Below are 143,195 nucleotides of genomic sequence, written 5' to 3'. Positions count from 1 at the left end.
TAAAGTCCAGGTAAAAAACATCCACAGCCTTTCCCTCATCCACTTGTTGACATCAGTCTCAGCAGGTTAAATGCCTTGTCTCTTTCCCCCTGGAAAGAAAGGGCACAAACTAGAACGCAGGAGGTTTCTCTTAAACATAAGGAAAAACTTCTTTACTTCCACAGAATCACAGAATTTTCAAGGTTGGATGGACCTCAAGGTTTATCTACTTCCAACCCCTCTGCCATGGGCAGGGACACTTTCCACTACAACAGCTTGCCCAGAGCCACATCTAGCCTGGCCTTAAAAAAACTTCCAGGGATGAGACTTCCACCACCTCTTTGGGCAACCTGTTCCAGTGTCTCACCACCCTTATAGAGAAGAACTTCCTAACATCTAATCTAAATCTACCCTCCTCGAGCTTAGATCCATTCCCCCTAGTCCTATCACTACCCGACACCCTAAAAAGTCCCTCCCCAGCTTTCTTGTAGGCCCCCTTCAGATATTGGAAGGCCACAATAAGGTCTCCTCAGAGCCTTCTCTTTTCCAGACTGAACAGTCCAAACTCTCTCAGTCTGTCTCCATAGGTGAGGTGTTCCAGTCCTCTGATAATCCTCGTGGCCCTTTTCTGGACACATTCTAGAATGTCTATATCTTTCTTGTAATAGGGTTTCCAGAACTGGACACAGTACTCCAGGTGGGGTCTCACTCCAGGTGCAGAGAGGAAGAATCACTTCTCTCAACCTGCTGGCTACACTTCTTTTGATGCAACCCAGTATACAGTTGGCTTTCTGGGAGACAGAACACTGGAACAGGCTGCCCAGAGAGGTTGTGGAGTCTCCTTCTCTGGAGATTTTCAAAATGCACCTGCACATAGTACTGTGCAACCTGCCCTAGGTGAACCTGCTGTAGCAAGAGGTTTGGACTAGATAATCTCCAGAGGCCCCTTCCAACCCCTACCATTCTGTGAAAGAACCTGCAGAGAATGCAGAGCTGAGGTGTGAGAGGTGTTGTGCTGTGCTTAGGGAGGACATGGTGGCCATTGCTACGCAGACCATGCACACTTAAACAAAATATTACTTAAGTGATATGCCACAGGCAGGCTGGAAGTTGCAAAATCCTACTGTTACTGACTTTCAGCTTCTTTACTGACTTTTTGATTCTTTAACCAAGGCCAAGCTGGTTGGGTAAGCGTCCAGATAACCTTCAGGATTATTATGTGATGAGTCACTGCCCTGATAAAGTTTATTGCCAGGTTCACAAGTTGCCCTCTGCTGATGAATACAAGGTGAAGAAAGCAAGCTCTGGCCTGAAGGTTTTGGCTTCAGGAAGTTTCTGCCCTGTTGACATTAAGTGCTCTGTTCTCCAGAGCCGTAAAAAATATGTGGAAGTTGTCTTTCTGGAAACAAACTTGCCAGTAAACAATTTTTCTGCTGCTTCTTCTTCTTTGGGTGTTCAAAACAATGACAGCAGTTATGCTGACTGGAATCAAGTAAGTTTAAGGCTGTTTATATACATTTAGGGACTTATTTACACTGGGGTAACTCTTCAGACTCAGGTAATAATATTGTTGACATTATTTAAGATAATAGAGCAGAAGCTCAGCCTCGTATCTTTTGGTTTCACTCTTCTTTTACCTAAGCACTTGGATAACAGATTATCTTCTTTTGGTCTGAGCAGATAGTTAGGAGCTGGGGCTCTGCAATTTCATTCCAACAGGATGAAACAGAAGTTGGATATTCCTAGTGCTTGTATGCCTTGAGCACACCCACACAGCAGGAGATGCTTTCCTCTCTCTCAAGCACAAGTCTGCAGTCCTCTCAGAAAATTATCTCCCAGTGTTTCTCCAGCTTTCCCACCCTCATTTTCTTCACAAACACGTGGCTGCAAATCCAAGTGAAACCCAAGCTGCTTCATTCACAGTCAACTCCCAAGAACATACCTACGCACTCTGCTCTGTTTCCCAGGGCTTTCAGCTTGGGACAGTGGTTTCTGTTGTATGGAACAATTCACTCTTTTTACTTTCTCATTGTGACCACCAGATTTAGTGCGCTCTCTGTCTCCAGCTCCACAATTGTCTCTCTCCATAACCAGCATGTGGAGAGCCACTTTAGCAGCATGGTACATATACCAGCAGCCCTGCCATGTGGTACTCCTGTTGTACTTTCATTTCTGAGGGCTTCCAAAGGCTTAGCAGCCTGTGTTTCCTTGCTTATGAACAGCCTGCTTCTTTAAAAGCTGTCCCTCCCTGCTGTCTCTTATTGCTTAATAAATGACACATGCAGCCTTGAAACAGGTTGCTGTCAGGACCAGGGGTGCAGGTGGGATTAGTTTACTGGGTAGGGATAGCCATTCTGTGGGAAATGGTGGGCATTTTTCCCCTCTTTGCTGCATCACAGAATGGAATAGAAAGCTCCTGTCCCCACAGATCTCCAAAGTACTTTGAAACAGCCAGATGCTTTCCCACCAATCTGCTGGCTCCTGAGTCTGTCTGTAATTGTGTGGGACAGTTTCTGTGAGTAAAAGCAAATATGGCCTTGAGGTGAAGTTCCTTGGCAAAAGCAGTGGATTCAGCTCCCAGGCCTGTTGGAGACTATTTGTGATCTAATCTGTGCAGGTCCAAGCTGTGCCTTCCCCTTCTCCTTGGAGCTCACAGCTGCAAGTGTGCATGCTTAGCCTGCAAACAGTGCTGAAATTAATTCTACTGGGAGTGAAACAGAAGGTGCAAAGCTACATTTCCATTAATAATGTAATGTACTGTATTAGAAAACTGAGGAGCCAGCCACTATGCTGAAAACACCTTTGCATTTCCTCTCTAATCACTAATTCTTCTTCCCTCCCTAAGGATCAAGTTCCCCACAGGGATTCTTACTGGAGAGGTGTCACTTGTTCCATGAGAAGCATATTGTCAAGTATGTGCATGACAATATGTTGTTTCCACTCCTCCAGAGGTGATTTCTATGTTTTCTTCAATTCATAACAAGCCATGTCTCTGACTTTAAAACAGCATTGTACAGCAGAAGCCCAAGACAGCAACAGTGTCTAAACCTTGCATAAAGCAACGCAGGACAAAGACAGAAATACTGTGATTTTTAAAAAATTGTTGCTGACAGGAAGTGCTGCACACGGTGAGAAATGCTGCAGTGACAAGCTAGACTCTTGTGCAGATCTCCAGCATCGTCTGCTCCTTCTAGGCTACCCTATGCAGACTCTGAACACAGCCTCGCTGCTACTGCAAACCATCTTTAAAACAAAAGATTCTGCAAGAATGAAGGAGACCTTTTTGTCCTTGTTCTTGACAACAGATCATGAAGCTCATTTGACTGTCCTCCTGGCTGCTGATCTTGAACTAAGACAAGCAGCAGGCGTGTGGTCGGTGGCACAGAGTCTAGCTGGAGGCCTGTAACAAGTGGTGTTCCCCAGGTGTCAGTAGTGGGTCCAGTCCTGTTTGATATATTCATCAACAACCTGGATGAAGGTACAGAGTGTACCCTCAGCAAGCCTGCTGATGACACAAAGCTGGGAGGGGTGGCTGACACACTAGAAGGCTGTGTTGCCATCCTGCATGACCTGGACAGGTTGGAGAGTTGCCAGGGAGTAACCTTATGAAATTCAGCACAGGCAAATGTAGGGTATTGCACCTAGGGAGGAGTAGCCCCATATATCAGTACAGGCTGGGGACTGACCTGCTGGAAAGCAGCCCTGGGGAAAAAAAGCTGGCAGTCTGTGTGGACAACAGGACGACCATGACCCAGCAATGTGCCCCTGTGACCAAGAAAGCCAATGGCATCCTCAGGTGCACCAAGAAGAGTGTGGCCAGCAGATGAAGGGAGGTTCTCCTTCCCCTCTTCTCTGCCTTGTTGGCCTCATCTGGAGTACTGTGTCCAGTTATGGGCCCCTAAGTTCAAGAAGGACAGGGAACTGCTTGAGAGGGCACAGCAAAAAGGCTACAAAGATGAATCATAGAATCAGTCAGGGTTGGAAGGGACCACAAGGATCATCTAGTTCCAACCCCCCTGCCATGGGCAGGGACACCTCACACTACATCAGGCTGGCCAGAGCCTCATCCAGCCTGGCCTTAAACACCTCCAGGGATGGGGCCTCAACCACCTCCCCGGGCAACCCATTCCAGGGTCTCACCACTCTCATGGTGAGACATCCAGCCTGAATCTCCCCACTTCCAGCTTTATTCCATTCCCCCTAGTCCTGTCACTACCTGATATCCTAAAACATCCCTCCCCAGCTTGTAGGTCCCCTTCAGATACTGAAAAGCCACAATAAGGTCACCTCGGAGCCTTCTCTTCTCCAGACTGAACAGCCCCAACTCTTTCAGTCTGTCCTCATAGGAGAGGTGCTCCAGCCCTCTGATCATCCTGGTGGCCCTTCTCTGGACACATTCCAGCATGTCCATATCCCTCTTGTAATAGGGGCTCCAGAACTGGATGCAGTACTCCAGGTGGGGTCTCACCAGAGCGGAGTAGAGGGGGAGAATCACCTCCCTCGACCTGCTGGCCACACTTCTCTTGATGCAGCCCAGGATCTGGTTGGCTTTCTGTGCTGCAAGTGCACATTGACAGCTCATGTTGAGCTTCTCATCCACCAGCACCCCCAAGTCCCTCTCCTCAGGGCTGCTCTCCAGCCAGTCACTGCCCAGCCTTGATTTGTGCTTGGGATTGCCCCGACCCAGATGCAGGACCCTGCACTTGGTCTTGTTGAACCTCATGAGGTTTGCTTGTGCCCACCTCTCCAGCCTGTCAAAGTCCCTCTGGATGCCATCCCTTCCCTCCAGCGTGTCTGCTGCACCACACAGCTTGGTGTCATCAGCAAACCTGCTGAGGGTGCACTCAATGCCACTGTCCATGTCACTGACAAAGATGTTGAACAAGACTGGTCCCAGGACTGATCCCTGAGGGACTCCGCTTGTCACTGGCCTCCACTGGGACATGGAGCCATTGATGGCCACTCTTTGGGTGCAGGCATCAAGCCAGTTCTTTATCCATCTGGTGGTCCTGTGGACTTGAACACTTTCAGGTTCTTCAGGTGATCACAAACCTGATCTTCACTCACAGTGGGCAGTTCTTCCTCCTGGTCCCTGCCATTATCTTTCATGACTCCAGGAATGTGGCTGGAGGCCTTTGCAGTGAAGACTGAGGTAACAAAGTCATTGAGAACCTCAGCCCTTTCCAGGTCACTTGTGACCATTTCAGCTGTTTCCATTCTGAGGGGGCCCACACCTTCCCTAGTCTTCTTTTTACCATTGATGTACCTGTAGAAATTCTTGTTGTTCCCTTTAACCTCCTTGGCTAAATTAAGTTCAAACTCTGCTTTGGATTAGGGAACTAGAACATCTCTTTTATTAAGACAGGCTGAGGGACCTGTACCTTCTTTAGCCTAGGTAAGGCTGAAGGGGGATCATATCAATGCTTACAAATACTTAAAGAGTGGGTGTCAGGAGGATGGGGACAATCTCTTTCAGTGGTACCCAGTGACAGGACAAGCGGCAACAGGCACCAACTTGAACACAGGAAGTTCCATCTAAACATGAGGAGGAATTTCTTTACTTTGAGGGATGCAGAGCACTGGAACAGGCTGCCCAAAAAGGAGTGTCCTTCTCTTGAGTCATTGAAAACCTGCCTGGACACTGTCCTTTGCAACCTGCTCTAGGTGAACCTGCTCTTGCAGGGGGATTGGACTAGATGATCTCCAGAGGTCTCTTCCAACTCCTACCATTCTATGAATATAAAACAGGCACTAGTGAGAGTGAGACCACTCTCAGTAGAGCAACATATGCTTGAAGTAGAATATGCTGGTTATAAAACCATGTCCTTATGGGCTCAAAAACAAAGACTTATAAAGTAAGACCCCTAGTGTTTTTCTTCTTTTTAATTAGAACTGACGATTATTGAATGTTTGAGGTTGTCAGTATTGAACCAAATTGACAATTCTCATGTTAAAATGCTTCTGAAGCTTACATTATCTGTTTTCTTTGTGATCAGCAGTCACCAAAATAGAAAGAAGCGGTCAAGAGCAAGTGAAGAAAATTAATCTTTGTCCAGAACACTGTGGAGGCTTGACCATGACTGCCAGACACCCACCCAGCTGCTCTCTCACCCATTTTCCTGAGAAGAAGGGGGAGAAAATGACATGGAAAAGATCATGGGTTGAAGTGAGTAAAATGATTAAGAAAAGCAAAAGCTGCACACAGAAGCAAAGGAGATAAAAAAAAGTTATTAATTCCCAATGTCCCATCAGCAGGCAGATGTCCAGTTACTTTTTGAGAAGAAGATCCTCAATATGTGTAGAGGTTGTTTGGGAAGATAAATGGCATCACTATGACTGTCTTCCCTCAGCTTTTACTTCTGAGCATGATATTATGGTATGTGATATCCCTTTGGTTGTTTGGGTCAGCTGTGCCCAATGTCCTGGATTAACACCGTCTCCACACAGACAAGAGGGAAAGTAACACAAAAAAATCTCTGGGTTGAGATAAGGAATTTACTTAGATAATGCAAAGCACAATTACCTTATCCTATTTGCATAAAACTGCAGCAAAATGCAGAAGCAGCAGCAGAAGCCAGCAATAAAACGATTCCCCCCACCCAAGCATGCAGAAGCCAGACCAGTGGAAAAAGAACAGCACCCCAAAACTGGAAATCAGGAGCAGCAATTGGAATGGGAAGCTTCTCATGTTACAATCTGAACTTCAAGCCCCATGATACTTTGCTCCAGCCAGTGCTTTCACTCTGGAGCTGGCATGATAGCAGCATGGTATTGAATATCAGCAGCAGATTCAACTCAACCAACAACACCCAGTTATTTCCCTTCCCACAGCATACAGGCTGCCATGAATAAAGTTAGCTCCATCCCAGCCAGAGCCAGTACAAAGCCGTCTTGAATACTGCCCTACACATTGCTGAATTTCTAAGAGTATTCTCATCCAAATTAGTCTGAAATCAAGCACAACTCTATGACAGACTTTTTGGTTAAAGCTGCAAATAACTACCACATTGAGTTTAATGTATCTTTACCGACCTTCAGTTTAGACCTATATAATTTTGTTGGTGACTTTTCAGTCATGCTCCAAAAAATGAACAGACTGGGTTTGTTCAACTGTACGCAGAAAGTGACATCTTTTCAGAGTGGCCTGACTAAGTGACTCTGTTCTTCAAGAATTAACCTCAATCACAGACATGTCTACATATCTACTGTGCATGATGCTTTCAGAAGAGGTTGAATGTTCTGTCATCTCAAAACATACTTGTGTATCTGTCAAATTTGTGCAGTGTGCTTGCAGTTACCCTGTTTGCATCAGTTGTCAGGCTGGTTCAGCACATTGCTGGACTCTGTTTTGAATTCTTACTGACCTTTTGCAAGGAAAGCAAACTGGAAAACGGAAGAAGCTGACAAGATCACTCATATGACAAGAAGGTTCTTAACAGACATCCCTTGCTTCTAATTCCCACTAATAACAGGCAAGAAGGATCATTTGCTTCCTGTTCCATACAAGAGAATGGATACTAATGTGTGCACTGCTGACCTTCTTCTGAGGGCAGTGGGTATCAGGCATCCATCTGCATGGGTACATCCATGTTAAAAAGCATAGGACATACAGAAAGGGAGCAGTTTAAAAGTATTAGGACACAGTATAGTTTATCTGGTTTCAGGACAGCTGTGTCTGATTGCAGCATAGAGCTATATGAATAAATTGTCTAGGTAAATGTAATTAATTCTGCTGAAGTCCCCAGTACCTTTATCTTGCAGTTGTTGAAAGAAGGGCTGGCATGCAAAGGAAGGAGTTAACATGGTTAGGGGAATTATGAATAGTTCAATCGTTATTACAGCCAGCAGGCCACCCATAAATGTGTATCAAATGGTGAGCTCAGCAGGAGTTTGTTACAAAACTGGGACATTTAATGAGTCATAAAAGTGTCAGGGATAATGAGAGACAGCATTAAACAAACCATTTCTGTCTCTCCTGGGCTGTCCAGAGATGGTAACAAGAAGCTCTCTGCTGTTTCAGCTTTTCCTGCTGAAATTTTTGTCTTGCACTGAATTATAGCTGTGGTTGAGCTGCCTGAGCCAGGGAGCTGGTGCTCCCTGGGAGGTTCTGGTGGGAGAAGGAGAAGTTGGCAGTGGCCATCTGTTCTCCATTCCTTTGCAGGTCATGATTTCATAATATAATTTTCCTAGCTCCCCCTCTGCTACCAGCTCCTTGCAAGAGAGGCGATTAATAATCACTCAGTGCTGAAGAATGAGAGAGGAAGCGGTCTTAGAACAAAGTATGATGGCAGTTAGAAAGCTGAATTTCTGAGGGTAAGTCCTGTTCTTGGCTAAGTGTTAGAAGTGCTTAAGCAACAAAGGAGTAATGCTTTTCCTAGGCTTCTCCTCACAATGTCTGTCAAGAACCAGAGTACACCAGAAAGCTGTCATTGCCCTTACCAGCCTCCTCTGGACCCTCTATCACCTGCTGGCCCAGAAACAGCGTTGAAGCTCAGTCCCTTGACCTTAGCTGTGCCTAAGCTGTGTCAGCTCTGTGTTCTGGACTGCAGTGTGTCAAGTTCCCGCCTTGACCTCAGACCTTCCTTGTCACTTTAGCCTTGCCTGGACATCACTGAACTGTGGCTGATCTTATTTGCACTGGACCTGCACAGATCGCATTGTTTGGTTTCCAGCTCTCTTTTCCCTGTGGAGCAGCCCAATCTTGCCATTTCTGAACTGCACTGTCACTCATGGAGCAGTGCTCAACCTCATGACCACGGGGAGCGTATGTAGTACCAAGGGTGGAGTTGTATTGATGCCAGTAAAAATTCAAGAAGCAGCTGCTAACAGGAGACAGTGAGAGGAAACTCAAGTGTTGCAGGAAATGTCTCACACAGGGCAAGGGGAGGCACCCTTTCTGGCCTGCTGCTCCTGACACAGATCACTGCCAGCAGCGGATGATTCTTTTGTCTCCATTTCTTCCAAGGTGTTTTGCTCTGCCCACAGAGGAAAGGACAGATCTGCCTTGTTTAGGGGAGTTTGAGTTTGGAAAAATGAACTCTGCCTGCATGATGAACAAAATGCTCCCAGACTTAGTTTGGGAAAAAAGGAGAGTCTGTAGGCAATGGAAGTAAGAATGGGCCATGTTGGAGGACTACAAAGAGGTTGTCCAAACAGCCAAGGATCAGGTTAGGAAAGCATAAGTGCAGGTTGAATTAAACTTGGCTAGGAACATAAAAGGGAAAAAGAAGAATGTCTTCAGGTACACCAGTGACAAGAAGAAGTCTAGGGAAGATGTGAGGCCTCTCCAAAAGGAAAATGGAGATCTGGTCACAAGGGATACAGAGAAGGTTGAGGTGATCAGTGACTACTTTACCTCAGTGGTCACCAGCAAGATCTCTAGCTGCACCACCCAAGCTCTGGAAAACAAAGGTAGGGAGTGGGAAAAGGAAGATCCACCCACTATATGCAAAGATTAGATTTGAGACCATCTAAAGAACATGAAGGTGCATAAGTCGATGGGGCCTGACAATATTCGACCCACTAGTCTTGGGGGAATTGGCAGATGAAGTTGCCAAACCATCACTCATCATATTTGAAAAGCCATGGCAATCTGGTGAAGTCCCTGCTGACTGGAAAAGGGCAAACATAACCCCCATCCTCAAAAAGGTTGATAAGGCCTTGAGCAACCTGGTCTAGTGGAAGGTGTCCCTATCCATGGCAGGGAGGCTGGAACTAGATGGTAGTCTGTGTGCCTTCCAACCCAAACCATTCTATGACTCTGTGAATCATTCTGACTTGATGGAGGGGGTTTCATATGGTAGTCCTCTTACCCTAAAACATGTCTGAGAGGATGTGAGGCATCCCCTGGAGATGCTGTCTTTCCTCATGTGCTGTGGAAAGAGTCTAGTTCATCCCAGATGCTTTCTAGCCCCCAGAGTATGTAATGTGTGATAGTGCCATGGCTCATGTAGCTCAGGGCCAAATCTTATACAAGCTTTATTGTACCTGGATGAGGTTCTGCCAAAACCATGGCTGAAACCTTGGACTTGCTGTCAGCAAAGGAGAGCCCTGTAAAAAATGGCTCTGGCCCACAAAGCCATCAGATTCCTTGTGACACCTTACTTGAAATTACCTCTTGGGTTTAGCTGGATTTCCTTTCACAAACTAAATCAGAATGTGAGGAAAAGGGTACTGCAGCCAGGAGGGCCCAGTGAGAATTTAATACCCACAGACATGGCTGCTCCTGCTCCTCATGACAGAAATACAGTGCACCAAGATTCAGAGAGTCAGAATGTCCAGGTGGAGTTCACTCACTTTGTGGGGTCCAAAATTTCTTCACAACCCAAAATCAATTTTTAAGTGGAAAAGGAACAAGACTTTATAGACAATAACTCCCTAAGAAGTCACTGATTTCTCCTTTGTACAAGAAGATGCCTTGATCAGCTTTGAAGGAGAGGCAGCTCCGTCATACACCTACATAGAAAGAGATACTGACTTTGCTTTGCTTTATATGTATTGCTAGAATTTTATAGCTCAAGTCTTTGGGAACACACTGTGAAGCACACCATTGGTATGAATAAAATATGTTAATAGGGACATGTTGAATATAGTGTGACTGTTAGGCAATCTGTGTATTGCAGTGAGGATGTGCTTAGTTGTGGCAATGCAGAGTGGGGGTTGGCTTTTTTTCAAGTAAAAGGCAGAATACAAATGAGGCTGTTGCTGCAGAATGCCAGTTAGTGGGAAACATAGACAGTGTCCAGCCTGGGTATTTCAATGTTTAGGGAAAAAAAAAAAAAAAAAAGATGGCAATACTAAAACCTTAAACTTCTGACCTATAGAGATAAGATGTCGGAGCAGCTCTTTTCCTCGGGCTCTTACTATCATTGTACAAATCGGGAACATTAGCTAAAGAAAAAATATCCCTTAGCATTGCAGAACCCTGTATCCATCAGGTTTCATCTGCCTTGGTGGGGAGACTGGGTAAGGCAGCTAGCAAGGTTAAAAACTGCCTCCTAAATTAATATCTCCATACCTCTCTTGATAACCTCTTTGCAGCAAGGCTTGCTCCTTGAATAAACCATTTCTGTTTACAGTGATATGGCTCACTAATCCAGCCAAAGTAACTGTGATTTGCAGCCCCTAAAGGAAAGATTTCTACCTCTGTTGTGACACAGAGTTCCTTTAGACACAGTCTCTTTAGACACAGTGCTTCTCCTGCTCTCTACAGTCAGGATGTTTCTTCTAATAGCCAAATTAAACCTCCATTCTGGCAATTTGAGGCCATTTCCTGTCATCCTATCACTTGTTACTACAGAGAAGAGACCAACACCCACCTCACTACAACCTCCTTTCAGGGAGCTGTAGAGAGCAAGATCTCTCAGCTTCATTTTCTCCAGACTAAACCATCCCAGTTCCCTCATCTGCTCAGCAGACGAGGGCAGATGGAACTCGGTTTCTGCAGCAAGTCTTTCAGTTTTACAGACCTGTGATGTGTTGAAGGCACATCCTTTTCTGCAGAAATGCCTTGCATGGTTAATTCTTCCTTACTTTGTGTGTCGTCATTCTGTCAGGAATAAGTTTGCCTTTTCTCAGGCACAGGCCTGGTTACCCCACCTTTTGTTACTGGGTTGAACTTGCTGCAGGCTGCTCCACGGAGACAGTTTCCTCATGGCATGGTCCCTCAGTCACTTCAGTGACTAGAGCTACCCGTAGCATGTGGTCACAAACTGAGTGAGTCCAAGGGAAATGGCCAAGCCAAATGGTGGCATGTCTGTATCAGTCTGTCGTATCTGGCTCAGATGCTTCTTCTGCTGAATCCATTAACAGGGAGCCTGCTTTTCTCCATAATTTCCCTGGAGACTGAACACGTCCCATCAGCTGAAAGAACAAGGACAGTGACTCACCACCCAGCCTGCCTAATTCTTTCCAGGATAGTCTTTCCCACAGGAGAAGCTAAAATGCCCAAATCAATTTGTCTCAAATCCAAATGAAAATCTGAAATATGATAAATCACTCACTTTGCCAACACCACTAAAGTCAAACCACTTTTTATTTGCAGTTGTGTACTAACTCCTTCCAGCTCAGAGCATGACACCATTTCCCATTCTTTTGTTTTGCCCTGTGGGGCTTGACCACTACTTGTTTTACTTTACTGTATAAAGAGCTTGACAAAGCAGGAGAACTGAGCCCCCAATCTCAAAAACCTCCTCTATATTTTTTAAGAAGAGTGAAACGATGGAATCTGCTCCTGACCACAATGCTGCCCTTTTGCAGGAAATGATAGAACAAGGCTTTCTGGCCTACACAGCATTCTCAAAGCAGAGTTACCTCAATCTGTACCCTCCCACCTCTATTAGCAGTCAAGCAAATCATTTCAGTCGACAGTTTTATGGGATTTTATCGTATTTCCTCACAGTGTGGCACCTTCAGACACCACTCTCTCTATCTTGCTTAAAGTGTACATATATTGCACCTGGCCCAACCTTCATCAAACTGTATTGGGTTTGGGCTGAGCTGGAGTCAGTTCTCCTCAAAGCATGCTTCTAGTGCTGTACTTTGCAGTGCCACAGCTGAGTGTTGGTAACACACCAGTGTTTTGGCTACTGCTGGACCCCAGGCTGTGCTTTTCCAACATTTCCCCACCCCAAGAGTTTGCTGAGGGGACACAGCTGAGCCAGCTGACCCTAACTGGCCACAGGGGTATTCCATGCCATATGGTGTCTGCTCAGATATAAGAACAAAGGGAAAGAAGGAAGTTGGAGGGATTCATTCATGTTGTCTGTCCTCCAGAGGAACCATTAAGTGTAGAGAACCCTGTTTCCTGAGACTGACCACCATCCCGCTGATGGGAAGCAGGGACAAACACCTTTCTCTGCTTTTGCTTCCACCCAGTCTATTGCTTTGCTTATTATTATTAAATTGCTTCTATCTTATAGCTGGCTTCTGTTATATTTTCCCCTCTCCTTTGTCCATCTAAGGGGGAGTGATAGGGTGGGTTTGGTGGGAATTTGGCCCCTAGTCAGGGCCAAACCACCACACAAAACATCGGGTGAACCTGTCCAGGTTTCTGGACATCGAGATTTCTGAAAAGATTTGGGATAAATTTGTCTGACTTGCTGATCATGTAGCGTATTGCTCTTACAAATATCTTAGATGGCCTGTGCATGATGCAGAGGTACCCAGCTGCAAGATGTGATATCATGGTGACAAGTCTTTTCATTGGGACCTCTTGGGGGGAGAAGCTGTCAGGCAGTGTTATCTTGGCTTTGTTCAGCAGCAAAGGTGTCAAAGTATTTCTTGGTCCTAGAGTCTAGACAGCATAGCTTTGATCAGTACTGAGTTTAAGCACTGTCCTAGAGGATACTGACCTTTATCCATTGGCCCAGGGAAATTTTGGGGCGCTGCATGAAACACAGTTTAGGGATTGTCACGTTGTTGTTGACGTTGGCCTGATCCCTTGTTTCTCGTCAGAGGTTAAGTTGAACCTGGTGATGTGTGTGCTTCAAAATGCACATGCTGGCTGGCACAAAGTATCAGGGGACCTGATGTTCACATTGTAACATGAGAGGCTTCCTGTTGCAGTTGCTGCTTCTGGTTTCTGGTTGTGATGTTGACCTTTTCCACTGGGCTGGTGGCTGCATGCTTGGGTGTGGAGAACCATTTTAGTGCTGTCTTCTGCTGCTGCTTCTGCATTTTGCCATGTGTTTTGTGCAAATAGGATATGCTAATTGTGCATTGCATTATCTCAGTAAATTCCTTGTCTCAATCCAGGGTGTTTTTTTTTGTTATTTCCCTCATGTCTGCATGGGGAGAGGGGACTTGTGAGAATGGTCTGTGTGAACCCAGGACATCCATGAAGGAAAGGAATTCCTGCTGCTTCCAGTTTCTGATTTTGGGGTGCTGGTCTTGTCTGCTCTGCTGGCTGCTGCATGCCTAGAGGCTGCTGCATTCTTCTCTGGGGCTAACCATTTTATTGCTGGCTTCAGCTGTTTCTTTTGCTTTTGCTAAGGTAATTGTATAGCATATGATCTCATTAAACTCCTTATCTCAGAGTTGGGATTTTTTCTGTTACTGCTTGTGGGAGCAGGCTGTGTCAACCCAGGACATTCTTGAAGGCAAGGAAGATTCTTGAATGGAGTGAGATCTCTGTTGGTCAGAGCATTAGTTGATCAGAGCATAGATACTTCAAGGTGACTTCTGGCAAAGGATTACTTTCTTGCTTGAGAGTTGCTTGCTGCTTGTCCTCTGTGACAGTGGAAGACCAGAATGTAACAAGTAAAAGATAGTCATTAGTCCAGGGACAGGAGAAGTGAATCACTATCTCCACAGCTGGAACTGCCCTTTTGACCCTGCTTAACACCCTCCTGCTTTTATGGCCTGACCCTGTCTTAGGAATTGCAGTCTTCGGGTCCACTCCATGACTTGTGAAGAAATAATCAGTCTTAGCAGTGAGAGATAGCACTGAAAGCACAGTGGGTTAATGATGATGGTGATAAAAATAACAAAAATAGTCCGATAAAATTTCCTTCAACAACTACTTTCACAGATTTTCTGTTTTGATGCAACATTTCTGTTTTGGTCAGCAGAAACAGAAACATCCTCTCTCTATTTAAAACTTTTGTTTGTTTGTTTGTTTTATTTTTCACCTCCTATTCGTTTCCTTATACCAGCTGCTAAGGAAAGCAGAGGAGTAAACAAGAGAGGAAGGAGAAAACAATTCAGGTTTTATTATTTTGAATACCTTCCCCACCAAAACCAGAAATATAACCATGATAAAAATATGAGAAAACTTTTTCAGCAAAATCTGTTGTTTCTCCATGCTTCCTCAAATCAGTTCCTGCTGAATTCTGTGTCCCTGTGTGTAGCAAAAGCAGACTAGCATGAAGCATCCAGAAAATGTTGGCTCCTGACAACATCCATTTTTCAGTTTTAGAACCGTAGAAAAGCAGTGGTAAACAGCAAATCCTATTAATTTTATTAACTATTATCCATAACTGGTGATTCACTTTACAAATTAACTTCAGTTTGCTCCTTTCTATACTAGTGATTAAAGCCTCCTGAGACTCTACAGAGGCTGGTCTAGTAGGTATGCTGTAGTCTGGCCAAGTTTACTGGAGCATGCTCCAATCCTGCTCTGAGAGGATTATTATCGATGCGAAACTTCAACTGCCTTTCCTGAGACCACATCTGTGAAGCTCTGCAGAAAGCAGGAGGTGAAGAGCAGTGACACAGCAAAACTGTTTCCTAGAAAATAAGATCTTTTCTCCAAGGGTTGTTCACATTGCCCTGCAGAGACCAAAAGAGAGTCCGAACAAGCTCTTGTACTCGTAGAGGTGGTGTCAAACATCTCATAGTAAAACTGTCGTTCTATGGGTCTAGAACACTTTTACATTAAGTAGCCGACAGTTATGCACAGCTGCATGGGGAAGGGGGTTGAGCAATGGAGTCCCAAACTAGTAAAATAGTGGAAGGGTTCAGAAAAAAAGGAATCTCTGGTTTGATTCAAAACAACTGTATGTTTTCAAGATGTGTCTGGATTGCAACAGTAAAAGTAACAAGGATCAATAGTAATTCTGACCATCATGCTAGGTTTTTAACCAAAAAGAAAATTCCTAGAGGGAAAAAACAAAGCTTTATAGTAGAAGCACTTAACCAGAGTAGAGCTGTGATCAGTAATGCTTCTACACCTTCATTCTTAACCCTGAGCTGCTACCAAAATACTAATTACTTGAAAGAAGCTGCAGTGCCATTGCTTCCAGAGCAAATTCCTATTGTTTCTGTGTTGGGCATCAGGTTCAGAAAATAATATTGGGGTTGCAGTAGAGCTCTTAGAGCTGCTATGTAACTTTCCCAAAGAAAACAACCTAGGGGAAAAATGAAAATACAGGATCCTTACTTACACAGAGCCTTCTCTTCACAGTAGGAAACACTGAATATATAAGGGCTCAAGCTAAGCTGATGCAGAGCTCTGAGGATTCATGAAGTCCCTGACAGAGGATTCTGGTGGGTGGGTGTTGTTGACAAAGAAAGGCTGGGATCTCATCAGAAGTGGAATAAAGGACATATAACCAGAAAGGACAAGCTGGTGTATTGGCCCTGCAAAAAAGGCACAAAGGAAGAAGGCCAAAAGCCATCTCCCTCTGCTTGGTTCTGTAGCCAATACCTGTTGTAAAGACACAGCACATGGGAAGACAGGAAAGAGAAGAAAATACAGTGCCAGGCCCCAGTCTTGGTGGGTTATTAAATGTCAAAACACCTTTGCATGTGATGATGGGGTCAAAACTCTTTCTTAAGGCTGCTTTGAGAGGCCCATGCACAACAACAGAGTGAGTAGGAGTTCTGCACTATTTCTTCGAGGCAGAAGAGCTCTCAGCAGGGCAGGGCTGTGCAGCCCCGCTGCCTGCTGGGGACTGCCAAGAGGCTTTGTACATGGAATCATAGAATCACAAAATGTTGTGGGCTGGAAGGGACCTTTAAAGGTCATCTAGTCCAACCCCCTGCAGGCATCTTTCACTACACTGAGTCACTCAGAGCCTGGTCCAACCTGACCTTGAATGCTTCCAGAGATGGGGCTTCTACCACCTTTCTGGGCAACTTTTAGCAGTGTCTCACCACTCTCAGAATAAATGTCTTCATTTTATCTAGTCTGAATCCCCTCTCTTCTGGTTTAAAATCATTACCCAGTGTTCTGTTGCAACAGGCTCTGATAAAAAGATTATCTTTCTTGTAAGCCCTCAAGTATCAAAAGGCTGCAATAAGGTCTCCCTGGACCCTCCTCTTCTCCAGGCTGAATGACCCCAACCCTCTCACCCTTTCCTCATACAAGACGTGTTCCAGTCCTCTGATCATTTTTGGGGCCCTCCACTGGACCTGCTCCATATCTTTTTTTGTGCTGAGGACTCCAGAGGTGGGCACAGTACTCCAGGTGAAGTGTCACCAGAACAGCAAGGAGGCAGAATCACCTTCCTTGACCTGCTAGCCTCACTGCTTTTGATGCAGCCCAGGACAAGGCTGGTGTTCTGGGCTGTGAGTACACATTGCCAGCTCATGCTCAGCTTTTCATTCACCAGCATCCTGAGGTCCTTTTCATCACGGCTGCTCTCAATCCCTGCATCACCTAGCCTGTATTGATACTGGAAATTGCCCCCACCCAAGTGCAGGACTTGGCCTTGTTGAACCTCAAGAAGTTCACACAGACCACTTCTCAAGTTTGTCCATGTCCCTCTAGATGGCATTCTGCCACTCAGCTGTCAGACGCACTACTCAGCTTGGTGTGGGTCTTGCTGAGGGTGCACTCAAGGATTTTAACATCAACCTGCAAGATGTGCTTTGCCCATGGTGTGCAACCCAGCCCATGGCTCCTTTCACCATTACCAGTGGAACAGTCAGGTTCAGAGATATCTGTCATTCTTAACAATTAAACCAGTGTGGCGGATAAGCATTTACAATGATGGTTGTTCATCTCCTTTGTGGGGAGTCCTCATTTATCCTTCACCACTACCAGATGCATCCTAGTGGGTTGTGTTTAACAGCAAGCAGTGGGAAGCTGTTGTCGAACGCGAGGGAGACGAGCAGTAATCAATATGATTTGCTGGTGAACGCGAGGGAAGACGAGCGGCAATCAATATGATTGATAAGCAAGCTTCAACTTCATTGTTCGAATACACAGCTTATATAACATCTTCAGCTAAATATGCACAAATGTCACTATTCTATTGGTACAACTCAGGTGAATATGCACAAGTGTCATCATTCAATAGGTTTTTAATTAAAAGCTACATTATAATATCCAGCCCACTTATGGTTAAGTCTACGTGCCATTTCACAGGCTTCTATCTAACCAGTTCTTTGTTACATCCTGTAAATTAACAACACAGCTGCAAGCACAGCCACAAGGGCATAGTGACCTTGCCATATCAGCATAAAAGCTATCTACAAACGGTAAGCAGCAGAATGGAATACGGCCTACACATTTTGCTCAAATAGTTGTTCCACAGAACCACGTCCCTGGGATTCAAGCCATTCTGCAACAGGAAGCCTAATTTTGCTCTTGGCTCTTAGGCTGACCTTGGGAAATCTCTCCAGTTGCCTACTTCAGGTTCCCTGACTCTACAGTGGTAGTAATATTTTTTTATCCATTTTTGTTGACAGCCTGGGGAATAATAAGCAGACCACATCTCCATTCTTAATGGAGATTGCATGTCCCATTTTCCATGGAGCATGTTTAGAATGTCATGGTTTCTACATAATCATCTTGAGATTTGACCTTAGTGTCACAAGGGAACATAGCCCAATGTCTAAGAGCTGAAGCAAAAATGTACCCATGGGAAGCTCAGTAAAAGATTCCCTCTGGTCACTCCAAAAGCACCATTAGAGCAGATCCTTCCAGGTTAAAATTCTAGGTGGAAAGAGAATTTTACAACTGAGTCATCTAGATCCTCAGTGTACAAGATCAGGAGACAACCTTGCTTTTTTCTGATTTCTTAACTCAGAAGTTTTGCCCAGGGATGTATCCAATTACTCATGTCACCTAATATTTGGGAATGCCTATAGAAGCACTTACAACACCAGACATTTTCATCCAAAATTAATGCAGTGGGACTCGGTGCTGCCAGAACTAAGTCCCTCAGTAACATCAATATTGTGCTGCTGGCACGGCAGAGTAAGAGCCATTTGGCAACTAGAGAATATAGGTTTAAAAGGGGACAGAGCAAGTGTTTTTAGTTGCCTCGTGTTGGGCAGGAGATACAGAAAGAAATCATGGGTCACACCACAGGGTTTTTACCATGAAGTCTTCTCATTGCTGCTGCTTCTTGTGGTGGGACTACAGCTCTCAGGCTAGAGAATGAACATGGAGTAGGAGGAGTGGCTGTATTGCACCATGGGCATCTGCCCGCTGTGTCCTCGGGGCCCTGTCTTGGGCTTTCGCAGCACTTTTGCAGCCTGCAGTTTTAGTGCCCAAATTTTGTGTGTCCTTTGGGAAGGCACCCCTCAGTCGTGTTGTGCTCCTCTTTGTTGATGATAATCGCCTTTCCCTTTCTCATTCTCCAAGGCTGGCTCCCTGGCAGCTCCACAGTGTCAGAAGCATCTGGTGCATGCAGAGACAACTTGTCAGGGAGAGAGGATGAAGAAAGACGTTTAAGACACCCATAAAAGACCTGCTGATGCCTGATGCTGAGCCTTCAAGAAATGCTGGTTTGTATACAATTCTGCTTATAATATAGATGATCCTTTCAATCACCTGCTATTTTTAGTAAGCCAGTCATTTGCATAGGAACACAATCTTGGTTATTTGCAGACTCCTAACCTTTTCCAGCACAACAGGCTCTGATATTTGGCACTTGGGACACAGTAATATCTTAGAGTGTCTTTTCTTTTTCTTTTACCAGTGAATGGCTAAATTCCAACTCATATCCATTGTATCTGCAAAAAAATGAAAACAATGTTTACTATTGCTTTTCCTTATTATTAAGTGACTGCTTTAGTAAGATTGTGTTTGCCTATTTTGCATGCACTTTTGTTCATATAGATGGAAAATTACAGTTATTTATAACTCCATATATACTTGTATTCATCATAAGCAAAATTAGCAGTAACTAAGGATAAAAAAAAAAATCTTACTTCATCAGATTAAACCAAAACATTTCACTGTAAGGAAAAAAAAAGGTTTTATTATTCTAATCAGCAAGCCAAAAAAAGTGATGATTCCACTGTTGTGGAGACCAGATACATGTATCTTATCAGGCACAGCAAACAAGCTACCAGCAACTCACAACCTGAAATACATTTCCATAAATTCTTGGATGAACACTCATCAGTGAGAAATACCACTGGGAAAATGGTCCTGAGTCCTCATGCAGCAGAAAAGGCTCATGCTGGTTTGGAAATACATTTGTTAGAAGAAAAGTGCTCAGCTTCACTGCAAGCTAATATTTCTTGCTTCCCAGTGGCTTTTGGAAAACTTCACTGCAAACTGAGTAGGACTGAGCCTCAGGCTAGGGCAAATTACCATGCGTGTCGTGTTTCTTCTTCATTTTACTGTTGCTGTTCCTGAACTTACCTTACTCTGACTTCCCAAAGGTATCACTAATATCCTAGATTTTAGCCTATGTTTTATTTATGGTTTAAAACCCCCAAAACAACCAAAAAACAAAACAAAATCAAACCACACAAAAAACCCCAACAAAACAAACACAAAACCAAACCAAAACAAAAAGCAGAAATAAGATGTAAATGGCTCAAATCCATAGTTGCTCTGGTTAGATTTCTATTGTCACCTCAAAGCAGAGGATATGCTGTTTGTTACACTGTGCTGTCAGTGCCTGCTGAAGAAGAGACAATATAAAATGTGCTGTTTATTAAATGGTCTTTGTAGAAGAAGATCACTGTCTGTGATCTGCATGGCTGTGGTCCTGAAATAGCTGTGAAGGACTGAGCATCTGGTTCAGTACCTACCTTGCTTCTCAGAGGTCAAGAGCTTCAGCAAGCCTTGCTGACCCGTGCCCCAGTCTCTGCCTGATGGAAGGGTGTTTGTCCTGGGGGATAAGGCAGAAGGTTATGACTTCAAGGTGAAAACAAAAGTTCTCACATACCTTCTTCTTTTCAGAAAGGGCTTTAGGTCCAGCCAAATGGTTGAAAAGCAGGTAAAAGTAGAGGTGAGAGAAAAAGGACATCCAACTTCTCCAGCAGGCAGTCCCTCCACCTTTGCTGGCTGATGCTTCTCCTGGCAAGGAAGAGATCTGTGCCCTCTGGTGGCAGAATAGGGGAGAAGTAAGTTTAAAACCTGTCCACATTTACAGCCCAAGGTCACCGAGGGAGGATCTGTGCACCCTGACCCCCTGGCAAAATATGTGGCCTCCAATTAGGCTTTGATATTTGGCCTTGACATTCAAGCAGCTCACAAGTACACTGAGCTCCCCCTTTCAAGTCAGGGTTTCCTTGCTGAAACCAGAGTTTGCCTGTTCCTGAGCATGCCATTGTCCAGGCAGTTTTTGGAGAAGTCTTCCAGTAGTTTCATTGAGAACATCCCCCACTGCTCAGCTCAGCTATTGCAGCTCCTAAGTATTCAGCCAAAGATATCACCATTTCAAATAATCACAGAATTGTTCAGGTTGAAAAAGACTTTTAAGATCGTCAAGTCCAACTGTTATCTGAATCTACCAAGGCTGGTACTAAACCATGTGCCTCAGCACCACATCTCTGTGCCTTTGAAACACCTCAAGGGATGGGGATTCTACCAGCTCCCTGGGCAGCCTGTTACAGTGTTAGAGAACTCTTTCAGTGAAGTAGTTTCTTCTAATATCCAACATAAACCTCCCGTCCTGCAGCTTGAGGCCATTTTCTCTCCTCCTATCACTTGCTGCTAGGGAGAAGAGACCAGCCCCCACCTTGCTACAACTTCCTTACAGAGAGGTGTAGAGAGCAAGAATGTCTCCCCCTCAGCCTTCTTTTCTCTAGACTAAACAACCCCAGCTCCCTCAGCTGTTCTCAGCTGGAGACCTGTTCTCCAGACCCTTCACCAGTTTTGTTGCCCTCCTCTGGACCTGCTCTAGCACTTCAATGCCCTTCTTGAAGTGAAGGTCCCAAAACTGAACCCAGTACTTCTACAATGTGGCCTCACCAGTGCTGAGTACAGGGGCACCATCATTTCCCTACTCCTCCTGGCCACACTACTCCTAATACAGCCCAGGATGCTGTTGGCTTTCTTGGCCACCTGAGCACACACTGGTTCATGCTCAGCTGGCTGTGGATCAACACCCCCAGGTCTTTGTCTGCTGGGCAACTTTCCAGCCACTCTAACTCATGCCTGTAGTGTTGCATGGGGTTGTTGGGACCTAAAGTGCAGGACAGTGCACTTGGCACTTGAATGCTTTGTTACCAGCTCTGTCTCTCAGAGCAACCAGCCTGTCTCACAGCACCATTGGAAAGGCTTTAACAGCTGTGCTGAACTATTAAGTTGACTTGGACACAGATGCAAGTGAAAAGCAAGCAGGAGAGTTTTGCTGCTTTCAGGGAAGGCCCAGACCAAATGAGTTTAGTAATAACACCCATGATGAGGGTGAGTGAGATGTTTATCAGACTGTGGAGTTTTTGTTTCCTATATGTGCTGTCCTGTATGGCTTCACACCTTCCTCAATGCTTTCCTTTCATCCCAACTTGTTTCTTTGGGCATGAAATGGAAGTCACTGCAGAATGATTTTTTTACAATTGCTTTTCACCTAAAGGAATGTGGCAAAAACATCATATGTGAGCTATGTCAGGATAACATCTGAGCGCCGTCCCATTCCATCATGCTACAGGTGCAGCATGACACAGCACAGGCAGGAGTTACCAGTGTTGTATCTACTCCTGACAGGGCCTTGCAGCCTAAGTTTGGAGATACTCAATTGCTTACTGCTTGAACCCTGAATGAAATGGCATTGTTGTTCCTAGGCACACAGAGCCTCCAAAAAGACTCTTTCTTCCTATTTGTTTTGGCACTAGAGGAGGTGAGCAGCACCCCTTCCACTGCAAAGCCTTGTCTACTCAATGCTCCTCGCCTGCTTCTCTCACTGCACCCAGGTAGATGCAGTCCACACAGGGTCATACCAGGAGCCAGTGACATTAGGGAGGGTGATATGGGGAATTAGGAAGGGTTATAGAGAAGGAAGTAATTCCTGAGCATCAGGTGCCTGGGTCTGTTTCGTCATTAATACAGTGGTTTGTTATCACTAGCTATAGTTGAATATCCTAGACCTGAAGTCTTTAAAAGCACTTTCCAAGTGAAAACTCCACCCAATCTCCACCATTCTGCCTTACCCCCAAAATTTCAGTAGTATGGAGCAGTAGAGCAAGGACAGCTTTCATCATATGGGTCCTCGGTATCTTGGTTTCAATTTTTTACTCAAGCAAGCCCAGCACTGGGTGCTTGGCATAAGTCTGGTTACTGGTGTGCTGGAAGGACATGGAACATGTCTGTATATTCCTGGAAAAGTTTGCACATCACCATAATTGCAAAAGTATCTCATCGTGCTTGGATATTATATTTCCATGGTTACTAGGGTGTTCTTGATGGAGAGATCAGGAATGCTTAGGTATGTGTATAGCAATCTCAGAAATAATTAAAACAGCTCTTGTGAGAAGATTGTATGGTCAGTCACACCTAAAATTAATTGCCAGAGAAGACGAGTGCAATGATCTGTTAGCTGAGAAATTATTTGTCTAGCTCCATACATAGCAGGCTGCGCAATTTGCTAAACCCAGTGGACCTGGGAAGATTGGTTTCAAATGATAAAATAATAGATTGAGATTTATTTTATGGGTGTCCTACAAAAGACAGGAGCAGAGTGTACAATCCTCAGCTTTTTATTTCTTCACAAAATGTGTTAAGAGCCTAAACCTATTGGAATATTATTTTAATCGTGGGGATTTTTGCTTAATTTTGCTTTCAAGAAAGAATGCAAAGCCTGAAGTTTCATTAACTTTGTAGAGGCTTTTCCAAAGCTTCGGCAGTGAAATAGGAATATTATCAGAGCTGAATTGAAAGGCCAGAAAACTTACCTATTCCCCTCATGGTTTTGGTTTGGTTTAGTTTGGTTTTGGGGATCTTTTGTTGTTTGGTTTTGGTTTTGGTTGTTTGTTTTTGTTTTACATTTGACCTAACTTTTAAACTTAAAGCAAACAAAAATAAATTAGACAGATTAATAGCAATAGAAACGGCTTCTCAACCAAAATCTCTGCTCACTAGTATATCATCTTCAAGATAATACTACTAATTTTTCTGTTGCCTGTAGAAGGTTCAAGAAAGCAAATAGTAGAAAATTCAGAATTCATCACATAAACAAACAAAAAATAGTTGCTGTGTGGAGGAGGACTTTCATCTTCTCTTCCTGCTCAAGAATCAAAAGCTGTCCTTGCCATTTGGAAACAAAGGATTCTGAATTACAAGAAAACAGTACTTTCAGTTTCTATTCTTCTCTTCAGTTTTGCATATATTTTTTTCTTGTTTATGGACTGTATTTTTGTCACATGCACTTGGTATGTCAATCCCTTCAATTATTTATGTATTTCATGATAGATTTAGAGACAGACTTTTCCACCCAAATACATATCTGGCCTACATAGCTTCAACTCGCAAAGGGACTTTTTATAACCAGATATTAAAATGCTGTCTTGGTTCACTGATACCTGCAGAAGCATAGCAATGATGCAGGTGCAAAACCAATGGAAAGTCTGATGTGACAACGTGATTTTGTAGATGTTTCTTTCTTATGCAGTGGTGAACTGCAGGCAGCAGCCTGCTGCTGGGAGGTTTTTTGTATGAGAGGTAACACAGCTGATGGTTCTGATACCTTATAGTTCATTTACAATGCCAACTTCAGCTGCACAAAACATTCCTTCTAGTACTAAACTAGCCACTCCTGAGCAGTTTTGGTATAACCCTCTGATGCACACAGGGATGGTGGTGACATTTGGTTACATTTGGTGGGGACAACACAGTGGGAGGAGAAACCAGGGGATTTACCTGCCTGCTATGCAGCAGCTTTCAGCAAATCTCATCTCACTCAGTAGTGCCAGGCTAGCAACTTTTGTGATGATTTTTGAAAGATACTTTTTCAGTTGCTATTTGGCCTCTCCAATGCAGATGCATGTCTCCAAGAACTAAACCCCTTATGACCTGAACCACAGTAAGTTTACACAGGTAATATTTCAACACAAAATCGGCAGGAGATTATAAATTAACGTTAAAGACATTGAGGTCCTGGAGCAGGTCAAAGCTGGTGAAGGGCTTGCAGAACAGGTCTTGTGAAGAACAGTTGAGGGAACTGGGATTGTTTAGTCTAGAAAAGGGAGACCTGAAAGGGGATGGGAGCTAGATGGGTGTTGGTCTTCTCCTTAGTAACAAGTGATGAGAGGAAATGGCCTTAGGTTGCACCTGGGGACATATAGATTGGATAGTAGAAGAAACTTCTTCACTGAAAGGGTTCTCTAACACTAGAACAGGCTCCCAATGGAGGTGGTTGAAGCCCCATCCTGGAGGTGTTATAAACACAGAGATGTGGTGTTGAGTGACATGGTTTAGTATCAGCCTTGGTAGAGTTAGATAATGGATTTGATGATCTTAAAGGTTTTTTCCAACCAAAACAATTCTATGATTCTATGAACACTCTGAAGGCAGCAGGGGATGCTGAGCCTCTCAGTGAGAATGAAAAAAATGAGAGTGGAGGTCAGGTTTAGAAAACTAGTTCTGCCTAAGCCAGCAAGCCTGCAAGGATGGCAGAGGGTTCAAGCATGCCACATGCTATTGACTGACTCCAGCGCATCTACACCTTTAATAAATAACACAGCCCAGAGAAGAGGCTGGTGACAAGAAGCAGAGGCAAGTGTCATAGTCACTAGCATGTGAGCCTGAGTGCCAAGGTCATATATCTCCAGCTGTGGTAGAAAGGCATGTAGGAGTCAGGGAGCTGCTACTGTAAGATGATTCTTCATACTGCTGAGCAGCATCCAACCCAAGAGGATACTGGTTCTCAATTGGGTTTCTGAGATATTGGTGACATAACCAGACCTTTCTTTGTCTTCTCTGAAACAAGGTGTTTCCAAGAATCTTTGTCACCTACAGCGGGCATTTCTGTCTTGTCCTCTTACGTCCTCCCTATAGCACAGTCCAGTAGTCTGATCTCTACCTGTGCAATAGCAACACAGATGCACATAGCTCTGCCATGAGTTTCAAGGTTGTAGCTACAACCACAATGTCATCTATCTTGCCTCCAGCTGTTCCAGCCTGTCAGGATCAGATGTGATATCCTCCCTATGGAGCATGGCATTCTGCCCATTCATACCTCCTCAATCAAAGCATCATCTTAAAAACGGGATGGCCCAAGACAGCTATTATCTGCCTGTTATTTCAGCAAGCTCTTGAAGAGCTGTTTTGTTTTAATTTTACAAGGGTACTTACACCAATGTGCTCCCAGTATGAGCCTTTGGGGATTTTAGTGCACAACCTAAATTTCTCTATTTCTGGATACTTTTAGAGATAACAAATCTCCTTTCTTAGTCATATTTTGCCTTTTTTATTATTTTTAATTTTTATTTTATTATTATTTTGTATCTGAATGTTGGTTCACATTCGTTTTTGTTGAAATCTTCCTTACAAAGGAAATGCTTTATTCTGCTTAATGCCCACACTTCTTTCAATGTACCTCCTAAATTATTACAGTTTCTGTGACAGTGACATCCACTGCAGATGATGCCTTCAGACGAGAGACCACACTCCTCTGTTATTTACTTGACATAGAACAGATGCAGCAAATTCCTTATGTTCCTTCCATCTTTTCCTCAATGCAAGAGCAGAAGCAGGTGAACATCTCTTTGGGGAGGCGCAGCTGCTTCCCAGGAGATCAGGATGATGTAACTAGGCTGTGCAGTACCTGTATGGCACTCAGGCTGTATTGCAGAAGCCATTTTCCAGAGCTCCTGCTCTGAAAGACAATGAAAGGATCCCTGCCTGTCTCCTGTTGCAGACTCCTGTCCATGCTCTTATACTGAGCCGTAGGTCAGAGATACTCTGCAATCCCAGCCAGTATCTGCAGTGCAGCAGTTCACCCACCCTCCCGTGGCTGTTACAGCCCCAGGGTCTTTTGCCAGGGCCTCTGGGATGGATGCAGTGTACTGCACCTCCACTCCAGACAGTTTTCATCTACTGCCAGGGGATTTCTGCTCTTTTACAATGACTGGGAAATATATCTGTTGGTAAGCTATCCTGTTTTCCTAGCTAGGAAGAAATAACTACCATTCCCAGAGTTACTGGTGGGCAGATAATTAATCCTTTAACACAAGACCTAGACAAAATAGTCCATCAAAAGATCTGCTATGACTCTGACACAACCTACTGCAAGAGCACCCCACCTCCGCCTTCTAGATCCTCCCTAAGCATCTTTATAAGTACTCCTCCAGTTCCTCCTAGCTAGGGTTGAGCTGAATTTAAGCAAGCAGACCGTGTCATCTCACAAAAAAAGCCTTTGCTCTTGAACTGGTTTGGGCATACAGTAAGCCAGCCAACCTTCACAGCCTACATTGCTTTTCAGATATTTATTTGGCTTCCTTTGTCTATAAAATGAATATACTGAAGTGGATGACATTGTCCCAGATTTACACAGGTAGTAATGAAAACACCTTGCCTGGGATTTTCAGGTGACTACAGTGACTTGGTGTTTTCAGATCAATCTGACAGAGAGTGACAGGTGCAGTGGAGAGGAGGCAAATTTCACACTGGGATGTCACTACGCCAGTCAACTATACTCAGATTATAAGAGCAAAACAATAGGAAGGAGTTTGGGAAGGGGAAGAAAGGGTAAGTCATCTCTTCAGTCTGTATAGAGACTTTTATTAATGTGGTATTCAAGAGAAGTGGTATTCTACTCCTCCAATTGCAGTTTCCTTTGCACAAAACCTTAAGAAAAAATTTCTTTGGCTCTGTCAGTGTGGAAATTGCTGCTACTTTTGCTCAACATCAGCTCTGGTGGCACTGGGCACTCCAGGTTTCTCACCCCATGTCTGTCCCACTGCACATACTGGCTGTCTGGGTCCTTGATTCTCTGTCGAGACCCAAAGGGTACAGGTACTCTTGGTGATACAGAGATTTTGGTGACAGCAGATCAGCCTCCTGTTATTACGGCCCTGCTACATAAAAACCTGCTCAGTGGAAGAACAGGAGCTGGTGGCAGAAACATGATAACCCTTGTCTGCTGGAATGGGCTCCAAGTGCTGGAGACTTTTTTCGTTGCAGCCTTTGAATGCCACCTCTGTCTAGCTGTGCCAGCCCTGCTCCCTCCTGGGGCACAATTTTGTCAGCAGGAGTGCTTTGGCCCATACAGGTTATGCTGTTTCCCTAAAGAGAGCACAGCTCTCTGGCCAAAAGTATTTTCTGGCCAGCATAATCACATTTACATGAAGACTTCTGCCAGCTTTGCTATATTGATTAGGGGTAGAGAGCAGGCTGAGGGTAAATGACACTCTTAGAGATAGAGCTCTGCCAAAAGAACCTTTAGTGTGGCTTAGCCTTAACAGCTGCTGTTCTGGTGCTATATCTCTGGTTATTTTTAGTTTGCCTTTGCAGTAGACAGACCCATAGCACTCTCCTGAATAATGTGAAATTTGCCAAGTTCAGAGTGCACATTTTAATTAACTCGGTGTTTGCTCAGAAGAAAGTGATATGGCTGCACTTTCATTTGCTAATTCAATACTCACTGGGTGTTCACTCCTGACCTGCAAGCCCTCATATTTAAAACAAGCTGGGGGATGTAGGGTGGGAAGAAAGGCATTTATTTGGCAAGGAAACTGCTGCCCTCAGGCTATTAATGCATCTTAATCCTGAACAGAAAATTAAATTGCTTTGGGCAGGTGCCAAGCAATACAATGACTTTCCTCTGATTTCAAGGGAGTTCTTCTTCAACTGCCTTTCCTGTATGAAGTAAGCGCCATACTTCTAGGGCTCCGTTCTGCTCTCACTTTACTTCACCCCTACCAAGGCAGTATAAAACCAGCAGAGTTTCCCCAATTAACAAAAGAAAAGCAGATCTCATTTGTGCTGTTATTTATCATCTGTATTATGGCTCCGAGCCCATATTTAGCGTTGCTAACACTGGACTTCATGTCTGCGAAGCCAGAGGGCACTATTTTTTTTCCTGATTGTGCTTTACAGCATAATTACCTCTAAACTGCATCATTTGCTGGTCCCCGATAGTGTTGCTCAGAAAGAAAAATATCTGAACCTCTTCCTGCCAGGCAGAAGACCTGTGATAGTCATCAGGCTGCTCAAAGAAGCTAAATAGCATCCCCTTGTCGCTGATTTATCTCAGGCTGCCATGCATGGTCCCATTTAGCTACCCTGACTCTGCAGTGCTGACTAAAGAAGCTCTTCCACTTCTGCTCCCCTGGGGGCTTCTGGCCACTTCTTATCCTCCAATATGGACCTGTCATGAAAGGCTGTTTGGTGAAACAGCTCACTTACTAGGCTGGAAATTAACCCTGGAAAATGTCTGTGAGATGACTGTGCTGGTCTGAGTGGCTGCCCTGCCGTGCAATGATGGGGAGAGATGCAGGAGCAGGATGGCAACCCACGCTTAAACATTCTCTGAGTAGTAGTCATTAAGATGTTGGCTTCCTCCTTGACCTGGGCAGAAATCTGGGTACCACACAGGAGGACAGCAGAGGTGAGGGGAAGGAACAGAGAGGGAAGCAGCACATAGGCAGGAGCCATTTCTTGAAAGACAGCAAAAAGAGATGAGCTGGAGCTGAATACTTTGTGGGCAGCGAGGACTAGTGAGGAACTCGGATCAAATGGGCAGGTCCTCACTGCCACAGAGTGGATAAAGCTAGAACAGAGAAGAGCTTGGATGGGTGCTGCTAAAGATGCAAAACAGGGGATGTCTGCAAGGGCAGAGGCTGAGAGAAGGGTCCTAAGGCCAGCAGAGTGCAGCTGGGGTTCTGGAGGGGACCAGTGCACATATGTAAGCTCTCCAAAGGAAAGTATTTCTGAACAAACACAAATTGTCCAGGAAAAGAGACAACCTCTGCAGGATGGGCCTGGTCGTGAGTGGATGGCTGAGACTACAAGGAAGGCTCTGCTTTGAGAGACAGAAATGGTGTGCTGAAGGAGAAGGTCTTAACAGGGTCAAACAAGAAAGAGGCACAAAGAAAATTAGTGAAGAAGAGACGTTTAGCCCTTGAACAGAGGGAGCTCAGAGAGCACAGGTGTCTAAAAGAATGTAGGGTGGTGGCAACTCATAAAAACAGTGGAGCAAGGAAGAGCAGAGTGCCATGGCCATTGCTGAGAGAGTGGGGAGGAAGCAGAAGGCCTAAGCTACATCCAGAAGCTAAAGTGAAGCACAAATCAGAGGTACAGCAGCAGCACATCAGTGTGATGCATTGCACTGCACAAAGCAACAAGCAGACTTAGCTCTTGGGAGTCCAGGTGAGAGCTTGTCTTTTGAGCAGATGAAAAGGTACCTGGCCCTGCCCACACATGTGACTACAGAGTACCTCTGAGGACAGCTGGTCAGCAGCAGTGACACTGCATTTCTCCTGACATGGCACAACAGGAAAAAAGCAGCGAGGCATCTCTAATTCTGGTCACAGGCCAAGACATTGGATCTTCTCATGGGAGCATGGGCCAGCCACCACCCTGGGATGGTGCAAAGGAGAAGCACAGCCTGAGCTACCCTGTGAACATCACTGTGAGAGTGGCAGGATGCAGAGATATGCAATTGGCACGACAGGGAAATGCAGTGTTTCATGCAGGTATACGTCAACATGTCAGTGTCTCCAGTTCTGTGCTATAGAAATGCCAGCAAAACCAGTTGTGGCCGAGGGGAGGAATAAATTAATTACCCTCACAACAATAAATAATAAATGGGTATTAATAACCTTTATTAATGAAATATGCCAAAACCCGTTAAAAGGATCGTTGTACGGTTGGAAGATATATTTACAATGGAATTATGCAGTCTTAGGGCAAATATAAACTGTTCTATGCAAATTAGGAGGCAAATTAGGAGGCAACAACTTGGAAAGAGAAAGTCCCCGAGAGCAGGCAGCGCTCAGTTACAGCGGGGAGGAGGCTCAATAAGAACCATTAAACCCAAAGGGCAGTGAATTAGTTACTCACAGCTAGTTTCACCCACATGGGGGATGCTGCTGATGCTGCTGTGTTAGCTTTGTGGCTCTCTCATAGGGCGTGGCACGGCAGATTGCTGGCAAGGAGAGATTACTGCATGGTCCCAGGCTGGTCTGGCTTCAGCGGACGGCGGGCAGGTAATGACTCTTTGCGACGGGCGCTTGCTTGGTTCCTGGGTGAACTGAGGCACAGCACGATTCTGGTGGCAAGGGGAAGCAGGCCAGGTGACTTCAATTCGGCTTCTAGGCTTGTGACTTCTCCAGCTTGCATGTGTATGGCTCGTGGCTTTATCCCAGGCTCTGGACCAGGCACTCAAGGCAGGGCAGGGCAAGTGGAGGCGGCAAGGCTTCAGCAAGCTTGAGCAAGGCAAGGCAAGGCAAGGCAAGGGTGACTACCAAGTCACTTGTATATATACAAACTGCCAGAGGTCAGTTGGTCCAATGGAGCACTGAAGCTAACGTGTAGCTGCCCGATGGAAAATCGTTCTGCCAGGCTATAACCATAAAAGTCAGAAGCAAGGACCTTGTATCTGGGGGAGCAGTGGTCAGCTTGCGTGCTCTCACCTCAGAAAAACATCTTGTTTACCAGACAGGCAGGAGTCCTGTCCCCTTTGTTCCTTTTCTTGCGTTGTCCTGTTTTCCTGCAGGAGGGAGGGTAGAGAAAGGGACCCTGTCGAGACATCTTAAGGCCTGTCTGTGTCCTGTACTGGGCCATGTCATGGCCCTACCAGGACACCAGTTCTTGGAACAAACACCTTCAGTCCCTGAAACCTGATAAAAATTCTTAAAGCCTGCCTCATGATAGAGACAATCAAATGTTTTCCTGGAATTTCAAGGCATGGGATGGAGTGGCAAACACACGACTCATTAATTTGTCAGGGCCCTGAGTACACTCTCCCCCTTCTAGAGCTGGAAGAAGCTTTTGTGGAGGAAGACCTGCGCAGCTCTGCTGAGATGCTGTCATGAGGGGTCCTCACTCCTTAGCCCAAGAATTGCTTGTAAGTCATCACTCTCTCATGCTTGGCCCCAACCTGAGCTGTACCACAGCTGTGCTCATGCCAGGCTGGTGCCCTGCCAATCACAGAGTCATAGAATAGTTTTGGATTGGAAAGGACCTTAAAGATCATGTAGTTCCAACCCACTGCTATGGGCAAGGACACCTCCTACTAGACCAGGTTGCTCAGTCATAGAATCATAGAACCGTTTTGTTTGGAAAAGACCTTTAACAATTGTAGAGTCCAACCATTCTCTAACTCTAGCAAGTTTGGAGAGCCCTGACCCTGCTTTGGGGGCTCAGCTCCCCAGATGAACCTCAGGCTTGCCTCATCACTTTTGGCATTGCTGCTGCCTGCTGTGGTTTCATTGTGGCTGCAAGACTGGGACAGGAGCACTTGTCAAACAACAGAGCTCTGCTGCAGTCAGGGATGATGGATGATTTCTCCTTTGCTGCAGGGAAATTGATTTGGCAGGAATTATTGAGGATGACATTCTAGGCTCCCTTGAAATTTCTTTGCCAGCACAACACCTACCTGCAAGCGACCACAGGCCACCCAAAATGCACCATGACATTCACCACCAGCACAAGTCAGAAATGACTGGGGAGCCAAGCCAAGGACTGAAATGATTTTGCACAATAATTACAGGAAAAGAAACATCATTGTAGTTTGTAGCTGCATAGACTATTGAGACTCAAAGAAAGCGTAAGAGAAACTATTGCTCTTTACACACCCAAAATGAGATCACCTATCTGCTCTCTACAGCAAGTCTTCCTATTAACAAGTGATAGGATGAGAGGAAATATCCTCAAGCTGCACAATGGGAGAGGTTTAGATTCGATATTAGAAGAAACTTCTTCACTGAAAGGAATCTTAAACACCAGAAAAGGCTTCCCAGGGAGGTGATTGAATCTCCATCCCTGGAGGTGCTTCATAGATTAAGAGATGTGGTGCTGAGGGATGTGGTTTAGCACCAGCCTTGGTCGAGTTAGATAATGGTTGAACTCAATAATCTTTTCCAACCAAAACAATTCCATGATTCTAAGTACAGTCCAGTTCATGTACTAAATGCTCCATTTTGGCATGAGCAGTTCAGGCTGGGCCAAGAAAGCAGAAAGTTAATAACTTTAACAACACAGCATTTCAAGTGGCTGCCTCTTAAAATACTGCCTAGCCTGGAGATATGCCCCAAAAGATTCATGAAATAACATTGAACTGGTGAAAGTAGGAATCACTTTTGATGACATTCCTATGCATGACAGATCCAAAGAAATCACAAAAAAACTTCCAACCTCTAATAGCATTACCTACAAGCAGCAAAGAGTGCAGCCTAAAATTGAGTCACAGCAATATGCAAATCCACACAGAGGAACTGAATTATTTTGTCCGTGCTGCAGAAAGAGGAGACATCAGATCTGATTCAAAGTGAAGAAAGCAGCTAATGAACAGCAACTTCCCTCTAGAAGTCAGCAACTGCACAAGGAATATTGACATACCTATCAAGATTTATACCATGAGCAGCATAAAAGCACAGCTTGTGAACTGGGGCAGGGTATAAATGAGGAATACTAGGAGGAGAACCTTGAACAAGGCCTCAAAAGCAGTTACTCTGAGGTCAGGCTATATCAGCAAAAGTAAGGAAAATGTCATATCAGACAGTTAGAGCAATAAGAAGGAGCATATGTACGAGCTGAAACCAATGCTGCAAAACTGTATTCCTAGAAAAGCACTTGTCTGCCATAGTCTGGGTGTCAAAGAGTTTTTTTCTGGCACATACTGGACAACACCTAACATTGCAAGCTATCTGCAGTCTCCTAGGAGGTGTTCTTCACAAGCCTCATGCTCCTATACCACCAAGTCATTAGCAGGTAATTCTAAAACTAGAAAAATTCCAATTGGACTGGAGAATAAAATCAGGGGAAAACAAGTTATTCTAGCATACCTTCTTTCTTGAAATTCCTTACAGAATACACACCAAAAAAAAGAGGAAGAGTTTGAGGAGGAATCCACAGTGATAGTCCACACAGTGTCTACAAATAAGTTACTGGAAATAGCAAGCAAAGAAGAGTGTGGGATGTGCTGGATTTTTAAAAAGAAGCAAAAAGAGCAGAGTGACCTGCATAAGAATAACAAGCTCCCTTGGCTATCGTAGGCTTTTGGAATGAGAAAAACATTGTCTGCAGAGAAAAGACTAAGGCTGAAAGGTAAGGAGAAACAGTGATTCTCAACAAAATGGATACAGAGGACTTGGAAGAAGAAAAAAATAGATAAGTAAAGGACATCTTGCTATCTTTATAAAAAGATAATAAAAGAAAACATAATTTTTTTGATATGGTGTGAAAGGAGAGACAGAAGGAAATATGAGACATTGTTGTTCAAACAGAAACAGTACTGCAAGAGATGAATCATGGTTTGTGTTATTGGCAGCAGCTGACAACTGATGCACTCAGGAGAAGAGCTACCACAGCCTACTTACCATGAGTTATCATTAGAGGGTAGGTTTTGCTTAGCTCTGTCATTAGCTAATAAATTTTCCAGCACTGTATCAAATCCTACTAACACAATATTAACTCATTATCAGTGACGCCTGCAATACTTCAGATAAAGACAATGGGGTGAAATGGTTCAGGAGAAGCCCCTGGGATGTCAAGGGCTGTCTGTGTGATTAACGTGCCATGGAGAGGGGCTGCAAGGAGCTAGGAGCCAGCTATCGATGGAGATGTGCACAGAGTTCTTGTGCTGTTAATACAGTTCCTGAGCTGGCCTCAGAAATACTGTCATTAGCAGAGAGGACATTCATGCCATAAAGGATATGCTCAAAAAATGATACAGTAGAGTTCAAGTGCAATAGCAAAGCTTTCCTCTTCCATCCACTACCTCCTCCGGCTGCCCCTTGTTTGAATCAAATGGCAGCATATGTCATGCTCTGAGCTTTTTTCCGTTTACAGATGGGATGTAAAGACAAGGAGGCAAATTTTAAGAGAGACTCAACAAGCGATCGGGGATCCCATTTCATGGTTTTTTTTGTGGAGGAATTAATTTCCTGCACGTGTGTGTTGAGATGAACTGAGCTGTGAGGTGGGAGAGAGGCTTAAAATGCTGACTTGCTGCAATGCTGACAAATCTTTGCTGAGGGCAATTGCAGCTGAGACAGTGCAAGATTTTGGAGGTTTGATATGGTATCAAAAGTGTTACAGACTGATTCCTGCAGTTTACAGAATCACAGAATCCACCAGGCTTGAAAAGACCTCAGAGATCATCAAGTCCAACCTATTTCCCAACATCAAGTCATACCTATTTCCCAACACCTCCTCACAGCTAAACCATGGCTCCAAGTGCCACATCCAAGCTTTTTTTGAACACCTCCAGGGACAGTGACTCTATCACCTCCCTGGGCAGCCCATTTCAATGGCAAATTACTCTTTCTGTGAAGAACTTTCTCCTCACCTCAAGCCTAAACTTCCCCTGGCGCAGCTTGAGACTGTGTCCTCTTGTTCTGGTGCTGGTTGCCTGGGAGAAGAGATCAACCCCCACCTGTCTACAACCTCTTTTCAGGTAGTTGTAGACAGCAATGAGGTCCCCCCTGTTTAGGAGCATGGTTCAGTGGAACTTGGCAGTGTTACGTTTGTGGTTGGACTCAATGATCTTAAAGGCCTTTTCCAAACTAAATGGTTTCATGATTCTAATAGTTTTGACATTCATTAATTCAGAGAAGGAACCTGTGCTTTCAGCTCTCAAAATGGGAAATGTGATGCAGCTGAAACCAAAGACTAAAAGACAAAAGTAAAACTTTGCCAACTCTTCTGTTTCTTTAGAACCACAACATGAAGACCCCAAATTTCCTACAGCTCCATGAGGGGGCGAGAAAGTGCTGAAGCAAGAAAGGCTCTTCATCTGCAACACGTGTCAGGAGAAAGAAGTAAGAGCTTTGTTTTCCCTTTGAACAGCAAATGGCATTTTGTGTGGTCCCAGCTGCGGTCTAATTTTTGGCCCTTCTAAACCAAAATACAACAATTTACCAGAGGGAAGGAGATGGCCAGCAGGACTATACAATCTTAGTCTTCACTCTGAACATGCAGGGGAAAGAAAGCTTATTTTAAAGGTGGATTAACCAACATTACATACAATATGCATTTGCAAAAGAGAATTCAGTCGTGGCCCATCCCAAAGTGCCAGGCTCACCAAAAATATCAGTGCCTCACGGGCCTCATGCTATTTTCAAAGGCCTGTAATTTGAGCATTTAAGGCCACTGAGGAATGTGCTTAGTAAGATTAAAAGATTTCTTTATAAAAATTCTGTGCTTTCAGTTCTGCTGCACTGGCTTTAAAGGGTTTAGCAGACAGGTATCTGTAGGCTGAGCTCCTGAAGAGTGGGGTTACTTTACTGGGAGGGCTCAGATACCATAAGCATTAGTTTTAGGGATCTGATTTGGTGTACAAGAGGGTCCATATCTCCAGAACAGGTGTCACACAAGAGGGATGAATCTGGGAATATGCACTTACCACTCCAGGTTATAAACTGTAAGGGGACTCTGTTCAACTCCTTCCAGCAAGAACAGTTGTGAGACCCAGTGGCAAGCTCTTACCACAGCAGACAGGACTGCAGGATCTGAGTGCAGTTCCTGTGGCTTTGAGTTATGGGTTATCCTACTGTAGCTGTGTGCCAGTCTTCCACCCTGGCCAGAATTTAGCTATGAAACTCTGTCTGTTTAAGTAAATCTCAGTTCTGTTATTCGTGAGGTCCTACAGTTGCATGTATTCAGAGAACAACATGAATGGGAGGAGACCTCTGGAGGTCTCTACTCAAACTCTACACTCCCAGCAGGGGTCATTCTAAAGTTAGATAAGGTTGCTTATGGCCAGATGAGTCCTAAAATCTCCAAGGGAAGAGATTCCCCAGCCTCTCTCAGCACTGCTTTTCAGCTGTCCTGGTTTTGCTGGGAGAGAATCCCAGGCCATCCATGGGATGCAGGCCATTAGCACTTCTGAGGCAGCCAGGACGGCTGACCTGAGTTGGCTACAGGTGTATCCCAGACCATGGGCATCACACTCAGAATAAAGAAGGAAGTTTGCTGAGAAGACGGGAGCCTCACATTAGGAGTTTATGCTTTGGCTCCTCATCACCCCTTTCCTGCTCTTGAGGGCTGCCTTCCTGGTTATTGTGACTGCTGCACTTTTGCTGGTAACCTTAGTTACCCTGTATTTGGGTTGGTATTAACTTGACTATTTAATTAAACCTGTAAATCTGTTTTAATTTCCACCTGTGGGCTTTCTCTCCTTTTCCTGAGTCCTCCTCTCTGCTGGGCAGGGGTCATTGGGTGATAAAGGAACTTCTACAGTTTAGCCCCATATATGGACTAAACATAGACAGCAGCATAACCTCCACTTCTGTAAGTTTGATGTCTGCCCACTTTTCCTCCTGTAGATGAGGGAGTTAAATGGTGTTGGCCCCATTATTGACCACCTGAGGAATGCTACTCATAACTGTCTTCCTTTTAAACTTTGGAATGTTGACCTTTACACTTCAAGCTTACCTATTTTCTCTCACTTTGCAGTCCAGTCATACAGTCCATGCCACCCTGTGTTGGCTGCAAGGATACTATGAGCCAGTATTCTGGTAATCCAGCATTTCATTTTGGTGGGGGAGAAATATGCGTGCACCTAAACATCACCTATCAAAAAGTTTTTTGTATCTCATTTGGCCACATAGTCTCTGTTGGCAATAGATCAGTTATACTAAAGCTCTCTGGAAAGTGGTAGGGCAAGACACAGGGCCAGAACTTGTACATGGCTGTAAAACTGTCAGGGAGTGATGGCAAGTGGCCAGAACCACAAGCTGTGCTATGCCAGTCACAGATGGGAAATGGAAATTCCTGATGTTTTGTACTTCAGCTCAAAGTCTGAACAGATTTTCATGAGACCACATTTAAAAAAAAAAAAACAAACAACCTTATCTTTCTCTGCCTGACTTATGTACCCTGCCAAATCTCACAGTCTTTGCCACAATACTGGAAATATTGCAAGAAAAGTCATAAAATGGTCAGGGAAGAGCTTTTTAATTTTATCTTAAGGAACATGTCAGGCTACCAAGATTTAAGAGTGCAAACTCCTCTATAAAGTCAAAGGAATTGGGATCCACAGTTTTCAGCCAAGCTCTATTAGGTTTTTATACCAGTTAGCCACAGCAACCAGTTAGCTGTAGCCCCAAAAGAATGGTATTTGTACTGATAAATCCAAACACAGCTTCCTGAGTAGTCTGATAAGGTCAGCTGAGGACCAAAAAAACAAAAACCCCACAATGGTGGTAGCTCCTCTTCTCATCTGAAGCTCTTACTCCAGCTGTCTGAATTTCTACTCCTTTCTGGAGTGGCTGGAAAAACCCAAGTCTGCACTTTTAAAACTAGCATTTTCCCAAGCCCCTTTTCAGAAAGCAGAGATGCTATTTCTGTAAGAACTTAAAAGGAAATACATGTCTGAGACAGAGAGCAAGAATGGAAAATTTCAGTACAAACAAACGGTGAATGTTTGGCAGCTGGGAGCTGACAGGGTTTTGTAATATGCTGTAGGAGAGGGGTTGTCTTGTTGGCTCTACCAACAGTCAGATTTCTAAGGAGGGGGGAAAAAAAAATGTGTCTGTTGGAAAGTATTTTCTTCTGCAGAAAATTCTCCAAAAGGCTGTTACAGTGGAGAAGTAGCAGTTATTTTATCAGATAGAGTCCAGTATGTTCCCAAAAAATGTCTGTCCTCTCCATCTCTTTCTTTCAGTTGTTCCAGCTTTGGCCAAATTCTGTAGCCACAACTGGTTTTCTAATTACTCGTGCTGTGGTCACCTTACCACCTCCAGCCCACTTCCTTCTGCCTTTATTTTGTTCAGATCAGCTTTGCCAACAGTGTGAAAAGGGAAACAAATGGCTTTAGCTTGTGTTTTCTGCACTCTGAAGGTCTGTGGCACAATGGGAAGCTCTGATGAAAACTTACCTGTGAGGAAGGTCAGTTGATGTTAAGTACCGTCATTCGGAATGCAAAATTGCAGCCATCAGGCTTCACAGCCTTTCCCATCTCCCATCAGGAAATGACCCAACAGATAATCTATTGCTTCTCCCAAGGATACAAAGCTGGTTGGCAAGAAGGTTTTGCTTTACCATGTTTAAACACACAAACACTAAAAAGGAGACATTTCCACTACAGAGTAGATTTGAAAGGTCATGAGAAAGTAAAAAGGAGCTGTGACTGAAAAGGAACACAATGTCCCTATCTCCATGTCATCCCATCAATTGAAGGCCATTTGGCACAGCCAGCACACTGAGTGGGTACATGGGTACCAGCTCTGACCTCCATAGGTTTGGGTCAGGGCAGCAGCATGAGTTTCTTCACCGGGTGGACAAGTTTGCCTGTTAGATTCCCAGATGAAGGAAGTCTTTTGTTTCTGTGCTTTTCTGATGTTGTTGCTGGTTACCCAAGGAGCGTGGAGAAGAAAGGGCATTTACCTGCAATGCAGAACAGAGCAGAGAGGACCAAATGGGAAGAAAAGGGGTTGTACTGGGACAAGCCTCCTGGTGCTGGAACACAGAGAGTGGCAAAAGAGAAACGGGAATATGTAAGAACAGGAGTGACAGAATCTGGACTACTGGGGGGAGATTAGACTGGGAGTGGGGAGACACAGACAGAAGCAGCAGAGGTAAAGAGTCTGTGGAGAGCCTGAGGAAAGAGAGTGGAAGGTGGGACAAGGAGTTGGAGGAAGAAGACTGGGAGTGGGAGATGGATGTTCAAGAGAATGTTAAGAAGAGGAAGGAGACTGAGCTTCAAAGCTGAAGGATGGCAAGTCCTTTAGGGGCTGAATGAAGAAAGCAAGCAGGAAGCAGTGACAGAAGAGAAAAGGGAAGTGGGACATAAAAGCAGCCCTGGGTACAGGAAGGACCAGGATAAGGTAGGAATGAAGAAACCAGCCTGAGAAGATGGGTCTGGGTTATGCCGTCACAAGGAATGGCTGGGCTCTGTTCCCTGCAGCACCAGTCCTCTGCATGGGCAGCGTCCTCTACTGCTGGTCCATTTACAGAGGCTACCACTTACTCCCCAGTGGTAAAGGCTGTGGCCCCACTGTTTCTCAGCAACACAGCAATATGGGCTTTTGTTGTTGTTGCTGCTGGATTTAGGGTTTTTTAACTTTATTGTTCTGGAAGATGGTTTGCATGAGAGTCTTTCCAAGTTAAAATGCTTTGAACCATCAGGACATCGAAGAGTATTTCAGACTGTCTCTTGCAGTTCAGTGAAACCTCAAGTGACCCCCTCACAATCTTTGTTCTCCAGGAGCTCTGTATGTCACCGCTGCCAGCCTGTGTACTGACACCTGAGCTAGGATGCCCCTGCTTCCCACTTCCCTTCATTGTGGACTGATTCCTGTTTCTTCTGGGTGACAGAATCATCTTCTTCCCTGTATGGTGGTGTATCAGGAGACATCTGCGTGTGTTTCTTGTGTGGTCTAACCACTGGCTGCTCCTGAGCCAGCGATTGCAGTGTGCCCTCTGCTGTCTTGCTATCTGTGTCATCCGATGTTTCTGAGCTTTACAGAAGCTGAGCCTCTTCCCAGAAGCAAAAAGCATCTGTGACTCCCTCTGTCCTTGTACTTCCTCAGCACTGTGTTATCAGAGGTGTCCTAAAATGCGGAAGGAGGTTCCTAGCTCAGAGTTGCTGCGGGAGGGGCTGCAGGTACCTGCAGGTTATGCCTTATAATGGAACTCAGTGGATAGCAGCATGGCTCTCTGGCATATATACTTTCCAACTTGAAAGGACAGCAAGACCCCAACCCTGAGATTTTGTACAGGAACCAGTGATGAAGACACTGAAATGGAGAGAAACACACTTTGTGGGTTTTTTAAAGAAGGTCTTATGCAGGTGGGTTGTATTGATCTAGTTCTGTTAACTACTTCCTTGCTTCATTAGGTATCACCCTCCCACTGAAGGGCAGATAACACTTTTTTTCAATTCTTTCCTTTCCATGACTTTTACCACCTGTCCTGTCTTTGCTCACTGGTGCATCCCTCTAGATCTGAATTCTCCCACTTTATCAGCTTCAGTTCTGTCTTGGTTTGTTGTTTTTCTTTCTAAAACCAGTATTTTCCTTTGAATTTCCCCCCTTTTCCCCTATTGCTTATTCTTTCTTCTCAGTTGCAAAAGCTGGTATCTCTCCTTAGGGTGTCCGTATCTCTCCTTAAACAGGTGTGAACAGACAAATGATCTATCACCTTCTTACCAGAAAGTCTCATCTGCTCAGAACAGATTTCACTCAGGCAATGTTTCTTGGCAGCCAAGGAAAGAATCAACATTGTTTTGGAGAAAACATCTGATCTTTGCTCTGATAATAATAATGCAACTAAGATAGGTTTAACTTTGTTTACTTTACAATTGCAGTGTTATGCTGTTTGCAGGAAAAAAAACAACAAGCTATGACCTGCAAAGGGGAGAGTGATTCAGTTAGGTGAAGCAGTACACCATTAGTCTTATTTAATTGCCAGGTTTTACTGCTCTTGTTGTATCTGTTCCCAAAAAACCCCATTCTTCCCCACCCCAAAAACCCCACAAAACCCAACAAACAACACAACAAGCAACACACAAGAAGAAAAAAAATTAAAACCCAAAAACCTCACAAACAACATCAACAAAAAAGAGGCCTTAGAGGCCTTTAACCAACATCATATCAGATCAGATGAACAGAAGCAGGAGGTGGCTCTGTGCACCCCAGTGCATATTTAGTCACTATGAATGAGAGAAATGCAAGTTGGGGAATTTGTAGAAAGATATTAATGTAGTTATGTATTTCCAATCAGCATTTTAGGTGATGACTTTAGGTTTGTAGCAAGTTTATGCTGTGGATGCCTGAAAACGAAATACAAAATATAAAGACCATAACTCCTAATTTGGAGACATAGCTTAAATTCAGTCTAATTCCTGATGTTGTGTAGACTGTAGAGTCAGAGTCTCAGGCAATCTGTGGCTAAGATCCATCCAGATTCAGGAAGTTTCTCCTATCAGTCAACAGCTCCATGTCAGGTCACTGTTCTCCTACATCTGGAGACCCCTAGAGATACTGAGGACCTCCCATGTCTGGGGACATAGGAGGGGGTGAGGATAAGTTTAGGCTTCACTGAGACAGTGATGCGGCCCTGGGACAGGTGCCCAGGGAGGTGGTGGAGTCCACATTTGCAGAGATTTTCAAAATTTGGCTAGACAGCAGTATGGTCAACCAAATGTATGTGGGTGATAGCCCTGCTTCAGGTAGGAGGCTGAACTACGTGACCACTCAGGTTGCTTCCAGGACTGCCCAAATCTCCATGGAGGCCTATCCTGGTAGAGGTGCTCAGATCACATCCCCTTCACTTTCATAGTTCAGCCCTGTAAACAGCTGCCAAGGAAGTAATTGCTCTCCATCCTTCTCCATCTGACCAGATGCTTGAAGCATTTACCTGGAGCTGGTGAGACATGCTGCTAGGCTTAGAGTGCATTTTTTGAAATCATGGGGCTTGCAAGTGAGAATAAGTAAAATTAATCCAACCAGTTTAGATGAAGTCTAGTCCAGAAGGTAGGAGTCCTGAGCTCTGATCCTGGAAACCAAGGCTGCCTATGACTTTGGCTTCCCAGAATAGCTTGATAAAACCCAAAATATAGCATTGGAAATACCACACCTCTGCCCAGACTTCCCTTGTCCTAGGGCAGCCACTGATCATGGAACAACAGAGCCCAACTCCTTCCTGGGTAAGGTGCTGACAGAGAAGCCCTGGCAAATCTTCCTGCAACAATGTAAGAAGTGTTTATGAATATGTTTTATGTCTCTGCTCCAGCTTCATTTCAGTTTCTAGAGCTGATTTTGCTGGAAGAGGCCCCAAGTTTCATTCATTTCCTTTCTGGATGATTCTTATCTAGTGGCTTCTTACACAGATGAAATAAAGCATTGCAAACTTTCCTTCTCAAGACTGATGAGATCATGATGTTTGGAGAAACTTTGGGAGAAGCCTCCAAGAACCAGAGCGTCAAAATTATATGGGGATGCAGAAAGGGGCTTCTTAGGTTCTTCAGATGAACCCTCCTGGCTTGGTAACCTCCTCCGCAGCTGAGCTTGATGGGATGGGAAGTCTACAGAGCAGAGCCTGATGCCATTCCAGTAGCTGTTTTCTGTTTGCAGGAAGGAACTTGCTTGAGTCTGTGCAGTAAGGTCCATACATGTGGTTTTTCCCAGCAGAGGATGATACTTTGAGAGGGGATGGAAGAGAAATCCAAACAGAAAACATCACTTGAGTTTTCTCTCCTTTCCTTCAACCCCTTTGGTGGTTTTCTGCAGCAGAGGCAGTTTGATCCCCAGGCAGGAGGATCTTACAAAGTATGAGTAGATCTCAAGGCTGCAACACAAAAGCCCTTTGTACTGTACACTGCAGAGTTAATCATCTGTCACAGTTGTCTACCACCAGGCTCTACAGCCAATTCTACACAGTGTGATTATACCTCACCAAAGTTATTTCACCAACCTGTTTAAATGGCTGTACAGTAGTAAAGTGAGCTTTATCCCACCACTAGTATCTTTTTCACCTGCTCCCCTGCTGAGGATGCTTCAGGCTGTGTGGTCCCAGGAACACCCTGCAGCATTTTTTGGTCTTGTCAGCAGGGTTCTTTCTTCTGATCTCTTGGCTTTGTTTCCCGGCCTAAGTTAACAGGAGTCCTGTGGAAAAATGTTTGGAGGACAAGAGGCAGCTCTGATAATGGGAAACGTCTGTCAGGGATTGGAACATTGGCTTGTGATCCCTGGACAAAACCATCTCATTCAGAAGAAGGGGCGGGGAGGGCAAAGAAAGCACACAGAACAAAGATCTTATTTCACTTAGCAAATTGAACACGTGATGTTTTCTCTGGAATGCCTTGCTGATAAATGAGCCCAAATTTTCCATGGCCCATGGCTTTTATTAGGCTCAGACAAGGCCATAAGTGGCTGCAAAGTATGTAAATTCACGACTCATGTTAATTTGTCATTTCCAGGCTCAACGCTAACTCTGAGACAGGGTTGTCTCTCCTGTGGAGTGGGATCGGGGGTAAGGCCTCTAATGCCCCTGCCCTGAAGCTTCTAGCCCAACCTTGTGTCTGTCATATACAGCTTTGCATAGAGGCAGTTACAAAGAGTGGCTCCATCCAGACCTGCCTGTGTCACCTGTCTGCGATGCTTCTCCCACCAAACTGAGAGTGGTTCTCACAGGAGCCAAAATTGCTAAGCTGGATGCTTTGCCTGAAGCATATGACATTATACCTTGCTAAATGGAGACAGATGCAAGCTGGGAGAGACTCTAGTCAGCATTTTGGATTCTACCAGACCTATTGCTAAATGGCTGCAGCTCTTGTGGAAACTCATTGACACAGACTTAAACAGAATCAGAGGTTCAGACACAGCAAACAGACTCTCCACTTCTAATGGTGGAAGTACTTTAGTGTAAAGTTAATGAAATTGTGAACATTGGCTATCTAGCCGGGACATAAGAAGGAGATTGCTACATATTCACCATGAATCTGCCTCCCTCCCTCAGCTTCCCAGTGACAGGCAGGCCTCTCCAACTATGCCATTCACAGAATCAACCAGGTTGGAAAAGACCTCAGAGATCACCAAGTCCAACCTATTACCTAATACCTAACACGTCATGACAACTAAACCATGGCTCCAAGTGCCACATCCAAGCTTTTTTTTGAACACCTCCAGGGATAGTGACTCCAACACCTCCCTGGGCATCCCATTCCAATGGCAAATTACTCTTTCTGTGAAGAACTTTCTCCTCACCTCAAGCCTAAACTTCCCCTGGTGCAGCTTGAGACTGTGTCCTCTTGTTCTGTCACTGGTTGCCTGGGAGAAGAGATCAACCCCCACCTGTCTACAACCTCTTTTCAGGTAGTTGTAGAGAGCAATAAGGTCACCCCTGAGCCTCCTCTTCTCCAGGCTAAACAGCCCCAGTTCCCTCAACCTCTCCTCATAGGTCTTGTGCTTGAGACCTCTCCCCAGCCTCGTTGCCCTTCTCTGGAGATGTTCAAGTATCTCAATGTCCTTCCTAAAATGAGGAACCCAGAACTGGACACAGTACTCAAGGCATGATATAACCAGTGCTGAGTACAGGCACAGAATGACTTCCCCCTATAGGGGCAGAATGACTTTCCCTTCCATTCATCTGGAATCTGCCTGCCTCTCTTTCCAAGCACTCTGGTTGTGCATTCATCTTTTCTTTTTGCTCATGGCTTGCTTTGCTCACCTCTTCCAGTCTGTTGTACTGTTAGAAATGTGTCCCTTGTCTCCTTTCCCTTACCATCTAACATATTTCAATGGTTTCTGCAGCACTGCACTGGTCCAGAACAATGAGTACAATATCTGAGCTTGCTCACACTGCTCTTACAGTGTTCTCCTGGGACAACTCATCCATTTTGCAATCACAGTTTCCTATCCACTTTGCGTCCTGTCACTAGCATTTCCAGTCCAAAAGCTTTCACTCTCAGAGGTTGAAAGCAGTGGCTTTTTTTCTTTGTATTGGTTTTGTTTACAGCTATTTATCCAGATGTGAAAGGTTTGGCAGACATCCTGACCCACTGGGGCAGCAATTGAAGGCCAACATGTTCAAATGTGGATGTCTAAGGTCAGACACTTTCTCCATACTTACAACCTATTGCAACAGTCTGATTTGCAGGAGCTCAGCAAATGTACTTGCCAGCCTCTGTGGTAGAACTGAGGGTACTCAGCATCTCCTAGGGAATGACAGCTCTGCAGGAAGACAGCCATCGCATCTCTATATGGAGGAAAACTAAAATCCCTTGGTTTCCACTACCTAGCCAAGGGCTGGGAGGGGAATATATGATTTCATAGCATTGCTAAACAATGACAAGAGCTGGTCTCTAGGGTGGCCTGTGCTTACTAATACATTGCACATTTTCTTCCCTAACAGCACATTTTCTCATTTTATAAGAGTCCCTGAGCTAATGTTTGTGTCCCAGATCAGCTGTCCAAACCTAGACTGCCAATTCCCAAGCTTTTTCATAGAGACCACCAGAAGAGCCATCCCAAGTTTGTGTACTGAACATCGCAACAGTCTATAGTTAAATAAGGCTGTGTGGACCTCTCCTTCTGGTCTCACAAACCTCTAGTGACTCAGAAAGCTGCAGTTCCATACTCAGCCCCCACTGACCCAGGCACGACTCACAACTCAAACACATTTTGGGCAGTAGTCAAGCATCCCAGGCTCTGCCAAGTGTTTGGACAAATAGCTAAGTGTGTTTGAGCATATTCCATGCTAGTGGGTCATCCATCTTTGGAGGATGAGAAATAACTAGCAAAATTGTTCAGAGTGTGGGTGGGAGAACCAGGAACTTCTGTCATCTGAATCATATGCCTGACCTGCACAGTCCTTGAGAGGATTTTGTATAGATACAATGCATGGGTAAGGAGTAAGTTGACATAGGACATGAATTTGAGATGCACTCTTGACAGTACTTTAACAGCATTGAGAGCCAGAATCTGCTGTGGCAATGGTTTGGATGGATTGATGACATCTTGAGGTGCATTCAGTTTCATTGTCACACTACTGTGAACAGATTGTACAGGTTAGGAGTCATCCCCAGGCCCTCTGGAGAGGGTCACCTCAGAGGTCTCTGAGCTCCTGTCTGTCATAGATGGCTTGCATGGTGCCGACACACATCAAAGTCTCTACATGAAATCTGTCCTCCCCATCTTATCAGACTCATTAGCTCTGTGTCAGTATCCTCTCTTGCCCAAGAGGGACTGGCTCCACATACCCCAGTAGCTCCTGTGATGCTCATTTTAATCCAGGTGCCTCAGTTTTGGGAAATCTGATAGACCTTTCTCAACATCTTCCTTAGTCTGAAGAAGCTGATTTCCCCAACCAATGTGCTCTCACCAGCAGACTTTTGTTCAGCATGCTCTGAAGTATCCTCTTCCAGAAGCTCTTCCATAGCACCTCCTCTACTCAGCACTGGAACAACTCTTCAGCTGTGGTTTCATGTAGTGCTTGATGGTGGCTCAGATGCTGCAGAGAGAGGAAGGCAAAGCTGAGAAAGCATGGGAAAGAGACTAATCAGTGTAGCCCCTTGAAAAGTCCTCTGGCTTTCTGGCACTTAAGTCTTCGACTTAGTACTCAAGAGCTGTGGGTCCCACAACCAAGTCACAAGTGATGACCTTTGGTTGGTGAAAAGAGCACCTGTTTCCCTACGGCAGGATGGTAGGCATTAGCATGCCTCTGGGAAATTTTATTGGATATTTAATTCAAACCTTAAGCTTGTCCCTCATGACAGCATCAATGGAGAGGTGAGGTGACATGAGTGGCACATGGAACACTTGTATTTTGTTGTGATATAATTGATAGATTACTATAATTTCTGCCTGAGCTTGAGATATCCTGGGTTGATTTCCTGCTATATGCAAGAGCACAAAGCACTGTTTCAGCTTCAGGGGAAAGAGCTCTTAATCGTGTGAAAAGGGATATACTGGTGGTGGACAACCAGAACAGGAAGCCTCTCATGTTAGTCTGAACTTCAAACCCTATGATAGTTTGCTCCAGCCAGCACTTTCATTTTGAAGCTGGCATAAGGCAGCATGGTATGGAATATCAGCAGTAGATTCAACTCAACACATGACAAGTATGTACTGTGAAGAAATGTGGAGGCAGGACAGGATTCTGCTTTGAAGTCTTTCTCCATGGCAGTATGTACCTGCATGCTAGTTTGTGATGGAGTGTTACACACTAGGAAATCCATCTTATAAATTGCATGGGCCTGTTCAGCTGCCTGTATGATGGACAACTCACCTTACCTTGGTGCCAGTCCCATGGCTTATTTTTACAAACTCTGGCAGTTGTCAGACCATTCTCTGAGGGCCTTTTTGGGGCCAGACTCAAATCCATCAAGTTGTGGCAGTAGCAGATAAGATAAGACCCCACAGAATATGGGTACAGGTGGCTTTGCTAGTGACCACTTCATTTGGATGGAATAAGGTTCTTGCTTGTCTAAGCAGATAAGCCACACCTCTGCGGCATGGTAAATGTGCCAGGTAGTCTCCATCCACCAACCTCTGTGATGAGCCAACATCTACTTAATGGTGGAGGTGCACATTTGGCAGCTAGGAACACTCTATTCCACTCAAGGGTGGCCTTGTAGGTGCCAGTAAGACCCACAGGACTTCCTGGGAACCCCGATTCCTTCATGCCAGCTATTGCTCCAGGTGTGTGAGCCACATTCATTGTGGGTAAGGAATCACAGTAAGTCTGACAGGACCTTATATCCAAAGCACAACTTTCCATTGATTTGCCAGCTCTGAGCTGTTTGGCCAAGGGCTACTAGCATCCTTAGGGGTTCTTTCAGAGGATGACACCGATCTGCTTCTGACTGGGTAAGAATTCCCTTGTGAGAGTGCTTTGAGTTTGAAGGCTTCAGCAAATTTATAGGACCAAAAAAGTTCATTGGATAATTCATGTTGTAAGTGTAACCTCAGGAACTCTCTAGTCTATCCTGCTGCAAACAGGGTCTTTTGTCCAGGCTGAATCAGCCCTGTGTCTTCAGCCTCCTTACAAAGGGCACACACACTAGCAGAGCAAAAAGCAGGAGAATTTCACTTACCTATGCTGCATCATGGCTTGGCAGCATCTGGAGTGAACTATCATGAGGGAAGTACTGAGGAATAGGCATGCTACGCTATTCAGGAGAGAGGCATTGTTTCCACACTGAAATTTTGAGACAAGTTTTCCTTTTCTGCACCATGACTTGAATCTCAGTGTAGTTTGAATGCACAGGGCACTGTGAATGTCAAGTTACCTTGGCTAGGCTGTGGCAAATGCAAAATGGATATGGTTCTGCAGGCTAGACATGGGTGCAGTTCTTTGCCTGCTCCTGGTGGGCATGGCTTACCTGGGCTATTGCAACTGAGTACTGGGGCTGGACAAAGTCTGTGAGGAAATCACAGAATTGTTTTGGTTGGGAAAGACCAAGAGATCATCAAGTCCAACCATTATCTAACTCTACCAAGGCTGATGCTAAACCACATCCCTCAGCACCACATCTCAGATTCTTTTAAACATCTCCAGGCATGGGGATTCAACCACTTCCCTGAGGAGCCTATTCCAGTGAGTGAGAACTCTTTCTTCTTACATCCAATCTAAACCTCCCCTGGTTCAACTTGAGACCATTTCCTCTTGTCCTATCATCCTATCACTTGTTAGTAGGGAGAAGAGACCAACACCCATCTGGCTCCAACCTCCACTAAGGGAGTTGTAAGGAACAAGAAGGTCTCCCCTCAGCCTCCTTTTCTCCAGATGAAACAACTACAATTCCCTCAGCCACTCCTCACAAGACTTCTTATCCAGACCTTTCACCCAGTACGCTGCCCTCCCCTGAACACTCTTCAGCACTTCAATGTCCTTCTTGTAGTGAGGGGCCTGAAACTGAGCCCAGTACTCAAGACGGGTAATCCCACTCTAGGCTTCCTCCTCACAACTTGCAGTCCTGGCTTGTTTCTGCTGGGTGTTCCACATGTTCCTTGGCCCTTCCTCAGGCACCAGTGCAGACCTGGAGTCTGGTCCATGAGGAGTCACTGATCATGTAAGTCCAGACAATGCCAATACCTCCAATCCCACATGAGCTGAGCCTTCTCAGCTACAACCTTAATGCACTTCCTATTAAAAAATAATACCCTGCTTCCTAATTCCACCAAATAAAGCTGCTGCAACTGTCTTACTCTTCAAAGTGAGACAGATTATTGCCCCATCTCAAAGGCCTCTTGCCAAACAACTTGATTTCTTGAATTGTCACCTAAAATGCAGTGTGGGTAGGGTGCTCACTGACTTCAGCACAGCTCTGAAAGCACAACGCCACCCCTTAGGGTTGATGTTTCATACAGCAGGGGGGAAAGGAGGAGACATGAAGGATGTGGGTGGTGGACAGGAGTGAGGTAATGTGGAGAGGGTGATATCATGGTATAGCCACAGGACCTGGATGAGTGCTTAAAAAGTAATTTATTGGTTCATGTTTAACCCCATTTCCCTGAGAAACAAAGCTTTCACAATCAATTTGGGTGTATCTGTGTGCACATACTGTAATAAGGGAGAGGCTGCAGCTTCAGAGTAACCCTCAGGAGACACCAGAGTGTCCAAGGGAGTGATGCTGACAGTGCCCCAAGAATTAAGAAAACTTCAGCTGGAGCCTGCACTTTATTAAACACAGGAGAAAGTACCCACCCATGAGATGCATACTTGCCTGAGTTCAGGCTTAATTTGTTCTGCTTCTCAGGCAATGTCTTGTCACTGAATTTTGGCTGCATGGCCAGTTGGGCATATGCGTGAGTGTATCTCCAAATTTGCAGTCCCATGTATATAACAATATGTTTGTCTTAAAAGTACAGTGACTGGAAAGTAAGTGTCAGCAGAAATGAAATACTGATGCATGTAATAGAGTAACATCTTCCCTGTAGAGCAATGATTCCCAATTTCTTTGGCCCACCAGAGCATTGCAAACCTTCAAAAATTCAGGTAAGCATCATTCACCCTTATAATGAAGCTTTTAGCTGAAAGCATTTTTATGGTACTACTTTGGTTGTGTAGCCAAAAAGATGAATTACCACATCGATTATGGCCACAGCTTGAGACCACAACTGCAAATGCATTTGCTTTCCCCTCATTCTAGTGCTTCTGATTCAAGCTACTTGTTATGGTCCTTCGGGGAAGAGCAAAGGTTCCTGGCAGATTTAGTTCTTCTGCACTCAGGTAGTACAAACTGCTCCCTTGCAGATTACAGTTTCAAAGGGTGAAAGTTTGGAATAAAAGTCAACAATTTGTCAGGTATCATGTATTTGGTTATAAAATGTGTGCCTTTGTACGTGGTGTTAAGGCTCTGGTGTCTGTGCTGAGGTTGTTTCGTGCTGTCTGTGACAGAGATAAAACAGCTTTCCCCTGCCTCGTAAATTTCCTGACACAGCAGACATCATAGCTGCCACAAAAGCTCTGGCTCTGTCACTGCCATCTTACCATCAAAGGGCTAAGGATTGTTTCCCCCAAGTTTACCAGAGATACTCAGGCCTCATCTGAACACGAAGCTTTTATCTGATTTATGGGGGAAATTGTACAATGCCTCTTTCCCCTCATGGGTACCTATCCTGTTGTGGTAATACTCTCTGAAGCTTGCATGAGAAATGCTTTTTGGTTTTCACCTCTATCCATTTCCACATGGTAAAATCTAACTTGAAGAAATAAGCTTTCATGTACCTGAATGCCAACACAGAATGGAGGGTTTAATCCCTTACCTCATATTTCATATTCAGATCACTGATTACACAAAAAAACCCCTTATGCTCATGCTGACCTACATAATCCAAGACAGGAGTTAATCCCACTTAAATGAGGTGGCTGCCCATAGTATCAGGGAGGGATATCCCTGTGAGTGGTCTGTTCTCAAGAGCAGTATGAGTCACTTTTACACTCTGGAAACAGAGAGGCTCCTTGTGTAGCACTGCTTGCACTGTGTCAGGTGTCAAGAGGCCAGAATTGATGAATCTTTTAAAGCCTATTTATCATTTGCGACTAGTTTTTTACTTTTTGTGGCAGTTGCATTCAGGGTGACTCAGGGTGAGCCTAATCCTGTGATGCTTCTGCAAACCAGAGGCCAGCTGAGTTCAGCCATAACTTTTCCTGTGCTGTGTCATGAGGCAAGAATCAATGACTCCAAAACAGAGAGGTACATTGTGAAAGGTGAGGTGCTTGGGGTTTTATTTTAAAAAAAAGGCAATGAAAACCACATTGCTCAGCATCACAGCTTCAGCGGTGAAATAATTAGACATATCTTCAGGATAGATTTATAGGCAACAGACAGAAGTAGAACTTGCTGGGGAAGATATTTTATAAATGCAAAATTAGTAACAGTAGTCCTAAATACAAAACAGAGTGAGGAAGCAGGGCCTGAGGATGCACAGAAAAATAGTACAGCTGCCATGAAACAGGGCTGATCTAGGATAACTCTTCCCCAGAGTTCTCTCCTTCTAGCAGGATGCTGGAATAATATTTGGTCTTGGTGAATGATGAGGGGACACAGGCTGGAATCTCCCATTGTGCCTGCTTGAGTTGAGGGCACAGAACAAAGCAGAGTAAGAAGATAAACAGTTTACAGGAACACTTCGTTATGGAGTGACCAAAGCCAGCGGTGTCATTTTTGGTTACAACCAACCTCAAAAATCAAGGAGAAGCCCTTGACAACTGGTGTCATGGTGTCGCTTTCTGTAACAGAGATTTCTTTATGTGCCCAGGACAATCAGACTCTTTGCATGGTCAGATCCTGCCTTCTAGCTACTGGAGGCTTCTCAAATTCAGCGATTAGGGGATTAAACAAGAGGGTTTATACAGGTATTTATACACAAATGAGCATCACCAGGCATTTCAGGTGGGATTTCGGCTCTGTGCCTGGCACGGCACCCTGACTCTGCCTGTTCCACTCAGCCAACACCATTTGCATGCTAACGCATCCGGGCTTAAACAGAAGGGTGAAAAACCTCCCTGCATCCCGACACAAACGGCCCCGGTAGCCGTGATTTCAGCGTGGCCCCAGGGCCGGAGCATGGTGCCAGCCGGTTTTACAATGTCCAGCCTGCAGAGAAGCTACATTTTGCCCCAGTGTCCCCTTTTTCGTGACAGGGTGGAGGGCTGCTGTGACCCCCTCGGAGGGATGCTTCTAGCCGGGCTGTGCGAGCAGCTGTGCCCTTCTATGGCTGCCCGACTCCCCCCGTCCGTGTACCCCGTAGTGCAGGACTCGGAGGGTCTCTCCGAACCCAATTTCATCCCGCCCGGGCCAACGAGCCGACAGGTTCCCCTGGACACCCCTCTCCCTCCACCCGCCTTCAGATGCCGCCGAGGTCCCCGGCGCGATTACCGCGAGGCCCGGCGGCAGGAGCGACAGGGGCACGGCCGAGGGGCGGTGGGTCTGGAAAGGGGCCGGCCCCGGGGCGGGGGTAGGCGGCGGGGGTCGGGCCGGGGGTGGAGCCGCGGGGCTGGCGGGTCGGGGTGTGGGGGGAGCCCTCCCCTTCCCTTCCCGAACGAGCCGGGGAAAGCGCGTCTGCAACTCCTCCTGCCCCGTCGGTGCTGCCAGCCGCCTGCAGCATGGTGAGCAGGGCCGCCCAGGCGGGAAGTTTGGCGGCGGCGGCCCCGGCCCCGCTCGCCTCTGCCCAGCCCGCGTTCACCGCCTCCCCCTCTGCTCCTTCTCTTGCAGATCTGGAAAACTCTCCCGCTGCTTTGCGCCCTCATGGCCGTCGCCCGCCTGCGGGCCGAGGTAGGCGCGGGGCCCCGGCGAGGGCCAGGGCAGGGGGCCGGGGCTGGGGAGGGGAGCGGCGGTCCGTCTCTGGCGTTTTGTACCGCGTCCCCCACTCCGGCGCCGGCGGGCTGCGGGCGGCGCTCTGTAGAGGGGAGGAGTAGCTGCTGGGACGGAGGAAAGTGGCAGTCGGAGCAGCAGGGAAGTTGTGGGGCTGCCGGAGCCCCACAGCTGCCGGAGTGGGGGCGAGGGGGCCACGTTCCTAGTCGGATAGGGCTGGGCTTCCTCTCAGCCTGCTGCCGGTCTGGGCTCCCCTGGGCAGCAGCACCCTTTCCCTTCCTCCCGCTTTTTCTTTCTGTCTTCCCTTCTTTCCATGCAATGACATCGAAAACCATGGAAAGCCCCCACCTCGCAAGCCACCCCCCTGCCTCTGCTGTCTGAATTCCCGGTTGCGGCGGCCTCCGTAAAAAGTGAGGTCAGAAACAAAATATTTGATAATTAAGGCAGGGGAAATGTGGAAGTGATTTGAGGCAAATGAACTCAAGCTGGGCTGGGGAGGGAGGCCGAGCCTGCTTTCAGAGTGAAACGAGTCCCGCTAGAGGGGTGGGGGGCCGGCTTGTCCCTCCCCTCCTGCATTTTTTCTCCCTACATATTTCTCCCAGATGGCAGGACCCACCCTAGAGCATCACAGTTTCGCTCTGCGCAAAAAAAAAAAAAACCAACCAAACAAACAAAAAACCCTTCTAATTTCTACCAAACTGCTCCTTCTTTTTCTGCTTCCCACCCATGGACTGTGCTGCCCGTGTTGGACAAAGAGGGATTTAGAGGGAGTTTTAGGGTGAAGCCCATGACTGTTGCTCTGTCCCTGAAAGCAAAGCACTTCAGCAAACTCCCTGCATGGGATGAACGATACAAACGTGGGAGCATATGAGGAGCAGAGGCGAGAGAGGGTGGTTGTGAGATGCTGACACTGTCAACCTGTAGCTGCAGTCTTGGCAGTGGTGAAAACTAAAGGGAGCGGGACTGAGCTGTAACATGTACTAGTGTTCTACATCTGCCTATACATGAAAGCATTGTCATACACCTTCTTCCCAAGGTGTAAGGTTGGAAAAGATCTAAAATCAGTCACCAATCAACAAATCATCAGCCCACTACCATGCCCACTAAACCATAATTAGTAGTGAGTGTTTTCACACATCTTCTCCATCACTGTCCTGAAAAACACAAATCCATTTTATTAATTTTCTTAGGGATTGTAAATAAACCTTAGCCAGTTCTGGTCAATGAACAAAGAAACCTCAATGGGGAGGAAGTGTACAGTGGCACATCCATATGACAAATGACAGTAAAGGCTAAATAATGGCAGTGGTCTGAGTAAACCCTCTTGGAGTCAGTAACCCAGAGAAACATAGCCAAGATGTGTTTGGCCCATGATTGTTGATGTCACCAGTGCCCCTAAACATATTAATGGACAAAGTGCTAGATCCTGTTTTTTTGCCTGTTGTATTCAGAGTGCCTGGATGGCTTCCCAAGTGTAAATACTGTGATGTCTCTGTGCCTCATCTGCAAACTAAAAGGCAAATTTGCAGTCGTCGTGTTCAAAAATTACTTTAAAGGCCAGTCCATGCTTGAGTGGATAAAGTAATAATTTGACTTTTCTGGGGTAATGGTTCAGGTGTCAAACCAATGCGCATTTTGGTTCAATTCCAGTCCAAGTTCAGCAAAACTTGGGAGTAATGACTGAGGTTTGGGTTTGGTTTCAGAGAAAAGTGACACCTCAGAAGACTTCTGTTTTGGGGTCGTTTAATTCCTTGTTGCTGATAGCTGCTGAGTGCTGAACATAGGTTCATTCACAGGTAGGGTCCTGCCTTCAGGGATATCTAGATCTTCTCATTTTCTAGGAACTGGGCTGTGTCTGAAGGTGATCTGCTTGCAATTCAGAGACAGCTTCGATGGTTGCCCTCTTCTAACTGCTTCTTATTGCTGTTCTCCCTCCACCACTGGCATTTAGTCAGATTAGTATGCCATTTTCCTGTGTGGTTTTCCCTCTTCCAGATTTTGGAAGTGATAACCTCTCTATTTCTTGTCTTTCTGCTGCAGTTCGCACTTTGTGCCTTTCAGTATATTCAGAATATTAACTCTGAGCCTTAAGCTCCTGATCCTTCTGTCGGCAAAACGATATCTGAACTGTACTGAGGTTTTTGTACAGCACTCATTTTTACAACATTGTTAGACACATAATTAGAGTCTTTAAAGAAAGAAAGAAATTGCTTCAGTAAATGTTCCTGGCATGACTTTGTGCAGACTGGAAAATCTGAGACATGCCAAAACTTGGGAGCTTTTCTTGGCCTGGTTCAATAATAGTCACAAGAGCAATAGAGGGTGAACTGTACTGCTCGGATGGAAGCCAGCCACCAGCTTCAGACAGCCCTTCTTATCTTTCTTGCTGGGTCATACTCTCTATGAGGTATCTGTTCACTCATATCAACAGGGATGCTAGAGAGGTGAAGTTGCTTATATTCCTAGCTGGGGCTTAATGAGGCAGATAAGAGTGATTTTTGGGCAGCATCCATTGCAATAGAGGAAAAGGGAGAGGCTCAAAATGCCTTATGGATGTATTAAAAGTTAATCAGTTGTTCATACCTTGCTGCAGTAGGTTACCTAGTTAATGCTGGATAGTCTAGTTGCAGTTTGTTTGACAGTGTCCATGGGGTCCCAAGGGTGATGCAAGGGAACACTTCCACTGGTGGTACCACTTAATTATGCCAGCATTGTTATGTGTCCTGCCAAAAAATTTAGTTCAAAATAAGAGTGAGGACTTTTCTTTTTTCATTTTTAGCTTAAACCTGATTAAGAATCATAAAGAAAGTTATTTTTGCTATGAATTTTTAGATGTTAGCAAAGAGGCTTATGCCAGCATGGGGGTGTGTTCTGCGGACAGAAGTCCTTTCCTGAATCCAGCCTTGCCGAGAGGACAGGTCACTGCCCCTGACCTGTTCTCTGCTATTCTGATTAATCTTTGGAACCTGTAGCTGTTCTCCTGAACTATCCTTAACCCATTTCTGGACAAATGAGCCATCCTTTGTTAAGAGTTATGTAAACAGTTTAATCTTTGTCTCGTCTTGGCTAAGAGCTAGAGGCAAGGAGATCTACTGACAGATCTGAGGGGGCCATAACCCTCAGGCAACAGAGCAAAGACAAGCCTCTGGAGGCAGATTTAGAACTTTTTCTAATAACACAGTGTCCACATCTGTTGTAGCCCTAGGATTGTTCTTTTTTTTCCATCTCACCTCCTCTTCCCTCATTGTCATTTTTCCATGTGATAAGCTGAAAAGAGATATTATGGGAGAGAGAAAAAGACAAAGGTTTTGGTAAGTTCTATTTGTTTAACTCACATCTCAATCTCACTTGACTGCTTTTGCATGTAGGAAAGGCAACACTCAACTGTTTCTAAGACCTGTGCCTGTTTTGCCAGCAGAATGCTGGTGTGTCTCAGTGGAGCTAGAGCTGGGAATTCAGCTGGTCTGCATAAAACCTATGTGCACTTCCTCCCACTGGGCTGGTCACATCTGGCCAGCATCATCAACTTGCTTTGGTTAAACTTTTCCCATGTTTTTGCAATCTTAAAAACTAAAAACTGCTGCCATAATAAATGAAGCTGAATATAGGAAAGCTGAGATCCTGGTGTAATTGCTTAGTTGGCCTGAAGCCATAATTTTAGGAAGAGTCCATTTGACTTTGCTATTAAGTGATACAGACTTTGTGGATAGTTCAGTCCTCATCTCACTGATACTTTGTCCATGGCAGTGGAAAGAAAAGACACTACTATGCCAATCACTTGGGTAGCTCAGGCTGGTTTTAATATTCACTGGCTCCATGCAATAAAACTCAGCAGTCACGTGGAACTCACTAATATAATAAAACTGGCTTCCCAGGCCTACTCTAGCAGGCACATCTTTGGTGGAAGGAAAAATTAGATCCATTTTTCTCCTTGAGATGATTTTGGAGTGATAGACATCTTTCTCCTTGAAATCCTGCCCTTCAGTGCCAGACCAGGCATTGCTGGAGTTGTGCCTTAAATCCATAAGGATATATTAAATGGGGAAGCAGGGGAAAAGAGTTTCTACCCTGGGCACAGGCTCATCAGCGCAAAGCCTGTTTTTTACGGTGTGTGCTGTGCCATGCATAGATGCTCCTGGCAGCCTGATGCTGCTTCGTGGATGGAGTGGCTTTGTGCAGACGTGCTGTAGCTGACTGAATGACTTTATCTGCCAGAGTGCAAATTCCTTGCCAGTAATTAACAGGGGGCTGCTGTTGGGGGCTGCCTGGGAGGCAGCTCTGCTCCCAGCACAGGAGGAAGGGACTGGCTGAGAGTCTCCTGTTGCATTTTCCAGCTGCTGTTATTGGTACAGCTGCTTACCCATCAGGAGGCACTGAGGCACCTTTGATCTTTCTTGGGTGGTGTTACATGAGCCTGGGGAATGTTTCTCTTTGTACAGAAGAGAGTTTGTCACAAATCTCAGTCAGATGTGTCTTTCTGTGTTCATGAGACTCTTTTTAACCAGGCTCTGTTTTGATCTGTGAGTTAGATGAGGTTGCTTCCCAGATATGCCTTAGTTATCTGGGTTGCATCTGTCTTTGCAGGGGCAGGGGGGGATCACCTTCTACTGTACTACCATGAGCTAATCTGTGAATAACCAGCATTTCTTCAGATTTATTCCTCCCAGTGTTGTCTCTGAGTTCAGCAGAGGAAAGGAGCAGGCTGTTACTATGCTGTGAAACATAGTTCTTTTCAGAGCTGTGTCTGGGTGGCAGACATGGGGTTATCTGCATCTTGAATTTTCCAGAGGTCATAGGTTTTGCCACAGCTACTGTGCAAAGTTAGATGTCAGCTGGTTAGAGCAGGGGCTTATTTATTCTTGACTGTGGGGCTCTGCTTGCAGTTCCTGGGCACTGCAGCAGTAAATAAACAAATAGCAAATAAGCAGGCCTGGAGGCTTGGATGCTGTGTTAAAGCACAGAAAACTGTAGAGTGGCCTTTTCTTACTGCTTCCTGTCAAGTGTGCTCCAGTTCTGAAGACACCACTCAGTACCAGTGAGTGACCATGTCCCTTCTTTGCCATGCAAACCTGGAAGTGAAGTGTATGTAAGTTCCTGTGAAATCCTATTGCCTGCTTTATGCCTGATCTCTCTCACTTATACTGTGCCTTTTTGTTTTCATGCTGAGCCTGTGGTTGCTTGGGGCAGTAGATTAGATGCAGGCTGCCTGTGAAAGATGATGAAGATAAGCAAGCTCATGCTCCAGTTTGCATATCTGAAATTTCTTGAGACACCTGCAGCTTCTTTGGAGTGCATCAAGAGCGTCCATAACCTGGGAACAATTTGGAGGCTTCCTGTGGAAAGAACAAGGGGTTTGAGGTGGATGATTAGGGAGGGCTTTGGTATCTCATTAGCTCAGTTGTAGGTGGATCCCACATTTCCACTGTTTAACAACCAAGCAGATATTTTGGCGGAAGAAACTAAACACTGCTTAAAGATTGGAATCTGGTTTTTGTGTGTGTGTGTGTCCCTCAGAAGCACATGAGAACTGGCACCCTTTTCTGAGGAAAACACCAATGCACCAGGAGGTTGAGGGGAAAGAAAGACTTGTTGGAACTGATCTCATTCATCTCTGTATGAACATTGTGAGATGGCTCCCTGTACAGCATTTCCCTTGGCTCTCCCCTGTCAACTTCTGTTCCAGAGGTGGACCTCTAATCCTCAAATACTGTAATGCTTTATAATGGACCCCAGTGTAACCAGCTTTTCTGGTTGTTCTTTCTCCTTTAGCCTTCCCTCCTTTCATTCTGTTACACAGCAGTAAACCCATCAGCATATGATATGGGGTTTAGTTTTTGCCTGATTGTATCTCTGTAAAGGGCCTTGCAATGCAAAGAGCAGCAAACCAGAGCAGGAACAATGGAGAGAAACAGATCAAAACACTGGGGCAAATCAGCTGGGTTTCATTAGGAGAGTATTTGCACACCTTATGATCCAAGCATAGAAAGACCAGTTGAATGGCTGTTTATCACCTGCTGCTAGTTGACTCTAGGCAGTACATGTTCCTCTTGATCCCATGCCTCTTCCTTGCTCAGAGTCAAGAGACCTTGGGAATATGAGTGCTGGTGGAGCTTTACATGTTTAGTCAGCTTTCTCCCCACAATGAAAGCTTTCAAGAAATAGTGGGAAGCATCCATTGCAACAGAGGGAAAGGGAGTGGCTTGCAGCACCTAATGAATACATTAAAAATTAATCAGCTGTTTGTGTCCTGTGGGAGTAAGTCACCTAGTTAGCACTGGAGGTGTCCAGTTGCTATTTGACTATGTCCATGGGTACTGAAGGGTCCTCTGGAAGGAGACCTTAAGGAGATGTAGGAGGCACTTCTTGCAGAGGTACCTGCGACAGGAATAAGACTTAAGCCTGAAGTGGTCTTCTCAACTCTTCGAAGTCAGAGGAGGGGAGAACAGGATATTAAATCTTGGATAAGAGGGAAGCAAGAGTGGGGTGATGGGGATGGGCTGTCAAAAGTATCTGCCCCTGATGGAAAAATCTGTTTTCCTAACACAGGAGCCCATCGACTGGGTGTGCCTCCTGCCATGAGAAATGCTGCCTTTGGACACTCTTTCCTTGTTACAGGGATGCCAGGGTGAGGCATTTTGGGGCTGTTTTCCTGACAAAAAATTGATCTGGAGGATGGTGTCTGTGGAGTTGGGGGGCCTCTGCACTAGAGCAGCCCCTGCCATTTAAGTGCTGGTAATTGTAGCCTGGAGCCAAAACCTTCCCTTCTGCATGACGTAAGTCTTTGCATATGTACTCTTTGCTGCTCTGGGACTTTCCCCTCCTGCGTTTTGGCCACAGTTTCATGTTTATGTTAGTGGAAGCTTAAGTATGAGAGATTGGAATTGTTGTCTCATTTCCTATATGTAGGAGGAAACAATTTTCCTCAGGGAATTTTCGCTATGTCTGGATCGTTTTTGTTGCCTCGGTGAATAAAATTCCTCAGGGATAAGCAAAAAGTTTGTGACCTGACTCTGATCTGCAGCTCAGGCATTCAAGCCCAAGGCTCTCAAGATTAAGGTGGCAAGGGACCAAGCATTCAGGTCAAAGGCGTCGCCTTCAACTTGGCAGAAAAGTTGCAGTATTCCTGTGTGAGGACAGTGTATTTGCTCCATGTGATGCAAGCTCTAGGGTATTCCAGCCCCAAGATGATGAGTGCCACATGAGGAGCATCAGCCTAATCTTCAGGCAGTGCTCCCCTTCTTCAATTACCCTGCAGATGGACAGGTTGCAACAGAGGCTCCATTTCTCATGGAGCTATGTTTCTCACGTCCCCAGGGCTGGGGTCTAGACAGAATCACAGAATAACACAGCAACAGAATTGTTTTGGTTGGAAAAGACCTCTAAGATCATCGAGTCCAACCTTCAGCGTAAGACCACCATGGCGATTAAGCCGAAGTGCCATGCCCACACATTTCTTGAACACCTCCAGAGATAGTGACTTCACCACCTCCCTGAGCAATGCCTGACTGCTCTTGCAGGAAAGAAATTTTTCCTAATATCCAACCTAAACCTCCCCTGGCCCAATTTCAGGTCATTTTGTCTCCTTCTGTCACCTGATACTATGGAGAAGAGACTGATCCCCACCTCATTCCAACCTCATTTCAGATCTGTTGGTAGAGGATGATGTGTAAGGATAAGGGGGGAGTACTTTTTTTTTTAACTGCCTAATTTATACCCAGTCCATAGTTAAAGAGCAAGCCTCACTGCCCTTCCCATGACCAGGTCTGGGCAGGTAGCCTATAATGTCCCTGGCAAGGAGCATTCCCATGTTTGACCTGGGTATGTTCCTGTCTGATATACCCTAGGTGATGCTGCTATAGCAGGGGGATTGGACTAGATAATCTTCAGAGGTCCCTTTGAAATCCTACCATTCTGTTATTTCATGACTTGCTGCAGGACTGAGGCTGCAGTGTGGCTGGTGGCACACATTGGTGGCTGCTTGCAGTGCCTCCTTGGTCACATCAGCTGCTGAGCTATGGGTGGGATGCCTAGCTGAAAGGAGCACTTTAAGGAGAGTGAGAGGCATGTCCTCAGGCTTTGTTCACCTGAAATGTGTATGTGGGAAGATGTGTGCACACTTGCAGGACAATCCCCTGCAGCCCATGTATTTCATCAAGCTTTTCAGAGGTTAGTGACAAACATATAATGCTTTTCGAGGTGATTCAAAGCATCCCCCTTTAGACAGTTTGTTTGCTTGCATGCCCTGGGATTAGTAGCTGCTTGTACAAACCACAGCCATTAGTGTCTTCTCAAATCCAATTTTACACATTCCTGATCTGTGATGCCCCCTTCCTATCCTGATACTAATGATACCATGCTCTGGAGTATCTCAGAGTCGGCAGATTTATCTTCATGGTCCTACTCCATGAGCAAGCAGGCCATTAATCTTTTTTATTCTGTCCCAATGGTCTGAGGTGCACCCCTGTGTTCAATAATAATGAATGCCTCCCCCATGTGGTTATCTCCACCATGTACATGCAGCCAGTTTATGGGGTCTCGCAGCTCTGTGCTTAGTCCACCTCTTTTTAAATCCTTGTAGCTCCCTTCCTCCTGTCAAAGCAGAACATTTTTCTCTAGCTGCCTAAAGAAACAGAGCTTTATGTGATCTTATATAACTGTTGGTACCTTTTGAACTTTTACACCCAAGAGCCAGTTTCATCCATGGTTAGTGAAGTATGTAAATTTCCTACAAGGTACTAGGTTCCTCTAAGTTTGGTAAAAATAAATGCAGCGTTGCAGTAGTTACTGCCCTACCTATGGGAAAACCCCCAGCATGAGATCAGCTTTTACTAGACCAGAGATGTATTTTGAGAGTATTCCCCTTTGATCATAGTTTGTACCTCCCTGACCACCAAATGCAATCAGTCTCAAGACAGGAATCTGTGGGAAGCAGCTTGTAGAACAGCTTGTTGTTGTTTGGCTTTGCCCTTTATGGTTTGTCCTCCTCTCTTTGGAGCTTAAAGCTGCATGCAGTTCTCCAGAAGAGTGTTGTGGAGGAAACTGCTGAAGCATGGTTAATCACAGATTACAGAACATGGTTTGTTATACCTTGTGTGCACCGACATGCATGCCGAGCCACCTTGCTGAGCCCTGTTAGAGAGTAACTTGCCAATATCTCCTACAATCCAGACCTGAGATGAGAAAGTGAAAGAGAATGCAGCAAAATTTGCAATCACTGTGGATTATTTGGGGATTTTGGATCCTGCTGGGCGAGTGTTGAATCTCATTGTGTTATGTGAATAGCCTGAAACTGCACAGTGTCAATGCACTGCTGGGTCACTCCTAACTTTGTGCACATGAAAACCGAAAGAGATGGGAGAGCAGCTGGATGTTAATACCTCCTCACAAATCACTGACAAGCTCTTCTGCAGTGCAGCAGCATGCATCCAGGCATGGGGCTGAGTAAGGCCATCCTGGCTGCAGATGCAAGGTCAACAGTAAACCAGCATTAAACACAGACAACTGTTGCTGCTGGTTTTTTCATGTTTCTGTTTATTTGCTGTGGAGTTTTGACAGAGTGGAGGGACTAAAGGGGACTCTGAGCATATGTGGTTCAAACAATCTCAGAACTTACAGGCATCAAGAAGATGCAAATATACTCTTTTCTCCAGACCTATTTGTTCTCACTCTTATCATCATGCTGTGATTTGTAGGCAGGCTTTGGGCAGGGCACCTAATTCCTCTAAGCTGCAGTATTCATAGAATCATTTTGGTTGGAAAAGACTTTTAAGGTCATCGAGTCCAACCCTTCTCTAACAACCAAGTCTGGTGCTAAACCACATCCCGCAGCCTCACATCTCTACATCTTTGAACCACCTCCAGGGATGGGGATTCAACCACCTTCCTGAGGAGTCTATTGCAGTGTTAGTGAACCACATCTTTAAAATAAGGATAATGATGTTTCTGTGCCTCTCAGAAGGGCTTAGGAAGCTGAATGCATTCCTGTTAGGAGAAGTTTAAAAGCTCTTGTGTAGAAGGTGCAGCAGGCACTGCAGAGGGTCATCATTCTTATCAACAGCCATAAAAATAGTGAGGAGAACAGAGATGAAATGTAGACCAGAACTGCTATGTTATGCAGCCATTTCTTGCCAGGCAGTAAATACATGCATAAAGGGCTTGTATGGGCCACATTTAAGGTGTGAGCCAATGGCCCACAGACAGAAAGGAAGAGATGGTTGAATGTTTTTATGGGGCCAGAAAAAGACAGAAAGGGCCTAGGGTGGGAGAGCTGGAGTGTCTTGCAGTAGGTATTGTAGTTCTGGAGTGTGTTTGCTCTTGAAGGGGAGCAGCAAGCATCTCTCCAGCCATTTGTAGCTCAGAGGAGACAAGCTGGAGATGTGCTGTAAGGGGAACATTTGATGTTGCGGCAGTGTAGATTTATTTCCCTGTGAGCTCTGTGTTGTAGTTAAGTAGAGAATCTTACACTGGGCATAGTTGTTTTCCTTGACAGGTCTGTCAGAGGTTGATAAGGGAGACAAGATGGGTTAGCAATTTCCATTGGTTGTCATGGTAACTAATGGAAATGACTTTTTTTGTGATCTGTATGTCATATATGAAGATGTTTGTTAACACAACTAGGAAACATTCTCACTCTTTTTTTTTTTTCTTCATTAGTATTTTAACTGCTGACTTCTGGTCTTAAAATGTACATTGTTCACAGAATTTTTCTAGGGAGACTATGCAAAGTTCTTGAGTGTTGTAAAGAGTACACTGGGGATGAACACCTGGAGTAGGCAGCTGCTGGGCAGTTCTGTGAGCTGAGGCCACTTCCCACCCAAAGGCCTTCTGCAAGGCACCCATGTGAATGTTTTGTCACCAAGAAGCCTAAAAGTAGGTGCCCAAGATCACAGGCAGCCTGTTTCCCATGTAGATGGCAAGCAGATGATTAGCTACTCTGAAAAACTTCAAGGTGAGTGAAAGGGGGATGGTAATGCAAATTTTTTTTGCTTGCTGACATAGTGGTGTTAAGGAGCTTGGAGAATTTCAGGTTAAGAGATGTGGGTGAAACATAACGCATTGTTGTGACCATTTTGTGTACACATGAGCATGTCTTGTTGCTAAAAGTATGGCTGTCTACCAGCTCCACTGATACTAAAAAGGATGGTTTTTCCCATGGATTAGTATGTAGTGAGGCCAGAAGGAGCTATTGTGCTTTACTGCTTCTGCTGTCTTGCATAATGCTGCCCATATTATCCAGCTCTCTGATTCATTCCAATTGCTCTGGATTCTAAAGTGTCTTAAGAAACATCTAGTCTTGATTAAGTAATTAACCCAAATGGAAAATAAAAATGGAAAATACCATTGTGTTTGGTATGTTGCTGCAGTGGTTAATTACCCACGTGCTGTTACACCTCATTTCTGGCTTGCATTTGTCTAGTTTTGATCTCCAAATACTGAATCTTGAGTTTAATCCACTAAACAGAAGGGGCTTTTAGCACCACACATCTATTCCCCACCATTGTAACTGTGGTCTGTGGCAAGGACTGCTCCCAGTCTTGTCTTTGGCAAACTAAGCAGTATGAACTCCTTGAGCTATTAAGGTATGTCTCCTAATCTCCTGGCATAGTACTGGGTTTCCACACATTGCATCCCCTTTCCTAGTCTGTTAGCACTCACTCATCATGTGATGACAGGGCATTGCTGTGCATGAATTTGTAGAACTAAACTCTGAAAAAAAAAAAAAGAAAGACAAAAATATTATCATCCCTAATTTAACATTAGGGAGTGCTATGCTTTAACCCACACATCATCAGGAAGCATGGCTGGTGAGGTGAGGTGTTCATACTAGGAGTTGTCCCACATTATGCAAATGTACTGCTGTCATCACCAGCTAAAGTCTTGCTTTTGAGTTTCCTGTAATACACACTTAAATTAAAGCTCCACATTTAGACTTTTGACCCTGCAGATGAGATTTCACTGGACTGGAGGCCAGGGGCTGCATGCTCAGCACGGCTCCTGCCCTGTAGTAGGCAAAGGGCCATATAGCAGCACTTCAGCCAACTGGAGCCTGTCCTCTGGCAGGCAGCTTCAACTGAGCCCTGCTAGAGCTTGTACGCTGCCCAGCCAGTGCCCTGTCTCTGTGGTTCCAGGGCAGACCAGTTGGCTGCCAGGATTGTGGACCAGTTTAAGTGCACAGGCTCTTGGAGTTAACATACTGTGCTAGCGCATTAGGCATGGTAGTGAGGAAATGCATGGTCTCTTGCATGCCTACACTTAAAAGCATCTAAACCAAGCAATGATGGTTGTCAGAAATGGGACCTGAGAGCTTTTAATACTGACGTTGGCAAGCATGTGTCTGTGCACTTTGAGGTCCCATGTGAGCACCAGCACATACTGCTGTTGCTCTGATTTATATTCATTTTCTCATGGCTGAGGCTGGTGGATTAACTAGGCTTTGAGAGGAGAGAGAGCTTTCTTTAATAACAAAGACCGAGTCTATTTCTAGGTGTGACTTTTGATTTACATACTGGTGAGGGGGGCACAAAGAGCATGCAGGCTGTCCCCCTCTAGATAACTCAAGCCATCACCTGTGAGCCTGACCTGCACTGGATATAGTTAGAGAGGTGCAGGTAGAGCAGGATTTCTTACTGTTAACTCCACCCTTCTTAAAATGACCTGTTTCTAACCAAATAACAATACAGGAATCTCTCCCAATAGTAGAACTTGCTTGCTTGCTGTCCCAAAGGCATGGACTCACTTATGAGATGTCTTTATACAGAGTTTGTCACAGGCTAGGCTTGCTTTTCATTTGGACCTTGGGAAGCTTCTGTAACAAAAATGTATAATAATGATTCAGGGGTTATTAAAAGATCCTTGTTCAATTTTTTTCTTTCCATTTCTGTCTTTGTCTTTAAATACAGATGTCTGGGGGCTTTTTCTTGTCTCAGAGAAACTAGAAGACTCTCTATTTCTCATTCTCAGGTCCCTTTCAGTTCACAGCTTGGGAAGACTGACTGGAGTAGGCTAAAGTTGTGTAGTTTCATAGCTTTAAGGCATCTTCCTGCAAGGCAAAGATATTCAAATAAAGAAAGCTCATGTACTTTCTCTGTGGGCAGGCTAGATGGAAGTTCTTTTTTTGGTCAGTGATGAGAGGTGAGAGGATGTGATTCCTTCTCCTGTGTTCTACTGTGAGGTCAAACCCCATTTTTTTTAATAGAAGTCCGGCAAGTGGCAACAAAGCCCTGAATTCCTTGGGGCTGTCATTTTTAATCTAGTAGACAGATTTCCCTGCAAGACTAAAGGAGCAATTTCAGAGCAAATGCAAGTCACTCTGCCCATGAACCACCCTGGAGAAAGGTGAGCACTTCCCATGCTGCTTTCTCTTTGTGCTCCCTCTTCTTCCTCTGCCCCAGTGCAGCTGAAAACTGAACTGTGCCTCAAAAACAACCTCCAGTTGATGGGAAGGAGGAGGGGGAACATAGCTTTTAGATTTTTATCTTTCACAGACATGAGAGAAGACACAGTAAAGCAGAGCAAAAAGAGGAGAAAGGAGGTAGCCTTCCATTCCCTGATGCTGACCTCTGTCCCTGTGAGCGATGCCCCTTTTCTAGCTGCTCTCTTATTTTGGGGGGGATGCAGAAGGGTCTTAAAGCTTTCTCAGAGAAGCTGTGGTCTATTCCCGTTGTTCCTCTTGTACAAAATCCATGGGAGTCATCATGTAGGTCACCAGCATGGAGGTGTATGACCAGTTCCCACTGTGTTGGGAGGGAACATGGTGGGCTCAGGGGAAGCTTTTGGCAGCTCTGATGACAGGGCCTGGCTGGCAGACAGGCTCCAGAGAGCACTGGGTGATCTACTCAAGGACACAGCACCACAGCTGGAGGAGGGATGCTTCTGCATCCATCAGCTTAGTTCTACATGAGGGGGACTTTGTGTCCTTGCTCATACTCATGCAAGTGGGCAGGGTAGTGTCATGAACTGACTGTAGTAGTTGTTGAAGGGGTTGGGGATATGCTTACCTGGCAGGACTTGTAAGACCCAGTTTTGCTTTACACAGGCTTCCTGTGAAGACCACTGAAACCCAGGGTTTTCAAGACAGATAATATATCTAAGGTTTATGGAGAACAAAGGAGTTCATCTCTTAAATGTTGATATGGGCCTGGGCCCAAGTTCTACAAGGTGGATGCTTTGGTAGGACCATGTACCAGTGCATGAGATTCCTAAAGGAAAGCTTTCCAGCTGATGACAGGTGATAATTCAGTGCAGCTTATGCCTGTCCTCAGAAAGCAGCTATCTGATAGAGCAGCCGCAGAAGTTATGTAGAGCTGTCTCTACTTTCAGACCTAGAGCTGTTCATTTAGCCAGCAGGTGTTCACACAATAAGTACCAGGAGTCCCAAGTCTGTTCCCTTCAGCCTCTGTCCCATCCAGCAGTGTTATGTGTTGATAAGAGGTTGTTGAAAGCATTAGGATGTCTCAGGGAGGCCTGTATGTGCATCCTATTTTTGATAGGATTTAGCTGTTAAAAGCCAGGCACACTGTGTACTGCTGGCTGCTATCCCAGCCAGTGTAGTCTCATCTCTCTGCAGTTCCATGGTTTCTAACAGGGAAGGAGGGAGGGAGCAGGGAAATTACAATGTCTTGGCTCAGATGTAGGTACAAAACTCAGGTAAGGTGAAGAAACACAGTGAGGTCCATGCATGGAGCATGCAGAAGTAAAGCATATGTTTCATGGACTCTTGCTTAGTGTGTTTGAGAAGGGGAAGAAATGTCAAGATTTAATGGGACATTGATGTGACTGAAGGAACAGCTTTTCTATGGCAGGGCTGTGCTGACATCCTTGTCTCTTGGAGGATATGAAGCTCATGAAAGTCAGTCATGTTTTGCTACAACAAGGGACTTGGAGGATTAAACTTGGGCAGATAAAGTGCTTTGTGATTGTGGACATCTGCTCCACTCTTTGGCTGAAATCACAGTCATACAGCAGGGATGACTGGATGGATCACAAAGCATGTCTGAAATTGCTTATGGCACAGAGTACATTGACAGCTGAACTGGGGTCAGCTTTACCGTGGTGAGTAATGCAGTTGCATCATATCAGGAGCTGCATCACAACTGGCTTGGGTACTTTTCCTGTAGAACAAGAATGGGCAAATGTGATGTCTCTCTACAAGAACAGCTGGAAGCAGGATCCAGAGAATTATAGACCTGTCAGTTTGACCTTGGTGCCAAAGAACGTAATGGAGCCAGATTGTCTTGAGTGCAACTGTGCAGCATATGCAGGGCAACCAGGTGATCAGGCCTAGCCAACCTGATCTCTTTCTACAACAAGATGACCTACTTAGTGGATGAGGGAAAGGCTGTGGATCTTGTTTACCTAGACTTTAGCAAAGCCTTGGACACTGGCTCCCACAGTATCCGCATGGAGAAACTGGCTGCTCATGGCTTGAATGGTGGATGATTCACTGGGTAAAATCCTGTATGGATGGCTGGGCCCAAAGAATGGTGATGAATGGAATTAATTCCAGTTGGTGGCCCCAAGTGGTCTTCCCCAAGGGCTCAGTTTTGGGGCCAGTTCTCTTTAATATCTTTATCAATGGTCTAGATGAAGGGATTCAGAGCACCTTCAGTAAGCTTGTAGATGACATTAAGCTGGGAGGGAGCGTTGATCTGCTTGAGGGTAGGAAGGGATCTGGACAGGCTGGATCAGTTGACTGAGGCCAGTGGGTTGAAGATCAACAAAGCCGAGTGCCAGGTCCTGCTCTTGGGTCACAACAACCTCACGCAATGCAGCTTTCCAGCCACTCTGCCCCAAGCCTAGCAGAAAGAGCTGGGGGTGTTGATGAAGAGCTGGATGAACGTGAGCCCAAGTGTGCTCAGGTGGCCAAGAAAGCCAGCAGCAAAGTTGGTGAAGGCTCTGGAGAACAGGTCTTGCAAGGAGCAGCTGAGGGAACTGGGGTTGTTTACTCTGGAGAAAAGGAGGCTGAAGGGGGATGTTACTGCTCTTTACAACTACCTGAAAGGAGGTTGGAGTGAGGTGGGAGTTGATCTCTTCTCCCTAGTAACAGGTGATGGGATGAGAGGAAATGGCCTCAGGTTGCTCCAGGGGAGGTTTAGATTGGATGTTAGAAGAAGCTTCTTCACTGCAAGGGTTCTAAGAATAGGCTCCCCAGGGAGGTAGTTGAGTCCTCATTCCTGGAGGCATTTCAGAGATGTAGAGGTGTAGCGCTGAGGGACATGGTTTAGCCTTGGTAGAGGTTGATAATGGTTGAACTCAATGATCTTAGAGGTCTTTTCCAACTAAAACAGTTCTATGATTCATTTCTGTAGGGGAGAAGGAAGCAGCCACAAGCAGTGTCCCTTGTAGACAAGTGATTTTTTTCTGCACCTTGGAGCTGCTGTTACTGACTGCAACATTTACAGACTTCTTGTATAAATGATCACTGTTTGGACTGGGCTTTGTTTATGCACAGATTTCACAGAGTCAAGGGCACCAAGTGCAAGAGCGAGTAATATCTGCATGGGTAAGGGGTTTTTGCTTCACATGGGAAGTGAGAATTGGTATTAAGGCTCCATGAGTGACAAGCTCTTACAGATATGTGATAGACACTCATGTTCACTCTAAGATACTTAGTCCCTCTTTGGTCAGGGCTGTTTTCTTCTCAGTTACGACACCCAAGTCACATCACCAAAGATGTTAGATGTTGTGGTTCCAGTAAATCTTTCATAGAATCATAGAATTGTCAGGGTTGGAAGGGACCATCAAGGATCATCTAGTTCCAACCCCCCTGCCATGGGCAGGGACACATCACACTCCTCACACTAGATCAGGTTGCTCAGAGTCCCATTCAGCCTGGCCTTAAAAGCCTTCAGGGATGGGGCTTCCACCACCTCCCTGGACAGCCTGTTCCAGTGTCTCACCACCCTTATGATGAAGAACTTCTTCCTAACATCCAATCTGAATCTACCAAATTCTAGTTTTGTTCCATTCCCCCTACTCCTATCAAAACCTGATATCCTAAAAAGTCCCTCACCAGCTTTCTTGTAGGCCCCCTTCAGATAGTGGAAGGCCACAATAAGGTCTTCTTGGAGTCTTCACCTCTCCAGATTGAATAGCCCCAAATAGCCCCATTGCAAGCTAAGACTATTTACCTGGTCTTGCTTTTGCTGTAGGCTAAAGGAGCACATATTCATACCATTCCTTCAGCTTTGTGAGATAAGTTTCTAGAGCTGGTATCTTATGTATGTGTCTGACCTGAAGTGTTTGCACCCTGACAAGGTCTGGGAATTTGGCAGGCAAGGGACTGGGACAAGCTTCGTGAGTTTTATCCTAGGAGGACTGTTAGACCTGCAACAAGGAGCTTTTAGGGCCTTTTTTTGGGTAATGGGATGTGTGGATTGTTTGGGGTTTTTTTCGCATAGAACCATAGATTATCAAGTCCAACCATCAATCTAATGCCACAATTGCCATTAAACTATGTCCCAAAGCGCCATGTCCACACATTTCTTGGACATCTCCAGGGGCAGGTACTGCACCACTGCCCTGAGCAGCCTATTCCAATGTCTGACCTCTCTTTCAGCAAAGAAGTATTTCCTGATATCCAATCTAAACTGCCCCTGGCACAATTTCAGATCATTTCCTCTCATTCTATCGCTTGATACTAGGGAGAAGAGATCAACCCCCACTTCACTACGACCTCCTTTCAGGTAGTTGAGAGCAGTGAATTGGTTTGATTGTTTTTGTTTCAAACTGAGCTAACCCAAATTATTGGGGAGCTGAAAAGTAAGGCTTAGTATCTTCAAAAAATGAACCAAAAGGTTTTACTTAAAAGCCTGACATTTAGTGTTGCGTTACTGAACCTTTTACTACACAACATTAGGTTTCCAGTAACTGCAAAAACTCAAGGTGGCCTTTATCACCCCACATTGGGTTATTTTGGCTCAACATGTTGTTATAATATCACATGCTAGTTCTGACCTCATGTGAGGTGAAACAGCTGGTGTTACATTTATGTCCTACAGCCTGCACATTTGTACAGGTGGCACGTACTATAGCTTTGTTCATCAAGGCAAGCATGACATAGAATCACAGAATAGTTGGGGACCTCAGGGATCATCTAGTTCCAGCCCCCATGCCATGGTCAGGGACACCTCACACTAGATCAGGTTGCTCAGAGCCCCATTCAGCCTGGCCTTAAAAACCTTCAGGGATGGGGCTTCTACCACCTCCCTGGGCAATCTGTTCCAATGTCTCACCACCCTCATGGTGAAAAACTTCTTCCTAACACCCAATCTGAATCTACCCATTTCTACATTTTTTCCATTCACCCTACTCCTATCACTACCTGACACCCTAAGAAGTCCCTCCCCAGCTTTCCTGTAGGCCCCCTTCAGATCCTGGAAGGCCACAATAAGGTCTCCTCGAAGCCTTCTCTTGTCCAGACTGAATAGTCCCAACTCTTTCAGTCTGTCCTCATAGGAGAGGTGCTCCAGCCCTCTGATCATCCTCACGGCCCTTCTCTGGACATGTTCCAGCACATCCATATATTTCTTGTAATAGGGGCTGCAGAACGGGATGCAGTATTCCAGGTGGGGTCTCACCAGAGTTGAGTAGAGGGGGAGAATCACCTCCCTCGACCTTCTGGCTGTGCTCCTCTTGATACAGCCCAGCGTCTGGTTGGCTTTCCAGGCTGCAAGTGCACACTGGTGGCTTGTGTTGAGCTTCTTATCCACCAGCACCCTAAGTCCTTTTCTTCAGGGCTGCTCTCAAGCCAGTCACTGCCCTGCCCAGCCTATATCAGTGCTTGGGATTGCCCGAGCCAGATGCAGGACCTTGCGTTTGGTCTTGTTGAACTTCATGAGGCTGTCATGCAGTAGGTGAGAATAATGTTTACACATACACAATGATATGTACTTGAGCAGTTTGTTCTCCATTTATTCAAGTCTACCACTGATTTCCTGGTGTGCCTAAGTCAAAGCTAACGCTGGGAGTACATTTCAATACATGCTTTGGGTGTGTGAATTTCCTGGGGTTTCTTAAATCTTTGTTGAAAAAGAAAACCTATTGTCCCTTTTGAGTTTCCTATCTTAATTTATTTTGAAACATGCCATTTTACCGCTGAAATCCCTCCTCTGTGGAGGAGAAGAGGGTCTGGTTACATTAGGAATTGTGAAAAAATACTGCTTATACATGCAGGCAATGTCATTCCTGGAGGTCAGCCCTAGAGATGGGAGGGTAGTGTCAGAAGTGCAGGCCTGAGGGTCACGAATGCTCTCAGCTTTGTTTATCTGGTTGGAGCTAGAGACAATAGAGGATGCTCCTATTCTTTCAGTGGGCTCTGGGCTATCAGGGGCATGAGCAGTGGTGATAACATCTGCAGACCTGGCTTTTTTCTGTGCCTACAGCTCCCTTATCCTGGGATGAGCAGATAGCCAAACCAGTGTTTCCAACTGCAAAGGATACAGGAAAGAGGCACTGCAGCAATTGCTGTAGAATAAACATCTTTCATAAGTTCTTTAGCCCTTTCATTTGCCCATTTTCTTTTGAGTCTCTTCTAAGCCTTTCACATCAAGGGAAAACATTTTGTTCTGTTCTTGGCTGCTCTTCCCCTCCTTGGATATACAGCCACGAGTTTGAGATCTTACTGAAAACCAGTGATCGTCAGCAGTTCAGTCTAGCACACTGGGCTGTGAACTGTAGTGGCTGAAGTACAAGCCTGTATTTCTTTCTGCTGACTTTATTAGAGGAGCAATAAGTACTGGCTGGCCAACAAGGTGGACAGCCAAGGCTGGCAGACAGCTGTGCAAGCTAATGTCTTAAACTGCTGCAGTTGGATTTGCCAGAGGCTGCCTTCTGAAACCCTTAGTCTGCCTCAGTTTTATGTCTATCAGAGTTCACTTTTTCCCCACTCTGAAAGGAATTGCAAAAATCCACTTGTCTTCACTGTGGGAGAACCTGTCATCCCACAGTAGTACTTCCTCTCACCATCTCAGAGTAGCCCCAGCTTTGCTTTGCACACAGACTCTGTTAATGGTGCAGCACAAGCTGCAACCATCCTGTGCTTAATTGAAATTGCCAAAGTAGTGTGACCTTCTTTTCAGTTACTTGCCACATTCATTAAAAGGGAGATTTTTTCTGTCAAATACCAAAATTGTTCATGCTGCATTAAGCAGGAGAAATTTGCCAAATATTTTATACTTGTTTAACTTAAAATATGGCCAAGCTCACTGTGCTCCCCCCGTCTATGTTTTGATTTTGACTCAAAGCACATGAAACACCAAGTTTCAGCCTGCCACAGATGTCTCTGTGGAATCTATACAGTTCCACAAACAGGGAGATTTGGAGACAAACATGACCTCAGCCATTTCTACATGATGGCTAGCAAAGGAGCAGCATGGCCCCTGCCCTCACTTTGCAGAGCTGAGCACCGCAGCTCAGAGAGGATATTTTCAGGCAGTGCTAGGCTGAGTTTCCAGGGAGGCTGAAGGCTTTTCTTTCTGTTCCATATCATTAAGCATTTCCAGCATCTGTGAACGTCAGGCTGTCTCAGGGGACATTCTACCCTGGTCAGAAAACCAAAGCAGATTTGATCATTTTCTCTTCAAGGGAGGAGGTTAGAGGGAGGCAGGCAGAGGTAAATAGAAAAGGTGAATAGGAAAACATCAGTCTTTTATAGCATGGGAAGTGGTGGAGGCCCTATCCCTGGAGATATTCAAGGTCAGGCTTGGTGGGGCTCTAAGCAACCTCATCTAGTTGGGGATGCCCTTGCTTACTGTGGGGGGGTTGGACTAGGTGACTGTTAAAGGTTCCTTCCAACTTAGTGCATTTATAATTCTATGGCTCCCAGGAGGACAGGAAGCCAATCTTAAATCATGATCAGCAAGGTCAGGTCCAGTTCAAGGAGTGATGGATGGGAACCCTGGTGTTTGAAAGCAATGGTAGGGTTGTGTTTGCAAGTTACATCACATATACTCTCTATGATTAGGGAGATTTAGCAAAAATTCCTAATGTCTGGCTTCTCACTGTTATATGGGAAAACAGAAGCACACAAAAAAATGTAATCATTAAATGAGCAAGCAAAAAAATCCCATAGAAATAACCTGTCCCTAAGCCAGCTGAGCTGGCTTTGGTAATTGGAGAGCTGTTGTCTGCACAGAGATCTTGGCTTCTACTGCTTCTATAAACTTCCAGGATTCTGGGGCATTCCCAAGGTCTGGCACAATCACCTTCACGGTTCAGGGAGGGATGGCCGCTGTGCAGGTACTGTTTACTTTTGTATGAGACACTGCCTTGTCCTTTATCTTGCTCCACCACCTTTGTTTTGCCTTGGATGCCCCATATCCCATGTTCCCAAGCTCCAGGACATATATCTGCCAAGCTGCCACTCCAGCTGCCATGAAAAACTCATTATTGTTGAGAGATACGTGTTGCTTGGGTGGCTGCTGCTGCTTGTGTGGTTAGGGCAAATGGCACTAGGAGGCAGTGCCTTGTGCTGGCAAGAACCAGCTGCCCAGAAAGACCTTGGCCCTTCTAGGAGTGAGTACCACAGGAAGGTGTTGCTCTGCTGTTGGGAAGAGACCTGGGACCTGGTAACAGTTGGTTTTGCATTCTTCAGTGTTGTTCTCCTCTGTAGTACAGAGCATGTGTAATTACATTTTGGCATTTGCTGTATCATCTCTCAGCTCATTAGAGCATTTGCTGGCAAGTTACTTCAGTAGCCATCAAACCTCTGTATGGTAGGCCGCTGCTACAGCTCTCTTACCATAGGTAAAAACAAGCAAATGAAGCTATCACCTCAGGTGCTCTTCATTCGCTGTCTGGAGATGTGGTGGCAATCATTGACTCCATACCACTAAAAGCATAGGTCTGTGTGTCTATTCTGAGAAAACATAAAATACTCCAAACAGATGAAGGTCAGAGATGAGGCATAAGCTGCCAGATCCATGGTGCTGAGAGGAGTAGCGGTTTCATCAGTGGAGCAGCAGTAGCTCAGCCACCTTCACAGGCAAAGGGTCTATAGTACCTGCACATTCAGACTTGTGCTAGCACTCAGTCGGGCTCTGAGCTGGATCCCATCATGGAGTTGGCTTGGTGAAGAAACATACAAACACACAATAGGACCTGCTCCCACAGAATCCAGGTCCAGGGGTTGGTTGTGTCCTACCTGCCATCCCCTCTTTTCTTTTGTCTCTGTCATGTCCTGAGCCTGCCTTTTCTAGGCAAGACATGTGCTGATTCAGTTCTCCACCCTTGTACTGTTTGTCCTAAATTACTGTTTTCTTGTGGCATCATCCCAGCTGGCTTTAATGACTGATGACCTACAAGAGAGATGTAGTCCCCTGCCTTTCATTTCGTCGCCTCATGCAGGACCCCAAGCAGAAGCTGCTTGTGCAATTCTGTAATCCCAGAAGACAGCTTGTTTGGTCATCCTGTTCAGCTAGTGTTTGGCCAAAGTAGTTCGAATCTGTGAGCCACAAGGGGAAGGATTGTTCTGAGCAAGGACTGAAGTTTCAGAAGTAATCAGACATTAGAAAGGTCACTGACTGCACATAAACTGGTGAATTCCTGAAACACTCTCACATGCTTGCCAGTCTTTGAGAGATGTGGATAGCTCCCCACAAGCAGGAGGCACCATGCTGACTCTCCCAACAAATCTGGGCTCTTGCAGAGGCATTGAGAACTATTCTGTGTTACGAGCACAACTCACCCATTCCTCAAACATGGACAAAAAACCCCTTGCTTAATCTTGTTCTCAGAAACCACTGACCTTTTTCCGTTGACACTTTAAAAAGGAAAAGTCAGCTTGAGGCAAACACCTGGCATGGAAAATTTCAATCTGAGCAGTTCATAGCTGGCAGAATTCTCAGCAACAGAGAAGATGGTTTCATAATGGGAAATGTCAGAGCTGCTTTTAAGTGTTGGAGTGTTCCACCCATAATGTGGGCTAACACCCTAACATCAGTCAGCTTGACTTGCTCTCCATTCCTCTGAGGACCTTCAGAGGAGGTCAGGACGTGAGGTGCAATCCAAAGCAAATCATAGACTTCTTAAGGTTAGAAAAGACTTCTAAGACAATAAAGTCCAACCATCAACCCAACACCATCATGTCCCATTAAATCATGTCCTAGGGTACCATCTATGAGTTTTTGAGCACTTCTGGGGCTGTTTCAGATACACATCTCAGTGTACCTTTGTCTTTTCCAGCTGGAAGGATGTCTTGTAAATACCAGATGCATGGAACATGATGCCTTTGTCTTGGCCATTACGATATTTCCTTAGTGGATTTCATTATGCTTGACTCCTTGCAGGCTGTTGCAGAGATTCTGCCATGGATTTGGCAGTGCCTGAATTAATAAATCAAACATGCACAGTATTGCTGAAGGTGAGACCAAGTTGGACAGAATGGTCTATATCTACACTGTTAAACTGTCTTGCCTCTTAATTATGGTGGCTGTGTGTGAATTACTTCTTGGTTATTGATGTTCTGTGCTAACCCTCAAATCATGCCTGAGAACTTGCAAACCACACAGTGGCCCAGTTCCTGCTTGAACAACACAAATATTTGAGTTCAGGTGCTTGGGATTTTTCTGCTAGTGCCTGGCTGTCTTGAATTTCCCAGGGTAAATGCAGGCTCTGAACCTCCATTCCCTGTGCCCATTCCAGAACCACCCAGTTCCCTCAATTTTTCTCTGTGGCATTTAGGAGAGGCTTGCTTTCAGTTACCTGTTGATGGCTTCTGTCAATGACTGAACTTCAGGCACCTTTGCTGGGACTAGCCTAGGTGTGGAGGATTACTGAAATTTCTGTGATACCTCTTATGAATTCAATCTGTTCAGCGCTCAACTCTGTGCTCCTGGAATAGTGGACTTAGCTACTGCTAATGAGTTTGTAAGAAACACCAATATGGAGACCATAGAATAGCTTTGGTTGGAAGGGGCCTTTAAAGGTCATCTAGTCCAACCCCTCTGCAGTGAGCAAGGACATCTCCAACTAGATCATGTTGCTCAGAGCCCCTTGGAATGTTTCCAGGGATGGGACATTTACCATCTCTCCCTGGAGATGAACCAGCACTGATGAACTGACATAGTGTGATGCATGTCATGGAAGAATCTTCAAAAGGTTGTGATTTCTAGTTATGAGTGACACAACTGCAAGTAGCATAAAGGGAAAAGCTTGTGTGACTCAGTGATCCAGCGTATGGATTGTGTCCCCATAACAATCTCTTCTGTATTTCTTCTGAGCAATGGAGATCTGTGCAGTAAAATACATCTCCCATGAAGGCTACTCTTGTCCTCCTATGTCTCCATGTAAAATTCCTTCACCAGCAGCTACAAGACAGTGCTGCATTGCTCAGATATTTAATACTGTAGAATTTGTGTTGGGGAATAATATAATTGTTTTTTTTTTTTTTCATAACAAAGCCATTACACTGTGGAAAGCTTAACTTTCTGCTGCATTAGCCCACAGCCAGAAGAGATTGCTGGGAGAAGAAAGCACTTAGCTTAACCTAAATTTTTTACCATCAAGAAAAATGGAATGAAAACAAAATTAATTTATAATGAAATGGATTTATTTCTGGGCTTTCCTATTGTGCTGTTTGCTTTCTTTGAGGGCATTTAGAGTTGATTAGCAGCCCAGGAGACAGAAGTCCAGTATTTATCCAAAGAGCAGCCAAGAATGAAGACAACAATACAGCCTCCCTCTCTTTCTCTCTATTCCGTTCACTGCATCCCTCCTGCATTCATAAAACAAGCCTCAAGTTTGCCCTGAAGGGATCATTCTTCATCACAGAAGGACAAGTAAGTCTGTGTGGTCCACTGCCTTGTTGGAGATGACAGCAGAGTATTTGCTGGAGTATTCCAGCTCCTCAGGGTGGGGTCCCTGTGCTAGGAAGGAATGCAGGATGCCTTCCTGGACTGTAGGAGGTGAAAGCTTGGCATGGGTATCTGAATGAGTCTACACTAAGCCAGCCTTCTGGGAAGCAGGGTTGCAAGGGCTGTGGGCCCACTGAAGAGATTTTGGAAAAGGCTGCACAAAAAAGAATTGTTTCTTTCCATTGGAGTTAGAGCTAGGGGAACAAAGAGGGAGAGTCAGATGTGAGCTGGTCTGTGGCAGCATCCCTACCCTATTTCTCCTTCCTGTCTCCCAGGAACTGATCCTGAATTATCCACACATTCCATTTCTGAGGCATGAACACATCTAAGTGAAGAGATCCCAAGCCTTTGTGGAAATTGTTGCCTGTAGCATGGTGGTTTTAATTGCAGGCTAAGTAGCCTCAGCTTATTAGGGAAAGGTTACATTGTGGGGAAAATTCGGCCTTTTGGCTGCCCGTTGAGATACCAGCATGGCTAATACTGGATATCAGCTTCTAAACAGTAAGGAACCTATTTCTGGCGGGAGCTGCTCCCTCTCTGAAACATAGCTAAAGTTGTCTCCTGTTAGGAAATGTCATTCTGTTCATTCCTAAATTAATGCAATCAAGAGCAAATCCCTTCTACTTTATTTCTCCATCCTTAGTCTTGCATGTCATGTCTTGTTGTATAGAGGATTTTGTCCCTCGAAGGAACAGGAATTTGGCAGTCGTGACTTACTGTCCTGATTATAATCCTGGCTAACCTTGCGCTGTAGCAAAAATACTGAATTCAGTTTTTAAACTTTTTTCTTTTCCCTCTTCTAGGCATAAAATGGTGGTAAACTGCACATTTTCACCCTCTGTTTGACCTGTCACTCAGATTTCCACTGCAATGGGAGATTTTTTTATTTAATTTTTATTTAATAGTGCTGTTGATAACGGTCAAAACACAGGTTACTTCTATAAAAGAGCGTTCTCTAAGACAGACATCTGTTACTGCTATCTATTTCACTCTCAGTGTTACTGAGGATGGGCACGATGAGGGAATGAAATGCCAGGGAGGGGAATGTGCTGTTTAAGTTGAAGTGTAGAATTCATTAAGTTAAAGCATAGAATTTATTCATATGACAGTATTAATAAAGAGGTATTAATTTGCCATCAATACAGTCAATCTTGACATCAGGGGAAGGCTCAGAGCTGTGAAAGGGGTTTTGAAACTAGGCTTTCATCATTTGGCATGAGAAAGGCAAAGTCATCCTTTAATCAGTATCATGTAAATGGAGTTGTACTCAAGAGAGAGGACTGGTAGCATAGAGATGGACTTGATTCAGGTGCCTCCCAGCCCTGTGTGCTCCCTACATGTGAATGATCCCATGGGAAGCTTTGCAGTATCACTTGAAGGGAAGTGCTGGTGATGGAGAGTTGGGAAAGTGGGCAAGAAAGCCATTTGGGCAGGGAGTGGGGAGGTGGAGCTTGGTGATGAGGTAGGACACAATGAAACCTGTCTCTGTGGCTTGTTTCACCAGCAAGTCCTGCCACTCAAGTCAGGACAAGATCAAGATGATCTTGTGATGATCTTTTCTTGTTCTCCAGGGAGACTCCTGACAAAGAAGGTTAAGGTTATTATTCCTGATGCCTTTTAGAGAATGTGGGCACAATGTCCGAGTAGTCATTGCTAAAAAAAAAACATTCCAGGTTAAGTTTCCTTTTGACCAAAGTGTCAAAACCCCCAAATTCTCACTCCCAAAGCATTAGAAAGGATCCAAAGATCGTGACCTACTAAACACCCTTGGGAAAACTGAAGTCTCCAAACTATGAATTTATGGGATTAAAAATCAATCAAAGAGGGGAAAAAGCAGTCATCAGTTTGACAACACAGAGCAATGAGAGCTGGTGGCGGCTGGAGGAAGTTCAGTGCTAACAAACAGAAGGTCTCGAGAGAAATCGGAACGGCCAGTGGAGAGCAGGCAAAGTTGTGTATCAGAGGCAGCCCGGAGGACTGAGCTGATTGCCAGGAACATCCTTACTGGAAACACTGCACTGTAATGGCGGTGTGAAGAGAACGCAACAAATTTCCTCTGTGGGCTGTTGCCTTCGCTCCTGCTCAAGGCTCTTTCATTCAGGACAAGGCTATGGGTGGGAAGGATTGTGCAGGGGGACCTGAGGCTCAGCAGTGCTTTGATGTGGGAAGTAGCTGTGCCAGCCTCAGTTCCTAGGGAAGCCATGAGTTGGGTTGATGACCCGGTGCATGGCCCAAAGTAACCTTATCTTGGACTGTGATTTCTGCAAGGTGGTGTGAAATGAGTCTGTTTGACAGGTTGTGTGGTATGAAACAAGAATGGTAATTGTTTTGGGGAGATATGGAGGGAAAGGACCTGTCTTAGGAGTACACCCAAATAGCTACATTTTTGCTCCGTCTTCTTTTATTGATGTAATCTGTCTTGCGTGCTTATGGCAGTGGTACAGTTTATAGAATCATAGAGTCATAGAATTGTTTTGGTTGGAAAAGATCTCTAAGATCGAGAGAAAGCAGGGAGGCTCTGCAGAGGGATCTAGACTGACTAGATTGATGTGCCAAGACTGAGAGTATATTTCAATAAATCCTGCACTTTGGCCACAACAATCCCCAGCAGCACTACAGTCTTGGGGAAGGGTGGTGAGAAAGCTGCTCAGCAGAGGGGAACCTGGGGGTGTTGATTAACAACTGGCTGAATATGAGCCAGCATGTGCCCAGGTAGCCAAGAAGGCTAACAGCATCCTGGCCTGTATTGGGAACAGTGTGACCAGTGGGACCAGGACGGTGTCCCCCTGTACTCAGCACTGGTGAGGCCACACCTTGAGTACTGGGTTCAGTTTTGGGCCGCACACTACAAGACAAGGGTGTGCCCAAAGAAGGGCAACAAAGCTGGTGAAGGGCCTAGGCTGCAAGCCTTATGAGTAGCAGCTAAAAGATCTGGGGTTGTTTAGTCTGGAGAAAAGGAGGCTGAGACCTTCTTGCTCTCTACAACTACCTGAAAGAAGGTTGTAGAGAGGAGGGGTTCAGTCTGTTCAACCAAGTAACAAGTGATAGGACAGGAGGAAATGACCTGAAGTTCTACTAAAGGAAGTTCAGGTTGGATATTAGGAAGAATTTCTTTACTCAAAAGGTTATCAGGCATTGGAACAGCTTTCATGTGGCAGTGGTGGACTCCCTGTCTCTGGAGGTGTTTAAGAGTTGTGTAGATATAGGGCTTAGGGATATGGTTTAGTCAAGGACTTGTCAGTGTTAGGTTAATGATTTTACCTGATGATCTTAAAGGTCTTTTCCTGTCTGGGCAATTTGGTGATTCTGTGATTCAGCCCTCTTCAGAGTCAAGACTGGAAGAAAATAGAACACAAGCCTCAAACCATACGATACACACAAGCTGCAAGAACATTGCTTGCTGAGGGAGTCCCAGGGTTTTCTAAGTGGTCCCCTCTCTGAGACTTGTAATTCTTCTGGTTTGCTTGCACAAGGAAATGAGGGCGTCAAGATCTTCTCCCAAGACAGAACAAGTTTCACCTGGTTTCAACAAGGTCAAGATTTTCTGCTTTGGATGTAGCTGGTTTGGTGATTTCTCTTCCACCATGTCTGGTGGCTTTGTTTTTTTACAAACAGAAGTGTTTATAATTCCATGTAATTATAATTCCATTATAATTCTTGGTGAGTGGGGGCTGCAGCCACTGGCCAGGCTCTGAGCTTATCTCTGTCAGCAGCCTGTGCTGCAGGTTGGTGTGATCCTTGAGACCTGCCTTCAGCTCTCCTGAGCTGTGCCAGCTTCACTCGTGACAGAAGGGTGGGTTTAGAGGGGTGCAGGGAGGCCATCATGCAGAGAGATTCCTTCTCTTGCTGGTTTTGAAGGTTAAGGCAGAGCGTCTGCACTGGTGCCAGAATTGAAGTGGGAGCTACTGTGGCGGCAGTATGCTGGGCTGAAATTCTGCCAGACCACTGGCAGGCTCTCCCTTTAACACCGTGATGAGACTGAGCTCCACACTGAGACCACAGACAAGCTTCTGTTCAGTGTTTGGGGTTGGTTTGGCTTGTGCTGGGCAGGGAAGATAAGATGCATGCAAATGTACACATTGCAGCCCCCCAAGCTCCTGCCAACTGCTCCAGTGTTGCACAAACCCTAAAGTTTCTGCCCAAGACCTCAAGTGCTCTTTGGATTTCCTCTTTATAGCACAAGTTTCCCAGTGGTGGGCAGTGATGCTTCATGTGGTTGGTTTGGAGCTAGGAGTCATGGAGACAAAAGAGATGAGAAACACATGTTGTTATTAAGCAGGTTTGTGTGCTGGTAGCATTATGCCCTCTACATTTTGCACCATTTCTCCTGAAGGCCATCGTAGCCCCTGAGGGAAGCAAGGGAACTGCTTTGTTTTCTGCTGGGCTGGTTGGGGGGCCCTGAGGGGTTGCTGCTGGCCCCGAATCAGAAGGGATTTGTACCAAGACCTTGCAGCATACCTGGCAAGCATGATTTTGCCAGCTGGCAGAGTGGCAGGCCTCTCTCTGGGTTGGAGGCAGCTCCTCCTCCCCAGCAGCGCACCCACAGTTGCTTCGAGGAAAGCCGGCAAGCCAGGAACGCGTAAGGATGTCGGCATCTGCGAGCATTCACAGCCTTTCATCTCCAAAATGTGGCCAGGCCACAGGGCAGAAAGCAAAACATCCTGGGAAGAGCTCAAGAAGTATTACAAAATAGTTTGTGCTTTTGGAGTCTGTTCAAGCAGTCATCCCGCTTCTAGGAACATGGACTGTGGGAGGTGTGGAGAGCCTCAGGGTAGTTAACAGGGCTCAGCACCCTCCCCTTCTGGCCTAGGGCAGTACCATAGCAAGTCTAACATCTCATTGCTGTCCCCAGAGCAGTGAGAACAGAGAGATACACAAGGTCTCAGGTTGTTGTCTTTGCACTGGTTGGCACTGGTTGCCTGTTCTACTGATTTGGAGCCAGATAAGCTGCAGAAGTTCAAAGACCTCTTTTTAAAGTGACTGCAGTGATGCGCTCATCAGAACAAGAGCTGGGAAGAAGATCCAGGCACCTGTTCCCCAGCTGCAGACAGTTCTCTGGTGTCTCTACATGAGTCCCAGATGCTCTCTGTTTCTAAAGACAAGCCCAAGTATCTCTGTGCCTCTCTATAATGGAGGTATCAGTCTACCATTTGAGCTTCTGCACACAAACCGCCTGATGAATATTTGCTCACCGGCTGGGTTTGGCTGGTTCCAGCAGAAGAAATTATATTCTCCTCTGCTGAGAACTGCAGTGTCGTGGGGTCTGAGGGATGGGAAGTGATGGGATGGGGCTGAGTCTTTGAGATGGGAGCAGAGCAGGGATGGGTGTTTGCAGCCCCAGTACCATTTGAACTGGGAGCTGCATTGTTAAATCAGAGCTGTTTGCTTTGCCAGAGTGACTCAGAGGAGAGGATACTTTCCCTGAAGCAACATCTATCTGGGTTATTATAACCAACAAATAGAGCTGTGACTTTATTTTGCAGTTTGTTTGTTTGTTTTTTAAATCAAACCACTGAAGTCAGCATCAACAGTCTTCCCAACTAGACAGGAAAAAATTCCATCATTGCAGAGAGGGAGGGAGAGAGATATGTCTGCAACAGTTCTTTGTAAATTCCAGACATGGTCACAAAGAGCCAGATGGAAGGAGATGAAAGAATGAGAAGAATAGGTTGCTTTAGACACCGAATGTTTTAGGAATAAATCCACAGGAATTTTTTAGTGGTTTTGTTTGTATTGTTGTTGGTCGTTTTGTTTGTTATAATTCTCTAGCTGAATCAGGGAGTCAACCCAAAAGTTTTCATTTCAGGTCAGCTGAAATTTTTTTTTTTCATTCTCAACAGGGAAAAAGGGACTGACTAAACAAAAAGTTGCTAAGCTTATCAAAACACATTTTTGTTTTGCTCTCTCTAAATTTACATACAGTGTTTCATGAAATATATTTTTTAAAAAAAAATAAAAATTCACTTCATCTTAGAAAAAATTTTGGAACCAAAACTGTTTTCTGAACTAGGGAAAAATTTCCAAACCGTTTTGGTCAACCTCAAATTGCATTTTCTAGTGAATTAGGTCTCTGTCTGAAAAAATGCTACCCAGCCTTATTTAGAAATTAACAGGAAACCAATAATCACTTCTCTTGTTTCCTAATGGTAGAGGGAGTGGCTGGGAGAACTGGGGTTGTTTAGCCTGGAGAAAAGGAGGATGAGGGGAGACCTTCTGGCTCTCTACAACCGCCTGAAAGGAGGTGGGAGCAAAGTGGATGCTGATCTCTTGTCCTCAATAGCAAGTGATAGAATGAGAGGAACAGCCTCAAGTTGCACCAGGGGAGATTTAGCTTGGCTATTAGAAGAAGCTGCTTCACTGGAAGGGTTCTTCAGGGAGGTGGTTGAATCCCTATCCCTGAAAGTGTTTCTGGGTAGCAGAGATGTGGTGTTGAGGGACATGGGTTAGCAGCAGACTTGGTAGAGTTAGATAATAGTTGGACTCAATGATCTTAAGGGTTTTCTCCAATTGAAATGATTCTGTATGAATTACCTACAGGCTGCAAATGCTGTCATGTCTGTGCGGTTAGCCTGGCACAGAGGCTATGGGGTGGCATTGCCTCCCCTTCCACTGTGTGCTGGGAGAAGTGGGAGTGACTGAGTCTTCTCTGAGGCTACACATGTGGCTATAGGGTCTGCCACTTCTAATAAGCACAGCAGAGGTTATTAACTGCTCAGTAACACTCACCATTTCATATAGTGCTCCACTGCTGTGAGAGGGAACACAGTTGTAACAGGTGTATTGTGAAGGCAAGAGACTGTGAGCTGTTGGTCAGGGGGGTTTCAAGGAAATACCATCCGTCTTCTGCACTAATAGCCCACACAGCATAGCTTCAGTTAAATCAGAAGTGAAACAGGGGACCATGAGAATGCACCAGTATGAGCACTAGCAGCTTGCCTAAGAAAAAGCCTCCATGTCTGGCCAAGCATCTTCAGCAAGAGTGGGGTCAGTATGAGCTGCAGAGGCAAAGGGGCTGTGGGTGGTTGTGGTGCCAACAGTCCAGGGTGATACCCATCCTTGGGACATCAGTGGGAAGGCTGGAAATTCAGACTTTGGAAGTTTCCTTCTTTCCTTCCAGCTCTGACAGTTACCATAGTGACTGGATTGTATAGCGTGTTTCATAGTGATGCTACCCATTTTCTCATGGCATTATCAGAGCTACTTGGCTGTCTCAGTAAAGAGGTCAGCCATTAAGCACAAGTCAGGGAGACTTAAAGTGCTTTCCCTACCGCAGAGGGAAACCTCTTCAGGGTATGTGTGAAACGGTGTTAGCTCTACACAGGGACGGTTTCAGGTGCTGCTGTCTGGGCTGGAGGCTTTCTGGGGGGGAAAAAGGAAGAGCAGGAGTTGAAAAGAGGCTGGTCATAACTCAGAAGTCCCAATTCCACTTGTGGTGGGTCCTGGATGGCTCAACACTGCTATTCTCTGGTCCTCTGTAGGGGTGCATGGTGACTGCCCTTGCAGTTAATGGGATTTGCTTGTTGCTGTTATGAGAGCAAAGAAAAACACATGCACATCTCTTCCTGTAGTTTGTATGCTTCTGAGCCCTCCCAGTGTTCCTCTTGCAGCAAGGATTTTCACTTAGTTTCTACAGCAGTGTTTTTCCTCTCCTCTTTCCAATACAGATGAGTAGGTGCATACACACTTCTGCCAGTGGTTGGGTCTTTAGCAGTAAAAGCTGAGGTTACAAGAACCTAGAGAGCTTACTTTGCATCTGCCTACTTCCTGAAATCCTAGTTTGCATTTTGAAGGTCATAGTATGACAGAGCTTTTGCAGAATTGCCTTCAGCTCCCTTTGGATACAGGGATGTGGTTTAACCTTTGATGGAGCTGTGCCTCTTTGGCAGATGTACCACTGATAAGCACACTCCAGATTAGTTCTTCAGCCTTCCCAAACTTCTCCTCTCTTGTAAGTTTGTTTTGCCTCACTTCTATTTTCAGATTTTCCCATTAGCCTGATAACCATCCCTGACTATATGGTTTCAGGAAGGGAATGCTTTGTCAATACCATAGGCCAAGAAAAGTTAGCTGGACAAAATAATGCCCAGTAGGAAAGTTAATTTTCACTCTTCCTCACTTTTTCCACTGTGTAAAGAAGATCTCAAGACTTTTCATGTAGTAAAGAAGCATCAAAGGAGAATGACTGTGACAGAGAACACTGTTCCCTGGGAATTTGCTCTTGGCCTCACCTTCTCCAGCAGAGCCATTGGGCGGAGCAGCCCTGAAGCTGTTCGGCATTAACAGGGATTGAGCAAGTTCTTCACCAAGGATAGAAGATGGGAAGCATAAGACTGGCTTGTCTCCAATTCTGTTCTCACTCTTGCTCCCACACTGAGGCTGATTCAGTGCTTCCCACCAATCACATAGTGATTTCCATTGCTTTTTTTGTGATGTGCTTTGGAAGAAAGCAGGTAAAGAATGACCCAAGATGCAGAGCTGGGAAGGGGGATCATCAAATCCATTGCATGTGATCTGAACAAAACCACTGAGGTCTCTTGCACAAGAAGCCAGAGACCAGCTGGAAAACCTCAGCATTTCTTGCACTTTGTGTTCCTCTTGTGTACCCCGTAGAAGAGGTGAGGGGGTGCTATAGGATTGTAAATTCTAACTTGCTTCCAACTGCTCAGCTCTCGCTTCCCTGTGCTCCATTGGACATGGGTGATTGCTGAGAAATGTGCCAGATTTGGATCCCATTCAGAAATAAATCCTTCCAGCTGGCCAGAAAAAGAGGCAACAAAACGTACTGGCAGAAAATTCTGCAGGGCTTCCGAGTGTGGGAAATTAGGGGGACCAAGGATGAAAGAAGAGGGACTGACATGACACAGAAAGATCTGTGGGTCATCACAGATTTAGGGGTTGAATGGGAACATTTGAGCTTGTATATGTCACAAACAACCTCAGACTGTGTGATAGAGGAGGTGGGGCTGGGGCTGCTGAGTGCACCCCAAAATGGAGCCGGTGATTTCAGGGCTTTGGTGCTGGGCTTCATGTGCTTGGACTTCTTGTATCCTGTGGTGGAAGGAACATGCCTTTGGGGAAAAGCCAACTGACAGAGAAACCTTCCTTTTACTGCTGAGTCTGGGTGTGCTTGGAGAAGGAGAGAGGTGATGGTATGTGTGTTTAATGGCTGGGAGGATTTTGTGATCCACAGCTCTCCTCTAGTCTGGAGGCCAGGGACAGTGCTTTATCCTTGGTTGCCTGCCCTGAGGATGAGCTTTTCCTCCATTACACCCTCCTTTTGGCAAGAGCTTTCTCTGACTATTCCCAAGGTGCTGTGATTTGTCTCATCTGTGACTGGATACAGAGTGGCCCATGCCTGTTGAAATGCAGGAGTCAGTGCTGGTCTTGCTTTGTTTAAAACACAAAAATAAGAACAAGATGAAGAATTGCAATTCCCAGAAGCCCAGTGATGACAAAAGAGAGCCTGGCCCAGGGCGCTCAGGATCTGGGAAAGAGGGTCATGCCCCAACGAGGACTATGACTTGCGTGTCTGCAAAGCAGTCCTGGCTCCAGACCAGGGAGCAAAGGGAGCTGAGCTGCTGTCTTCTGGTTGTTCTTGAGCAAATCTCTTCCCTTGGGCCTTTCTTTTCCAGTCTGTCATATGAGGAAGATGATACCCATCTCATCCTACAGGTCCTGTGGGACTAGCTTAATCTAGGCTCTTTCATGTGCACTGAGATCCTTCCCTGTGCACAAGGGTTGTTTTCTTACCCAAATGTGGTTAACTGGATTCCTTCCCCTGAGAAGAAATCCTCTACTCCCATGGGACTGAGTCTACCTTGCTCACAGCTGAAGCCTCTCCAGCTGGTTCAGCAGGCACAGATCAGTCTCTTCGCTCCTGTCTTCATGCCTTGCAGGGAGCCTGTGCTAGCAAGAAGGTTCCTGATGGCTACAGAGGAGCTGTGGCAGGAGAGCATTGAGCTCCATCTTCCTGAAGCACTGCAGGGTTGGGTGGAGGGAAGAAGTGCTAAGAGACAGTGCAGTTTTGGGTCATTACATTTTTGAAACTCTGTGTGTGAGGGTTGCTTTGGGCTGAGTGACAGAGCGAGGCTGCAGCTGTGAGTGCTGCCAGGCACAAGCTCTCTTCCTTCTAGCAGCCATTTTCCAGACTTGTTTGCAGTAGAGATTTCCTCTTCCCCAGACTCTCGTGTCATTGTTCCCCTTATGGGGCCTCACCGGTCATTGCCTTGTGGTGGAAAATATGAGGCTGTGGGGGCCAGAGCACAGACATTCCTTCCAGCTTAAAAGGGAAAACAGTCCTCCTGCAGTGGAGTCCCCGAGAGAGGTGTGCCTGGCTCTGTAACTGTTTGCAGCACTGTGCTGTAAGAGAAGTGAGCTGTTTGGCAAAGGCCTTTTCTCCTCATCATTAGGTTGTGAGAAGAAAAGCCTCCTCCCAATTCCTGCTTTCCTTTACTTGCAGCCATCAGCTCCTGCCCGCTTTCTGTGGAATACAAGAAAGCCGTGTCTAGTGTGTCAGGGCTGCAGTCCCTGTCAGGGGTTACTGGTGAGGCAGAACCCTTTGTATCCACTCCACTAATATCCACAGGGCAATAATGCCAAGGCAGTTTCTTTGTAGCAGTTGTAGCATCATCTGATGTCTTAATCTCCTAGACAGAGTCACGAACAAATACCCATAAGCAGGCTGCCATGGGTAGTGTTGTTCTTCGGTGGCCTCCTGCAGAGGTCACCAACTTTATGGGTCCCCTGTCATCACAGAGGTTGATTAGAGCCTTCCCTCTCTCCTGCCTACTACTCTACTATGATGGACATGGCAGGTTCATGGATCATGGACTGAGCAGGCAGAGCCATACACAAATGGGTGAGGTATGGAGTTTGCAGAGAGGGAACCTTCTTGTGAACAAGAGGGCCAATGGTATTCTGGGGTGCATTAAGAAGAATGTGGCTAGCAGGTCAAGAGAGGTTCTCCTTTTTCCCTACTCTGCCCTGGTGAGGCCTCATCTGGACTATTGTGTCCAGTTCTGAGCTCTCCAGTTCAAGAGAGAGAGGAAACTACTGCAGGGAGTCCAATGGAGGGCCATGAAGATGATGAGGGGACTGGAACATCTCTTTAAAAGGAGAGGCTGAGAGACCTGGGGCTGTTTAGCCTGGAGAAGAGAAGATGGTGAGGGGATCTTGTCAATGCTTATCTATATCTAAAGGGTGGAGGTCATGAGGATGGGGCTGGGTTCTTTTCAGTGGTGCTCAGTGATAGGGCAAGGGGCAGCAGGCACAAACTAGAACACACGTAAGGATTCACATAAGGAAAAAATCCTTTCCTTTGTGCCAGAGCACTGGACAAGGCTGCCCAGAGAGACTGTGGAGTCTCCTTCTCTGGAGACTTTCAGAACCTGCCTGGCTGTGCTCCTGTGTGATTTGCTCTAGGTGATGCTGCTCTAGCAGGGGTGATGGTCTTCAGAGGTCCCTTTCAACCCCTACCATTCTGTGATTCATCCAGGTCCCTTCTTCTCTTGCCTAGTTGTCTCTGCATCCCAGTTTCCTGGGAACACACTCTGATTCCAGGCACGGGCAGAGATGTATTACATTAGCAAAAGTCAGCTACCATTAAAGATGCAGCTACTAACCATTCAAAAGCCTTTAAGGACTTTTATTTAGTGAGGCAGTCCTGGATGTCAGCTGTGAATAGGAAGAGATGTGGGGAGGGACTTGGGAGGGAGCGTGTGGGGACTGGGGACTGGTTTGGGACATGTGCTCCTCTGTGGCAGGCATCCCACAGGGACTGTCACAGCTCCCAGCACTGGATGGCAGTTCTCAGCCCTGGGCTGCAGCTGGCTGAAATACCTCAGCAGTGGAAGCTCCAAGGAACAGATGAAAGCAGAAGCGAGATGGGGTCTGTCCTCCAATGCAAGCAAAATGTTGGGGAGGAGAACAAGGGTCAAGGTGGGGAGGGACTGAAGAGGGGCTTAGGTGCAGACCTGCCCCCAAGGGATGCAGGCAGCAGAGCAGTAGTGTTGAGTCTGCTGAGAAAAAAGGCTGAGCCAGAGAGAAGTTTGGTGAGGTTCTGCAAAGGAATTACAGCCTGGTTCCCCAAGGAAGCCGAGCTATGTCAGCAGGCTGGCTGTGCCTGCCTGTCTCTTGCATCCAGTGAGTCTTGAATCTATCCGCCTGTTTCCGCCGCAGCTGATAAAGCAGTGGAGGCCTCCGAGATCATGGTATCCAGCTGGTTTTGTGACTCTAGGTGACTGGCTTAATGAGAGGGGCCTCTGAACACCACCCCCACCCAGGAAGGAGTCCATGCACTGCCCTATAACTACCTGACAGGCAGGCTGTGCAGTGAGAGCTGTTGGAAACTGGACTTCATTAGTTCTGCTGCTCACAGGATGGCTTTAGGATTTAGGGGAGGAGAAATTCTGATTTTTTTTTTTTTTTAATGGTACTGGACCCCTTTGCATCCAGTGTAGACTTCATGCTGACACCCTTCAAGTAGGATATTGTTAGCACTGGGCACATTGTCAAATATGTGTGTGGTCACAGTGCCCTGGGGAGTCCAGCTCTGGTCCAGACTTTGTCTCACAAACATCTCTTATTTTCCTTTTTAACTAACTTACTTGAGGACAGCCTGTTTTCTGGCTTTCTGAGCTGCCCATCAACACTTTTGCTGGTCTGAGCTGCAGGACACATACCATGTGCCTCCCCAGAGAAAAGAGTGTGGGGAACTCCTGGCAAATGGATAGTTACAGAGGGTGCCAGTTAGGAACTGGGTAATACAAGACCTGTGAAAGGGTGCAGCTGGGTCCTGATGTGGTCCTGCACTAGTGGATTTGGCAACTTCTGACAGCAGATTTCCTTCCAGAATAGACAATATGGATCACTCTGCAGCCCACTGTGCCATCCTAATAGTGATGGTGTCCTGGGAGGTGGGTTTCAGCAGAGAGCTGAACTGGGAATCAGATACGGTTCGGTCCCACAATGTTGGGTTTATCTCCATCTTATCTTTGACAACTGCAAGTCAAACCTTCCAAGTTTGACTTAAAAGGTAATTTGTGAGGGGATTTCTTTCAGAGTCTGCAGATGTCCTGAAGCAGTAGCCTTAGGGAAGAGAAATTGCAAAGCTTGCCTTACCTCTCTATTTATGGCACACTCAGTGTCAGGGATGCCTGTTTGTTTCACGCTGATCTGCTTAACTTAGGCTGCTGCCAAATTTTTGCCCCATCACACCAGTATGTTAGAAGATCCAGGGAGCTGCTGCAGGAATTAGGTCAGGTTTGCAGAGATGAACAAGTGCTTTGCTTGTTAGTTGTAAACCATATCAAGGAGACAAAAGGCTGGAGGTGACAGGCTGTGTGCCCCTGTGTGCCCTCCAGTGAACGTGGGATCTGCTCTCCTTGGACCTCTTCTCTAAGGCACACTACTCTCCTGCCTGGAGGCATGCTTGAGTAATGGGATGAAATGCACAAGACAAATTGCTTTCTCTGTGTCATCACTGTACAGGAGTTGCTGTTTTCCTCATCCCTCTGAGCTGCTCTGCTGCCTAACCCTCTTTTTTGGTTATCACAGCACAGTGTAGTACTTCTCTCTCCCAGCCCCATGACAGAAGAGACGTTTGAGAGTCAGGAATGGCTTCTTTCCTTAGCTTTCTGCATCACTAACTTAGGACTTTGTGTCTCCAAATCTTTCTGAGTTGAGAAGACATTGCCAAGACCATAGCTGAATGAAGTGCTAGGTTTCATGGCTGGATGTTGAGTTGGTTTACAAATTGTGCAGGCAGCACTATTTACAGGTGGCATCTTGGTGTGTTCAGAGACCACTTCTATTTATTTGTGTGTCAGACCATGGCAGGGAATAGGAAAAAACAGTGTGGATGGGAAGAAAGGACTGACTGGAATACACAGCTGCAAAGCATGTGTCTTCCTGTCTGCACGGAGGGAGTGTGTTGTGGATTGTACTGATCATATCCAAAACCATCCCCCCCAGCTTTTGCTGCTTCCCTCCCTGAGGTGTGGGAAGCTGTGTGAGTCTTGCAACCCTGCACATAATTTTGGTGCCCTTTTAATTTTGCCTTAATCTGTGTATTACTCAACGTTTGTATGATGCATGGGATTGCCTCCCGGAGGAGGAGGAGCTTCCATTGTTACATCTCTAGAACACTTTGATTTTTCTAGCACATCAGCAAGCGCAAAAATGCAAAGCCTTGATTTTACAGCAAACAGCACAGTGTTACAGAATCATAGAATAGTTTTGGTAGGAAAAGATCTGTAAGATCATCGAGTCCAACCATCAACCCAGCATTACTGTAGCCACTAAACCATGTCCCAAACTGCCACTCTACACATTTTGAACATCTACAGGAATTGTGGCTCCACCATGTTCCTGGAGAGCCTGTTATAATGCTTGGCCATTCTTTCAGTAAAAAATTTTTTCCTAATATCCAATCTAAATATGTCCTGCCACAACTTGAGGCCATTTCCTCTCCACCTATCACTAGTTATTTGGGAGAAGAGACCAACACCCACCTCACTACAATCTCCTTTCAGGTGGTTGTAGAGAGCGAGAAGGCCTCCCCTCAGCCTTTTTCTTCTCCAGACTAAACAATCCCAGTTCCCTCAGCTACTGCTTATAAGATTACATGAGGGGTCAAGTAATTTTTCAGATTTCCACAAACTGATGCCAACAGAGGAAAAATATCTGCAATCACTGCCAATAGCAGAAAAGCTTTTCACTTGTGTCAGTAGGAGCAGGACAGCAGGTAGTAAGTTCTCCAGTGCAGCATGGGCTGCTGAGAAAAAGGCTTCAGAGATCTCCAAGAGGAGATTTTGTATGAAAGGATGTGCAGAAAGCAGAAGAAATCTAAGGTGTGTGATAACTCCTCACCTTGTAGGAGAGGGTGATCTTGCTGCTGCTTTCCTAGAGCATGCATAATAGCAGAAATCCCTGCTGCTCCCCTCAGGCAGTGCAGCACTGTGGACATGCAGCTGCTTGCACAGCTCTTCTCTGCAGGTGGAAGTCTGCTTCTTCACAGAGGTGTTTTGTTGCTGAACTGTTAAAAGTTTCAGCTTTTACAGGCTGGTTGGAAAAGGCCATGTTTCCACCAAGCAACACCAGACAAGTTGTGGCTCCGCAGAGGCTGGAGGAGGCAGCAACCAAGGGAGAACTGCAGTAAGCAGTGCCCTTCCAAAGCCAGGGGTCCATGAGGCCTTTTTTTCCTTCATGTGTGTGGTCACTCGCATCTTGCTGCAGTCCCACCAGCACAGAGCAGAAGCAGCAGTTTGCAAGACATTGGGACCCCATGCAGACTTGCACATGGCGCTGTGTGTTGGCATATTGAGCCATGCTCAGTCCCAGACATCTGGGCACAGGCAGGGGCTGGGAAATGCTCCCAATGTGGGTGCTTACACTATGCTGGAGGCTGGCACTGGTTACTGCTAGTAATGAGAAACAGCCCTTCCTGATGCCTAATTTTAGCTCTCTACCTTGAGGCCCTACATTGCTGGTTGCCATGGTGATGCTGCCTCCGGCTTTCTCACCTCTGGGTGCCTTGGAAATGTCTCTTTTTTCTAATTTCTCTCCAGGAAGCAACATCTGAGGCAAAAGCAGTGCATGTGTCTTACAGTGCTCTCAGCTCAGGTCTTGTGCTTAGCACTTGCCCATTCATGCACAAGAACCCTTCATCTGCATATCACAGTATCACAGTATATTAGAGGTTGGAAGGGACCTCAAGAGATCATCAGGTCCAACCCCCCTGCCAGAGCAGGATCACTTAGGGTAGTCTGCACAGGAATGCATCCAGGTAGGTTTTGAAAGTCTCCAGAGAAGGAGACTCCACAACCTCTGTCTGTGCGCAGCCTGTTCCAGTGCTCCGTCACCCTCACTGTAAATTTTCTCCTCATGTTGAGGTGAAATCTATGTTCAAGTTTGAACACGTTGTTCCTTGTCTTATTACTGTGCACCACTGAAAAGAGCCTGGCCTCATCCGCTTGATCTGTAGGGTTACGCAGTGTCCATTCCTAGCCTCGTTTGGCAGCCAGGCTGGTCCATGCATACATGATGCTGCCTTGCTGCCCTAAGTTTCTGCCAGCTTTCTCCATGGTCTTTGCCTGAGAAGATATCTGGGGAGGTTGTGCTTTTATGGATGCTGTGGGGTGAAGTCAGGAGTGCTCCTGTGCTGTGACAGATGCTCTGGAGTCCAGGCACTCCTTCCTGTCCTGGCTTTGTGCTCCCTGCTTTTACGCCTTCCCATCTCACAGAATCACAGGATGGTAGGGGTTGGAAGGGACCTTTGAAGGACATCTAGTCCAACCTTCCTGCTAACATGTCCAGGTGAGTTTGGAGTGCCTCCAGAGAAGGAGATGCCACAGCCTCTCTGGACAGCTTGTTCCAGTGCTCTGCCAACCTCAAAGTGAAGAATTTTTTCCTTATGTTTAAATGGAACCTCCTGTGTTCCAGTTTGTGACCATGGTTCCTTGTCCTGTCGCTTTACACCGCTGAGAGGAATCCGACTCCATCCTCATGGCACTCACCCTTTAGATACTGATAAGCATTAAAGAGATTCCTCCTCAGTCTCCTCCAGGCTAAACAGCCCCAGCTCTCTCAGCCTTTCCTCGTAAGGTAGACGCTCTAGTCTCATCATCATCTTGGTGGCTCTCTCGGCAGCAGAAGAATGAATGAAAGCATTGGCCAAGCAGGGAGAGCTTAGGCATCTTACCCAAGGCAGAAGAGAGGAACTGCTGTGTCACTGCTTGTGGCAGTGTAAATGCCACCCTGCGGCAATGAACAATGACTTCTGCCCTTGCCCTTCCGCCTGCTGGAGCATGCTCTCCAGGGATGAGTGACACTTCCCAAGCTCACAGTGACAGAAAAGACAGTGGCAGCTCATAGGGAGAAAGCAATGTTAAAAACCATGATTCCAGCTCCCAAATCCTGAAATGAATTTAAGGGTAATGACATTGAAATGCTGTGGAGACTTTTGTGTGTGTGACCTTGCATTTAAACCTTTGCATTTCTTCTTTTCGAGCTTTCAGGTGGTAGCTGCAAGAATAAGCTCCTTAATACTGAAGTGGCAGCTGCCATCCCCGTTCGCTTTCACGACTCCTGTAGATGGAGCTTTATAAAGACCAAACATGACAAGGTCTAAGATAGGATCAGAATATCTGTCAAAAGAAACTAGTGTGGCTGACAGCATCTGGAAGAGAGATGAGAATCAGGAGTGAAGATCATAAAGCCTCATTCACAGACCCCCACTGTACTGGTCCATTTGTCCACTGCCAACACTGTTACACTTACAGAACACACTGGAGACTCAAGATGTTTGATGGGGGAAGGCAGTCAGGAGCTGCTAGAGAGACCTCCCACCCTGCCATATGCCATGAACCACCTTAGAGCTGTGTGGCTCTGAGGAATACCAAGTGGTGGCAACTGCTTACTTCATTGGTGTGCAGGCTGGTGGAGGAAAATGTTTCCGGCCCTTGAAGGAGATGAAGGCAGGATCTGCAGCAGCTGCTGATGCCTGGCAGAGGAGCACAATGGGTCAGGTTGCAGATGCAGCGTTGGGTAGGTGTAGGCTAGCAGAAGTGATGTCTGGTGAAGGATGGAGGGCTCAGGCATTGTGGGAGGAGGGCATACTAGTATAAGGGGCTATGTTTCATAGCTGGTGAATGTATGGTTTGTGGGTGAGCATTGCAAGGGTGGGGGGCTCTCAGAACTGGAGTGGAAGCTGAGAGCTGCTTTCACTGAAGGTGAATCTATTGCCCAGCCTGGTAACTCCTATTATGGCTGCTGCTGCTGGGAGGGAAGGGGGATGAGCAAGCTGAGTCTGAGAAATCCTGCCAGAGTGAGAGGGCAGGCAGGCAGAGCAGCTTGATTCCTTTCTTTCACTGGCAAACCTCTGGGGTGGAGACAACCATGCCAGGACCTGGCAACCAGCTCTGACCCACTGCCAGTGTATGACAGCTTAAAACAATAAAAAGAAGCAACTGGAAAACCATATTGCTTTGATTAATAAGAAAACTCAGAGTAATGTGGTCCTTTAGCCTAGCAGGAGGCTCTTCTGACCATGTCACCCTGCCAGCATTCCCACTCAAGGTCCCAGTGGGAGAGCTGCATGATGGCTCCTGGGCTTCAGCTGTACAAGGAGTGAGCTGTGGCCAGAACAGCTGCATCTCAAGCCTGGTCTCCAGCAAGCTGTTGAGGGGCAAAGAAGTCTTGCAGCTTGGTTCCTGCTGATACCTGCTTGGTTCCTGCAGCCACCTGCCAACACTGGCTGCAGTTGTAGTAGTGCCTTAAGCCTCAGACCAGGAGGCAAAAGCCAGGTTTGGCATCAGGGACATGGCTGGGAACTTGCTGCTGGCAATTCTGCCTGACCATGGGTAAAGGGAGGCAGAGTAGTGCCATCTATTGCCAGGCACCTGGATTACAAACCTTGGTGGGTGAGTGATGGTGGTTAAAACCTGTGGCTAGCTCTTTTTTTCTCTGGTCTTTGACTCAGTGAGGGGATGCAGAGGTTGTTTGAAACTTTTTAAATGGATCAGCACTTCCAATCAGAGAGTCTTTTTGGTTGGAAAAGATGTCTAAGATTATCATGTCCAATCATTAACTCTACCAAGCCTGGTGCTAAATCACATCCCTCAGCACCACATCTCTGTGTCTTTGAAACACCTCCAGGGATGGGGATTCATCCACCTCTCTAAGAAGCTTATTCCAGTCTTTGAGAACACTTTCAGTGAAAAAGTTTCTTCTGATATCCAAACTAAATCTCCCCTGGTGCAATTTGATGACATTTCCCTTTCCTCCTACAACATTTTACTAGGGGGAAGAGACTGATACCCACCTGTCTCCAACCTCCTTTCAGGGAGTTTTAGAGAGCAAAATGGTCTCCCCTCAGTCTTTGCTTTCTACAGTCTAAACAACCCCAGTTCCCTCAGCCACTCTTCACCAGACCTGTTCTCCAGACCTTTCACCAGCTTCATTGACCTTCTCTGGACATGCTCCGGCAACTCTATGTCTTTCTTGTAGTGAGGGCTCCAAAACTAAACCCAGTACTCAAGATGTGGTCTCATCAAGCCCAAGTACAGGAGCACAGTGCACTTCCCTGGTCCTTCTGGTCACACTGTTCTTGATTCAGGCCAGGATGCTGTTGGCTTTTTTGGCCACCTAGGCACATGACAGCTCATCTTCAGCTGGCTGTTGATCAACACCGCTAGGACTTCCTGTGCTGGGCAGCTTTCCAGCCGCTCTGTCTGCAGCCTGGAGTTTGTTAGGTTGTTGTGACCCAAGTGCAGGACTCAGCACTTGGCCTTGTTGAATCTCATACAGTTGGTCTTGGTTCATTGTTCCAGCCTGTCCAGGTCCCTCTGCAGAGCCTTGCTGCCTTCGAGCAGATCAACACTCCCACTCAATTTCGTGTCATGTGCAGACTTACTGAGGGTGTATTCAATCCTCTCATTCAGATCACTGATAAAGATATAAAGAGGCTGAGGGAGCTGAGGTTGTTTAGCCTGGAGAAGAGGAGGCTCAGGGGTGACCTCATTGCTCTCTACAACTACCTGAAGGGAGGTTGTAGCCAGGTGGAGGTTGGTCTCTTCTCCCAGGCAACCAGCAGCAGAACAAGAGGACACAGTCTCAAGTTGTGCCAGTGGAGGTATAGGCTGGATGTTAGGAGGAAGTTCTTCACAGAGAGAGTGATTGCCCATTGGAATGGGCTGCCCAAGGAGGTGGTGGAGTGCCATGGTCTAGTTGATTGCTTAGGGCTGGGTGATCGGTTGGACTGGATGATCTTGGAGGTCTCTTCCAATCGGGTTGATTCTATGATTCTGTGATTAAAGGACCCCAGTACTGAGCACTGGGAAACACTGCGTGTGACTGGCTGCCAACTAGATTTAATTCCATTTACTACCACTCTTTGGGCCTGGCCCAAAGACTCAGTCGCCTATAGCGTGTTTTAGGTGTGTAAGTGTGTACAAATCCTGGGAGGATTTGTATTTTCTTTGTGCTTTTTGAAAAATGTATTATTCTCTTTTCCTGCCCTAAGTCGTGTGAAGTTGCTTTGTGCAGGGAAGCATTCACATTGCACCATCCCCAGAAGCACCTAGATCATTTGCCCCAGTCTTCTACCAGAAGGCAGCTAAAGAGAGGTGCACGCAGTAGAAGGGGCTGAGCCTCTTTCATAGGCTCAGAAATGATATGTGAAAGGAGGACAAAGGAGCAGTGGGAAGATAACTGACTCTCTTCATAGGGTGAGCAGGCCTGGGACACAGTGTCCAGTTCTGAGCTAAGACTGGTGTGTCTGAATACTATATTTTTTTTTACAGCAGCAAGATAGGAACGTTTGCAGAGAGTAGGAAAGGTGATTGTTGATGTGTGAACATGGAGGGAATCCTGCAGTGCTTTGAAAAGACCTTCTTGGGTTTGATGAATGTGCAGTAGGCCAGCAGACAAAATATTATGGAGACCAGGGCAAGGTCATTCAGTAAGTGATTTGGCTGTTGCTGTGGGATGTTCAGTAAAGAAAACAACTCAATGTGAAATGGGGGTTTGAAAGCTCCTTTTTGATCACCTGCTTTCAAAAGTATAGGATGGAATGTACAAAGCCCAAATGAGCAGAGGTCAAAAGTAATACTCGAGACGGTAAGAAAGTCTTTGTGTGCTAAGAGAGAGGAGTCATGGCAGACGTGGTTTGACCTATTCTGCTGATCATTTTACATTCCTCACTCTTCTGTCTCTGACAGAAAGCTGCTGAGGAAGCCAGTTGGCTAGACTCAGCTTGATACTTAATGTACAGGTGGAACATGTTAGATGAAATGAGTCACAAAGGAAGTTAATGACAAAGCATGGAACTAAACCAGGATCTCCCAGGTCTGAACCCCTGGAACCATTTTCTATTTTGCAAGTCTAAGAAAAAAAAAGACATGGCAGTTTTATTGAAAACCTGATGAGCCTGTGGAAATCTTCCTTGCTAGGTGTCACCAGTTTGGGAACACAATGGGATTGAAAAAAAAAGGATTTGACAGTTACCTAAACAGCAAGATTACTTGTGATGACTTTTGCTAGGAGTAAAGTGTATAAGTTGTGTTGCAAGGCATAAGTCAACTGCTGGCTCTCAGAAATCAGGAAATCTTTTCTCTGTGTGGTTATTGTATAATTATCTCTAACAGTGTTTATTCCTTTGAAGTGTATTTCTTCTACCTGTTTGGTGTCACACCTTTCTCCAGGGTTATGGTTGCCTTCTTAAATATCTTAAGCAAAGACATTTCTGCTCTCTACCCTCCATGAAAAAAAATTTGAAGGCAGCAGTCTTTGACATCATAGAATCATAGAATCAGGCAGGGACACCTCACACTAGATCAGGCTGGCCAGAGCCTCATCCAGCCTGGCCTTAAACACCTCCAAGGTTGGGGCCTCAACCACCTCCCTGGACAACCCATTCCAGGCTCTCACCACTCTCATGGTGAAGAACTTCTTCCTCACATCCAGCCTCAATCTCCCCACTTCCACCTTTATTCCATTCCCCCTAGTCCTATCACTACCTGATATCCTAAAAAGTCCCTCCCCAGCTTTCTTGTAGGCCCCCTTCAGATACTGGAAGGCCACAATAAGGTCACCTCGGAGCCTTTTTTTCTCCAGACTGAACAGCCCCAACTCTTTCAGTCTTGCCATTCATGCTAGGCCTTTCTTTTGCTTGTGTTTACTCCATCTGTCCTTGGTGATTGTCTGAGAATTACCTCAAGGAAGCTCTCTGTTGCGGGGGCTATAGCCCTAGCCCTTGTGTCTGCTCCTTGTTGTTCTCTGAGCTGTCCATCTATTGTAGTCATGTCTCTCTTGTTCTGTAACTTGTGCCTTACTACCTTGGTTCTCTTTGATCCAGTCTGCAAAGTAAATGTGCTACTTTTTAAAGCTGTATTGCTGCTTTTCTGGGTAACTTGAATATATTTTGTCTCTTAATTTGTATCTTTCAGGAGGAACCAAGGAGCAAATCCAAGATCTGTGCTAATGTTTTCTGTGGAGCTGGGCGGGAGTGTGCAATGACTGAGAAGGGAGAGCCAACCTGCCTCTGCATTGAGGTACGGGGGCAGCACAGGTTCTGTGGGAGCAGGTGTCACCACCATCACCTTTTAGCTGGGTTTCAGTTGCTGACGGATCCCATGACGGATTGAGATATTGGAGTAGCTGCTAATTTCCCTTGGCTCTTCAAACAGCAGGGCCTTTTCCAGTGTGTGTGTGTGTGTGTGGGAACAGCCCCATAGGGTAGATATTTTCTGGAGCTTGCAGCTGTGCTGCTTGCTCAACTGCCTAGTGTCTTCACATTCACAGGAGACTTGGCTGGAGGTCTTTTGTTGGGAAAGCCCAGTAGGGTATTGATATGCAGCTGGCTTTGGAGGACACTCTAGGGAATGGTCTGTGAGCTTCAAGGCAGCCTGCCCTCACTGGTGTCTTGTTTGAGGAGGTTTACAAGCACCCTACTAAAAATCAGTTTTTGTAAAATGGAAATAATTGTGGTAGAGTGCTGGGAGGATGAATAGCTTCATCCAGCGGGGAGTCAGAGATGATTAGAAGAGTCTTTCCCAGATGTGGAGACACAGTGTCTCCCTGCTCCATTCTGCCCTGTGCTTTCAAACCATTCTTGCCTGGCTCCTGGGATGGTGCCTGTGGCTCTTTGTTTCCACTTCTCTCAAAGCCTGCAGTTCTGATGCAGCCAGCCTGGGCACTGGAGAATGAAATGCCCCATAAGCAGGAAGAGAGTCTTAGCATGCTGGGCAGACTCGGCCAGACTGAAAGGGAGAGGAAAAAGAAACTCACAGCCTGAACTCACAGCACTGAATTCTCCCTCTTGCTCATGACCAATGGCTTCTGCATTTGGTTGCAGAAAGGTGGGCAGAGCCTACAAAGAGATGCACTAGAGATGAGCAAGCAGAGATGCACAAAACAGATTGTCAGAAACACCTCCAGGCGGGCACATCCATGGCACCCAAAGAAGCAGCTGCAGGATTACTATTTATGCTGGGCACTGGTTTTTCCACTGGGCTTTGCTTTCAGGAAGTGTCCTGTTGGTGATCACAGAGGCTGAGGTAAAATGAAGCCTTTGAACCCTCATCCACAGACTTACACTTGCAGGTTTTTCTGGGGTGATGATGAGTGGCTTCAACCCGTTTCAAGCATCTGTCAGGCCAAGGGGACTGTGCCAAAGGCTTCTGTTGTGTTGGCCTAATGCTGGGACTCACCTGTCTCTGCCTAGCTGTCCTGAAGAGGCAGGTAAAATGGTGTCTTCTCTGGCTCTATCACAGAAATGCAAACCTCACAAGAGGCCTGTGTGTGGTAGCAATGGCAAGACATACCTGAACCACTGTGAGTTGCACCGTGATGCCTGCCTCACTGGCTCCAAGATCCAGGTGGATTATGATGGCCACTGTAAAGGTAAGCACGGTGAAGAGGGCCAGCTGCAATCTGAGAGAGAATCAGAAGCCAAGCATGATGGCAAGGCAGAGGCCTCACCAGCCAGGACCTTGCTCCACAGTCACTGAGTGGGGTAAACTGGGCATGCCTGAGAATGAAAACTAGGTTCAACCAAGAGTCCCAAGTCACCGGGGAAGTTTCTGGTGATGAAACAGGTCTGAATTGAAGCCATGAAATCAAGTGTGATGATAGTAACCAGAATCAGGCACAGGGCAGTAACCACCAGATAAGTCTGGAGGGATGCAGTCTATAGCAGGTCTGAGATCAAGGTGGGAAGAGTCACCAGTTAAGGGCCTAGATAAACAGTCTTTGGCAGGTATCAGAATGGTTCCAACAAGGCTGGAGACAGACATACCTACAGCATAATCCCAGGCAAGGACTAGGGGCTGAGACATTGGTTGAAATGGAGCCACTGGGCTTGTGGGTAGAGAGGGTGGATAGAAGCCCTAGGTGAGGTTGGCAGGGTCATTAAAACCTTCATTAGGGTACTCAGAACCCTGACACCTTGGTCATGGTGGGATCTTGGAGCTACTGTTTCGCAGGGTTTCTGGGAAGGGGGGGCATTGGCAACTTCATGCTGCTGCCTGCTTCTCTCTGAGCTTGTGGATTCAGCCAGGCAGGTGTCTCGGTCTCCCTGCTGAGGAAAGGTCAGACCACCAAAGCCTAGACTGCCATCTGAGTTCATGAGGAACCACAAGAACTTCAGGAGCAAGGATTTTTGCCTCAACAGTGGGTCTGTTTAACTTACCCCACACCAGCCACATAATAAAAGAGTGTTTCCTTATGTTCAGAGAGAATTTCATGTATTTAAGTATGTGCCTGCTGCCACTTGCCCTGTTACTGAACGCCATGAAGAAGAGTTTGGCTTAGTCTTATTCATTCCTTCCCATCAGATTTATAAACATCGATGAGATCGCCCCTGAGCCTTCTCCAATCTAAACAGTCCTCAGTCTACCCATGGGCTGACAGATGTTCCACTCCCTTAATCGTATATGTGGCCCTGATGTTTCCAAAGACTCTTGGGTTACTCTGCTTTTGCCCAAGCAGCACCTGGGGTGGGAAGAGGTTTGTGTTGCTTCGTGTTTCATCGGAAATGTTGTCTCCTGTCTTTGATTAACAGAAAAGAAGTCTGAGAATCCAGCTGCAAGTCCAGGTGAGAAGACATCATCTTGCTTGGCTGGGGATTCTATGCCTTTGGGAAATGAGTTGAGGAAGGAGGTCTGCTGGGGGATGTGCACAGCTCTATGTAAAAGTCATACCTCTTGCTCTGGCTGTAGCACAGTCTGAGTTGATGAATCAACTGAAATATGATTGCTCAGGTCTTTACACCTTGATAGCTTTCAGAGTTCCTACATCTTCAGTGTGCTGGGCTGTCTCAGGGATTCTTGAGCATGCAGAAGGTGCAACAATACCAAGTTTGCCTCTAGGGACACAGGCCGTGTTCGTCACATAGACTGAGAGAGGAGATGTTCTTTCATATAGTTCATTGGGGATCTAAGACACAGTAACTGTGGAGCTATGTCCCTAACTCCAAGAGCATTCTTTTGAAATGACACTGCTTCAGGAGTGGTTAACCAGTGGGTGTAGAGGCAGAGAGACAGCACTGTGTCATGAATGGGACATTGTCTGGGGAGTCAGGAGTTGTAGCTCAACCACCTCTCCCATCAGCCAACAAGTCGTCTTGATTTCCTGTGCCTGATTTCTCCTCTTTTGCATTGCCTTGTGTAGTTAGCCTATAAATTTTGGGGCCATGGCCTGTGCTTCATCAGAGGATCCATTTTTCCATCCATGGCCTCTCACAGCTGGAGCTGTACAATCATCAGCTTGAGCTGCCTAGGACATGAGAGCAAACCCTTGTACAGGCATAAAGGAAAGGACCATGTCAGGGCATGGCCACCACCTCAAAGTAATTTCAAGGAAGTGCACATTAAATATGCAAAATCCCTGCAGGTTTTTCTTTCATCTGTCCATCCACTTGCAATTGTAGTCACTGGATTCAGAAGTAGGTCTGTAGTGCAAGTGACACAAATGCACACCAATTGCCTTTCTGGCTCCACTGACCTGTGGGCAGGTGTTACAACTCATGGAAGCCAGATCAAAGGTTTCAGTTTTGCTTCTAAACACATATTTCAGTGTTAGCATACAGGGTGATAGCCACTGAGAGAAACCTGTTACTGTGGAGAGCACTGTGAACAAGTCCAACTTGACTCCCTATTTCTCATCAGAGTGGGCAAGTCAGGGCTTTGAAGAAATTAAATCTCCTGAGATAGTCTTTGCCCTTGCAGAGGATGGAGGTTTTGGTACCTGAGGGTAGTCTGGGGACGCTGCCATCAGGGCCAGTCAGTCACCTTTTTCCATCTATCACTTCAGACCAAGAGTCAACCCTGGGTTGTTACTCCACAGACTTTGAGGATGGGAAGGCAGAAGGGATTTGGCAGGAGTGTCGTTTTCCGGCCTTGCCACACGGTGTCGCCCACAGCCCGTCCACTGCTCAGTGTGCAGCACCTCTGCTTTCATCTGCCTATGGCACGTCTCCAAGGATGGAGCTGCCTGCAACTTGCCATCAGGGCTGGCTCACTGCTTTTTTTATTGCCAGCTGTCTGCCTGTGGTCTCCCTGTCAGCTTCATTTCTCTCACTCTTGCTTTTTTATTCTGTTACACCTTCTCCCATAACAGTGGTCTGCTACCAGTCAGACAGGGATGAGCTTCGTCGCCGAGTCATCCAGTGGCTGGAAGCTGAGATCATTCCAGATGGATGGTTCTCCAAAGGCAGCAACTACAGTGAAGTCCTGGACAAGTATTTCAAGGCAAGTAGAGAAGTGCCTGGCTCAGGGCAGGTAAACATTCCTTGTCCTGTCACTGCAAAGCAGCCCTCACCCAAGGAGCTCCAGTGCGTGGTGAGCGTGTCAAGCTGTGGGACAGAAAGGCCTGGTGTGTCTCGCAGCATGACATGTTACAGGCTGCCTGCAGCAGCTGCTGATGGAGCCACTGGCATAGCTGTGGGACAGCCCTTCCCTGGGGAAAAGGAGGTCAGGTCAGGTTTGCCTGTGGCAGCAGAGAAAAGAACTGGTCTCAGGGGGAGTGAAGATAGCCAGAGGTGAAAAGATGGGTGAAAGTGCTGGAAATGCAAGTAGAAGGAGCAGGAGGCTGGAGCAGAGGCAGCTGGTACTTTGTTCCAGGCAGTCCCAAGGCCATGCTGAGGGGGAATAGGGGATGCTTGAGGGCTTCAAGTGGAATATTTGCTTGCAAGGAATATGGCCCAGTTGTGGCCAAGAGCTGGCAGTTACAAATGCTCTGCAAAGAAAGCAGAGCCACCCATGAGTCTCGAGCCCTGCAATAACCCTGTTCTTCCCTCCTCCCTGTCAGTCTGCCCATCTCCACCCCCTTTTGTAACCAGCATATCACAGCTTCTTCCATGCTTCTGCCACACGCACTGCTTCATCCCTCCCCTTCATGCACAACTCCTGAGAAAGACTTCAAAGCCTTCAGAACAGAGCTGGACGAGCAGGTGGGGAAAAGGGGAGAGTGTTTAAATCATAAGCTGTTGATGGTGAGAGGTGCCTGACAGGAGTTAGCGCTGGGAGCATTTGCCATGGCAATGGTACCACCTGGTGAGACAGAGGAGCTGGTCCCTGGGCTCCAGAGAGCTTCTTTGCTTTTGTAGCCATTAATGCTGCTCCTTCTGTGGAAAGCCACTTCTGGCTTACTGCCTCAGGCACCCCCACTAGCACCTGCCAGCACCAGAAAGCTGCTCCGGTCCTGCAAAGCAGAGCTACTCAGTCCCTCCCCCTGCAAGCATCTCCAGAAGCCTTCACAGAGAGCCTCTCTAGACCATGGGCTTTGCCATGAGCCAGCCACAAGCTTTCTCTACCACCATGGCACAGCCTGGTCACCTCCACCATCCCCATGCCCATCCATGCCCTGGAGTCAACCTGTGGCCATAGATTAGAGACAGAGCCTCATGGGGAGACCTCCTTGCTCTCTACGACTGCCTGAAAGGAGGCTGGAGCAAGGTAGGGGTTCGTCTCTTCTCCTTGCTAACAAGTGATAGGAAATGGCCTCATTGCTCCAGGGGAGGTTTAGGATTGGATATTAGAAGGAACTTCTTTACTGAGAGGGTTTTCAAACACTGGAACAAGCTCTCCGGGCAGTTAGTTGAATCCTCATCCCTGAAGGTATTTCAAAGATGCAGAGATGTGGTGCTGAGAGACATGGTTTAGCACCAGCCTTGGTAGAGTTAGATAACGGTTGATCTCCATGATCTTAAAGGTCTTTTCCAACCAAAAGCAATGCTATGGTTCTGTCTATGATCTCTTTATTGTCCCCTTTTTCCTGGAGCACCAATCCCAGACAGAAGTGGGTGAAAGTTTCTATGACAAAGCATTTTCTCAGCCCAAAGGGGGAATTTCCTTCTCTGTTGGGTGATAATCCACCATATCAACAATCCTTAAGGCTTTGAAATACTTTTAAAGCAGAATTCAAAGCTTGAAACAACTTGAGATACATCTAAGAAAAGTAAACTAAGTGGGTTCAAACACACAAAAATTTGTTCAACCAGTGAGGGCCTGCTGTCGCTTAAGGAATTCTGCCATGCCCACTCCTCATTCCCACTCTGCAAATGGCCTAACTCCTACCCTGCAGGTTAGAAACGCTGAAGACAAAGATGTCACGAAGCTTTTCCCTTTTCTCCTCGATGGGGAGGTTTGTATGTGTGTCAGTAAGCTGTTTACCTCCTGGAAACCTGACTTGGGTGGATCACTGGGATGTGGGTTGTACATCAGGCAGGCCATGACCTCGAAGGATGTTATCTAAAGATGAGTGAGACTGGTAGCAGGAAGCTGCTCTGTTTCGGAGGGTCTCTGGGGGAACATGTAAATGCAGACCATAGCATTGAAATGCAGGAAATCTAGCTTAATTGAGTCTGAGTCATTGAGGGAGCTGCAGCCACTTCCACAAGGAATAGCGGGACGAGAGGCTTCAAAGTCCAGTAGAACGGAAACACGTTGGTGGAGCAGTTAGGTGCTGTCTACAGTGTGTGAGTAGTTTTCCTAGACCAACAGGTTTCTACTAAGCCACATAGAGGTAACAACAGGTGGTGTCTCTTCCAGCATTTCTGGAAGCACTGCATGAGGAGACAACAGTAACCTGCCCCAAGTCACACAGCAAAAATTAGCCAGCAGCAGTCTGCGTGCAGAATTCATTTTCCCTTCACTGCAATGCAGCTGTCTGTGAGAGGGCCCGGCAGTTCCTGCTGAGTGCCCAGCACTGTGATATTGACATCTCCAAACACGAAGGGGCTAAAAATCCTGGTCTTCAGTGCCAGGAGTCCTGTCCAGACCCTAAAAAGTTGGTGGTGAGGTGCTGTGCTGTTTCATTAAATTGTTTCTTCTTTGGGATCAGCTGAAAATTGCTTTGCATGATTTTCATTGTCACAGTCCACGCAGAGCTTTGGATTTGCACAGATTGGAAAACTGACACCTCCTTGAATGCAACTGGTCTGCTTAAAAGCAGGAGATATATAAGAAGGCTAAGAGCTGGCTGGAACAAAAAGAAATGGGGTTAGAGCCATAAATCAAGCAGCAGGAAGTGAATGAGAGGCAGTGTATTTTATCAGTGAGAGGAAGGCTAGGTTCCCGTCTCCCAGTTCTGATGCTAGTATGGATATGTTGCTGGTTTCTTCTGAGCCTCTGTTCTTTGTGCAGAACAGGGATGATGCAACCTGTTTCACTTAAGCTTCAAAAATGTTAAGTACAAATGGAAGAGGAAGAAGAGAAGGGGTATCCTGAACCGATAAATCAGACCCTCTCACATCCTCCCATCTTTCCCTGCAGAGCTTTGATGATGGCGATTCTCGCTTGGATTCCACTGAATTCCTGAAGTTCGTGGAGCAGAATGAGACTGCTGTCAACATCACCACCTACATGGACCAGGAGACCAACAAGCTGCTCAGGTGGGCAGTGAACAGGATGCTAAAAGAGCAAGGGGCCAGGTGTGGTAGAAGGAGGGCCATGAAAATCCACTCATGGAAAGTATCACTTAGGGCTTTCACTAACGATGATAACTGTATGAAGTGGCTTCTCACTCAGTTGGGTATGAATACCACCAAAAGGAGCAATCCTGCCCTTACCCTTCACATCACTTGTATTCCAATCCTCTTTGGCCTTAAATCTAGTAGGTGTGCAGCCAGAAGGTGAGTTGGGTGACAGAAATTAAAATTTCCTAATAAATTGGCTACATCCAGTACAAGAAAGGTGGTGGGGAAACACAGCTTATAGGCAGCTTGTAGTTGGTGCTGGTGCAAGCATAGCATGAAAACACAGTTTGGGAGATTTCCCTTTTTTGTGCGTGTGAGACAATAAGGAGAACAGGCTGCTTGTGGTTAGGCTCTGCTTGCAGACCCATGTGACAGCATGTAGATGTCAATAGGTTCCTATTCCTGCTGTTGTGAATATCCCCCCACTTCCCAGCCTTTTGCCAGACGGGGTATTTTGTGGCTGTTTTTTCTTCTCTCTATATCCAATGAGGTTTCAGTACAGAAGCCACTTCTGTCAGGCATCTCAGAGCTTTCCTAGTTACTACTGGTTTTACCCATCTGTACTACGAAGCCAGCAGAGCAGGGATCAACCTAGTGCAGCCCTGTGTAGAACACACCTTTGTGTTTCCTTTCAGGGGACTCTGTGTAGATGCCCTCATCGAGCTGTCAGATGAAAATGCGGACTGGAAGCTCAGCTTCAATGAATTTCTCAAGTGCCTCAGTCCATCCTTCAACCCACCAGAGAAAAGTAAGAACTCCTCGCTTGTACTCAGGAACGACATGAGTCCTGGGAACAGAAGAAATGAAAGAGACCAACTTTGGGCGAAACATTAGATGCTGCAACTCCACTTCCAGAAATAATGTTCATACACACCTATCTCCCATCTGAGTGCACCCCTTGTCCCTGCTTTGTCAAAAGTACTACTTTTTCTATCCTGGAGCTCAAACAGCTCTTCTAATGAAAAAGATTGGGATTTTAGAAGCAAGAGTATAGGTCAAATGGGTATGGTATGCTTGGAAGGTCAAGGCTTGTATGTAACAGCGGAGAGATGAATCACATGAGGAGTTCACGTCTGGATAACTTAGGAAAGTCAGAACAAAGTCCTGCTATGCTCTGCCTTTCAGACAGGGAGCCTTCCTGGTGAACATCTCAAAGTTCACTATCCTTCCAAATCCTGCTTAGTGCAACAGTTAATGTGGAAGAAGCTTAGTGTTCTGCTGACCAGGCATGCCTAGTCATTCATCGCATTGTCTCCTCAGGGGGTGCCAGTCCAGAGGTGCCAGATTTACATCGCACTGTGGTAGCACTGAGGAGTGGGCAGAGGCTGTGCTTCTTAGGGAGCAAAAGTTGAAATCTCTGTGGCCTTTTTCAGTGGGAAGCTAGGGCTGCTGCATCTCCCCCAGAGAACATGATCAGCTGGTTTTCACTGAACACCATACAGGGTTTGGGGGCCTGGGCTTAAACATATAATGGAGCTGTGAGAAGGAATGTGAGCTGAAATGAGAAACCCTTGGTTCTTTCCTCTCTTTCTCAGGGCAACAGCAAATAGACAAATAATTTGCTTAAATTCCCACCTGCAACAGGAATTGCTTCAGAGTAACCAAAACTTTTACTTTGTGTGTTCTCATCTATATATAGCAAATTAAGAAATTCAAATCCAGTACTGAGGCTTCATTTGGAATTGAAATGTATTCTTTTGAGGAAACAAATTTAAGTCTTTGACTTTCCCAAATTATTTTTTTGGCTGATTTCACTCACCAAATCCAGCATGAACGTTTTAGTTGTTATGAAACTTCTGGTGGTTAGGGGAAGGATGAACGTCTTCAAAACCTTGTACCTGTCCTCTCTCAAGGCATCTCCAAAGTATGTTGTCTTTTGTCTGCTTACTGTCTCACAACCACTGCCCTTATTTTGTTCCTTTCTAGAGTGTGCCCTGGAAGATGAAAACTATGAGGATGGAGCAGAGACCCAGGTGGAGTGCAACCGCTGCGTCTGTGCCTGTGGGAACTGGGTGTGCACTGCAATGACATGCGAGGGTCTGTATGCTCTCCAGACAATTACTCTGGTTTTCTACAAGAGGGAATTTCGCTTTCTGTCTTTCTCAGGGCACCAGCTATCCAAATTCCTTCTCTCTCAGCTGTTCTATGGGTGGTATTTACATTGCCGTCTTGTGCTTTAGGTTGACCAAACCCAAGCTGGTTCTGTTCTAGAGGTCAAAAAATGTGTAATTGGATTGAGGGTTTGTTGTTTGGATTTGATGTTATGAAAATTCAGCAGCAAATCTCCAAGACCACAGCTATTCTGCATCCAGATGGCTTGGAGCATTACACAGGCCAAAGAGGTCACTGTCAGCAACCATACATGCAACTCCACTTTCCTGTATGGGTATCAGTATCCTCAGTGTATGTGTACAACAGGAGCTAGAGTCCTGTTTTACCCCAGAGGGGGGATACAAGACTTCATCCAGTAGGCCCAAGAAAGCACTTTAGCTTCTTGCCATAAAAACTGTAGAAGAAAATAACAGCAAGGGAGATGAAGGGAGGTGGTGATCACAAGAACACAGGGTTCTTGGTCTGTCCATTCTTCTTCTGGAAGGCACTTTTAAATTTTGACACCTGTGCTACAACTGTAAGAAGTCTTGGTAGGGTTGTGAACAACATCTCTCCCCTTTTGCCTTCTCATAGGCAGTCCAGGGATTTACCTGGCCTTGGGCAATCTACTTTTCAAGGAGTCATGCCTACCCTCCCAGCACTGCACTGTGTTTTTCATGGCTTTCTTCCCTAGAAACAGAGCTTTGCTTGAGGTTTGTTTTCAGTGCTGTGCAGAAGCTGTCAGCAGTACATTTGTTCAGATCTATAGCCAATAGTTTGGGCAGAGGAAAGAGGGAAGCAGCAAAAGGTATTATTCACATTTATCTAGCCTTCTGAGGCAGAGACTTTGGGATCACCTCAGCCCAAACTTGGTTGTGACAGCAGAAACTCACCTCAGAAAAGACAACTTCAATATTAATAGAGCTGCCAGTGGAGCTGTGGGTAGGTCCCAGAGGTTAAGGTTAAGCAGCTGAATGGCAGACTCTTTTTGCTGCCTCCTCTATACCAACCTTCAAAGTTGGTATACAACTCCTGGTCTTACTGCCTGCTTTTTTCCCTGCATCCTCAGCAGAAGCAGAGTGGGGCAACAATTCCTTGTACTTTGTGCCCATGGCAGAGTAGCAGAGAGGTTAGAGGCTATGTGTTAGAGGGATAATGAAACCCGAGAATCAGATCAGCTATATCATCAAGAGGCATCTCCCCTGAGCAAAATTACCTTTTTGCAAGGCACCAGCTATCCTCCTTGGACCAGCACTGAGCTTCCATTTTTAGCCTGTAAGAGGCCAAGATGTTTGAGCTAATTATAGGTGCTTCTTCAGAATAATACTCAGCCTCTTCCTTGTGGCTTTATTATTTTTATTACACGGGAGGGGGAGATAGGGACAAACTGAATATCCAGATTCCAAAGTCCCAGGCAGCCACAGGTCCGTTTTCCTTCTAGAAGCCAGCCCATACCTTCTTCCAGCAAGGCCTCCCTAAGCTTAAGGAATACTGTAGTCAACCTGCCTCTTGTTCTACCACGGCTCAGACTCTGATATTTGTATCCCCTGTTTGTGATAACACTGAACTCCATTTCTGTTTGCAGGGAAGAATGAGAAGATGCCTGCTCAGAGACAGCAACCTAATCAAGATCTGACTGAGGAGGAGCTGGCTAGATATGTTCAGGAACTGCAGAAGCATCAGGTTAGTGTGGGAAGGTCTGCTTGTACTAAGCCTCTCCTTGCTAGTGGAGCTTCTTCTAAGGCTCTCCTTGCTATAGGAATTCCTTCTGCTTCTGTCACTTGGAGATACTTGTGGTGTAAGGGGGAGCAGAGTAAAGGGCATCGCTGTTGCCTGTGGGGACAAATACAGGTGTGAGGCTTTGAAGTACAAGCCAGTATTAGCACTTCTTGTGGATGGACCAAAGGATTCAGGGCACTGCTGTGTCAGTGTGGAGCCTCACCTCTGTGCTCTCTTTCTCTAGGAGACAGCTGAGAAGACCAAGAGAATGAGCACCAAGGAAATGTGAGGGGCCTCCACACTGGAGGAGCCCAGGAGGATGGGCCCAACCTGCTGCCCTGTCCTCCAGTGTTGATCTCAGTATGTGCAAGTGTCTGCTACACTTGCCCAGTCACAGATATTTACATTGTATAGCGATGGGTTATTTGTTTTGTAATACACAGAGAATGGGGCCAGAAAATGGGAGCAGAGCCCACCTGTTCAGGGAGCTTCATTGCTGGGGCCTTGGAAGGCTGGAAGGGACCTGCAGCAGCCTCTGGGACCCTCTCTCAGAGTAGACATCTGTTCCCTCTAAGAGCTGACATAGATTTGTTGTTCCCCTGGATTTGGGGAAAGGATGGAGGTCAGTGCTGGATAGAAAAGGGGATCTTCAATCCACACATCAATCCTTGGCTGCAGAAATACAGGCCCAGCAGTTTTGTGGCTGAGCACATGTGCTGCAGGGCATCATTAGCCAAGGACCTTGGCCTGCTTACCCTCCCCTTTGGTTTAAACTCCTCAAAGCTGGTCAGCCTGGTGTGACACCTGGAAGTTGTGGTGCCATGCTGCTGGTGTGAGTCCAGCACGTTCCTCCTTGCTTTCCACCGTACTGTCCCCAGCAGTTCCTCCAGTACATTGTGGGCTCTAACACAACATGGTTCCTTTTGACCTCATCTCACTCTTACTCTCCTTGCCCCTTCCTTAGAGGTGCTATCATATCTTTTTCTTACCACATTCACATGCTGACTCCCCTTTTTGTTTTGTTTTTTATTACTTTATTTCCTATGGTAGTAATTCAGCTTTTGTATGTTTTTGTAGCTCTAGATCTTTCATGAAAACCCAGCCTGTGGGTTTTTATTGTTGACAGTGCTGTGATACCCGTGCACAGTTTGTATTGCACCTGTGCTCAGCCACCGCAAACATCACAAGCAACTTGTGAGCCCTGCTCTACAAGGTGTTTCTCAGCTGGGGACAAGCCATGTCCCTCATGGGAAGAAGAGACAGGGGTGGATTGTAATTAGTTTGACCAGGCACAGATCAACACTGCAGCTCTCTGTCTCTTGCTCCGTTAGCTAGTGTTGACCATGTGGTCAGAGTCCATGCTCATGCCTCTCTAAATTGCCCAGAAGGAAGTGTCAAGTAATCTAGAGACAGAGGAACCAGACAGTCTCGTTAGTAGGATTGTTAAAAGGCTTGACTACATAGAAAGCTGTTTAGTTGGAGTCTGGGCTGTTAGCCATCATCTTAGGCTTTCCATCTCCCTCTGGGATGAGGCAATAGGGTTATTCTTTGACTCCAGGTTCTGAGTTTGGAGTCAGGGCTGGAAGCCTCATTGCTCACATATTTCACAGTATCTTTGATTAAATCATCTTTGACCACCCTCACATCCCTTCATTTCTGTCTGATGCGTTGCTCAGACCATTGGTCCTGGACAGAAATGAAATACTGTTTTGTTGACATTCACCTCTGTACCCTCAAGCCCTGATGATTTTCCTCCTGCAGTTGTCAAATGTATTTCATACACTCCCACACCTGAACATCCAGTTTCTGTGGTCCTTTTCATACCCCTGCTGTGCATCCCAAACAGTTGTGTTTGTGAGCAACGTCAGCAGTTGTTGCCAGGTGTCTTGCAGTCTCTAGCACTTACTCAAGTGAAACTCCCCATGCATCTGCAAAATCATGTTCTGCTTGAGTGAAGATCAGCAGGACTTTTGTCCCAACATTTCCCTTCTTGCACAGTGCTTTCCTTGGAGAGCAAGAATGAGCTGCTACCTAACTAGTGTAGGAAAAGGAGAAATCTTGGTCCATCCCTTGGTCTCACCCATGAGCCAGATTTGTTAAAGGCTGTCTGGTCTTTGAGCTGTTTCCCTGATATGAACCCAGAGGACTTCCACTAACTTTGACTCAGAGAGAATCATACTCTACCCTGCCATGCTTGGAGGTTTTGGCATCATACAGAAGGAGGTTTGTTCTTTTCCCATAAGGGTCTGAGAAGCTGTCACCTGTGAAGGTGGGGGGAATGAGACCATAAGAACTGAGGGTAACGTGGACAATGCTGCTCAGGGACTGAGTCATTGTGTTCTGGTGGCACTGAATGAAAAGTGGTTGGTGGAATTAGGAGCACCCATTAGATGTACCCTCGTTCCTTCCCAACAGGATGAGTGAAACAACTTCATGTGCTGGATGTGAAGTCACAGGAACATTGTTAATAAATGTTTTGCTTTATTCCATCCCTGCTCTGAAAGGTAGTTTGTGCCTCCCAGCTCACTTCGTTCAGCTTGGATCATTAAAGTGCCTTAGAGAAAACACAACAGCTTGCCTTAAAGGCTTTCCCTGGATGGAGATAACATTTTATTGTCCAGTCAGGAAGATCTCCAACTGGGAGAAGCAGGAAGTGGAGGCAAATCCACAGCTGAAGAGCTTCTGTAAGATGCATTATGCAATAAGTTCTGTAGGCCCCTTCCTGTGGATGTGTGGTCGATGAGGATGGCTGCTGGGGACAGCTGGAGAGGTGGGTGCTGGCTTTTGAGGTTTACAGAGCTTGCACTTGCACTGGAGGCAAAGGGATGGACTGCTGTCTTGGGCAAGGTGAGCTGAGCTCCCTGACAAAGCCATACAGCATATCCTAGGACAGCCTCGGACAAGTGGGATAGGATTGCAATGAATATGCTTCCACCATGGAAAGGGCTACCAACACGTGAAGCCTTTTCCTCTTGCCCTCAAGGGATGGTGCAACTGTGGGGATCAATGCCAGTTTGAAGGGCTATGGTACCCAAAGGGAACCAAAATATCTCACCTCCCCATGCCCAGGGGATAGGCAGCCGTTGGGTGAGAGATGTCCAGGGAGTACCCCGCAGCAAGCTGGCCGGTCAGGGAAGTGCAGAATTCCAGCTATTGCCCTCTGGGACACTGGCTGTGCAGGCTGCAAAGAGCAGGGAAGGCGCTTTTTTTTTTCCCCCCCAAAAGGCCAAATTTAAGCAACAAAGAAGTCAAAGAAGTCCCACTCCTCCCTCTGTAATCCCTATGTGTGTGAAATTTATCAGTATTCTGTAGGTTTCCTTAGTGCACTTATTTTACTTGATTTTGTAATTGTTCTGAAGTGGGGGGGAGGGGTTGGATATTACTGCCAAATAAATGAAAACAAAATTTTAAAAAATTACATATTTTGGTTTATTTCTCACAAGCTGCATTCCTTGTTTTCCTCTTAAAAAAAAACCAAAAACCAAACACAAACCATCCATCTTTTTGCACCTTTGTGCATGGATCTTGATGTGTGTTACAGATGAGAGACACAGCTCTCTCTGATTTATAGCTGGGGAACCTGAGGTACAGCAGAGAGGAGTGGAAGTTGCAGTCATGTGGGAGCCAGCAGCAGGAACGGAGCTTGGCTGCCACAACTCCTGCTTCCCAGCCACATGTTCTTGATGATAAGGTTGCCCCACAATCTTTTCAGTGTCCCCCATTTGCTTCCCCAGCACACAACTCACCTGTGCCATCAAGAAAGGAAAAATCTAGCAGCTCTTTCTGTGTGATGTCACAAGATGAATCCTGGCATCATGCTACTGGTGGAAAGTCTAAACCATTGTAGAATGGGAAAATACAGAGAGATTTGGGCAATGAATGATTGGACAGTTGCTCTGTCCCTGTGGTGCTGGGGGAGCCTCAGCTGAGTATATTTGGGGCAGTACCTTTCACAAAATGGGTGGATCACAGAATGGTAGGGGTTGGAAGGGACCTCTGGTGGTCATCTATTCCAACCCCCCTGCTAAAGCAGGTTCACCTAGAGCAGGTTGCCGACGAACACCTCCAGGTGGGTTTTGAAAGTCTCCAAAGAAAGAGACCGCAACCTCTCTGTGCTGCCTGGTCCAGTGCTCCAGCATCCTCAAAGGATGTTAAGTTTAAGTGAAACCTCCTGTGTTCTAATTTGTGCCCATTGCCCTTCATCCTATCACTGGGCACCACTGCAAAGAACGTAACCCTATCCTGTTGATCTCCACCCTTTTTTGGCAGTACATCCAAAGCCCACCTCTCTCCCGCAATGAAGATGGGGAAAGTGGAGAAGCTGGGATAGAGGGAGGCAGGGAGACAGCTCCCCCCCAGCCAGGGCTGTGGGTCAGTAAACTCACATGAGCCCTTCCCCCAAGCCATGTGCCCTACCAGGGCAGTATGAGTAAAACATAGAACCCGTGCTGGGACAAGTCTGGGCAAAGGAACAGATCCTTAACTGTTACTGGCACCCACTTGTGTTTGTCTGGCTTTGGAAATGCTCTCCATGGTGATGTGAGAAAAATTAGGTGGCTTTGATAAAAAAAAAAAACGTGAGTTGCAGAGCAAGAGAGCTCTTTCTCTCGGATCTTCCCCCCACCACACACATGGACTAAGCAGCTGAAGCAGTTCAGGAGGATTCACGAATAATAAGGGAAAAAAGGAGCAATTCCCATTATCAGCAAACAGCATTGTGAGTATTGGATACATTCCTGAAGTCTCCAGGAATTTCCTTCCTTTTTCTAGTGGGGTATTACTGCTACTTTTGGATCTATCTTTTCCAAATACTGTTCTCAAACTACCTGTAACCATTCCTATTGTCAAGATAACCCTCAACCGAACTACGGAACCTTTGTAGCCTTTGTATTATGTTATGAGGGAAACGGATCCAAATTAACAAATAAATATTAATTCCTTGCCTTATTCCCCCTTATTTGTAACATCTTTAGATATTGATGAGTGTTGATAAGATCCCCTCTCAGTCTTCTCTTTTTCAAACTAAAGAGCCCAAGTCTCTCAGCCTTTCTTTATAAGAGATATTCCAGTCCACTCATAATCTTTGTGACCCTCTGTTGGGCTCTCTCTACTAGTTCCCTGTCTCAGAACTGGCAAGCATTCCAAATGCCTCACCAGGGCAGAGTAGAGGAGGAGGAGAACCACCTTCGACTTTCTGGCTACATTCTTTTTAATGCTACGAAGAATACTGCTGGCCTTCTTTGTCACAAGGACATATTTCTGGCTCATGGTGAACTTGCCCACCAGGACTCCCAGGTCCTCTGGATCAGGTGGAAAGAAGGAGGCAAGTGAAAATAACTAAAGGCCTTGAAAAACGTGACTTAGGAAGACAAAACAGAAGCCTTAGGCACAGTTAAGAAGGACAGGGACTGGGAGAATGAAGACCTGCCCACAGCAAGAGAAGACCAGGTTTGATGAACCTGAAGTGCACAAATCCATCTGTGGGTCCTGAGGGCACGAGTATATAAAGTTGTAAAGCTGCTTTCCATCATATTTGAAAAGCCATGGCAATCTGGTGAAGTCCCTTCTGACTGGAAAAGGGGAAACATAAGCCCCATCTTTAAAAAGTAAGAGAAAGAAGACCCTGGAAACTACAGGCCAGTCAATCTCACCTCAGTGCCTGCCTGGCAAGATAATGGAGCAGATGCTCCTGAAGGCTCTGCTGGCGCACATGGAAAATGATGAGGTTGGTGGCAACCAACATGGCTTCACCAAGGGCAAATTCTGCCTGAAAAATTTGCTGCTTTTTATGATGGGGGCACAGCATTGGTGGATGTGGGAACCCAGGGGTGGTACATAATAAGATGTTTGCCAACCTTTGGATTCATATGGGAACAGATAAGAAAATGAAGTGATACAGGAAAACTGTATCCCAAGAACAAGTGATAAGCAGGTGGGAAACCACCTGCTAGAGTGAGAGAAGGAGCGTGTTTTATAAACAGTGAATCTAAAGGTCAGTAGGCTGTGGGAAGGGAAGTAAAACATTTAAGCATCTCCCAATCAATAGGTGCTTGTCCCACAAATGGAGGCCTTTTGCCTACCTGTGAGGGCCACCTGTTCACAAGCTCCTGTCTGTGAGTTTGTGTTTCAGCACAGTGTCCTGGTGGTCCAGCTGGTCTGGCCCCAAAAAAACAGTAGCATGGGAAAGGAGTAACTCAGGTGGGTAAGGGAAGAGCAGCTGATGCCATCTTTCTGGACTGTACAAGGCATTTAGCTCTGTCCCACACAATATCCTGGCCTCTAAATTGGAAAGACATGGATTTGATGGATGGACCACTCTGGAAAAGGAATTGGCTAGATGGCTGCTCTCAGAGTTGCAATCAATGGCTCAGTGACCAAATGCAGACCTGGGATGAGTGGAGTCCCTCTGGGATCAGTACTGGGACTGGTGCATATCATTGACATGGACAGTGGGATCGAGTGTACCCTCAGGAAGTTTGCCAACATGAACTCGTGTGGTGTGGTCAACATGCTGGAGGGAAGGGATGCCATCCTGAGGGACCTTGACAGGCTGGAGAGATGGCCCCATGCCAACCTCATGAAGTTCAACAAGGCAAAGTGCAAGGTCCTGCACCTGGGTCAGGGCAATCACAAGCACAAATACAAGCTGGGTGAGCTGGCAATGTGCACTGGCAGCCCAAAAAGCCAACTGTACCCTGGGCTGCATCAAAAGATGTGTGGGGAGCAGGCAAGGGAGCTGCCTTCCAGTACCTAAAGGGTGGCTACAGGAAAGCTGGAGAGAGACTGTATCAGGGCCTGTGGTGCTAGGACAAGGGGCAATGGTTTTAAAATAGAGCAGGGTAGATTTAGATTGGATATTAGGAAGAATTTATTTACTATAAGGGTGGTAAGACACTGGGACAGGTTGCCCAGAGAAGCTGTGGATGCCTTATCCCTGGAAGTGTTTGGCTGGATGAGGCTTTGAGCAACCTGGTCTAGTGGGAGGAATCCCTGCCATGGGGTTGGAACTGGATGATCTTTAAAGTACCCTACAACTCAAGATGTTCTATGAAAGCTATAATCATTTGGAGACTGCTACCAAGATGAACCTCCTCATCTTTCTGTGGTGCATGGGATGCCAGCTTCAGTTATGGCAGTGAAGTTGATGAGACATCAGGAAATGCTGTTGAATGTCAAGGTTAGCAAAGAGGAGGAAGATGCTTCCTTGACGACCAGCGGAGTAGCTATCTGGAATAGACTAAGTATAGTTGATCCTACTCCGACATGAAAGAATTGGCTGGTGGTTCCTGAGGTTCCTTCTGTTTCTGATACAACCTTAGGAAGACAGGGCTGCATGCCTCATGCCATCTTTGCTGATCTGAACGATGAAATGGCCTTTAATGGTGTCACAGAACAGGAGGATAATGGCTTACCATGCCTACCTCCCATAACTATAATGGGCTTGGCCACCTCACTGTGGGCTCTCCTGTGCACGTGACAGTCCAACAGAAGTCTGCATTACTTTGGTTCACTTGATGTGCTCCTTCCAAAGTTGCTTAAAAAAAGAACCCCAAACCAAATGTTGCCTCTTGCATGTCCCTTTTCACACCATATGGCCTCTTTAGCATGTACCAGCTGCTGCACAAGCAGCCTGAATGGTGGTGTCCCCTGCCAGTCGCTGCTCAACTGCAGTGGGGCTGCATTATTACTTTGCTTTCTACTGCTAAAATTTCCCAGGATTTTAAGAAAAGGGAAAGAAGTGTCAGCCACGACTTGAGCTAGATGGCACTATAAATACTTTGCCTTGTGCATCATGCATACTTACCAAGGGGAAATTATTTTGGGGTGAGAGAGAGGAAGAGCAGGAAGGCTTTTGCCTGCCTCTGGCAGAAGCCTGGTGAAGACTCCAGCCTGTGTGTGGAGTTAAGCACACTGATTATCAATGAGTTGCTGTGCTGCCTAATTACTACATGCACTTAAGCACTCCATGTTTCTCCAGCACTGTTAAGCTTCAAACTGAGAAATACACTATTGAAGTGGCTGATCAAGGCTCTGAGCTGCATTTGCAAGGTATTTTTATTGTAAGATGGGAACAAACTAATCTATTGCAAGGCTCAGTTCCTGAACAAACTGGAACCAGTTCAGAGGACACAACTTTGGGAGAACACAGACATAAAACACTGCAGGAGACAGGAGCGAAACTCACGTGACCTTACTCTTGTGCTTACATGACTTGTGCCACAAACTATCCTGATCCAGCTGAAACAGCACAACCTTTATAAAGTGGGAAAAATTATACTGACAAGAAATAACTATACTGATCCAGTATAGTACCCCTGTAATCAGGAGGAAGTAAGAGACCTGCTGAGCCACCTGGATCCCCACAAGTCTATGAGACCGAACAGGATCCATCCTAGAGTAATGAGAGAGCTGGCAGATGAGCTGGCCAAGCCATTCTCCATCATCTTTCAACAGTCCTGGCTCACTGATGAGGTCCCAGATGACTGGAAACTGGCCAGTGTGATGCCCATCCAAGAAGGGCTGGAAGGAGGAGCTAGGGAATTACAGGCCTGTCAGCCTGACCTCAGTGCCAGGCAAGATTATGGAACAGTTCATCTTGAGTGAAATCACACAGCATCCACAGGATGGCCACGGGATCAGGCCCAGCCAGCATGGATTTAGGAAGGGCAGGTCCTGCCTGACCAACCTGATCTCCTTTTATGACCAAGTGACCACCTGGTGGATGTGGGGCAGGCTGTGGATGTAGTCTACCTGGACTTCAGCAAGGCCTTTGACACCGTTCCCCATAGCAAACTCCTGGCCAAGCTGTCAGCCTGTGGCTTGGACAGCAGCACTCTGCGCTGGGTTAGGAACTGACTGGAGGGCCGAGCCCAGAGAGTGGTGGTGAATGGTGCCACATCCAGCTGGCAGCCTGTCACTAGTGGTGACCCCCAGGGATCAGTGCTGGGCCCAATCCTGTTCAATATCTTTATTGATGATCTGGACAAGGGCATTGAGTCCATCATCAGTAAGTTTGCAGATGACACCAACTGGGAGCAGGAGTTGATCTGTTAGAAGGTAGAAGGGCTCTGCAGAGGGACCTTGACAGGCTGGACAGATGGGCAGATTCCAACAGAATGAAATTTAACACATCTAAGTGTTGGGTTCTACACATTGGCCACAACAACCCCATGCAGTGCTGGGGTTGGGGACAGAGTGGCTGGAGAGCAGCCAGACAGAAAGGAACCTGGGGGTACTGATTGCCAGCAGGCTGAACATGAGCCAGCAGTGTGCCCAGGTGGCCAAGAAGGCCAATAGCATCCTGGCCTGGATCAGGAATAATGTGGCCAGCAGGAGCAGGGCCCCTGTACTCAGCACTGGTTAGGCCACACCTTGAGTGCTGTGTCCAGTTATGGGCCCCTCAATTCAAGAAAGATGTTGAGTTGCTGGAATGTGTCCAGCAAAGGGCAGCAAAGCTGGTGAGGGGTCTGGAGCACAAGCCCTATAACGAGAGGTTGAGGGAGCTGGGGTTGATTAGCCTGGAGAAGAGGAGGCTCAGGGGAGACATTATTGCTGTCTACAACTACCTGAAGGGAGGATGTAGCCAGGTGGGAATTGGTCTCTTCTCCCAGGCAACCAGCAACAGAACAAGAGGACACAGTTTCAAGCTGTGCAGGGGGAAGTTCAGGCTTGATCTTAGAAAGAAGCTCTTCACAAACAGAGTGTTTGCCCATTGGAATGGGCTGCCCAGGGAGGTGGTGAGGTCGACGTCCCTGGAGGTGTTTAAGAAAAGCCTGGATGAGGCACTTAGTGCCATGGTCGAGTTGATTAGTTAGGGTTGCGTGATCGGTTGGACTTGATCCTGGAGGTCTCTTGGAGGTGTTTGATTTTGTGATTCTTCAGCCAGGACTTTGTTCAGGGCAAAAGGCTGTGAATCTTCTCATTGTCATCACACATTGCTGCTGCTTCTGGAAAGCATCTCTGTGGAAAAAGACCCGGGAGTGCTGGTGGACAGCAGGATGACCACAAACCAGCAATGTGCCCTTGTGGCCAAGAAGACCAATGGCATCCTAGGGTGCATCACAAAGAGTGTGGCAAGCAGGTCAAGGGAGGTTCTCCTTTCCCTCTTCTTTTCCCTGGTGAGGCCTTATCTGGACAACTGTGTTGAGCTCTGGGCTCCCCAGTTCAAGGACAGGGAACTGCTTTAGAGGGTATAGCAAACAGCTACAAAGATGATTAGGGGACTAGAATATCTCTCTTATAAAGAAGCTGAGGGATTTGAGCCTTTTCCACCTAGAGAAGACTATGATGGGGCAATCTTACCAATGTTTATAAATATTTAAAGGGTGAGTGTCAGGAGGATGGGGCCAGTCTTTTTTTAGTGGTGCCCAGTGACAGGACAAGAGGTTACAGGCACAAATTTGAATACAGAAAGTTCCGTCTAAACACGGGAAGAAGCAGCTTTAACTTTGAGGGTGATAAGAGCACTGGAAGAGGCTCACCAGAGAGGTGGTGGACTGTCCTTCCCTGGAGTCATTCACAACATGCCTGGACACTGTCCTGTGAAACCTCTAGGCAAACCTGCTCTGTCAGGGGGGTTGGAATAGATGATCTCCAAAGGTCCCTTCTGACCCCAACCATACCATGATTCTTCCAGTGGGACATTACTGATTACACCACTCTTAACCTGTGTCCAAAGGGTGATGAATTGGAATCATAAATCTCAAGTTGCCTGTTGGTATGTTGCACAAACAAGGTCAGCTTCATATCAGTGCGTAACCTGCATAAGGCCCCTTTGACCGATAGATCTATGTGCTGTGGATTACAGAATCATAGAATGGCAGGGGTTGGAAGGGACCTCTGAAGGTCATCTACTGCAACCCCTCTGCTAGAGCAGCATCACCTAGAATAGATCACACAGGAACATATGCAGGTGTAACTCCTGACTTAAAAACTGTCCTCTCACATACAAACGAGGTACACCAAGATACTTATGTGGAGGCACTTCTGATTTGGTCTGCAAGGCCCAAAGCAGACAACCCCGGGACAGAATGCTGGCCGATCCCAAGGCCACATGCCAGGCCATGCCGCCAGCAGCCACAAGAGAGAGAGGCCTTGGAGCACAGGTGGGCCACGGAGTGCCTGAGGATGAGTGAAAAAGGCGCGAGAAATCTTTTTCTTTTTTTTCAGCCAGAGGTCTCCGGTGCCGTAGCGTGGCCCGGCTCCGGTGCCGTAACGTGGCCCGACGCCGGCGAGCCTGGCGTACAATCCTTTGCTGGGAGCGGGTGCCATTTCCACACCCCGCCGCGGGCAGCCAACCTGTTCTCCAGTAGCACGGTTGGCCGGACCCGCCGCAAAGGGCCGTAACGGAGACCCGCGCTGCCAGCAACAGTCCCGCGGCGGCAGAGCGGCCGTGACCTCCCCCGCAGCTGCAAGGAGTGGGTGCCACCCTCACCGCTGCGCTCCACACCCGCCCGCCTCCGCACTCCCCTCGCATGCTCGTTCCGGGACCTCGGCAGAGCTCGCGCTCTGTCCCCCGTACGCCCTCGGGAGCCCCGCAACCTGCATAAAGAGCCTCGCCCCCTCTCCGCGGTTCGGCCAGACCTGCCGCGCTGGGCAGCCAGCCCGGGATCTAGCACGTGAGAGTGCGGGCCGGGGCGTGGAGAGGGTGGTGTGGCTATTCAGATTGCGGGGCGGGGCGCGGGAGCCCCCGGGATGACGCGGAGGCGCGGAGACGTTTGTGCGTGTGAGCGGTATGGCGGCGGCGGGCGGTGCGGCCCAGGAGCCGGAGGCAGAGCCCCCGCCGCAGCGGCGTGGCCTGGCGGAAGGCGACGAGACGGCGGAGCTGGCGGCGGAGCTGGCGGCACGGCGCAGCGCGGAGACGCGGCAGTTGGTGCTGTCGCCGCGGCGGCTGTCAGGCCCGCTGCCCGCCGGGCTGTCGCAGTGGTTCCCCGCTCTAGAGGTGCTGGACGTGAGCGGGACGGGGCTGGTGGAGCTCGGCGCGGAGCTGCTGGCCTTACCGCGCCTCCACACGCTCCTAGCTAAGAACAACCGGCTGGGCGGGCCCGGTTCGCTGCCCAAGGGTCTGGGGCAGGCCGCGCTCGGCCGCTCCCTCCGCGTCCTCAACCTCAGCGGGAACCGCTTCCCCGAGGTGCCGCCCACCCTCTTTGGGCTACGTGGGCTGCGGAGCCTCAGCCTCGGCGGCAATCGCCTCCACGGCATCCCGCCCGACATCCAGGAGCTCCGCAGGTGAGGGCAGGGCCCCGGGCGGGACGGGCCCGCCGGGTGGGATATGCCCTCCGCGTCTCCGGGGCTGGGCTTTTGCCCCCGGGCTGGGGAGCGGGGAAAAGAAAAGCCCCAGCGGCTGCTAAGCAAACCAAACCAGATTTTCCAGCCGAGAAGCGAGGCACTGCCGAGAAGCACACTTCATGTGTCTCTTCTGCTTGGGGAGTAAGTTTTGTGCGGCCTCAGATGTTTCTAAGCATTGCTGCTGCTAACGTGTCTTCCCCTTCCTCAGGCTGAGGTACCAGAACTCGAAGCCAGTCTTCAGGTGGATCATGGGCCTCCTGCACTCACCAAACCGGCAGCTTGTTCAGGATTTCTCAGACCTTGGGCTGCCTTGGTGCAGGGGAGGCTCTCCTGGTGACAGTGTGTTTGGTGTGTTGACATGCTGAAGGCACATCGTGGCCTTACTATCCAGGCAAGAGGAAAATAGAACCCTGGTATCATTCAGCTTGTGGCTGCACAATGGACTGCACAGGGGAATAAAGGTCTGGTTGTGGTTACACAAACAATAAGATCTTTCTGCTGAGGCAGCTCCAGTCTCATCAGGGTGCTTGCTGGCATGACTGGGGGCTTTTTTTCTCCCTGTCCATCCAGCTCATAAAGATCTGATGGATCAGCTGACAGGCCTTCTGAAGCGTAGAACCCTAGGCTGTGCTCAGGTGCAGTGGTACTGAATGCAGGTGGATCAAACCACATAGAAACTTAAGGCTGACTCACAGCAAATGATGGGGTGGGATTGGAGAAGTGAGAACAGATCTTAGCTAAGACTGGATATTCATTACCTGTGTTAACCTGGGATGGTAGTTCTGAAGCCTGCATCCTTCTGGGCAAGCTTTAGTCTGTGTTCTTTTATGTGTTACATGCTGGCGCTTCAGTGTGTTCTGCTGGTTTCTTGAGCCTCAGACTAGTCATGTGTGGCTCAGTGCTAAGACATTGGGTCTGCACTTCCTTCGCTCCAGCTCTTTGCTAAGAAACTTTGCAGAGGCAGCCTCTCTTATGCAAATTCCAGCAACCTTGACCCTGATGGCTCAACAGAGCTGCATCCACTGGAAGTACAGGGTGTGTGGTATGTGGCATGTTGTCGCCTGTGGCCCTAGGTTGGAGGTACCAGAGCTGAAAATGGGTATGCAGCTTTTTCCCAGATGGCACAGCATGTATCTGTTGAGGATGTAGAGTAGTTTGGGGTTAAGCTAAGTCTGAGAGATGCTTTGAGGCATTTCGAGTGTTAGAGAAGGCCCATGTCCATAGCATAGTTGAGATGCGTCCAGGGGTGGGACTGCCATTAGGAGGAGGAGCCTTAGCTTTTTCTCCATTCAAGAGCAGTTGCTTTAGGGATAATGAAGGAAATGAGGCCAGTGGCAACTTCATGGCAGAGGAGGCCAGTGGAGGAGTGCAAATGTGTGTGGGAGATGATCCGCATTGCCTCCATAGCATGCCCGGTTACGTTCAGGATGTGGTTGGGGCATTATTGTTGTGCTTATCTCTGAGGCAGAGGTTCCCTGCTGCTGCTTACACACTCTGTCTGTGTGTGTGGTTTCTCTCTCTCTTTGTCATCCCACCCCCAAGAAACCAAACCTTAGCCATGCTTTTTACTATGCTGCTGACCCTGGGAAGATAGCAAGCTGCATCTGTATGTGTTGTCCCAGCAGGCTGTGTGTTGCGCTTTTTGCTGCACCACTGTCAAACTGCTGCTGCATGGTTACTCTGCTTTGTTCTTCTGGCCTGCCATGAAGCAGAGCTCTTTTTTATCCTCTTCTGCAGCTTTTCTTGGGATGGTCATGCCTGATCCCCAGAATGACAATTCTGAGAGGGCAGATGTGGACAAGGCTACTGAACTGTGTGCTTATCATTACAAAGTGATGTGTCAGGTAATAAAGGTAGACAAGAACCAATTTGTGTCTGCCACCCACATAATCACTGCCAAGTCATTGAACTTGTGCTAATGTGTCACTATCATAAAACTGAACTTTAGCTCAAGATAGTGAATATGTGCTCCACCAGGATTGTCAGCTTCTTTACCACTGTGCCAGTGGTCAGTGACTCTTCTGTATCTGGGACTGCTCAAGCAACAAAAGGGTGCAGCACACTTGCTTGCCAGAGCTTGGAGAAAACAATACTTTATAATCTAATGTTCTTCCAGAGAGAATCCTGAATCCTGAATCTGCTCGCTAGGAGCCAGGTAACCAGTGACCTGACACCCTTGCCAAAAAGATAGTGAAGACATACTGGAGAGGACCTACTGCCAGACCTTCTTGCCTCCTAACAGGAGAGGTGGCGGCAGCCTGAGTGTACGTAGTGTTGAAGTGAGTAAAATGGGCCTAAACACAAAACAGAGCAAACCTAGCTATTGTAGCAGGGCATCACAGAGACATCTATTCATTTCTGAACTCTGGGTGGGCTGGGAGGTGGGGCCTGGTGTAGGTGTTTTGGCTTCTGTTTATCTCAGAGCTCAAGTTGCAAGTGTCTGTCTTGCTGCTACTGGCAAACCAAGACTTTGAACCCTTTTCCATATGCTGCTCCCCATAAAAGAAACATTTCTTGTGTCTTGTGTCAGACCACAGAGGAATGGAGGCAGCACTTTTACAGGATGTGTTCCTCCTGCTAGTTCCTGCAGCCAGTGGTTCTCTTTTTCTGGTGACCCTGACAGCTTCCCATTTGCTCCAGTCATTGATTGTACAGCTGAGCAGAGTTGCAGAGATCTAGAAATGTTAATGTTTCCAGGGAATAGCTGAACTCTGATAAGATTTTTAATTTTTTTTAAGAGGTTTTTGATAACAGCCTCAGTCTTTCCTCTGCAACTCATAGTTACCCGTTGTAGTTTTTGAAGAGTTAGCACATCAGTTTTAGTGCAGGAATACAGCAGGTAAGGTTGGCAAAGTTGAAGGAAGAGAAAGATGATGGGTCTGATCTGATGAAGTTGAAGGGACAACTGGAATGAGAGACAGGTACCGTGTATTGTTACTCATATGAAGGTAGTAAATCTGCAACTTTGCAGCGAGCTAGGCTCAGGCACTTTGTGAAAAATTCCCTAGCATGATCCTAGTGATTTGATAAGATAATGAACAATAAGAAACAGACCTGTTGCTGTCTTGTCATACTGCTTCCAGCTTCAGCTATCTGCCCCATCCTTGCCCACACAAATCTCTGTAGTGCAAGATCTTGCACAGAAAGTGAGTGCCTTTCACCTGATTATCAGATACCTTCTAGACAATTGTAGAAGTCCCATCTATAGGTGTCAGGATGCTTGAAGTTTTCTTCACATGGCTTCATAGGTGGATGGTCATGATTGCTCTGGTCATGGCAGCAGGATGGTGCTGATCATAGACAGCATACTGGCACCAAGGGTGAATAGTCTTTGCTTCATGTTTTCCTTTAGGAAAGTGCAATGTTCCTTTCTCCTAATTCCACTCTGTTTGTGGTGGTTTGAAATGACCCCTTAGGTTTCTGAGAAAGGTAAGAGTAGGCCCTGCTGAGGACTTCTTTGAGTCATGCTGAGGCTGTGCTAGCTCATTGGGTGTGCCCATCACCCACAGTTACTTTCAGCTAGCAGTGTCAATACAGTGCAACACCTGGATTGAATCATGGGCTGTTGCTCTAAATTTGGAGTAGAAAATGTACCAGATGGGTAAGAACAGCTCTCTTTGCACTGCCTTCCTGTTTGTTGCCAGATAAAAAACAATCTTAGCATAAGCAGGTGTGTGTTGGTTTGTTGTGGTTTTTTCCTGTAGTTTTCCCTCCTTTTGCCTTGTGTTTTTAGTGTGAGATGGTATGGTCAGTCACTCAGACTGGATTCACAGCCCACAGCAGCTCTAGAACAAAAGGAACAGATTGTGTGTTTCCTTCTTGTGCTGATCCAGCAAGGAACATGCTATGGGGCAAGTTGTGTTATAGCTGGTGAACTAGAAATATGGTCATAGCATCGTAGAATTGTTTTGATTGGAAAAGACCTCTAACATCATTGAGTCCCACTGTTATCTAACTCAACTAAGGCTGGTGCTAAACTATGCCACTCAGCACCACATCTCTGCCACTTCTAAAACACCTCCAGGGTGGGGATACAACCACCTCCCTGGAGAGCCTATTCCAATGTTTGAGAACCCTCTCAGTGAAGAAGTTTGTTCTAATATCCAATCTAAACCTTCCCTGGGGCAACTTGAGGCCATTTCCTCTCCTTTTATCACTTTTTGCTAGGGAGAAGAGGCCAACACCCACCTGGCTCTAACTTTGTTTCAGGTAGTTGTTGAGAGCCAGAAAGTATTCCCCCAGCCTCCTTTTGTCTGGACTAGACAACCCCAGTTCCCTCAGCTGCTACCCAGAAGACCTGTTCTCCAGGTCATAAACTTGTGCCCATTCTGAGCAAAATTTGGTGGACCTGGTGAAATAAAGCTCTGATCTTCACTGTCCAACTGTGGCTTTTGGCTTAAGGTTGCATGGATTGCCCCCGTCAGTATGCATGCTTGGGGATATGTCTTGAAAGTGTCCTGTAAAGGGAAAAATCTCAAGATCTTAGTGAAATGCAATTGATGTGAATTTCAAGCTTAGTCCTACTCTTCTGGTGAATGCTCTGGCACACAGCAGAGCACCAGGAGCAGCAGAAAAGAGCTTGGAAAAGTTACAGGCTCTTTGCAGGCTTCTGCCATGTGTGCTGCTTTCCTTGCTTGGATTCCTCTAGTAAAACTCAGTTTTGCAAGGGCTGGGATCAAAGGCCTCAAATGCTTAACTTGGTTCACCCAAGTTCTATGTAAAGGCTTAGATGCAACAAAACCCAGAGTATTTGCTTTCATGTGTGGGTACTATTAAGCACGTTAGACAAGCATACGCATCAGAAGGGCTGCTACAGTGTGGGAAAAACATCCAGCAAAGCTTTGATAAAGATAGAGCATTAGGAAATCTGCTTGCTGCCTCCCTTTTTTCTTCCCCTCTTCAAACGGTTTGCAAATAGTTTTCAGACGACTGTTTGATCTTAAATTTGCGTGTCAGCAAAGGCTGTGCAGTTCTCTCAGGAATTAGCAAATCGTAGAACAGGGTTAACAGGAGTGTATTGTGGGCTGCTTTCAAATTCCTCCCTTGCATGAGCCTCAAAACTGCCCTGGAAATTTCTTGTTAGAAAGTTTATCTTGAAAAGACTTGGAGCTGTTTCAGGCTCAGTAGTTCCTTTTTAGATTGCTTATTTAGATGCATCTGTTTGATGTCAGCTGTTAAGTTTTATCCAGAGAAGCATCTGTAGACAAGTAGGGTGGATCGAAAATTCTAGCATCTTCTATGCCAGAAGTCATTCTCCCCTTGAAACATGACAATGGAAGGATAGTGGTAATTGATAGGGTATCAAAAATACTTCTAGTGCTCAGAGTGGGCTCCTTACTGTTTTGGGGCTTTTTGATTTGTTTTGTGCTGTATGATTGCCTGGAAACCTCAGGGACATACTCAAACCAGAACGTGCACTACCTTGGCATGGTAAACTTCACTGCCACCACCTTAATCGATTCATAGTTGGTTTTGAGTATTTCCTCACTTCCCCCCCATGTGTAAAAGGATTGGCACAGCCACCCTACAGTCTGGTGGTGTGATGAAACCCTCTGTTGGAGAGGAGTGATGCACAGTTGGCCTGACTTTGCTGGCTGCAGCTTGGAGCAATTAATGCTGCATGTTCTGACCAAGGGGCCTGCTAGATGTGAAGCTGAAAGGGCCTCTGGCCTTTTATTAGAGTATCTAATATGCATTGCTGAAAAGCAAGAAAGCAAGCATCACACACACACCCACCCCCATTTGTTACTCTGTCAAATGGGAATTTTTTTCAGTTTTTGTTGAGCTAGTTTCTGTCCTCTCTTGAAACTCCTTTGGCCAAAGTCCGTGGCAGGTTGGAAGTACATCATTGAGCTTATGTTCATTTGAGGCTGGTTGCTCTCTGGCTTTTCTAAGTTCCTAGACTGACTTTGGAAAGTACTGAAAAGTGCCAGCTCTCTCCGTGTGTACACAGTGATGCATGAGACCTTAACTGGCTGCTCTGACTATACAGATTAATGATTTGTCAGAAAAACCAAGTCTTGGTGTGAAAGGTTAGTTAGAATTACTCACTAAGCTCAGCCCTGTCCCTGAGATGGCCCTTTTGTGAAAAACTGATAAATGTTGTAGATTGTCCTAGTGCAGGCTTTTCTGTGAGAATGGCAGAGCTCAGCAGTATTCTTGTTCATCTTACAAAGCAGCAAACTGCCACATGAGGAGGACAGCTTAAGAGCTAGCATTGCCTTAGCCCCTAGGTGTACAAGCTTAGTACAACATATCTTAGCCTACTGACCTCAGAAAAGTGGTTCAGAAGATAGGTAAAAAGAAAACAATTTCTAAGAAGCTTTTTGTTGCCACTGGAGGAATTCTATTATTTAGTGGATTTTTAGTTGGAGACAGTTCAATGTTGAGACTTTACATCGTAACTAGTATGACTGAGTGTTCTCATGACACAATTCACAGAGGATGGAATTAAAAGCCAAAAGTAGTTTGTGGGCAGTGGTTTCACATGTTTAGTTTGTGCAGTAAGCTGCTCTTGAAACTTAGGCATTTCACACCTTGAAATTAAATTCAATACTTTTTTGCTTTGTATTTTACACCCCTCTTCCCCTTCCCTGGTAGTATGCATTTTTGTGCAGTGTTGCTTTGTGGGGATTTTTGCCTTCAAACACAGAGGGTGAGGAGTTAATTATTCACTTTTCCTGGGAAGTGGAAACTTGTACCCATGTAAACTTGGTTTAAACATTGAAATGCACATTTCTAGAATTCCCTTGCAACAGCTTTCCCTGTGGGCTCCAGCAATGGCATGGAGTTAAAATATATCTAAGAAATTGTATGATCAGCAGTTCAGTCCCTAATGAAAGCCAAGCAACCCAAATCCACCTTGTGAAACAATGGAGGTGGAAGGAGGAGTTTTGGTTGAAATACAGAGCTTTGCTAACGGATCAAAACTTAATTAAAAATAATCTTCCCTTGAAGATTACTGCACACTACTGGTCACTGCAGAGCTCCTTGCCTACAGGTTGTCTGTGTAAAATGAGAGGCTACTTTTGAACAGTGGGGGGGTTTGGTGGTGGGTTTTTAACTCTGTGTCCAGAATAATCTCCCGATGTGCTGTGCCACTTGATCTCTCAGCTGAAGCAAGGAGAGTTAGTTCCTTTCGTATAGTCATGTTTAAGGCTTAATGTTGTGCCACTGACATACTCCAAAAAAGAAACAAACTGGGGGAAGTTAAGCACTACATGTGTCTCCTGGTGTGTTGGCAGAGGTCTGTCATTCTGTTCTTCACTGTTGGATAGTTGGACCTCAGTGCTGAGCTAGTGCCCCCTGTAGCCCAAGCAGATCCTGTCATTAGGCTTTTGGGGTTCAGGCTTCTTTCAAGAACTGAACAAAATAGTCTCTTTCCATCCTTTTCTGTTGGGGGAAGGCTCAGGGAGGAGGTTCTCTGGCATTCCACACATGCTGTAGCACAGGATTCAGGCCTTCTGTACGTTGAGCACCATATCCCTTGGGTGGTGTGGTCGTATGTTTCTTTGACAGTTTTATCTGCAGCCTTTCTCAATTGCCAGCAGGAGATGAAGGTGTCTTCTATTCCAAGGAGGTTATAAGTTGTTCTTAAAGAAAGGCTGATGGATCCTGAATGGCTTCTTTTCCGGACCTGCAGGGAATGCTGCTCTGGTTGAAGATGTCCCTGCTGACTGCAGGAGGATTGGAATGGATGACCTTTGAGGGTTCCTTGCAACCTAAAGCATTTTATTATCGTATGAACCAGACAGGGGCAACCTGAGTATGTACCAGAGATGCTTACCCGGAGTCTGCAGACAGGACTCTGGGATTCACCTTTTCCAGGCCCAAGGAAAAGTGTTGTCAGGGCCATGGTTAGCAATGGTATCTCTTTCCAGCCAGAAATATCCAGACTGAACCTTTGCTCCTCTTCCAGACAGCATCTGAAACAGGGGAGGGAAACTATTTGACTGTGAAATGGGGACCTGAAGCTATTATGTCAGAGAAGTCCTTGCCAGTTTTTCTTCTTATAGTGGCTATTACTGAAACTTGGTGGGATGATTCCCATGACTGGAATGTAGGGATAGATGTGTACAAGCTCTTTAGGAAGGACAGGCAGGGAAGGAGAGGAGGAGGTGTTGCCCTCTATGTCAGTGACCAGCTGGAATCAGTGGAGCTCCACCTGGGGAAGGATGATGAGCTGGTTGAGAGTGTGTGGGTTAAAATTAAAGACAAGACAGGGGAGGGAGATGTTACTGTAGGGGTCTGCTACAGGCCACCTGACCAGCAGAACCAAGCAGATGAGGCCCTCCACAGGCAAATAGAAGCAGCTTCCAGGTCACAAGCCCTGGTCCTCATGAGGGATTTCAACCACCCTGACATCTGCTGGATGAACAACACAGCAAGGCACCAGCTGTCCAGGATGTTCCTGGATTGCATAGATGACAACTTCCTCCTCCAAAGGGTAGAGGAACCAACAAGAAAAGGTGCTATGCTGGACCTTGTTCTCACCAACAGGGAAGGGCTGGTAACCAATCTGAGGCTCAGAGACAGCCTTGGCTGCAGTGACCATGAAGCAGTTGAATTTAAGATCCTCAGGGCAACCAGGAGGACATATTCTAAGCTTATGACCCTGGACTTTAGACATGCAGACTTTGATCACTTCAGGGATCTGCTGGCCAAAGTGTTGTGGGACAAAGCCCTAGAGGGAAGAGGGGCCCAGGACAGCTGGTCAGTATTCAAGGACCACCTCCTCTGTGTCCAGGAGCAATGTATACCAACAAAGAGAAAAGCAGGGAAGAATGCTAGGAGGCCTGCCTGGATGAGCAAGGAGCTGCTGGACACACTGTCACTTAAGAGGAAGCTGTACAAGGAGTGGAGGAAAGGACAGCTGGAATGGGGGGTATGTAAGGAAGCTGCCTGAGCAGCAAGAGACCTGGTTAGGAAAGCCAAAGCACAGTTTGAATTGAATCTAGCCAGGGAGGTCAAAGGGAACAACAAGAATTTCTACAGGTATATTAATGGTAAAAAGAAGACTGGGGAAGGTGTGGGCCCCCTCAGAAAGGAAACAGGTGAAATGGTCACAAGTGACCTGGAAAAGGCTGAGGTTCTCAATGACTTCTTTACCTCAGTCTTCACTGCAAAGGCCTCCAGCCACACTCCTGGAATAGTCATGGAAGATAATGGCAGGGACCGGGAGGAAGAACTGCCCACTATGAGTGAAGAACAGGTTCGTGATCACCTGAAGAACCTGAAAGTGTTCAAGTCCATGGGACCCAATGGGATACACCCACAGGTACTGAGAGAACTGGCAGATGAGGTTGCTAAACCCTTCTCTATTATATTCCAAAAGTCCTGGCAGCCTGGGGAAGTGCCGAGTGACTGGAAAAGGGGAAACATAGCTCCCATTTTCAAAAAGGGTAAGAAGGAAGAACCAGGGAACTACAGGCCAGTCAGTCTCACCTCTGTGCCTGGTAAGATCATGGAGCAGATCCTCCTGGAGGCACTGCTGAGACAGAAGAATAGTGAAGAGGTGATTTGGTACAGTCAGCATGGCTTCACTGAGGGCAAATCCTGCCTGACAAACCTGGTGGCCTTCTATGACAAGGTGACAACATTAATAGATGAGGGGAGAGCAACTGATGTCATTTACCTGGACCTGAGCAAAGCCTTTGACACTCTCCCGCACCACATCCTGGTCTCCAAACTGGTGACACATGGGTTTGATGGGTGGACCACCAGATGAATAAAGAACCCAAAGAGTGGCTGTCAATGGCTCCATGTCCCAGTGGAGGCCAGTGACAAGTGGAGTCCCTCAGGGATCAGTGCTGGGACCAGTCTTGTTCAACATCTTTGTTGGTGACATGGACAGTGGCATTGAGTGCACCCTCAGCAGGTTTGCTGATGACACCAAGCTGTGTGGTGCAGCAGACACGCTGGAGGGAAGGGATGGCATCCAGAGGGACCTTGACAGGCTGGAGAGGTGGGCACAAGCCAACCTCTTGAGGTTCAACAAGACCAAGTGCAGGGTCCTGTATCTGGGTCGAGACAATCCCAAGCACAAATCCAGGCTGGGCAGTGACTGGCTGGAGAACAGCCCTGAGGAGAGGGACTTGGGGGTGCTGGTGGATGAGAAGCTCAACATGAGCTGTCAATGTGCACTTGCAGCCCAGAAAGCCAACCAGATCCTGGGCTACATCAAGAGAAGTGTGGCCAGCAGGTCGAGGGAGGTGATTCTCCCCCTCTACTCAGCTCTGGTGAGACCCCACCTGGAGTACTGCATCCAGTTCTGGAGCCTCTATTACAAGAGGGATATGGACATGCTGGAACGTGTCCAGAGAAGGGCCACCAGGATGATCAGAGGGTTGGAGCACCTCTCCTATGAGGACAGACTGAGAGAGTTGGGGCTGTTCAGTCTGGAGAAGAGAAGGCTCTGAGGTGACCTTATTGTGGCTTTTCAGTATCTGAAGGGGGCCTACAAGAAAGCTGGGGAGAGATGTTTTAGGCTATCAGGTAGTGATAGGACTAGGGGGAATGGAATAAAGGTGGAAGTGGGGAGATTCAGGCTGGAAGTGAGGAAGAAGTTCTTCACCATGAGAGTGGTGAGACCCTGGAGTGGCTTGCCAAGGGAGGTGGTTGGGGCCCCATCCCTGGAGGTGTTTAAGGCCAGGCTGGATGAGACTCTGGCCAGCCTGATGTAGTGTGAGGTGTCCCTGCCCATGGCAGGGGGGTTGGAACTAGATGATTCTTGTGGTCCCTTCCAACCCTGACTGATTCTATGATTCTAAGGGTGGGGATGCACAGCAAACACTTGCTGTTCCACCTAGCAGAGGGGATCTAGTGCCTTTATTCCTGTCTCCCATCAATTGAGTTTTGCAGGACATCCAGTGCTTTTTTATTTTCTTCTTTTATTTAGACTCAAACAGCAGTTAATTATCTCCCTGGTTTTGGGCTTCAGGATACTGAAATCAATCCATCAGTCTGAGAAGTTGCATGCATCTACTTCTGCAACATGGATTCACTCTGTGCTGTTGCAGCTGTGGTGGTGTTGGCATGTGACTTGTCCCAAAGTGGGACTGGTTGCCTCTGACTTCTGAAAGGTTGCTGTTTGTCACTGTGGGCTCCGATTATCCCTTAAAGGGCAACTATTTCTTGTGTCAACAGATGTCATATTGGCTTCAGGGGGCTGGAATTAATCTCAACATTATCTGTTGTGAAACAGCTGCTCTATTGTAATTCTGACATGCAGCTTGGCTTTTTGTGCCTCAGCAAATTGTCTCATACATTATCTGTAAGTTTTCTTCAAGAAATGCAGGAGATTGAAGACATGGTGTCAAATGAAACTGAAGATCACCTTAATGAAGTAATACAGTGTTTTCTCTTTTTCAGTTTAGAGTTTCTATACCTCGGAGGGAATTTCATCACTTCAATTCCACCTGAATTAGCAAACCTGCCTTCTCTTAGCTACCTAGTTCTGTGTGACAACAAGATCCAGAGCATTCCACCTCAGCTAGCACAGTGAGTATTTATTCTCATTGTCCACCAGCTGTAATTAACTCTTTGAACTTTGGGTGTGTGGATTAAAGTACCTGTGAGGATCTATTTGTCCTTCATTTTTTTAATGTGACCTGACTTGAACAAGAGCCTCAGCATGGTGCACTGCAGCAGACCATGCATATGTAATATGGAAAACTCAATCAAAGGGCTGGGGGGGGGGAAAAATTCAGCAAGTACACACTTCAGGGTGAATTAGTAGATTTGTACAGAGAGTCCTGAGAAGTCCTGCTGTATTCTTAGTGATGAATGCTTGGTCTGTTTTGTCTTACACACAAAAAGAGTGAGTGAGCTTTTCTGTTGTACCATTCCTTGTGTTCCCTTGGCATTTCTTATTCTAGGATTTCAGTGTGTTGTAGTGTTTATTAAATCCTACAGCACAGCTCTGTTTCATATGAGAATGAAGGGGAATGAGAACACCGCACACTCTGTACGGGTAGCCGAAGAGTGTGACATAAATAATTCAGTGTGTAACTGTAGTCCCAAAAGCAACTGAATGATAGCACAGAGGTTTTTGAATTGGAATTTGATGGTGTCATGGAATTATTATCGATGTACAATGTCCAATCGTCTTGTAATTTGCGCTGGTTTGAGAGCATCCCTGGACACTGTACTGGAGCATTGCTTAGTGCTTCCTGAGAGAGAATGCCTCCTTGATAGAATCACAGAATTGTTTTGGTTGGAAAAGACTTTTAAGATCACATAGACCAACCATTACCTATCAGGTCTGGTGCTAAACCATGTCCCTTAGCACCACATCTCTGCATCTTTTGAACACTACCAGGCATGGGGATTCAACAGCCTCCCTGGGGAGCCTGTTCCTGTGTTCGAGAAACGTTTCAGTGAGGAAGTTTCTTCTAATAGCCAACCTAAATCACCCCTGGGGCAACTTGAGGCCATTTCCTTTCCTCCTATAACTTGTTACTAGGGGTAAGAGACTAACCCCCACCTGGCTCCAACCTCCTTTCAAGTAGTTCTAGAGAGCAAGGTCTCCCCTTAGTCTCATTTCCTTCAGACTAAACAACCCCAGTTCCCTTAGCTGCTCCTCACAAGACCTGTTCTCCAGACCCCTCCCCAGTTTTGCCCTTCTCCAGATCTATTCCAGCACCTCAATGTCCTTCTTGTAGTGAGGGCCCCAAAACTGAACCCAGTACCCAAGGTATGGCCTCACCAGTGCTGAGTACATGACACTCCAAAAAGCCCCAAAACTTTATCACCTGTGCTGGTGCCAACCTGACCTGACCCTGCTTAGCTTTTGAGATCTGGTAGCATCAGCATGAGGTGTTGCAGCCTCAAGCAATGAAAACGTGGGGTTTTCCAGGGCTGTCTGCCTTCCAGCAATCATCTTTAATGCATGAGTGAAAGCAGGTGACTTATTCAAAGTATTGCATGGAACTGTTCTTGATGTATGCACTGGGTACAGTGAAGCCTTATCTCCCCTGAATGCACTCTGTTTGTATTCTTTTGTTCCGTGCTACCGTTTTGGGGGGCTTGGGAGGGAAGGAATACTGAAAGGGACAGCATAATTAAGACTGCATGTCTCAACAGATCTGAGCCAAGTTTTCCAGGGCACTGTGTGTCCTGGAGTAAAAGCAGGTCTTTTAGTGTGAATTTGTTTTTTAAAACGAAGAAAAAGCTAGAGAAAAAGAAATTGCTGGGAGAGAGGAGTAACCAGGTGTGTGTAACACAGTCATGGAATGACTTTATTTGCACATCTTGACTGGGTTTCCATCTCCATCCTCAGGCTGCATTCCCTGCGTTCCCTTAGCCTGCACAATAACCTGCTGACTTACCTTCCTCGAGAGATCCTTAACCTGGTTCACCTGGAAGAGCTGAGCTTGCGTGGGAACCCACTGGTGGTTCGGTTTGTCCGTGATCTGACATACAACCCCCCAAGCCTGCTGGAACTGGCTGGGCGCACGATTAAGACTCGCAATGTTGCCTATGCTCCCAGTGATCTCCCTGAGAATCTTGTCCGGTACCTGAGCTTGGCCAGCAACTGTCCCAACCCTAAATGTGGGGGTAAGCTCACCTTCACTGCTCTGCTTCTTACTTTTACCTGGTGGGTTTTCTTTCCCTTTGACTTGCCATGGCTTTAGTAGCTCGGGTTAGATATCTTGTTGCATCCAAATTCAAGGTGTATTTCACTGGCTCCAGGTCTCCTACATGCCTGTCTTTAAGGAGCCTTGTTCACTTAAGAATTATGTTCAGAGTTGCAGTGCTGGTTTGTTGTATTTGCATGGGAGTGTAAGACAGCATTTCTGTCAAATCCTTTGCAGCTCATCCCAGCATTCCACTATGCTTTTATGGTCTGAAGTTTCCGATTCATCTGCCCTGAAATGGCTCAGGCTAAGTAGTGGGCAGGAGACCTTTCGCAAGCACTCTTGCTGCACAGCAAGCTTTCTGTATGGAAAAGGACTTTAGTGCCTGGCATTTACCAGGAGCAACTTGTTTACCTCTTGCTTGGGACTACTAGCATGTGGTTCCTGGAAGAAGAGGACTTAGAGCCTGGAGTGCTTGGCCTTAATTTGGCTTAATGCTTAATCTGTATCCAGAGTAAATGATCTGCATGTTTAGCCTTTAGAAGATTAAGGGGAAAAAAATCATTAATTACTATCTACCCTGCAGTCATAACGCAGGCTGTTATCTCCTTACAGGGCAGTATCAAAGCATGCTCTGTGCATAAAGTCAGAAGGGTTGAAACTTATGTTGGAAAGGAAAGAAGGAAAGAAACATTTCCTTTTTTTTTTTTTTAAGAGCTTTGCATAGCTTGGATAGCATAGCAGTAGATTGTTTTTGCTCATTTTCACTTTTTGTGCAGCACAGTACTGCAGCTGTTGCTGTAGCACTGCAGGAGAAGAGCTTACTCCATACCAGCTAGGACTTAAAACACCACTGGAAACTTCTGAAAATGTCAGTGTCTAGAATCACTTGCTGTGACAGGAAGGGAATGTAATTGTGTGTTAACAGCAACACTGTTGCCAGGGAAAGTAGCATCTAAACTCAGCATGGTGACTTCACTCAAGCAGAAGAAAGGTAGAGCTATGAAGGTCTATTTGCAAATGGATTTTTGCTGGCTGGTAGAAGAAGTTTTACAAGTTTGAAAACAAAGTGAACGAATTAATTTGACAAGTAAGAAGTTTGCAAATTCCCAGCCTGAGATTTCTCCCTAATGGTTAGAAGAAATTGCCAGATTCTTCAGAAGTAGCTCCATTGTATCTTTTCATGTAGGGTGTGCTATTCTGAATCATCTACCAAGTACAGTTTGTTCGGTGGGTTTTTTTGGTGTGTTTTTTGGGTTTTGGTTTTGTTTTCACTAAGAAAAGATATTTCACCCTTCCATAAGTTGCCTGGTCCCTTCTCTTCCTCTAGTATCCTTTTGTCCTTCAATATCTAGTGCTGTGTCAGTTAAATCCTGGTTTGGGGCATTTGCAGAAATGTGCAGAGCTTACGGATTTCTCTCTGTGCAGGGTCTCATGTGTTGTTACTGTTCCCTCTGCCCTGACAGGTGTCTACTTCGACAGCTGCGTCAGACAAATCAAGTTTGTTGACTTCTGTGGGAAGTATCGCCTCCCGCTGATGCACTACCTGTGCTCCCCAGAGTGCTCCTCTCCCTGCAGCTCTGCCTCCCAGAGCTCCACTTCCCAGAGCGAGTCTGACTCTGAGGATGAAGCCAGTGTTGCTGCTCGCAGGATGCAGAAAGTCCTCCTGGGATAGCAGGGGGCAAGAACAGGGGAGGATGGGAAAGAAACATATTTGAAAAGCAGTAATGGAACAGTGAAGCATGAGGCTCTGGCATGAAGGGTTCACAAGAAACTGTCCTAAAGTCCATGAAAGGGGCAGAACATCTTAGCAAGCCTAGGCTTGCTTGGTGCAGTGCTACTTTGAGCTAACTTGGTAGCATCCTGCCTATAGGGTGTCTGGGGTTGTTAGAAACGTCTCCTGCCCAGGAGACTCCTTTCTGCCCTTGTACCAGGGTGAGGAGGAGGATTCGTTCTCACTGGCAGATTGAGAAGGGCTTAACTATATCTGACACTTCACTGGGCTTCAGTTATCCTGCAGAGCAAAGGAGGCTGTCCAGGTCTATTAACACTTTGGCAAGTCTGAAACAGGCTGGTGATGCCACATGAGTGTTTTATATAACATTTTGAGTTTTTGCTATTTCTGATTTCAGTTACAGATTTTACATCCATCTACTAAAAATGAGAGCTAGGGTTTGGTTTTGGTTTGTTTTTTGTTTTTTTTTTTTTCCTGTTCAGGAGTAAATTTTTTCCAAACTTGGGTTACTGTTCCTCTGTGTAGAGGCTTAGGATTTCTGTGCTGTTATAGATGTTGCAGCCACCATAGAACTGAGCCACCTTTTTTCCTCCCTTGTCATACCAAGCTGCTGTTAGTGTTTCCTCCTAAACATTTGTTATTTTTACTTCCTCTTCCCTTTACACCTCGAGTGTTGCTGTCTTTATGGTGCCTTCAGAAAACAAGTTATTCTGCTGAGATCTGGTATTACTTCAAATCTGTGGCCATACGTGCCTGTGCAAGGGACCAGATGCCATGATCTGTATGTTTTTGAGTCTCAGCTTACTGGACCAAGTCTGCTTTTATAGCTGTGAATTGCAGGAAGGGTCTTGGTTGACATTTCTTGTTTCTAAACAGCCATGCCCCCTGCTGCAGCTAGCTCTGTTGTGCTGGGTACAGAGTTACTTTCCGTCTTTAAGGTCATTTGCTCAAAGTAGGCAGCAGCTTAATGAATTAGAAGTGAGAGAAGTGCTACTGAGAATGAGGTTGTTTTCTTATTTGTAGGATTGAGAGAAAAAGCTGGCAGGGAGGCTGAGGCACGTTGTCTGAGCATCTTGCACGAGGTCATTTTGAAACCTCTTCCTTATTTATTTGTTTGCATTTGCTCTTGTTATAATAGCTTTGGCAGCCTGTTGGTTCGTTCAAATAACACATTTGGTTATCTTGAACTGTGCTTAAAGGAAAGCTGTGGAAAATAGCTCAGAATTTTAAAGAACAAATAGCTTATCAAAATTAGCATTATGACTTGACAGGTATCTATAAATCTTCTGTATGGGGCTGCTGTGTGTTTTACTCAGCGAGAGCTGCCCCTTTATTAATGTTTCATGGCAGACAGTCCTTTTGATGTAATATCAGATAGAGCAAACCCAGTTGTGCCTTTAAATGCATGAGCAGAGCAAATTCATTGTGTTAAGAAGCTTGAGTGAACAAGAAAAACTTTTCTTAACCCACTCTGGCCTTGCAGGGGAAGTTAAAAGCCTGTGCTCCTCTCCTGCATTCAGAAAACACATGTGCCTAACTGAAATCTTCTGGCACCTCTGTGTCCTTTTTAATTATGTTTGACACTTTATGTATTAAAGCACTTTGATAATTCTACCCTTTGGAACTAGCTTTAGTGATTTTTTTTTTTTTTTAATTAGACTACTTTTTTTCTTTAATGTGACCTGAAGATCGAGGTCTATGAGGCTTGTATGTCCCAGTCTGTCTCAGTGTGCAGGCTGAACCTCTTGCCTTGCATTTCCTTGACAGCGGTGCTCATTTCCCTGCTTTCCTTTGGACAGAACTGGAATGGAAAAAAAAAAATCTGGTTGTAAAACAGTACCCTGTCCATTACTAATCATTGCAGCTTAGTCTGCGCAAAGATTCACAAGGAACTAAATTGCATGTGCTCTGTGCCTTTACAAAAAAAAGTATATATATATATATATAAAAATAAAAATGTATATTTTAAAGGAACTAAGATATGCAAGAGCAACTGGACGTCACTTTAGCAAATTCTGTGAGGTTTGCTTGGGAAGAAGAGCCTACAGATTTTGAGAGAAAGGGACTGTTAAATCAAGACCTCAGTGAGTGGCCCATGGTTGGTTCTTCATCTCTTCTTCCCGATGCTGCTTCCAGTCCCAAGTGAACATTTGTCATACCAGTGCAGGACAGTACACTGATTGCAGAGTCACAATTGTAAATTTGCTGTTAGTATAACAGGAGTGAGCAACTAAATGCTGTAGACCTTGACTCTTCTGACAGTGGAAGTGTCACACAAGGTGAGATCTCAAAATCCTTTGAGCTCAGAGCCATGAGGTACCTTCCACCTTCCATTCTTCTCCTAAGCAGCAACTGTCTTGAAGTCCTGCATTTTTTGACATCACAGAAGTTAGGTTTTGCCACAGGACATCTCTGTGTGTTGCAGGTTCAGACTGATGGTGGCGGTTCTAATTCACCTTGATCCTTAAGTGCATTTTCTTTTCTAACTGAGCAGACATCCCATTTCTTCCCCAATTCTGATAGGGCTAATAGGCTAAAATGTTTTTTCACAGCTTCTTCACTGTAGTCAGGTCAAAATTTGACAGCTTGTGCAGTTGATATCTCTATGCATTTTTATACCTGATAAAATGTCTTGCCTCTTAATTCCTGAATATAGCTACCAAGTTTTCTTTTTGCTGCTGGGCTTTAAAGTGCAATTCAATTAAGACAGAATTTAAACCAATCAAGGACTTCTAAGAGAAACAGATGGTTGGTTGATTAGTTGGGTTCCTTTTTCCCTTGGAGGTGGATTTGAGAGGACTAGCAATGCAGTTTTGTACTGTAGTGCCTAATGAGCCCCCAGGAGTCAAGTTTTTCAGTTGTTACCCCCAAAGAGTGGAAAATGTACTGGCCAATAAAACAGGTAAGACGTAACTTAAATACACTGGTGGGTGGTAGGGACTAATTCCTGCCACTCCCTTCATAGGGACTTTGAGAAGTGGACAGTGGTTTTGCCAGCATTGTCAGTTTTAAATAGATTGTTTCAGTTCATATGGATGCATTTCCAAATGAAGTCTTCAGTCAGTGTTTTGATATCAGTCCTCTTGTTGCTACAGCAGCCCAGCAAGTCTAACTTTTGAAACTTCTTAAGCCAAGACACAAGAGTGTGAAGCAAAGTTGCTCATTCCCTCTTCCCCACAGGGCCTGGGGCCCTGCCTGCATTCATCCTCTGCCTGACCATCTCTCTACCAAGGAGAGCTGCTGGTGCCTTTCTGAATGCAGGTACTTAATGTGAACAGTGGGGTCATGTTAAAAAGAAGCAAAATATCAATTTGACTGGAAGCAACTTCTACAGTTGCCAATTCTTTTGTGTTTCTCTTTCTTTAATAAGAGGTGAGACTTGAGGAAGTCAGTAATGAATATTTAAACATACTCTGAAGTGGCCAGATGCAGTTTTTCATGGGCTTCTGTCCTGGTCATTTTAAGTCTTTGAAATCTTGTGTTGAATTATAATGGGAGTGAGGGGAGAACCAGCTCCTTTTTGTTTCTTACTCTTGTTGGCAATAATGAATGGAAGGAATTTAATCCAATGAAAGTAATGAAATTTAATCCCTGCAATGTGTCTTTGTTACCCAGTTCAAAGCACTATTTCAATGCGTCTTATTCGCACCATGCCCTTCCTCCCCAGCTGAAGACTGCTTCAGAATATGCACTAATACAGCAGTAACTCCCTCTCAGAAACCTTTCTATCGGTTATTTCATTTGTCGGACTAGAGGATTGATCTTTTACTGACCTGAACATTAAAAGTAGAAAAGGGTTCTCATCCAGCCTCTCACTGAATTTCTATCATGAGCATTTGTTTTAGCAAGTCTTAAAAGTGCCTTATGTTTTCAAAATTGTATTTTGCTAGAACCATATGAATCTCTCTTAACAGTATTTCATGATGAGCTGTAAAACAAATTGCAAACACTAAATTAAAAATTGTATTTCTGCAGTTGTCTGTCTGTTATTTGCCGATGTCTAAGTTTTGGTACTGCTTGTAGACAGAAGCCTTGCAGACTTGGAAACACTAAAAATGGGGTTGCACATGGTCAGGAAACAGATGAGATCTGACATGTGCTGTGTAAACCAAGAGTAGGTGAGATTTCTGAAGGCACTGCTGAAACTCATGGCTTTTGAGCCCACTTGTGACAGACCAGCATGTGTGTTACAGACCAAACTCTGTTCTGCTTCTGGCACAGTGTTGCAGAAATTCCCTCCACTGTTTAAAGGTAGAAGTAACTCATGGGCAAGGTAAATACACAATCCAGGGATGGTGGTGTCCTGACGGAGATTTCAGAAATATGAAACAACAGTTCTGAACTTCTTGAATTGCTTCCCTCTTAGTACACTAACCCTGAAACCTGTAAATGACTTTTTGAATGTTAATTTTCTGATCATGTTAACTGGCTAATGTGTTCCCATTTCTTTTGTAATCCCATGTTTCCTCCTGCATCCTGAAGAGT

The 143,195-nt window shown here is 46.2% G+C and overlaps 2 protein-coding genes across 2 annotated transcripts; both read left to right on the top strand.

Moving 5' to 3' along the window:
* The first annotated feature begins 52,337 nt into the window (after positions 1–52,337).
* On the top strand, positions 52,338–111,422 carry FSTL1 (follistatin like 1). Its single transcript, XM_054388015.1, has 11 exons — positions 52,338–52,586; positions 52,878–52,937; positions 99,772–99,876; positions 101,098–101,227; positions 102,387–102,419; positions 103,943–104,073; positions 107,098–107,216; positions 107,936–108,048; positions 109,227–109,337; positions 110,977–111,074; positions 111,355–111,422. The coding sequence occupies exons 1-11, from the start codon at positions 52,338–52,340 to the stop codon at positions 111,397–111,399; spliced, it is 1,194 nt and encodes a 397-aa protein (XP_054243990.1). The 3' UTR covers positions 111,400–111,422.
* An 11,422-nt stretch (positions 111,423–122,844) lies between these two features.
* Positions 122,845–138,650, top strand: LRRC58 (leucine rich repeat containing 58). The gene is made up of 4 exons (XM_054388809.1): positions 122,845–123,338; positions 134,769–134,897; positions 136,678–136,955; positions 138,442–138,650. Exons 1-4 carry the CDS (start codon positions 122,845–122,847, stop codon positions 138,648–138,650), a joined length of 1,110 nt encoding a protein of 369 aa, XP_054244784.1.
* The last annotated feature ends 4,545 nt before the right edge of the window (positions 138,651–143,195 follow it).

The sequence above is a fragment of the Indicator indicator genome, chromosome 1, assembly GCF_027791375.1.
Source record: "Indicator indicator isolate 239-I01 chromosome 1, UM_Iind_1.1, whole genome shotgun sequence".
NCBI lineage: Eukaryota > Metazoa > Chordata > Aves > Piciformes > Indicatoridae > Indicator > Indicator indicator.
This window is presented reverse-complemented; position numbering and strand designations above follow the sequence as displayed.

Coding starts and splice junctions, on each gene's coding strand:
- LRRC58 (XM_054388809.1), top strand. CDS start 122,845: ATGGCGGCGGCGGGCGGTGCGGCCCAGGAGCCGGAGGCAGAGCCCCCG. Junction 123,339..134,768: donor GACATCCAGGAGCTCCGCAG/GTGAGGGCAGGG, acceptor TCTCTTTTTCAG/TTTAGAGTTTCTATACCTCG. Junction 136,956..138,441: donor TCCCAACCCTAAATGTGGGG/GTAAGCTCACCT, acceptor CTGCCCTGACAG/GTGTCTACTTCGACAGCTGC.
- FSTL1 (XM_054388015.1), top strand. CDS start 52,338: ATGCTTCTAGCCGGGCTGTGCGAGCAGCTGTGCCCTTCTATGGCTGCC. Junction 52,587..52,877: donor AGGGGCACGGCCGAGGGGCG/GTGGGTCTGGAA, acceptor CTTCTCTTGCAG/ATCTGGAAAACTCTCCCGCT. Junction 111,075..111,354: donor AGGAACTGCAGAAGCATCAG/GTTAGTGTGGGA, acceptor CTCTTTCTCTAG/GAGACAGCTGAGAAGACCAA.